Consider the following 121896-nt stretch of genomic DNA (forward strand, 5'->3'; position numbering starts at 1 on the left):
ATGCCCTTCACAGAGGGAATAAAAGAGCTGCACAAATAGATCAGCCACTGTCACTGGATCAAATGACACAATGAGCTGGATGAAGCTCTGTAAATTACAGCCTGGCAAAATCTGCAAGAAGATATTGATGGAGTTCAGACAATGTGGCAGTGCCCGCATGTTCAGGGGGCCACTAAGCTTTGGTGGCTATGATAATCTGGCAGGACAGTGGGAGGGATACCATCCCCTTATTTGATGCCAAAACTTGCAAAGTGACAAAGTGTGACATGGAGGGCATGTATGTATGTTGACCTGGTCACAATGCTGTCGGTCACCACATGGCCTGCACTGTCACATTTTATGTACCTCATTGTTAATAAAACAAGACTGAGAGTACAGCCATATCAGCTCTGAGACTTTAACAGTGCTTTAGTCTAAATACCAATATTAGTATGCTCAGAATAATAAATATGACATGCTGATGCTAATCAGGTATAATGTTTTCAATGTTCATCATTTAGCATTCTAACATTTGCTAATTAGCGCTAAACACAAAGGACGTAATTAGTTTTTAAGGTATTTGGTCAAAACCAAATTACTGGAAAAATGTAAATTTTGAACTGCAGCATTTGATGAAAAGTCAGCGGATCACGAAACTTGTTTGTCTCCCTCCACTGGGGACCATGCATCTTTACAGAACTTGAAGTTAATCCACCAGATAAATGAAATGTTAATAATGGGTTCGTCAAAGTAATGAGGAATGATCCTTTGGTCACCATGTATGTCAGTACAAAATGCCATGGGGATCTATTCCATAGGTTTTGAAACATTACACTAACACCCCAAAATGTCAACCTGCTGGAAGATCCTTTGACTTCAGTCATTTAACCAATGACAGCAGATTGCCAGCATTCATCACCTTTGTTTTAGTGAGGCTTGCACATGAACTAATGACCTAACTTAAGTGTAAACGTGCACAAACTAGAAAAGGACTCACAAAGCAGACTCAGATGTGGATAAAAGTTTGGGGTCTTTGACCAGGCTCAGGTCGGTACACAGGTGATCAGTCAGACAAGCCAAAGTATCCAAAATGACAGGCAAAATTGGCAGTCAAAAGGCAAAAAACAGTCTAACCAAACTCACAAGAAACATGAGGAAAATGCTGGGACTCTTACTCAAAGGTAAAGACGATCTGGCAACAAATGAGGGTAGAGCAAGGACTTAAATACTCTAAGACAAGGGGGACAATGAGACACAGATGAAACATATTCAGACACAGGTGAAACACAATGGGGCGGGCAAGTAATCACAAAGGAGGGAAATCTGACAGGGAACAGGATCTGAAATGAGACAAGACAGTGGTCACCAAAATAAAACAGGAAACATGAATAACAAAAAAGTCAGGGAGCTTGACAGGTCTTTACATAAAGAATTAAAGTTTTACATGTTCTTTTGGTGATCCAGACAACATGGACTTGCCAAACTTTGGTTATCCACATTCTAGGTGTTATCCCTTGACTCTAACAAAGTCAAGAAAATTTGCAATATGTTTATACTAGAGTGAAACTCAACTAAAGGTTCCTTTGGTAGTAGAACAGAAACACAGAGCATGTATACACAAGTGGAAAGTGCTTAATACAAATGTAAACAACCACTAAGGCATTTTGTGATCTGATCAATCAAACCACTTGCCAAAAGAGTGAGAGATGCATTCTACGATATATCTTTTGACTACAGAGCCTTATCATGCTGAACCGCAATAAACATGGTTTTACAGCTTTGTTGTGGTGGCAGTGTTACATCATGCAACAGTGGTGTAGTAGCTGTTTAGCCTAATAACAAACAGCGGTGGTGTTCATTTGTGAACACTATCTTGCTGAACGAAACTTATTTTAAAAAATCACAGAGATTATTTTCCGCGAAAATCCAAAATCCAATGGAAAAATCCCATTGGCCATCCTTGGAGCACTCCGGCTGTAGACTCTCCAAATATGTTTTATGTGATATCGTTTGTTTGTATTACACCCTAACCTCCTTATCGTGCACCATCTTCTTGTGTTTCTTCTTTTATCTTCAGGGACTCAATGAACATTTTATGTCTTATTTCATTATTGATGCACTTTAACTACGTGCTGTGATGGCAAAAAACAAAAGCCTTGGCAGTCAGATCACATCTGCCATATGTGCCCAGACATAATCATGCTGTTTCTTGGAAACTCACATGGTTATTCATTACCTTCCAATTCTGGTCATATTCCAGGTGAAATAACCCAGAAGTAGGCAAATCAGTCATCTGTGCTTTGCAGTAAAAACACATTTTGATACCAACACCAAGGTGCTCCAAAAACGTCATAAACTGCTGGGATTATTATATTATGGCATTTTTTTGTACGTGTATGGAAAAATCCCATGTATGATTCTGTTTGTGTGCTTCCACTTGCTCCTTGTACAGCATTAATCAGAGGAATGCTGATAATTGTCTGGCTGCATGGCCGTCCTTCTCGTCTGGGAGAGGAAGCTGAAACAGGAGAAGGGTGCTGAGAGGTATGCCAGCATACGGCCGCTAGCCACCTCTCCTGTCATCCGCACTATGCCAGCCATGGCATCCAGTGTGCAGGCCAGTGGAAGACAAAGCTGGATGCCCACAACTCAGCCGCACAAACTCCCCCCACCACTCCTTTTCAGTCTTGATTTGAATACAATGTGGACAAAAAAAAAGAAGAACAGAATCGTTGACATTTCTGACATTCGTCCAAATCATTCGCACAAATATGAAGAGAAGAAGTGGTGAAGAAATTTACATCACAGACGTGTTTACAACTGCAAATGCTGGAGAGTAATCTTCACATTGTTTGCACAGGCCTGTGTTCAGCCTGTGTATGTAAATGCACTCAGCAGGATTCATTCTTCTTCTGCATATCGTTTTTCTGAAAGGGTCTTTCCTCTGCAAATCTTAACGTCTCTGCGAATCTCATTTCTATCTCTAAAAGGAAATTAATCTTGTAGGTGTGTTCCTCTCTTCTTATCTTCCATCATTTCTGCACATACTGTAAGAGCAGCCTCATGTAGCACTGTTAATGTGATTACCAGTGCACCCTGTGCTATATAGAGGGTTTCACATATTGGATTTCTCATCCTCTCACATTCCTGTCTTTGTTATGTAATACATACATTTTTGTCATAAATTTAGAATGCCCTAAATTTATCATGTCTCTCCGTGCTGTTATGTTGCTGTGATGCTCAAATCCCTTTTTGCACATCCAGATTTAGATGTTTGTTTAATTCCATTTACTCAGCAGTTTGTGCTGCCTATTGCTTTTTGTTGTGCTAATAGCCCAACAGGGATCAATAAAAACTTGTAACAGTTAGAATTGTATTGCAGGTGCACTCTCTTGCATCACATTCCTGCTCGGAAGCCACTCACTACAATCTATTACTTTTATCTGCAGCTCCACTGGATCAGTTAAGGCTTAAGAGTGACTTGACAGCAACAGACGAAGAATGTTCTACACTCTAAAATGTTGGATTGTACATTTACAATAAATCACTGGCTACTAGTTGTGTTTCTTCCCCAGTAAGTTACTGTATCATTTTTATAGGTTAGTAATTTATTGTGAAATATTACAGTTACACCTTGTAAAACTATAATACTTCCCAATAAATTACCGTAAAATTGATACAGTGACATGATGTTTATTCCAGACAGTGGATATGAGGATGCTGTGATCATTTCCAGGGCTTTAAAGGATGTAAATGTAATATGTCCTGATAATTTACTGTAAAAATGATAAACCGATATAAATATGAAGATACTGTGATTATATCTGTAATTTTTCCAGGATGTAACTGTAATATTTCACAATAAATAACTGTACAAATGATAAAGTGATATAGATATTAAGATACTGTTATTATTTCCAGAATTTTACAGGATGTAACTGTAATATTTCTCAATAATTTACTCTCAGATGAAACAGTACAACATATACTTATGTGGATACTGTGATTAATTCCAGTATTTGCCAGGATGTAACTGTAATATTTCATACAAACAAACAAAATTACTGGAAAAATGATACACGGATACAGATACACTACAAAATGTTTGACTGTAAATTTACAATACATTTTTTGTTACTTGTTGGATTACTTTCACAGTAAGTTACTGTACCATAAATTATTGTGAAATATTACATTCACATCCTGGAAATACTGGAGATAATTAACAGTTGAACATTTCAGACATCTTGGACAATTTCTCACAGCCACTCCTGAGCACAAACCGTTCCATTGGCACCTTGTAAAGATGAAGAAAAGACAGCCTGCGCATACTGTAATGACCCGACATCCTTTCCATTCCTATTACGGAGCAATTTAACACATTTAATGTGATGCTCATAAGCCTAACCATGTCGGGCAGTCAGCATACAGCAGAATCTGAAGAGAGTTTCCTCATTTATTCACACAGAAGCAATAAGAGATAAACCCAGCTTCAGTTAAACCATATATTGGCTCAGTCACGCCAATCATGCTCTTCGTGAGATGATAAGCAGCATTATGCATTTGCAAGATGGTTATGTTAATGCTTTGTAAAGTATGTTTGAACACTCTCTCGGGGCATCACAGTACATTTATGTAAAAATACAACCATTATCAAACCATAAAAACAAATACATATGTTTTAGTAATACAGCACATTACTGTATTATTACTGTAAAAAAACACAGTTTGTTTTCTCATTAGACCTTTGTATTGGACAAAAATCTAAATGTCATGAGTATAAATGTGTGATGGACGTAATACAAACAGAGGTAGTTCTGTTTATTTGCTATATAAACAGAGGAAGCAATAGCAGTGGGTGATAATAAGAAACTGGCAGTGGCTTTATTATGGAGGAAAGACACCTAATTTGTCTTTTACTGAAAGTGATAAAGGGGAGACAATTTGTGGTTGGCTGACACAGATGAGGGAATGGACTGGCAGTCAGAGGGGACTTAATTGCATTGTATAGGTTTACGGTAAAAAGTCCAGTTGGTAAATGCAATTAAAAGTGACTTTCCCTCCTAAGCCAATGCTGTGTGCTATCAACATCCTTTTTTGTTTCTTAAAATAAGGAAGGATGATGCTCTCAAAAATCCATTCCACTGAGTTTGAACACCACAAACTGAAATGACAACTAAATTAAGAGGTTAATCAGAAGACAGGGCTCTCGATATTACAGCTTACATACTGTGCACTGGTTACATTTTTAAACAAGACATCCACAGCACCATTAAATCATACTTTACAAAAAATCCAAAACTTTAAAAATCAGTAGATAGGACACATCTGCTTTTACAGGGGCCACACAATTTCCTCCCACACCTCAAGATTCATTCATGCAAAGAAAAGTTCAGAGTTCTGGTAAAAACATTTGAGATGCATCACTGAACAAGAACATGCAGCTATTTTATTAATATATTAAAATACAAAGCATAAACGCCAAACAAACATGGTGCTAAACATTACCCAAACGTTTTTTGACCTGTAATCATAGGGGAATCTGTTACGTTGCTCTATGACACCTTTTAAAGGTGTTATGCAATACGTTTGTCAAATAGTGAGGAGTCATATCACACATTGTTTTTAAATTTTTAGCCTGGGGGCCTTGAATTGATGGCAGATAACACAATAGACAAGTTTACTTAAAATGGGAATGATTATCCTATTAATCACTTTTCATGAAATTTTGGCTTAAAAAAATTAAATAATTCAAAATTGTACTAAATGACCTAAATGAACAGTGCATAGCCTTTTAAGTGATGCATTACATAGACCTTTAACTACTGTATGTAGACTAATTTCGACTCTGCTTTTTGTGACTGTCAGATTAATGAGTTTCAATGAATGTATGAGTTATAAACTATAACCACATCAGACTATTTTGTTTTTTTGGTAACCATATCCATGTTTGATGTCTGTATCTCAATGAGATGCAATTACTTTATTTATTTAATTATTTATCGACAAGCTCCACCAGTGCAGGCGGGATATTTGCATCCAAAGAACTTGGGTATGATGCACAATAGTATATATAAACTACCAAAACAAAATGAATTTATTCAATTAATTTTTTTAAAATGCATTTTTTTGCACAACTATTTATGCGGTACTCTGTATTAATAAGTAGCTATTTAGTGTGTTTTCCACCTCTTGTTTTATTTTACTGTAACAGTATAATGTACACAAAACGAGCCTATGGGTAGCAAGCGGAGGAGGTGAGGAGTTTGGTTAAGGGGAGGGAAGAGAGACACTGAGAGACGTTGAGAGAGTGAGTGTGTATGTGTGTGTGTAAGTGAGTGAGAGAGCGAGAGAGGAAGAGTGCAGGGTGCGCTCCATCCACAGCCTCAGCACACCGGACTGTCAACCTCCACCAGCTCTCTGCTGTGGTCCAGTTCCGTTTTCATCGGGGTTTTACACTTGGCGGTGGAGCATGGATGCGATTTAAGACTCGCCACCGATCCGTCAGCAGTTTCACTTGCTCTAAAAGAACAAATTCTCTTAAAGCTCGTCCGGCTGAAGTCAAAAATAATGATGGAGTATTGGAGGCAATGCGCGCTGTGGTTAATAAACTGCAAGGTGCTTCCAGCTAACCACCGGGTTACATGGGAGTCTGCACAGGTATTTGACTTGGCCCAGACCCTCCGGGATGGAGTCCTCCTCTGCCATCTGCTCAACAACCTGAGACCCCAGTCCATCAACCTAAAGGAAATCAACCTCCGACCGCAAATGTCACAGGTAAGAAACGACTACAATGTAGGTTCATCTCTCCGTCGCCAAACCACAACTTAGCCCTGCTGGCGAGAGCGCGGCCAGACATCATTAGAATTATGCTAGTTTAAAATTTCCCTGCTTCTCCACAGAAATGACGCGCCTGCGAGAATGCCATTGAAAGTTAAGCTGAATGAAAATAGCTTTATATCAAATTCGGCACAGTATGATCCACACGTTAGCCCTTGCTTTAAAGAAAATTTCAACTTTCAACTTTCAACTAAAAAATTGGTTCACCGCTCGTCAACGCCCCCATCGTATACTTTGGTTACGGAAAACGGGACTAAATAAGAAGTCAACAAATTATATTAGTGAGAATGAAGTTCATCCCAGTATACGATACCATTTAGAGTATATGCCGAATATAAAAGATGTTCCTTGCCACTGTGATGAGCACTTAATTGTTGCTTTGTGACTCGAGGTTCCGTGACAGTGAGCGAGCAAACACTAAATAGCCGAAAAATTGAACGGAATTCGGTAGCGATCCATTGGGGCCAACTTGGTGCTATGCAGGAGTCATACTGTGAACTAAAATGACAAAAAAACTATCTGTCTTTGATTCTTTTACTTGATTTTACAGTTTAGGGTACTTATAGTAACTGTTCCTCGTTGACAATGTTGGTCAACACTGAACCGTTATAACGGCTCCATGTACACGGAGCTCCTCTATCTGCCCTCTGTAGGTGATGCACTTACACGTGTGATAGATGTTAAGTGGTGATGAAGCTTTGGTATGGGCTATCCTGATCAGATACATGGGTTTATTCCATGAGATTAACAACATCAGATATATTAGAATGGTAATTTTGTCTTTTTAAAAAATCGAGCCTTTAAGTTATTAGTTTGATTGCCTTACAATTAAATTACTCTGATTGGTTCTTCTGCTTTGTTTTGTCTTTAAGGTTAGGCCTATATGTGGCTATATAACAAAAATAACTAACTAATGGATGGCACTTTATTTATTAGAATAGGGCAGTGGCTGGGGTGCGACTTTTTTTCTTTTTTTCTTCATATCATGACCATCCCTGGAGCTACAAATATTTTCCCTTGAGTCTCCTTGTGTGACAGGGCGAGAATGCTTGACCCTCCCTTCACTATTAATAACAATATTTTACAGTTTCTGGCTGAATTGAATGGTGTGATTTTGGATATTTTTAAACCCTTTACAGGTTTTTAGTGTTCTGAAGATTTGATTTGAAATAAATACAAAACACGATTTATGATTGAATGTCACTCTCCTAACCCAAATCAAGAGACACATGTCCCTCCACAGTGCTTAAAAAAATATTTGAAGTGCCTCCCCTATTTTGCACCAACCCCTCCCCTCTCATAAATAAGGAACAGTCCCTCGTGTAATGAATGTTGCAGCACAGACAACTTAGTTTTTACCTCTACTTTTTCTATAGATAGATAGATGGATAGAATGATTGAAAGCTGAGGCCACGTGGCTCCTGTTTTTCAGATGCCATCTGTTTCAATAACAGGACAGACTGAGCCATGACCAGATTAATATTCGCCTTCATAACTGTGAATCTGGACGTCTGGCTCAGTGTCAACACAGCGAGGTAGACACTCACCTACTGAGCCTGCAGACCTGCTTCAGAAACATTTGACTGTATTCCACCAGTAATGTGCACACACACATAATACAGCATTTCTATATAATAGATGCCCTAATGCTCTTGCCCGATGCAAAACAGGTGATTAATCTTAAACTATGGATGCACTGCAAAACTGATTAGGAGAGGGAGATTAGGCTTGTTTCCTGGAAAAAGCAGGTAAACTCAATGTCACAATCTAATTTGGTAGCTGCCTGTTCAACTTGAGCACACGAGTCAAGTGGACAATTTGAAAAAATCGTAGGGGATTATAATGTCATCAATGGCAATGGAAATCAACTGTCAAAGGATCCGTTTACTCGGAGATTTCAGAGAAAACTAGATTGCAAGTGAAAGAGGAGAAGCTGATTGGTCCATTTACTGGTAGAAGTTCTGCTAGCAGCAATACTGATTGGGAGACATCAATAGGTCAGTGTTGGCTGTCACTCGTGACATAATAACATATAACAGAGCTGCCATGCGTAGAGAGGTTGTGAACCATACTGGCGCTCAGTGACTGGCCTGGCCTGGCCCAGACTGGGTTATTTATAGGCAGAAGTTGTTTTATGCATGGATGGATAGCTTACTCACACAAGGCATTGCTGTAGCTACAATTCAGGGATGAATTAACATTAGTAGTATGCACAGGCGCAGTCCTACACAATTACAAAGCACATGTGCAAGTTCAGGTGTGGGAGCATTACTTCTGTTACTGAGGGCTACTTCAATGTTTGTGAACTGTGTTTCCCAGAGGTCATCTGCCAATTGAATGTGGGAATTTTTCTTTGTTAAGTTTGAGGTTTTTAGGTGATGTGTGGTTTTTTTGCCTGCATCCACCATGATGGTTCTAACTTCTCTATAAAACCACCTACTGTAGTTGGTCTTTTGTTTAACAGAGATGTAAAGTGCATCACTTCCAGGATTTTTACTGGAAAGAAACACAAATGGAAATTACTATTGTGATAAATAGTGTCAAAATCTACATTAATAAACTTTGCAAATGACCAATTTGAATATTACTTGGACTTTACTGCTTCATATGTATGTCAGTAGATCATGACTCGTGGCTTCCCCTTTCACACACATTCACACCATGTGATGCTGGATGCCAACTCCCTCTACAGCGAGCACAGTTCAGCTAAAAATGGGTGTCAACACCCCTCCCAGTGACTTTCCTCCCTCTGTCTCCTCAAACTTAAATTTACATAACTGAGGGCGGAGTTGCTTCCCTTTTATCCTGCATAATTCATGAGGGCCGTGGCAGCTACTTTATCATTGGCCAATAATAACACATGGGACGCTGCTAAGGACTCACCCATGGGACCCATGCGATGGAAAGACAAAGACAGTGAGGGGACGGAGCTACAAAGAGTCTGCCTGGCCTCCATAGGCACATCTCAGAGGACATAAAGGGCCCTAAAGGGCTAGCCCGCTGTGCTGGTGTTGGCTGCGTAATTAAGGCACAATGCATTAGAAGCTCTGGAAGGTTCACATGTGTGATGTTGGCATCAGGATGGGTTGCTTCTCGTTCTGCAACATTAATTATGTTTGGGAGTTTTGTATTGGCTGTGTAGTGAGTAATTTCTGTTAAGAATGAACTCATGTAAGGGCAACAAAAAGCCAGCAAACATGTAGGCAGGAAAAAAGTAGCTGGGATTTGTCTATTCACTGGTTAAGATCTGTGCTCTTGTGGTGAAAACTGAATGATGCATGGGTTGTGTAGGTGTACTCTGTGCATCTGTGCACATAATTGTGGTGTTTACAAGGTTTGCCACAATATTAAAACTGAAAAACTCAAGTTCCAGTTAAGGTCAACGTAAAGCAAAATGTTTACCATCTTTGATTGTAGCTTTACAGGGCTGTAATGAACTTATGATAAAGTCTAGATGCAGCGTGACCACAGCAACTACTGTATTTTGCTTTCCTACCAAAAAATACACCACATAATCAGCAGTTACTTTTTGTCTCATTCAGTGAAAATCAGCGGTTTAGCGTCAAGAGGAACTATGGATTGCTTCTCGTGGCGCAACGAACCAACCATGTGGTCAAACATGCAGCATGCAGTTTTTCCATCCTTCTGTTTCTTGAAACATTTGGGTCGAAGTTCTGCTGAATCTCAGTTTTTATTGAGAAGACTGCAAATATACTCCAAACGCTGCTTGTGTAAGTCAGTAGTGAGGACATAAACCTCCTTGTGTGGGTGTTTTTTCTGTCATAATGTTGCTAGCAAAGGACTGTTCTAAAAACAAACTAGAGGCAGTTATTGATACATTCAAAGACACAAACTGCCAAAATACATAACAACTGAACTCATTTCATTTGATTGAAATTTAGAAATCTTATAATATGCCCTGACACCCCTAACTTGTTAAGCCTACTGTTGCCTTGTGTTCCATGACACAGGATTATAAACTGCAGATTCAGAGTGAGAACATTGTTGCGAACCCACCGGCAGCTGAGAGGCCGTGAGCCTCAACATGCACAAGAAATCAGGAAATGGAATAGAGGAAGGAAGTGAAACTAAACATGCCCTCGATCAAGCTCAGACCAAAGCACTGAGATGTCAGACACAATGAAGAGAAAAGCCGCTGCTTTCTTCACACAGCATTAAAAAAAAAAGAAAAAGAAAACCCATTTTGCTCTTCATAGAGTCAGCATCAAAGACTTCACTCCATTTTTGGAGAGTGAAAGTGAGAGAAAGATGGAGTATGAAAAAGAGTCAAGTCTAATTTTAACGAGTGTCAGAAAGTGTTTTACAGAGCGACAAAGTACATCAGTGCGCTGAAAAATTAGAGAAAAGGCTTCATGGATTATACACAGATTCAAAACCAACATGGAGATGCCATGAAGACTCAATCAGTGCATTCATGAATGAATCATCTATTTATTCCAATAGAATACAGAATGAAGCATTCAGTGTTAGATTTTCTTATAGGCAGTCACTTTTTATTCAGTAGGGCACCAGGGGAAGCTTGCCTCAAGCTCTGACTATGCTAGGTCCAGCACAGTATTGTCAGGCTACACAACAGGGATAGCTTAAAGCATACAGAGAACCGCTGCGTATACATTATGCATTTATTATGCTGCAGCATAATCTAAAGCACACGTCTGAAAAACCGTTATCACATGAAAAGATGACAGCTCAGTAAATAGCACAGTTGCTTTTATGCAGGTTTGCAGCAGGTGTGTTGTTTGACTTGGCAAACTGTACCGATTTTGACTCAATGAGACCTTTTCCAGGCGTACTGCATTTACACATTTTACACACTCAGAGGCTACTATTATACATTATAGATGGTACATGTATATTTTGTCAAGGCTGAGACCAAAACTCTGTGATGTCAAACAATGAAGAGAAAAGCCGGCTTCACGCAGCGAACACTCCTTACAGCGGGCTTCAAAGGCTCCGAGGCTTGCTCTTCACTTGCAAAGACAAAAGTTAGACAGCGATAGCGTGGGAGAATGAGAAACACACAGAGAGAATGTCTTCATTTTCCTTTGGTTTGTGGAGAAGAAGACGTCTTCAAGTCATGCATGCTGAGGAAACAACAAATTGGGAATCTGTGTAAAAACATAAAATAAGATGTTGCAAATGTGAGCAAATAGAGACATTTCACTGTGGTGTAGAGTCAGGGTGCAGGTTATTTAAGTGCAATTAGAGAGGAATAAAGGCTATTGTGGGATCGTCATGGTAACTGAAATTTAAGTTTCTCCGTAATGAAGCAGAATGAGGTCATAGATAAGTGAGGTGTAACCACGTGCAAAGAAGTTGTTAATACTTTATGTATCTCTGTATGTGTGAGTGAACAACATACACAACTCATCACACACACACACACACACACACACACACACACACACACACACACACACACACACACACAGACTCTCCTTTCTTTTTAATCAAGATCCTCACCATCCTAAGATGCACTACGATGCGTTTTGTCTTATAAACACACTTTTTATTGTTTTTTACAATAGTAGTTGCATTCCTCAACTTATAGTCTGACAAGCAACTGCACAGATGGAAGAATGGATTTCTTTGATATGTTATCACTGACACTTGTACACTTCCTTTTTTGATGCCTGGTTTGTTACCTTCTGGTTGTATTTCTCTGTGGCACTAGCCAAGTTGTACTTAAATTTTACATCTATGTCTGTGGATGCTTCACACGCATCTCCCCCATGGCAGCGCAGAAGATCTATGTCTGCTCAGATACTGTATTGTCACCAACTAATACAATAAATACAGTGAATACAGTATCTGACCAAATGCCTGCCTGGTTTGTAACATATTTTGTAAAGTCACAGTGACCTTGACTTTGACTTTCGACTAGCAATGTCCAATCAGTTCATTCTTGAGTCCAAGTGGACATTTGTGCAAAATTTGAAGAATTTCCTCAAGGTGTTCGTGAGATATTGCATTTACAAGAATGGGATGGATGCAAAGTCACAGGGACCTTGACCTTTGAACACCAATTGAATTATTACATTTTTTAGTCGAAGTGAACGTTTGTGCCAAATTTGGAAGAAAAAAAACACAAAAAACCCTCAAGGAGTTCTTGAGATATTGTGTTCACAAGAAGAGAGAGAAAGACAAGGTCATGGTGACCTCGATCTTTGACCTATAATCACCAGATCTAACGAGTTCATTGTTGAGTCCCAGTGGATGTTCGTGCCAAATTTGAAGAAATTCCCTTTCTTGAAATTTGAGTGAAAACATAATCTCTCTGGCCACAGCTATTGCCAGTGTGGAGGCATAAAAATCAGCTACATTTTAAGGTCATTTTATGTGGTTCCTTTTTTGAGGAAACTGAACCATTGCTTTACAATAATTTGTTCCACAGTAAAGTAAAACTAATTATTATCTGAAATATTCCTGTATATGGTGATTAAGAATCACAGTGCAGCATTTGAAGATCTTTGTGCATTTTACAGCTCAGCTTCTCAACAACCTACCATACATACAAGCCACAAACCAGTGTGTGAAACTTTCTGCATGCAGTCAGACCTTAATGCAAGTGGATATGACCTTAAGACTAGAAGACTTTTCAGAGGGAGCCATTCTGCGTCTCAGAAATAATTTATTGTATCATAAAACTGTTAAAACTTTGCAGTGGAGCATGAATTTGCCCTCTTCTGTGTCGTTTCTATGGGAACAAGAAGGCATAAAAAAATTAGAGAGTCACATTTCAGTGGCCATACGTCATACTTCACACTCTTATCTATGTTGTACGCATACTCATACCTTTAACCTACTGAATATGCATACTGATATTGCACATGCTACAAAATGCATGCTATTAGCATGCAGTATGTGAGCGTTTGGACACAGCTTGTGAGTCCCTTGATGACTGCTCCCGTGGCTTGGCTGCTCGCATTGATTCATGTTGAAGAAAGCATTGCACCTGTCAGTGTGTAAACACCACGTTACTGCACCCATGCATGCCATGTCGGACCAAGTCACCACAGCCTCCCATTTATAATTCCAGTGCAGCGTAATGCAGCGGCTCTGGTTTGTTTCGCCGTGTCATTGCGATGACATGCATATTCATGTGCCCCTACTATGTGCAGTGACATGGACGCAGATGTTTGCAAATACAAGCTCATGTTGCACCTCACTTGTGCATGTACATGTGCACACACAGAGCAAACTGACCTTTCATTCCGTCACCAAGGTAACAAGCCGGCACCATAGCCAAGCGGTAAATGCTATGGTCCAGTGCACATTAAATTATAGATAAAGTATATGCTGATTTTATTAAGAGATATTCAGTGGTGGAGCATGTACCTGTAGTCAATGTTTATTATGTTACTCAATTCTGCTGTGGATGGTTCAGTTAATCACTGTTGAGTGCCCTGAAAGCTCTTGAGGAAGTCAATACTGTCTGTTGTCTTTACTGGCAAATGATCATCACCATAAGTGACATTTTAAGTGTAGTCAGGAGCTTACACACATCAGAGGAGGCCTCATAGCATACACTATAAATAAGAATATGGATTTAAATAGTAACATCAGCAAATAATAATAGCAGTTTTGCCCTTTTTAAGCATGGTAGAAATGTCAAGATGCTATCTGGAAGGCAGTGAGCAGTCAGGAATTGTAGATTTAGATCCAGATGATACCAACCCACAACCACGGTCATAGCCAGCAGCAGTGATTCTGCAACCTTTTACTGCCAGGTTCACTGGAGTGGAAACCTGGAGCCAAGCAAAGCAGAGAGCACTGAATCCATCTTTACGGATTTAAAGCTAAGACATCCATATACAGTCTAAATATTCATCAGTGGACCTGTATGTGCACACCTTTTGGGTGTAACATATATGCATTTTTTGTATGTGCAAGTACAGAGCCAGTATATATATAAAATGGCTGCTGCACATTATTGTCTTTATCAGTAGGGACCGTTCGTGCATGTATAAGGCGTCATGCGCTGAGCCATTCAAGGTGGAAGTAATGGATGACTGTTGTCTATTGGAAATGGGGATGTCCTTATTGATGTAATCGAGACAGAGAGCGAAAGTGTAAGAATTCCAGCAATAGAGAGGGAATAATAGTGATACATGTGTGTCATAGTACACACAGGGAATAAGTAAGTCTATACACAGCATTGCTGTTTTTACAATACAATGTACAGTATACAGTTTTATGATAAAGTTTCCATGGAGGCTCTAACATTCCAGGAATAACTTCTGCATCCCTTTTTATCATTCTCTGTCCCTTTTTTAAATTTAGATGTTTTTGCAGGTCCATGAACCTGAGTTCTTTTGTTGAGGAGTTGGATAATTGAGGGGCGGATAATTGATCTGTCGATCCGTTCAGACCAGATTAGATTGATGGATAAGAGGAACAGCTGCTGCAGAGTGAGTGAAAGCAAACATTTTGATCCAGTGCAATAATTAGTTAAGTTTCACTTTAACTGCACCTGGGGTTCTGCTGCTCCATGTGTGCCCACAGTACGCTCTGTGCTTCGAGAGGTGCAATGAATAACCAAATTGTCCAGCTCCAAAAATATAAAATAAATTACATGGTTCCAAACTTTTGAATCGTGACTTGCCGCCACAAATAAATTAATGTGTGGGAAACTCTGATACATTTTGGCAAAAATAATGGGCAGACTTTAGCAGCAGTGTTGACTTTAAGCAGTTTAAATCCAAAAATATACACACTGATACTTTAAACCCCACACCTGAATGGACACAGAAACACACATACACATGGCTAAGACAGCAGTAGACCAGATTCTGTCAAGTGCCACAGCACAGCATTTTTCACACTTTTTTAACACAATCTTCCAAGAGGCATAAATCAGGGGGAGTAGAGGGAGGAGGAGGAGTGCTGCTGTCTGCTAACCGTTCACGCTCCAGTGTTTGTGCATTGAGTGTGTACATTTTATTTAGTGAGTCGCACAGTTTATAATATATTCAACCCTCTTTTTGTCCACCACCTTTGCTCTTTGTAAGCCTTCTTTTGAGCCAATCACACACAGTTTAGCTAAAACTACTCCACCTGGGTTTCTGTATCCAAGAGGGTCCATATCTCACGCGGTAACACTAATTCAATTCCCTTATCTAGTGGGGGATGGAGTAAGCTTTATGTATATGTAGGGGGTCATGGGGGTTAAAACCAGGATTTCATAGAAAATGGCTTCTGGGACACTGATTGGTGTTGTGGGGGAGGTACAGAGGTGGAAGGGTGGGGGGTGGAGGGTGGAGGGTTTTCCCTTATTGCCTCATTGTCATTACATGAAAGAACTATATGCCTTTGTGTATCATCCTCAGAGTGAAAGTGCTGGTGCTGTAGTGAGATCAATCAAAGCTTTTCCAAAACCAACACAGTCAGGTGCTGTGAGGCAGAAATATCAGGAGGCCAGTTTTCTGTCATCTTCAATTCTTTCTGTGATTGTTCATTGTAAATGCCACTATAGCTGTTCACGCAATTTGGGTAACCTTTATTTATGTTAATTTTGTCAGATGACTTTGAGAACATAATGACGTTAAATGATTGGCATCTTAATGCAGCATGGTAATTAATATGTTGATGCCAACACCTACGTTGTGTTTTTGGATATATTTTACCACAGTATTAGTGATGCTAACACTGGCTGTGATGTAATTTTGTTGTTTGCCAAAGCAAAAATAAGAAGAGGTTTAGTGGTTTACCCATTGCTGTTGTGTTTTTAGTGTGTTTATTAATCTTTTTTTAAACTGTTCCTGGGAAAGATGACGTGATTGTCTTGAATTTTTCGATGGTACTGGCCTTTTTAAGAGGATATAATTATGTGATTGGGAGCTTCTATGTCATCTTATGCATATAAAAAGTACTGAAGGAACTTCTTAAAAATAACGTTTTTAACTGTTGTATGGAATTTAAAGAATACGTTTTGAAATTTTGGGCAATATGCTTATTGAGTGAGATGAAAGGAATGTTAGCACTTATATCTATATATCTTAGCTTAGCACAAAGCCTTGAGACATGGGGGAAAACATCTCTAATGCTCACTAATTAATATCACAATATTTAAAGGATTCTCTGCTGGTTGCCTGGTCAACTGGCCCAGGCCCAAAACTTGTCTGGTAGTTTCTCTTTCGAGCCAAAACAAACCAAAAATGTTAAGTTGTGGGCTGTAAAACCAAAACAATAAGCTGAATTGTGCTAAAACGCTCTATAGAGCTGAGGGGAACTGCTGAGTCAGGTGATAATTATATGTGAATACGTCACCATGAATGGCACCTTTCACGTCACACACTCATGTTAGAAGTGCAATTTATAGCTTTCCAAAAGCTATGTTCTTATTGTCTCTCTCACTTTCAGATAATGCTAATTACGCACAATTATTTAACATACTGAATTGAGGGATTAGCAGGAGCACCACGTAGAGCTATCTACAGGAAACACTGATGACCTTCATGCTCACTATCTCCTCACCTAAAGAGAGAGGTGACCACTGAGCCAAACTCCTGAAAAAACAGAATAGCCTCTTACTGGAAATGTGAGAAGATAAAGGGGTGATAAAGAGGCTGCCACTAACTAGCAGAGGATATTCGGAGTCACGAAAGTGACTGGAAAAAGTCAGTGGAAAGACCATCTGAATGCGACATCATTGTTAGTCAGTTGTGTCAATTGTAAATCAAATCAGTGGGTGTTCCAACTAAACAAGCAGCTCTCTTTCACAGCTTAGCACACCTTAAACCAGAGAGGAGAAGAAATCAGTGATCACAGTTTATCACTGGGATGAAAAGCTGCTGACCACTGTAACACTCACAATATCCCATTAAGATGAGTAAGCTGATGGGCGTCTGGTCAGGCTGTGATGACCCCGACCTCAGTGTGAGAGAGAGCAGCAGCTCTTTTCGTCAGACCTTCGCCTACGTTCCACCTCCCATTTCCTGGTGACACAGCTGACAAAAGCTCCAACATGACATGGATGTGACCCGTTGGCTTGGATTGTGGTCTGTCGCCTACTCGTTATGACTTAGAAAGTCTTGACAAAAGAGCTCCACAGACCTGTGCGCATTATGTCATTCGCTCCGGAGACAGTATCTCGGCGACGTAATCCGGCAGGGCTTTGAAACTGACAGACATATGTCTTATTAGCTTTTTCCCGCCTTTGTATTTCTTCAACATTTCCTCTTAATCATTTTCCACTTAACTCTCTCACACTGCTGTCATTTAATATATATAAAAAAGAGTCAGACAGAGAGCTTTTAACCACCAAATGAGATTCTATACACAGGCCTTGAATCCCTCTGCAAGAGACTCATGCATCTGATTGCCATTAATTGGGGCTCAACAAGGTTTGAGCAGCACGATGGCCAAACTCCTGGCTGTCTTTCATTGCGTAGATCTACAAGAGAACAAGAGCAGGATTTCATTAAGCTCCACAATACGCATGGGGCCCATAAAAGGCTCCAGCTTGTTGCTATGGAGCTTTGACTTGTATGAAGGAATACATAAGCAGAAACTGGATACTTATTGTGGATACAGAGCACGACCTGGCTCATATCAAAAGCATGGCAGCGAGATGGCTTGTCTTACAGGAATATTTTTTAGCCTCATATTCCAAATGGTTGATGATGCACTGGTGGGATTTTAAGCCCTCTGTACACTGGTTGTGTATAAACTATGCATTTTCATCCTAACATAGTGTTTTGGGCTTCCTGCTGAGATGCTGCAGCATAATCTATCCTTAATTCCTTATTCTACACAATGTGGTTATTTGCAGGTTTCATTGAAATGCAGAAAGAGGTGCGCTGACATTGCTGGTTATATTTGCCTTGGATTTGGAACAGTTTCATTTATACAAACATGAGAGGTATAATTAGAGCCCAACCAATATGTTTTTTGATCCTGATATTTGAAAGTTAAAAAAAATAAAAATAAAATCTGACAAGTTTTTTTGCTGATTTTTTTTGTAGAAACACAATGCAGAACCGTGAGTGCAACTTGCAAAATGTATTTTTTGTCTATTTTAGTGAAGTGTAATTTATTTGTACAGCTCTTTAAATCACACAAATATCCTGTTGTATATGTGTTTTGTATTTAAAAGAATCTACATTGATTTGTCAAGGCTCCCAATATGAGAGCTTGCCTGTTTCACTACAGGCACATTCGCCTCAAATCGCTAAGGTTTGCAGGGAAATAAAATCGGTGAATCAATGCATACAAACGCTGATGTTCTATAGACAACTAAGTAGATTAACAATATGTTTAATAATGGAATAAACACATCTTCATCCATTTTGGCAATGCTTCAATGCTAGCAGTTTGTACATCCTAGAACAGCTATCAGCATCTGTTTTGGGAGGTGTTTATGGAAAATGGAGTAAATGGATTGGATGGATTCTTACACACCATTCACATCTTGCTTTCGTCTTTCAGTGGTGATTCCAAGTAAGCTAGCTGGAGTTTCATAGCCTCTTTAGTGGACAGTGGGATCAATCTTCTAATCTAACTCATGATTAGAAAATTAATAATTGTAATTGGCTTCTGGGAATTGTATTTTACAAAATGGTAAAACAGTCCTTAAATATACTGAGGGTACAACACAAGCATGCAGGTACAGATGTGCAAACTCACACCCACTTGTTCTCACACACACTTGCTATGAGGCCATTCACTTCCTGAGCCCCAGAAAGTCACTAATGCAGAAGAAACGCTGCCAGTGGAACAGTTACTGGTTGCCTCATGCTGCTACACTCTTGTTAATACAATCCCCCCTCCACTGTCTTCAGCTCAGTGTAGTAGAGACACTGTCTTTCATATGCGCTCTGTGAAGCTGCTTCCCTCAGATAATAATGCAGAGGTCCTTTGGGACTCTCCAGAGACTCCAGGCAGACAAGATGTGCTTGTCTGATAAAAGAAAGTGATGTGTACAAGTGTAAACATTCGATATTATTCACTCACTGCTCGCTCGCTGCTTTACGCTGCTTCTTATCTGGAGCTCACTGGCTGGGGGCTTTTCTCTCTATTGTGAAGCCATCTGTAGAGCCTAATTCAATTGGAGTAGAGAGGTATTTCATATTTGATGCATGGACATGCACCACACTGACAAATCCCATTTTACTTTTAACCACAAGAGCTAAGGTGTGTTATGAATAACAGAATTTTGGCTGCTTCTTCTCCTGATCCATTTGTTTTCCAAGATGACACTGACTGAATTATTTAGGTTGTTAAGTTACAGTCGGGCCCTTGAGTGCGGACTCAATATACTGACAGTATGCCACAGGGTTATGCTCTCTTTAAGAAACAGGAAAGGGCTAATGAAATCCACTTCCTGTAAACCTGTTACCCAAGAAGATAGAAGAAGCAGCTGCATTCCATCTGTGGTGCTCCTATGCAGCTGAAACTTAAATAATTTAGTGTCTTTTTAATGATTCAAATAATACAGTGACATTTTTAGAGCCAACACTTAAAGATGATAAGCATTCAAATCAGGGAAACTTGCCTGTGGCTGCCAATTTAAACCCTTGAAACTTGGTTCAACATTACTTTCCTTGTGCTGCGTTCAGATGCCCTCACAAGTATTTAAACCTTCAAAAAGTGAGAAAATTGGCTTGCTTGCTTTTGAAAACATGGGAGAAAAAAGCAAGAAGCAAACTTGGCAAGAAGTGTGCAACAAATTGCAAGAAATTATTAGATTTGGAACATTTTTTTAATTCCAGGGGAAAATGTTAAAAAAAATGATATTTATAATTATCATTATTATACATTTCCATTTATTTTACAGAATTGTTTTTATTTTGTTAAGTACCTCTTTTCAGGTGATTTCTATTTTTCTCTCTCATTTTTTTGGATGCTAATTTTTAGGTAATTATCTGGTAATTGTCACTTTTTTGTAAAACAAAGTTTTGGGTAATTTCGTCTTCCATTAATCAGAAATCAAGCCTATTTTCTCACCTTTCAAAGGGTTAATTGCTATAGTGATGCTTCAAGTTATTTTTCTAGCACTGTCTGAGTCTGCCTTTGCATGTACAGCAACCCAGTGTTCTCAGTTGTCTTTGTTGATTTCATTTGCTGGGCCATTGTACTGGTGCAGCCATAACGCATCATTGCTCAAATGCAAAAAGCAACAACACAGTTGGTCTTACACGGCATGCCTTTGTGTTGGCTGTGATATGTTGTTGTCTTTGCACCTCGCATGTCAATATTGACACTGATGTACCTCTGCACCGGTTCCCCCATGCGAGCATCTCTTTGCATGGAGCAACGTTACCCATGTGTAATGATCTGCCTGTGACAGGTGAATATTGACTTTCTGCAAATATATGCATGTTAGGGTAAAACAAGAACTGAAAACATAGCAGTTGTAATCCAACAGTTTTCAGGGTAACATTCATGCAGTAAAATGCACTTTTGCAGGCGAGATCATCTGTTAAACCTTGTCCCAAAACCCCTCCATGAATCATCTCTTTCACCAGCACCCTTTTTGTTCCATCCTGTATCAACTACAGGAAGTCACAGATGTTGCACATTGTCTAACTACCGTGTGTTGACACCTTCCCCTGTACTCACTGCTGGCCACTTGTCAGAAACAGAATAAACCACCTGACAAAACTTTATTTAACACCCTGGCTTCCGACCCCCACCGGTTTTCTCAGTTTCATTGGTGTTCTTGTTGTTGTTGGGCAGCAGTCAGCGCTAACTGCTGCATAATTTGGATAAATCGTTTCTGGATGAAGCCCCATTAACGTCATTAGCAAGATTTAGAATTAGGTTGCAGACAAGGCAGAAAACACAGTCAGTAAATGACCTTGTTTATTATAGGAGTTTCTTATTGATTGTTTGATTCAATTTTCTCAGGTCAAAGTGCACCCTCAGCTGTAATTAAGCTCACGGTGTATAAAAATAAGCTGAGGAAGGGTTTTCTGACCTTTTGCGCAATTATGTTGCTTTATGGTTGGGAACAACCTTGTTATCCTCAGTGTAAATTAGTCCATGACTCAAATTGTCTCGCATAAGTGTCAAAACATCAACAGACAATAGATTTCCCTTTATTTATTATGAGGACATTTGCATTTACAGTTTGGTCTTTATAGGGAGAGCATAGATGTATGAGAATTTAGTTTGTAAAATGCACTGCAGAATTATTAAATATATATTTAAGGTGATTTAGAAACTCTGTTGCCAATGTGTTTATTATGATGTACCAATTCAAGACAAATTCCTTGTATGTGCAAACCTACTTGGCCAAAAACTAATTCTGATTCTGAGCTGGGCATTAAGAATGAAGAATGAACAAAGAAATAGTTACACCTAAAGAAACAGATTGACTGACAGACTGATTGAAAGTGCAGCATAATATCATGTGACCATGGGCAGATTATGAGACAATAGGCACAGACATGAAGTACGCCTCTCCACCTCTCTTACATAGAAGCAAGACACGCAGACTATATAGTTGTTTAGGGTCTTTTTGTTTTGCATCTCTTTGTACTTGTGATGCATCTGTATGGGGTTTTGTGTATCTTTGTTGTCATTTTGTATCTCTGTGGTTGTTTTGTCTCTTTCCATAGTGTTTGTCTGTCATTCTGAGTCTCTTTGTAGTTGTTTTGTGTTTCATTGTGATCATATTGAGTATCTTTGTAGTGGTTTTATGCCTCTTTGCAGTCACTGTCAGTTTCTTTGTAGTTGTTTTTGCCTCTTTGTAGTCTTTTTGTGTTACTTTGTGGTTGTTTTTTCTTTTTCGTAGTATTTGTCATTTTGTCGTTATATGTCTTTGTTTAGTTATATGTTATATGATTGTCTTTGTAGTTGTTTTGTGTCTCTTTGAAGTCATTTTGACTCTCTTTGTAGTTAGTCTTTGTGGTTGTTGACCCTTTTTGTAGTGTTTGTAAGTCTCTTTGTGTCTCATTGTGTCTGTTTTGCATCTTCTTTGTAGTCATTTTGAGTCTTTTCCAGGTCGGTACATGACTCTTGAAGTGACATGTTGCATGTGAAGGCAAAGGCAAAAAAACTGAAGCCAAAACAATAAGATATCAGTCTCAACGGGACTGCTATGCTGTTGCTGAATTCAGCGTTAATTAGATCACTGTGAACAGCCTGAATGTTGGTGGCCATCTGTAAACAGATAGGTGAGAAATCAAAAGAACACAGTGGGAGTAAATTACAACAGTCATTGTCAACCTGCAAGTAAAAACAGATATCTAATCTTGGTGGTTACATCATATTGTACCAGTAGGAGTAAATAAGATCTCTGTTTTTTTCTCCCTGCTCTGCTGAATTATCTGTTCCTAATTATGCATCACTCCACTGTCCTATTTCAACAGGAAATACATCATATTAATGAAACAAGATGCACTCATGGTGCCTATAAACACTGACTCATGTATCTTTCAGAGCTGTGGTCCTCCAATGTGTCTAGTGGGTCCTCTGCTGCGCGTCCTAATTAGACAGCCAGAGTGAAAGCTACTGTAGAAGGCAAAGGATAAAAGCAGCACTATCTGTACCCATTCAGTGAAAATTACACACAAAGCTCTTTGAAAATGAAATATAATAACATAATAACATAATAACATTTATAGTTGACTCACTCATACATGTATCCCGTCTGTCTGCCCAACACAGTTTCTGTGCCTGAAGAACATCAGGACTTTCCTGGCGGCATGTGGTGACGTATTTGGCATGAAGAAAACAGAGATGTTCGAGGCCTTTGACCTATTTGATGTCAGGGACTTTGGAAAGGTAAGGCACGGTTGACTCACTGCATGTGACATTCTGCTGCTCCATCTGTTTCCAGAGTAAGCTCTGCAGTTCGAGAGTGTGGTACAAAGAATAACCAAGCTGTACATATATTTCAGCAGTGCTCTTAATGAGTGGTCCAGCTCCAAAATGAGAAAATCTTTTTGTGGTGGCAGATGTTTTAATCGTGGCAGGGTGCTGCAAATAAATACATGCCTGGGAAACCCTGCAGGAAGTCCATGTTGCAGAGATCTCTACTGCGCAGACTCTGACTTTAGATGATGTCACTAGTGTAACATAGCAGCGACTGTATCTGGGATGTTTTGGCTTTATTTTTGTACAGTAAAAAGAAAAAGTAGAAACTCGTTTTCCATCTTTATATACAGATTATGATGATGACAGCCGGTTTCCACCCTCACTGTGTTCGCCAGCTGTCCCTAGAGACTGAACTGAATTAGTCAAATGTTCTTTTGAGCCCACTCTTGTCTTTGTGTGAAAGTCATGGAACTTAGTCAAAATTGAGAGATAATAAGTGACAGAGCTCCTTTTTTTTTGACTTATATTTTGATTCTAATTATAATGGAGGTGTTGGTGCTTCCAGTGTCCCTTTTGCAAAGATTTACAAATGCTTTAATCCATTTTGGATAACCTTTGTTTAGTTCATCCTCTCACTGTAACAGCAGTTGCAGTGGCCTCTTAGTCAGGTCTACAGTATCATATAGACTGGTGCTAATCAACACATTCTGAGATCATATTGCAGCTTTCCTCACACTCCTCAACGCCAAGCCGAGGCTGAAGTCAGCAACGTGACCCAGCCGTTTAATCGCTTCCTCTCATTAGAGGGAATACGCTTCAGTGTGCAGACTTTACGAGGGGTTAAAAGTCTGGCCTTGGGTTCATTACTTTGATGGGACTCTGCTTGTAGTGCTGTGAAGCTGTCTGCGGCTCTTTGACAACCCTGCTGCTGCCCTCGTGAAGTCCCCTGGAGGTCTACTCAGAAATCAGAGAGAGGGGGATATTGCTGGCCCCTGGTGCACACTATGTTTGGAGTTTATGAGACGTTAGGGTCATACTAGCTGTATATGTGTGCATATGTGTCAGTGGGAGAAACACAGGAAGACACAGAGACATATCTGTTGACTAGCTTTTAAAGTCCTCCATTTAATTGTGGTAAAATCTGTTAAGAAGTGGCATTTGGAGCAGCATGTGACGCTAAAAATACTCCAGTGACACCAGCAGTTATAATAACATCAGTGATTAAAATTATAATCAGCTGAGATGAAAAAATACACAGCATGAATTTAATCAGCCCCACATTAATGCAAATTAATAGCATCATATCCATCATATCAGAGGTGAAACACCGACTGTGACAGCTGATTTTTAATAAAAAGGAACAGCACACCCTTTCTGGTTTCAAATTGCTAGCATTTTTATCATGTGGCTATTATGAGAGAACGAAACCACAACATGAAACCATGTTCTTAGATTATGAAAAAAAATCTCCAATCATCACTCAAGATGGATTCTAATAAAATATAGGCAACATCAAATGAGTTTACATTTATCTGGGATGCAAGGATGGTGAAAAAATGTTGCCAAAAAAATGTACCATCTGTACTGATAACACTCCTGCAGTAAATCTCACAAGTATTACCTTTATTTTGAAACCAAAATTATTTATATAGACCTTGTAATTGCAAAGAAAAATACTTTTAATTTTGGGCATATAGTTTTTAAGCAGAGGCCTAGTGAAGTATTAAAGGAGAATTGAGTCATAGGTCTTTTTTTAATGAATGAAAAAAATACCCCAAAACATTTGGCTACTGAACTTCCCTTTTCAAGGCAAACACACACGTTAGGGAGCAACACTCTACCAGAGAAATGTTTACGAAAGTAACAGCTTGTGAAATGAAGGCATGTGAAATTGCCACAGAACTTGAGTGTCAAAGTTTTGTTGAATATGTGTCAACCAGGGGCACCCAGTAACTCAGTGGATAGAGCGGGTACCCCATGTATGGAGGTGAAGTCCTCATTGCAGCAACCGCAGGTCCAATTCCGGCCTCGGCCCTTTGCTGCATATCATCCCCCTTTCTCTCCCCCTTTTCCTCTTCACCTATGCAATAAAAGCATAAAAAAACCCTAAAAACAATCTTTAGAATATGACTCAACCAGCCAACTTGTCCTCCCAAGATAAACAATCTGCTCATTTGACTGAACTTTTCAACTTCTCTGTGCATTAATTAGAACATTACTGGCAAAATCATTTGTGTGTTCCCAGCAGAGGTTGACTCCTGATGATTCTGGTGTTTGTGCAACTGACAATGTAAAAGAACGAATTATCTAATATCCACTAAAAAACATTTACTTAATGAATGCTTCGACTTACAAATGATAATAGCATTTCATCATTAACATATTATGTTAATACAGTCCTTCAGATGAACTCTTAATGATGTAATTCTTATTAAATAAACACTTATGGATCCTATGAACAAATATTTTTTTTAAAAGAGAAAGGAAATTGAGAAAGGCTTTAGATGTGGTCAGCAGCACCTTTTTATCCCTAGGCCTACTTCAACATGCATCTTTGCTGCTGTGCTGAGCTGAATTAACTATAGCTGAGAGAATTAAGTCATCTTTTCATTAAGTCATCTATTATTAAAGCACATTTGGACCGCTGGCAAATTCCTTTTTTCACCCTTGTAGGGAAATATTTCAGAGAAAAGCTACACAAGAACCAACAGTGGCTCCTCTAATTTCTGTAGGATATGCAAATTTTTATCCTTACTCCCAAAAAAAACAAACAAAAAAAACGCTGCTGTTAGAGGCTTTGTAGATTTGCACATCCTTGATTTTGCATTCATGTGTTTTCTATTCAAATGTTAGCATCTGTGTGTTTCGAAGAAAAAGAAATAGAGGGATTGCAGGCTGAAACTGCTACTAGAAAGGCTATAGGCTATAAAGTTCTGAAAATATACTAGTCACAAGCACCTTATTTAGTCAATCTAAAGAACTCCCTGCTGTAAAATAACTTTTACCAAAAAATTGACGCCATTCTCACGTTGGTAGGCTACACTAAACATGAGGCTACAGCTAATAGCTGATCAGCATAGCTTAGTGTAAAAACAATCAGGAGTCGGTTAGCTTAGCGTAGCGGAAAAACAACTATTTGCAGCTTTATGTGGGGGTGTTTGGCGTGAATAGCCTTTATTTTGGCTGGGAAGCCAAAACTAAATAAAACTATAGCCAAAACTAAATATGTGATCATTAGTGAGCTTTAGAGGGGCTGGTGGGCAGATTTTGTCTAGGCAGAGCCAGGCTAGCTGTTTCCTGCCATTTTCAGTTTGCTATGCTAACAGGCTGCTGTAGCAACTGTAGCTACCCATTCATCAGACCCATCACCCCAAACCATGATGCAATGTAACTAATTAATCTATAGTTTATAAAGGTACTAAGTAAAGTATAAGTACCTCAAAATTGCAGGCTACTTCAGTATTTCAATTTTATTCTACTTTATACTTCTATTCTATTACATTTCAGAATGAAATATTGTATTTTCTAGTACTTTTGTTTGACAGCTTTAGTTTCTAGTTCCTTTGCACATTCAAATTATTAATATTATAATATTAAATACTACTACTATCAATACTAACTATTGATTATTAAAGATTAAACTACCAAACAGGGTAGGCTACCTTTGTAAAGTAAATAAAATCAGCTCCACCTTTAAGAGCTGCAATATTATAGTGATAGACACATTAATTCAACAATAATTATAACCCAATAATATAGTATATATTTTCATGAAATCAGTCACTCTACATTGTGAAAACTTTTGTTGCATAAAGTATATTTTGATGTTAAAACTTTACATAAGATTTTGAATGCAGGACTTGTAACAGAGTACTTCTACACTGTGGTATTACTACTTTTACTTCCATCACTGACCCCAAACCATAAATGCTTGATCCTCTCTCGCATTTAATCATAACTTGACACTTATGGCTTAATGTTAATACATGACAGCCTAATCGTGTGATTGATTTCTGTGTCTGATTTCTTGGTTTCTCTCAAATGAGCTCTCTTCGTACACTGATAATTTTTCATTTTTTGTGATGTCCGATTTATTCCTCATTTCCCTCAGTGATTTCAGTTTGCTCAGGCACAACATTTTGATGACTCTCTTGAGTGAATCTCACATTGCCCAGAGTGAATTTAACATCTCTGAAATTAGACAGCGAGCAGGCCCCATAATCCTCGCTTGGCTGGCTGTGCAGAGGCTAATGGAGTGAGGAGAGGAGGGAATGGGAGAAACTGCCACTCACCTGCAGTTCCAGCTTCATTTTTTTTGTTTTAAAAATAGCTGCCGGACCCACTACTGAATTAAACATCAACTGCGTCTGTTTGTTTTAAAAGTTGTGCGGTAGTCTTGATAGAGTCTGTGTAAGGAAACACATGCTGAATATCTCTCTTTGCAGCATCTGTGCTGTGTAATCTGAAGGTATTTTCCTGCCAGCTGTTATACTGGACATGTTTTAAACTGAACACACATAAGACAACCTTCACTATATGGCCTAAAAAATGTTTTCTACTCCTCCACCTATAAGAGCTGTAAAGGAATTTGGCTGTAAAGGACGAGTCCCTCATAAGATTTCAGGTCTTAAAAAACATGACCAAAGGGAGATTGTATCTTTGGATTTGTGATAACTCCGCTACATTTGACAAAAACTTGTTTTTGGATTCAAACTGTGGCCGCACAACAGTAGGAAAACTGACAAATACAGCAGGTCTGTCTGCAGCCCTTTCCCCTCAGTGCATGAACATCTGGTTTGCACATCTGTCTTGTAGACACATGGAGGGTTGTGTGTTCTGTAGGGAGAACAGAAACTTGGCTGCACAGGGCATGCACATACTCATACACACCTGGCAGTGCAAGAGAGACAGATGATGGTATGAAGTATTTAGAGAAGATATCAAGAGCTACCTCTTGCTGTTTCAAATTTGTGGAGGCATTTGGTGGCATTTGATGACAAAATAAATCTGTGGATTTCATCTATCATTACTTTAACTATACCCAACACAATGTTAACATACACTAAAGGTGACGCAACCCAAATGATCTCGTGGAAAAACGTCATACCCTTGTTGTGACATGATTGAAAATACATGCTGCCATCATCATCCCTAAAAAAGACTGACTAATTGTCTCACTTCTATTTTATTGCTTATTCCAGTCATCTCGTTTCAGCTCTTTTCAAAAATAGAGTCAAAGTGCTGACAGGAGCTTTCCATATTCACTGTCACATGATGGACCGTCACTGAGTACTTGGAAAAAATGAGTGTCATGGACTGACCTATTAAATAATGCAGCATGCTTTAATTTAGGAACACACTGAAACTGGCAACAGAAGCACATCATCTGTGCTGCTGTGCTCTTAAGTCACTGTTTGTAAGATGTATTCACTGACCACACAACTGCATGTTAGAGGGACTCATTAGAAAGTCATTCATCAAGCCACACATTCTTATCTCAACAGTGTGAAACAGTATAATATCTAGAATACACAATGCCCTTATTTATTATAGCACAATATGTCTTTGCAAATCTAAAAAATTGCTAATTTCACCACTTAACCTGGTATTTATTAATACACATTCCAAATGCTACACTTTAAAAAGAAACAATTTTACAAACTATACTTTTGTTTTAACAGTGTAATAGTTATCTCAAATGACCTTTGTATACAGTATGTGAGTTATGTACATGATTTCATTTATTTTTATTCAAGGAATATTTTGATGTTCAGGAAAATATGCATATTTTATTCTTGTGTTGGAGTTAAATGAGTAGACTGACACCACTCTGTACCAATCTGTATTTTATAACGGTATCCATGCTGCTCTCATTCACTGTTTGTACATATACCTACAAAAAGTAATGAATTGTAATTTGTATTTAACCCATGTAATCGTGGGCCAGAAGGTTGTGGTCATGTGACCTATGCGCTGCATACTGTCCTCTGTCACATGATGGGAGTAAAGGAGGAATTCAGGTGACATGGGATAAAGAGGAAGAAAGTCTGTGTAGCGTGGAAGTTCAGGAAGGTGGGTTCAAGCCATTCTGAGCTGATCAGATCAATGGATGAGAACAATAGCTGCTTTGAGTGGATGCAAATTTGACCCAGCAGAATGAACAGTTAAGTTTCACTTTTAATGTGCCTAACGTTTTACTGCTCCATCTTTGCCCGAGTGTGCTCTGTACTCCGACAGTGTGGTGTCATAAATAACTGAACAGTATAAATATTCCAGTAGCACACCTAATGAGTGAATCAGCTCCAACAATAGAAAATCTATTTGTGGCTGCAGCTGTTTTAACTGTGGTGGGCTGCCACAAGTAGATGAATGTGTGGGAAACCCTTGCTAATTCTTAAGATGCAAAACAAACCATGTACAGGACTTTTCCTGTTGTTTGAGGATATGTTGCAGTAAGAAGCTACTGGTAGCTTCCCGTTATCTCAACTTTGCATAAGGACTGGAAAAAGGGGGAAGCAGCTACACTGGATCCATCAGAATATAACAACAGCTGCCAGCGCTCTAATGCTTTCAAATCAACATAAATAGTCTCCGCTTGGCAACATCACATCGATGAGAATACTCCAGGAAGCCACTGTGCCCTGCGAGGAAATGGGCCTACACATGCATAAACCCCCTGTAAAACTACAACTTGTCATTTTTTTGCTTATTAAATCAATTAGATATGACATATTAATTAGCTTGAGAAGTTCTGGTAGGTGGCAGTTGAGGCTGTAGCTTATATAAAACTGATGTTCTCAGCAGCCTCAGAATGTAAATGAACATATTTCCCAACTTGTCCAACTATAAAACTTAAACAAATTCCAATTGTTCTGTAAAATTTCACTTTTTTGGGGCAATATTCCACTTTTAAAAATGCTCCAAGACAATCTTAAAGAATATCTTAAAGACAAACCTTGAAGACAAAAAGCACATCTGGATGATTGATGAACACTGTGGGTATTCATGTGGGCAGATTTCCACACTGTAAAGTAACCCCAGATCATCTGCTATGTTCCATTCCGTAGATCATGCAAATTGTGCTGCACCGCAACTTCCTTTAGATGGGCCGGGAGATGCCACACCTGCATGTGTTTAGCCATATCGTATGTAAATAATCTGGCAATAAGTGATTTTTCGTCCATCTGCAGTGAAATCAGCCCATGTTTCATTTATCAGACACAGATGAAGGTTTGAATGTGTCTCCCATACAAAGACAGTGTCAACTCATCCCTGCTGGGCAGTTCTCTATTACCACGTTGTACCACTGGCTCTCTTGCATTTTTAGGTGGACGAAGATGTTGACTATTTTGTTTTGGGCTGGACAGTGACAGCCAGGGGGAGGGGAAAGCAAAGATTGAAAGGAAGAGGGAGACAGGCAGAGTGGGTTTATTGATTGGTGTCTTCCTTCTCGGTTGACTGTGATAAATTTAACCACGGAAACCCACTAACGGCTGATGCAGCCCCCCATCATCTCACCCTCTCTGTCTCTTTCCTTTGTCCTTCAGCTGTGCTCTCTCCAGCAGATCTGTGTGATCAGATATCATATGTCTGCTACGTGCTAATGGATACTTGGGTGTATCTTTACTGCTTGGCTAAGCTGGTCCACAATTGCTATGGAGACAGCGATTTTGATAGCTGCCATTAAGACAATATCAGTGGATGGCAATATATTGGGATGATATCACTGAAAATCACATATTGGCCTGTGGATGTTCCTCCCAGACATCTGCTATCCTCAAGTGGATTACCAGAGGAGTCTTTCTAGAGTGGTGTGGGAGGTTTCACTTTATAGCTTCGTAGGTGTCAGTCGGTTAAACCTGCAATTAAACTGTCAGCCTTAAGGAGCTGTGAACCCACCTGCTGTAGATTCATGAGTCTGAATCGTGGTTCAGAGTCTTGCTTTCTCATCAAGGTATAAATGCTGCTGCAGATGCTTTTCTATCTTGAGAGAACACAACAAAAGATACAAATATGCAGGAAGTTTGTTGGTGTTTTGGGCACACCAATGCAGCTTTCGTAAAAACCCATATTGGAAGACACTTCTACAGCTGTGCACAGCAGGTTTGTATGATTGGCTGATGAATTGTAGCCAACTCTTGGAAAGGCAATGGCTCTCCGATGTCCTTGTTAAATAAACAAATAAAATAAAACAGATGTAAAACCTATTTGTTTGGTTTTATTGGCAGACGGCTGTGCAACAGACCTTTCTCTGACAGACATGTTTTCTGTTGAGAATATTTTTAAATAAAGAAATGGCTGTGTGGCAGCTGAATTTTCATTGACTATATTTTTGGGACTTTTTGTGGGATAGGAGTGCTATATGAAATACAGACAGGATTTTTTTTTTTTTATTACACGTCAAGTTCATTATATGAAGTTTGGATATGCACAAAACTTGTTACATTATGCAAGAAAGAGGCTGATTTGAGAGACTTAAAGTCTGCAATTCAGAATGTATAAAGATAAAAGTCAGCCAGTTGGGAAAGAGATGCAAGAATTTTTAACAAGGAAACTTTTTTGTGAAAAACAAACAAATCCCAAAGCATGTAAGACACAAAAGATTGTTCAAAGCAGGGTATTTTATGTCTTAAAAACATGTAATATACAAGTGAAAAGAAGAGCAATGTATCTGCCTTAGGAAAGCATAATGATTTGATAACAAGCACCAAATACATCACAGTGCAGCCAAAGTCACAATCATATTACTGATGTAATTAATAATAATAATGACAGAAATTCAGAAATAGGCTAAATACATAGGTCAGAACATGACAGAAAATAAGAAAATAAGTTGTTGACAAAGATTTTGAGTCGTCCATATTTGATTTTTACAATATTTTTCCTCAATATCAATTTTTTGCCCATTACTGTCTTGCATATGTGATTACAGTTACTTAATGTGAGTGAAATGAGAAAAAACAGAACTAAACTAATCTGTTGATGGCAGAGTGAATAAGCCATTTTGGTTGATGAGAGAGTTGAGGTTGTTCTTGATATATGAAAAATGACTCTTTAAACCTAAGATTGGTTTATATTTTGAGAAAATCTGATTCATATAAGCTGTCAATAATTAAGGTTGTTCACAGGGATCCTTATTTCCCCTCTGAATAAAATGTTTAGAACATTTTGTTTCATCATTTTTCATAAAACAACTTACTGGCCTGCTGCATCCTGCAGAAACGCATTCTCTCGAATACTATTTGAAAGTAGTAGTACTGGTCCTGTGAGTCTTGTATTTCTCCAGCAAATAATCCAGGTCCTGCAGATATAAAGTGATGGCAGCTTCAATTGAAGTACCAAAGTCTGATGAATTTGTGCCAGTGTGAATATTCAGTTGAGCCTCATGGATCAACATCTGGAGGTAAAAGGAGGCTCTGTTAACCCAGATTTTGAAGCCACGGGTGTTCATCTGCCCATCATACAGCAGGGAGTTTCGGAGGACGGTGAGATGGTTGCTCAGCTGCTCTTCTAGTCTTTGTAATTCCCTCATTAATCGTCGCTCATTGTTTATGAAAATGCGATGGCGCCTGAGTTACTCTGACATTGTGTCCCGGACACCTGAGGCTTTTTCTTCACCAAGTACGTCGGAGCATGCTGTATGTATTATCATCTGTTTGGGTGGCGCTCTTGATGCAGAGTTCCATGATCATGGCAACCACCAATGCTCCAAGTCCAACAGCATTTGGAACTGAATAGGTTCGGCCCAGAATAGGTCCCATCTTGCTGATGTAGCCTGGTAGCGTCTTGACCAGCTCATTAGAGTAACTCTGCAGCACAGCGTTAGAGTTGATAGCAGAATATTTGAGCAGACACTCATCTATGCCTACATCTGGTAAGAGGCATGGCTCCTCCAACACACCTTCATAAAGCTTAACAGAATACCTGTCATAGTCCTCTTGAGAGTATGTAGTGCCCATGTGTTAGCAAACTGTGAAGCTACCACAAAGTCCAAATGCACCACAACAAACTGAACACCAGGTAATCACTGTAAATGCACTGAAAAATAATGCAGCCAGCTCTCTTACCGAGACCAGGATGACCTTACAACGACCAATCAGGCCTCTGGAAAGTTAGGCGTATTTGTTGATTTTTCTTTCAGTGTGTCCAAGATCCAGAAAAGCCCAGTTAACCCATGTGTTTACATGTATAGTTTGCTATTTAAATGTAATCCACATACACTCATTGTAGATTGTTCCATTATGTGCACTGAAAGAGTTTTATGCGTTTCAGTAAAGAAAAATTTCAAAAAATGCACCCCAGAAGTAGGAAATTGGCTCACCTAACTCAGCCTTCATAATATATACAAGAGGTGGGAAATGTCTGTCAGAAAATAAAATTTATGACTTGTATTTTTATTCTAATAAGAAAAATGTTACTGGTGAGAAGTGATATAAAGGAAGAGGTGGTTGCTCGTTGGATGAACTGTGATGATCTCCATCAGGTGTAAGCCTGGAGGGAATCATGCATTTTAATGTGTGTGTTTATATATATATCTTTGACATCCAGTGTGTGTGTTACAGTGTTCGCGTCGCCATGTTTCTTTTGTCAAGCTTGTCTGACCTAACAACAGTGTCTAAACTGGTGCAGGACATAGCATTGGCTATTTGTATTGTGCATGCTTTCTCACTGGCACACCTGATTTGAAAGGAGTTGTAGTTAACATCATAAATTACGCCTTGTCTGGCCACTACGATGAAGGCCTACGTAGTTGGCAGTTTGGATTATTTCTGGCAGCTGAAATCATGGTTTTGATCAGAAATTCAGAGGTGTCGTCTGCAAACATTTGTAGCTTGACTGAGGAAGTCACAGTATATATGGGTTTACTAATATTTTTTTTTTTTTTTGGAGTCTGTAATCAACTTTCACTCCGTCTTCAAGAAGAAACTAATGTCATGAAAAGGTAAAATGTTTGTTAAACTACATCACTACACCTGAGTTTAGTCAGCACAGTAAAGAAATCCTGATTGTCTGTTTATTGTACAAATCTTTGCCCTAAATCGCGGGTGCATTTACCTCAAGTTACATTGCTCTGTGCCTAAGAAAGCACATTTGGAGTTACTGTTGTGTCCAAAGCAACTTGATGGAACCTGCTCTAAAGCTGTTGTGCTGAAAGCTCTGTGTATAATCCATGGACTCCCAGTGAGTGACTGCATGACATCAGCCTCCACTGGAATCACACTTTTCATAGCAACTGGCTTTCCTCAAGCATGAATGCACGCACACATGTGCAAAAACGCACACACACCCAACCCTTGCTGGCTGAAGATTGCTCGGCCAGAGAGCTGTGCCTCCCTGCTTGCCAGTTGCAGCTGAGATGGATTGTCTCTTTGATTGTTTCAGGGTGTCGGAGAGAAACTTCTTTGGTGATTGCGGACATCTGTTTGATCCCCGTGTGAGCACGCTGGATGTCTTAGCTGTGGCAACCATCACCTAGGGTGCCGCAGTTGTAGGGGTATTTCATCTGGAAACCTCTGTGCGCTCACACAAATGCACATGCCTACAAAAGGCAGAAAAGTAGGCTCATCATGGGGAGTGTGTGGGTTTGGTTATGAATATAACAGCTGATTTCTCTTCAACATAGTGACATATGCAGAGAAAATATGTTGTTTTGGAGGTGTTTTTTTTTACTTGGACAGGCCTCTACACTATTTTACATTGTTCCACATTAAGTAATTGTTTTTAGTTGACTACAACAGAGCTTAAAGCTGAAAGGAATACTCCACCCCCAAAATTACCATTTTCTATCAAAAATTAATTAGTTTGTTTCATTGAATTTGTGAAGAAAGCTTCACATGCCTCCACAGTGAACAAAGTTTCCAAACTGAGAAAGTTCCTCATAATTTGAAGTCACACTCACACAACTTATTCGGGATAATCCAAGTGTAATTTATCCACTAGTATGGTACTTTTACTTTACTACTACTTTTCACTGTGCCTTTTTTGCAACTCAAGACAATTCTCGTAATTCCAACAGCATATTTCAGAACCATCTCAGAAGCTTAAATGTGTGCCTTGTCTATTTTTGATTAAGCCTTGGCACATTACATATAGCAGATCAAGTTTTCCTGCCAACAGGCAATGTATGTGAAATATAGATAATAATACTCAAAACTATGTAGACGATAGTAGTAGTAGTTTGTAAAATTAGCAGTGCCAGACAGTCCTGAATGTGCACACAAAATACTAGGCTGATTGGTCTAGTAGTTTGTCTAGTAGTTGCAGAAAGACTTATATATATACACACACACACACACACACACACACACGATCCTCTTCAGGTGTATGCCTGTGGGCGATAAGATTAGTAGCATAAACTTTTGCTTGCTACAGTTTTTGTATGTTTTTCTTTTTTAAATGTCAATGTGACACCAAATAATCTTCCGTCCCTCAAGCCCATTTTAATCTACAGCATGCAGGGCAAGTTGTGTTAGCTGTAGTTTTAGCATGCGTTTGGACCATGCCACAAAGAAATTAAAATAAGCACCATTCCACTTCAGATTGGCCAACATGATACTTTATGCTAAGGCATTTCATCTCTAATGTTTTCCTGCTTACAATGCAAGTTAATTAAACAGACAAAGACATGCACACGTGAACTTCCTTCCAGTAGGGGTTCAGCTTTTGGTCTATGGAACTGTTTTATCATCACCTTGTTTACATGGATGTTTTCTCTGTTGCATCCTGAAAGCACCCTTCATTTGGGGGGTCGGATAGAGGACTGTAAGACTGGGGAAAGAGATTAAGAATTGAAACATTTGGCAACAACCTCTCCCTACTGTAATAGGGTTTCTGGGAAATTGGTTGAAATTGGAGAAATATTGGTACCAGTATGGCTGGAGTGAGACAGAGGCTACAAGTCATTTCCCTTTGTGTTTACACATCATACAAAAAAAGATATTCTTGTGACAGGGACTCTGACATTTAAAATGCTACATGGACATGGATAATAAGATGTTTGCATATCAGTGTGCCTGTGTGTATCTACATGCTAGTGTTTGTGTGTGTGTGTGTGTGCGTGTGTGTGTGTGTGTGTGTGTGTGTGTGTGTGTGTGTGTGTGTGTGTGTGCTAGCAGTGACTCCCCTGAGGACTGACTCATCTCAAGTCTCAGAAAGCAGCAGGAAACAGGAAGAGGAAATGGTCACCACAGAGCCCGTCTGGAGTTGTTTCTCTCCGAGTGTGTGGATGTATTGAAATTTAGCTTCAGGTGTAATGGTGCATATACACCAGTGTAATCAGTATCTGTGTATATGCGAGTGTAGAAACAATACACTGGCAGATGTGCTGTGTTCCTCTACATGCTGTCGAAATCAAAACTACCTCCCCTGGTGTGTTGAATTTCTGGGGCCAAAAAGCTTTTCAAGACCCATATTTTTTGAGTGCATGCACGTGTGTGTGTGACCAAAAAAGCTGTTTTATCATAACTATTGTTTTTTTTACTGTTCCTATCTTTCCTGAGCTTGTCTCCATGTTGTCCTGTCAGAGGCTCTATCAAATACCCCCTGTTCTTGTGACAGGGCCCCGGCCCCTGGAAGTGGAAGTGTGTGTGTGAATGTGACAGAGATTGTGTAACACAGGGAAAGAAACAGAGAGGCCAAAGGGTGTTACAGTTTGAAAACTGGCTGGGGGAAATTTATGCTTGCCACTTTTTTGGTCTACTGTGTGTGTGAGAGGGAAAAAGAGTGTGTGTTGTATATGGTTACCCCATACCGGTTCAAAGGGAGCCTCCCATTGAGTGTGGAACACATAACACTGCAGGTAGTCCTACAGTGGAAAGATTAAAAAAGGAAAAATGTTTTTCATAAAAAAATGTAAGTGTGTTTTAGAGTCTTTCCATCCATTGTAATTCTTGAAATTTTAATTTTTTGTTTTTGTTAAAGATGCATTACAAACACTTCTCCATGTTGTCCTGCTGCATTACTGATTAACAGCATTGGTAGTAAATAGTGCAAAGTTAACAGTAATTCAGCTTACAGGGACCTTAGTGTGAGAACTATGCATCTTGTGTGTTGCTGGGTATTGAGGTTACCTGGTCTTGCAGACATGCCAGGTATTTATAGGCCACTGCTGAGCCGGGCCAGCCGGAGAGCACGTGAAGCTAAGCCACCGTGGTCAGGATCAAAGACTACAAAGACTGAAGTGCAGGTCTACAAACCAGCCCTCCTCCCCTCACTGCCCTACTTTCTGACAGCTTTTTTCCCTCAGCTTCAATACTGAGCTACCCACAACAACAGACCTACATCTCACTGTGACTAAATCAAACAGAAGGGGTTAGACTGATGTATTAGTTGGCAAGGCTGTCACTGGCCTTTTGCTAAAGGTGTGATCTGGTCTTGTCAGTGTTGTTGATGTGTTTTGACAGATATGATGCTGTTTGATTCACATAAAAGAAAATGTGCCGATTGATGATCAAATAGTGTATTCATTTGCAACTTGGACAGTATGTCTCTATGGGATGACCAAAAACTGAACTCTTTCGAAATGTGACAACAAATCGGATTCTACTGAAAAATGTTTAAATATAGCAAAGGTTTATTGTCAGTTATTTTGATAAGTATTGCAACTGATCTCAGTACAGAGATTTATTGTATTTTATGGTCTAAATGGTGTTTTGGAGGAAACTCCACCCTGACAGGAGGAAAACATGGGACTCAAAAAGGTCTTGCAATATCAGCTAAATATTTTTTTTTTCCCCCGCAGCTTCAATCATAGCCCTGATCTAAGACCATAGACAATATTGTGTGTGTCACAGTTCCACAGGGATATCTCTCTGAACTCAGAAGTTTAAAATCAACCTATAAATTTCTAATAGGAAGAATGTTGAACATACAAACTCACTGGTTGCTGGGCAGTGTTCTGTACTCATAAGATGGGAAATAACATTATATAGCTGTCGAGCCAGTAGGCAATTTGTAAGCAAAATAATCAAAAGGCATCCCGCTTATTAACCTGCCACCCCACTCCATCCCTCGAGTTCGGACCCAGACACTGTCCTGCTAACAGGCACTGAATATAAAATATAGATACAATATAATTATGAGGATGGATGCATTTTTAATGAATCATACATAGCCACAAATCTCTAATCCAAGTCATGGACCAAAATGTGGCCTGCAACATTCTTGGTTAGGCTTGTTGTTTGTAGGCTAGCCAATTTCCCCAAAACTTGTGGCCCCTAGGTTAAGTTCAAGAAAGTAAAGTTACAAAGGTCAAGGAAAAAAACAAAGTTGGGCATCGTCACGTTACATACTTCATGTAAAGTTATGTAGGTTAGGTTTAGGAAAAGAATCATGGGGGCAACATACCTTGAAATAACTAACTTTACTTGCTTTTGTTAAGCTTGGGCAATATCACGGTATACCATAAGTGCAGGTGCTCCTCTTTCTATGAAACTCATTGTATGTTGTACACAGCATGCACCACCAGAGCTCAGTCTCCAGTCTCTATGGGTGGAACTGGCAGCTGAGCTGAAGGACACCATGACACCTAGTGGTGGTGGGAGAAGTTACAGGGCTGTAAACAGCCGGTGTCCAGCAACCCCAGAGAGACAATAGGGAATGGTTTTTTGCATCGGACTTGGTAAATGAAAGATTTATTTTGACCAAACCAGAGCTAGTAATCGTTGTAACAGTGGACTTGCTAACTAGACTATTAAGAGTAGCGCCGCACACTTAACCTGGTGAAATTCTATGAAGGTATGAAAAATTAGATACCACCCAAGCCTAGGGGACACCAACATGGGTCTCCTGGGGGAAAGTCATGTGTTGTTTGACCTGTTTACCACCCCGACCAGGTATACATACAAAGAGTGCATGAGAGCACTCTAAAAGTGGTATCAAGTGGTATTCTAATCTAACTATCGGCAAGCAAGTGAATAAAGGTTTTGACCTGAGTACCATGACATATAGTAGGCTTATATTGTCCTGGATCAGGGCCCATTACATCCAAAAGTAACAACCTCCAATATGTCAATGAAGTTCTAATAACTGCACACGTTTTCAGCCTTCTGACAAAAATACATCAGGTGTTTTCTTTGTAGCCTTGAGCAAGTTAATATACTAGACGTCAAAAACACAGCAGACAAACCTCACTATGTAGTTTACTGTTACACCGTTGAGCTGTAAAACTTGGATCCTGCTTACAGATGACTGTACGAGGTGCATTTACATTCAGAACATGAATTGCCCGTGGTCAGAGTTGTCTGCCAGATGGGCGACCATGCACTGAGATGGAGAAATGTTTAGATTCTGCATGTTTATTTCACTCTCTGCAGTCCGCTATCTCCCTGAGGCGGGGCAATTCTCCCCTGGGCACCTGCCGACTTCATCTTAAAGTAGAGGAATGAGGGAGATTTTATTTTCAACAAGTGCAATCCCTGTCTCTGACACATTTTTAAAAACTTTCTTCTAAATCTTTCATGAGGTGCCGGAGGCTGCAACTGTCATCTTTCCAACGTATCTGAGTTAACAGCAACGAATGGGATTTCACAGGGACGTTTATGTTCTTCTGATCTCGCTGAGAGGTTTTTCTCTAATATAAAGATTCTGCAGAAGCCATGCAGATGACTGTATGTATGTCAATGATGCTTTTTCCAGATGCTCAAGGCTCCAACGATGACGGGGGGTTGGGGGTCTTTTCTTCTCTGTATTGCTTTCCAGAGGTGGAGGTGGAGTGGGTGGATGAGCTGTCACTCAAAGTGGGGGCGTTTCTAAAAGCTAATCTCCATCCTCCGCACTCTGCTCAGAAAATCTGTTCCCACTTCACAATATACCAACTGCTATGTGTTATATAATATCCAAAAAGATGCAGTTTTGCTGAAATCCCATGGGTTGTCAGGGAGAAAAAAAGTTTGGATTTGTGCAGTGGATGAAATACATGGTGGAGGAAGCCTTGCGATTCCTACATGAGGAGCTGCAGTTTGTTGCTCAAATATGAGAAACATACTGACGAGAATTACAGCTCTGCAGCATTTATCATTGTCCAGCTGAGTTAATGAGAATTAATCCACAAATGGTCACTGTGTATTTTAACAAGAGAAACAGCTAAGACAAGAACTGTCTGCTTTTTACTGGCAGTTTGACATGGATACAAAGCATCAAGAGAAATTATCATTTAAGCTTAATTTTAATAGCATATTGGACCCAAAAACAGACAGCGGGGGTGTACTAATTCAATAGACACAGCCGCTTCAATAGTAAAACATTAATACAGACTAGAGAGGACAGTTTGCAGTTAGCTTTATGGACAGACACGGGTGGTCATGAGCATCATGAAAAGACTTCTAATGGCTCTTTTAAGACACAATCTTTGATGGCAGATAATGTGTGTTTTCCATTACAGCTCATGTCTTCAGTGAAGTGTTAATCAATACTAATCTTGCTATCTGGCCTGTAGTGTAATATTGAACATTAGGTTTATCTAGCTGTATTGTTCTGTGCTGCCGAACAGGTATGTTCATGTCCATGTCAGGTTCATTCTAATCTTTGCCAGTATTTAATAACCGTATTGAAGATTTGAGTTTCATAACAAGGGGAGATGCATGAAATGATACCACCCTGAAATTCAAAGCTGCGATGCATAAAATTAGTATGATGCATTGCATCTTTAAAGGTTCCTATAATGGCATACGAATTGTTTTTTCAGGAAATAGGCCAATATCATGAAAATTACACACATGCATCCTAATAAATATTCTTTGGAATAAGCAACTAAAGGGTTAGGGAAAGGTTATTGCTATGGTTGGGATAAGATTTGATAGCCACACAATGTGTCCTCATACAGAGATTTGCGTGATATGTTACAAATTAGCACCCCTACCAGTTAATTAAGGTTTTGAAAAAGAATCCTTGGGCATTGTCGCAATACGCTAAGTATGTTACATGATAACATAATCTAAAATAACTTAATGTTGACTTTTAGTTTCACATGGAACACGAACCCTGGTCTCCTAGGTCAAAGTCCTGTGATTGTTTGGCGAATTTCCTCTGGCTGTGTGGCTAACTTCCTGATAATTTGATTGGGGATGAAACCATTTAATCTGATTGCTCCCTAGAATTTTGAAATGTCATCGGACTGGATAGATCAAACCCTGATAGTGAAGTGAAATGTTTTGTGGGGGTTGTGATGCAATAAAAACCCATTCATCAAATGATTTACAGATGTCTCTTACCAACTGTAAGTCTATGGAGGAAAAAATGTTGTTTTGGGACATGAAAATCTCAACCAAATTTTACAGCAGTCCATGCAACAGTTGTTGAGATGTTCACTAAAACACAACCCTGTGAAACTCAGGAAAAGTCAGAGAATAAGCAAAGTCAGTAGGCTTCATCCTCTGAGATTAGGAAGGTCTTTACCAAAAGATGATGAAACTTAGTGCTAGCTTGGCTAAAAAGGTGAAGCGTCACAGACTTGCCATTGACGAACACAAACTCTGCATGACACCCATCCACACCCTTACTTTCCACCTCACTACAAACAGGTCATACTGCTTCCTGCATTAGATGGAAATGATGCTGTATGGATTATCAGGCTGCATGATTCATGAGGTCAAGGTGTGCATGGTCACAAGGCCCATGAAAGATTATAGAGAGGTGTTTTTGAGATGAAACACTGAGATGGATGATGTAAGTTTCTGTATAACTGGAAACAAGTCAAGTCCATGCTATGATCTGAAGGACAAAAAATAAAAAACAACCCTGAAGTTAAACACTTTTCTCCAGCTGGTGAAACATAATCAACAGCTGTTACATGCTTTTGTCTCATGTTCCTCTAAGCTTTGTTATTGGGTGCAAAATGCTTCCAAAGTGCCATATTTTACTCTGTAATATTAAATTATTGAAGCAAAAAGTCGCTGAGAAATACCACAACAAGATTGCACACAGCCGCATGACTAATGTGCAGAATCTGCACAGTGAGATTGAAACAGTGCGTATTTAATTGTTCATGATTATAATAGGAACTCCTCAGGGTATGCTAAGCGATGCTAACCCACTTACGCCATATAGATATAACAAGCTGGCTATCTGTGGCCAGAGCTTTAGCGGCACAGAAGTGGGAAACACATTTGTTGCATGATAAAGGGAACGAGGCGTATTTGGTTAGTCTCTTTTCTCTTTCTGCTTGTTCGCTGCTGTTTTGTTGCCAGTTTGGGATTTCATCACTTGGTTTTGATGTGTCACATTATGTACATCAAGAAGATTTCCCACATTTACTATAACTTGCATCAGAATTTTAACTTGGGCAAACAGGGTAAAGATCAATGAGTGGACGCTTGTGTCTGTGGCAGCTCTATTTCTTGATCCAGTGATTAGAGGAGTAGTGCTTTACATATTAATCCTGTCAGTTGTGTCTTTAATACACTAAAGCAGATAATAAAATGAAAACCAATAAAGATGACTAGTTGACCTTAAGACAGCTTACTTGATTTACAGCTGGGTTTAACCCTTTGAAACCTGGAGCAACATCACTATCCATTTGCTGCCTTTAGATGCCTTTCACAAGGAACCTTTAAACCCAGAGCAAATGGGTATGATTTTTTTTGCAAAAACATGGAAAGGGGAAGGGGCTAGGGGAAAATGTTGAGAGAAGAGAAAAGCTATTGTGTCATTTTTGTTTTTTCATTTATTTCTTTTATTTTATTTCTTTTACTTTTTTTCTCCCTCAGGTAATTTTCTTGTGCTTTTTATTATTTCTTTCTAATTTTTGGGCCATTTATTCTTTCTTCCACATTGCTCAAGTTTCAGAGGGCCAAAGCATTGGAATATTGGAGTTCTTCATTGACTTTCCTGTCTTTTAATGTCTTGAGCCAATAATACAGACGACCATGTTTACTTTTTTACCACAGAGACCGGGATTTACGGCTCCTTCTCTTTGAGTATTTGCCTGTTATGTCTCAGGTCAACGCTATAATCCAGCATTGACAGAGAAAAGCAATAAAATGGCTGACATGTAAACTACCATGATGAATAGAGGTGCGATGTGCAACAAGATGGATAACCCCGCTTTAGTCTTTGTTTACCCACAGCCACTATTAAATCATAGTGTGAGCACAGGAGAGCCAGAGATGCTGTGTGTGTCCTTTGTTGGCCAGAAAACTGCTACGTTTGAGCTGCTGGGGCTCATAAACAGTGAAGCATTTTGCTACCTGTGAGGGTTTGTCTAAATATATTAGATAAGGTTGTTCTTCCCAAATTTAGGCAGCAAGTCTTACTGACAGGGGTTTGTTTTATGTGGAAAGCAGAGCAGCATGTCCTCACTCAGTGAGGTGCAGTTTCCCCACAGAGGGCTTCTCCCTCTCGGCTCTCCTGGCTTTTCTAACCTTCCAACGCGGTAATTACATTCACCTGGTGTCTCAGGTGTAGATCAGCTCCTGATTAGATGGCTGCAGGAAAAACCAGCAGAGTTTGTAAAGAGAATTTAAAAGAAGAAACACTTCAAATAAGCTATACTTTACTATATTACAGCTCTTTTTATATTATATACAAAGAGTTTAAATTAGAGGTGTGTTAATTTAGATTTCCATTACTTTGCCCCCAAAATATGTCTTAAAGCTGTGGAGAATTATTCCCACTTTTAAGTGAGAGTAATGCAAATAGAGTCACGGTCATTTTGCAACTATTTTTAAAATTATTTTAAGATATTCTAAATTCAGAATGTGGCATTTTCTGAATAAGTCATATGTCTGAAATATGCTCCTAAAACCCAGATAATACAAGCATATCTGACAACGTATTTGGAACATGTGTGACAGCAGTTTGCAACACACTGCGTTTTATCTGTTCACGGTCGGCTTTATGCGTTGTCATGGGTAGATTGTACACAAATCAACTCGCCAACAGTTTACAAGGCTGCAGATGCATGCCCAAAAGAAAAGCTACAGGCTTCTGGTCAGAAAAAGAAACACATTTACTTTTAAACATGAAAGACTACAGCATCAACAGGTCTTTGGATATGCTCAAAAATCGCAACGCCGACCTTTTCTCTCTTTAATCCGTTAACCACCTTCTTTAAAAGTATTTTGATGCAAACAAGAGTGGCTCTAGCTGTTACAGTTTTCTATCTTTTGACATGATAAAGGACATGTTGGGCATGTTAACTTGAGTATACACAGCTGCATAAGGGAGTATTATTTTTTATTGGCCATTGAAACAGATTAGGTTGAATTTCATCTTTGTTGGAAGAAGGGCAAAAATTTGAATATTTTGTGTATGTTAACCAGTCTCTGTTATTATCTTTTGTAATGCAGAGCAGGTGGATCAAGGATCCAACAAAAACTAAACTGAAAGGCAGGAAGGACTATTGAGGCTGATGCAGGCCAGGTGTGTAGATGGTAAACGAATGAAAGGCAGCGCAGGACCACAGGAGGAGAAAACACAGTAACTGAAACCCAAAAACTAAGAAAACACAATCCTCTCAATAATAATCTGACCAAGTGAAAGTAAAGACAGACTTACTTCTTATACACTAGACCAGTCTTCCCAAAAGTCAACAGGACACAGACTGTAACATAAAACGTAAAGAATAAATTTATCGTGTTGGTTGTTATTAAACCAAAACACTTTGCCATTCAATACGAACAAGAAATGTTATATGCAAATGCAGCCCTGTCTTCTAGAAATGTAACGCAAAAAATGTTGATACTATATACATGGTATTTCATTTGTTTTGAAACCTGAGCAACATGGCCTGATTTCTGTCAAAAACACTAAAGGAAAGCAATGATCAACTAACTTAGCAAGAAATAGGTGAAGAAGTACAAGAAAATGACGTAGAAATTAACCAAAAAAACCCAAACAAACAAAAAACAAAAAATCAAGTAAATAACTTGAACTGCTTAAAAATGATAATACATTTATAAAAATTAAATTGACTATTCATGATTATTTTAAAAATAGTTTGCTCAAGATTTTTTACCACACAAAGGGAAATCTATTACAGCCACTGCAAAAATTAAAAAGTATTAGGTGTTTTTCGAGGTCTTTGTTAAGCTCTGTCAGCAGTGTTATTTCTTTTCACTCATGAGCAGCTTCTCCATTTGAGCATCACACTTTGTGACAATGTTGTCATACGTAGTCATACATATTCTGCCAAGATTTAACTAAGTAGAGAATTTGGCCACAGCGTCTATACTTTCTCTCACTGATGGCACGCTGCAGAGTAAATCCCCATAACTGATTTCAGCATTCGGTTGTCCCCTCTTGTGAATCCTAAGGTCCCACAGGGTGAGACAGGGCTGACTAAAACTGAAGCGTAGGGGTTCATGACTGACGCAGCAACATCAAAGGCTCCGGGAAGAAAAAGAAAATATCCTGAAGAATGTCCATATGGATTTTCACTGACCGCCTTAGGACATCGTTTACAACGCGGACAACCCACTCAAACTTGCTCTTACACTTGGTTACGGTCTTGGCGAGTCTTTCAAGTCTTGGCTCCCCAAATGAGCCTACAAGGAGCTGAAATCTGCAGCTTTTAAACTGCATCCTGATAAGAAGGACTCTTAAAAACAGAGTTTATATTTTCGAACTCAAACACCCCTCTGGGAGACTACTTTTTCTCGTGTGCTTCATTTTATCATCAGTTAACTGCAGGATAGTGTTTCAGCGGCCGGGGAATGAGATCGTCATGTCAACGTGATGAAACAATGGAGATTGTATTGTGGATTGGTTTGGGAGTGGGTGGAGAGATGAGGTTATGTCTTTTGCATGCTGCCGCAATGGATTCAATGATAATAACAGCAGTGAACACAATAGCAAAAAGCTGCAGGATGCCTCGTGCTATCTCTGAGTGGAGGATTCTCCTCAGTTATCAGCAGGCTGTATGTTAGAAAAACATAAATCCTTGAAATACACTTGCTATCTTTCACATCAGACTTTGATGATTATAATGTGGCAAGTTTCTTATGAGCCACACACACAGATCGACAGATGTGTTCTCCAGTCTTGCGATGTGTTTAACACAAGACACAAACAGATGCGTTTAAGTGTTTGGACAATGTTATTGAGTTTTCTGTGAATAAAATGGAGGAAGAAAATCAATCATCTGAACATCTGCATGAAAATTTGCATAGTAAAGTGCCATCATAATCACCATTTTACCAATTCCTATCGATAGACATACTTACTTGGAGAGACTGATTTGCAGCATGATCAGAAACTCTTTTGCATTTTCTCTTAGTTTTTGTCCTTATTTCTTATTGTTCCCTCCAAAAAGCACAATGTAAGTTGTTCCTGTGAGAACTATTCATTGTTGACTACATTTATAAAGAACTATTTTTGAAGAAATGTGGTTGAAATTCATGGTGGGTTGATCTTCCTCTCATGTTACACCTGATGATCAGTTTAATTGTCACGAGGAGTGCTATTAAAGCTATGAAAAAAGCTGGCTCTGAAGTTAGTTTTCTCAAGTCTTAGAAAGCAACCCGGATGACGTCATTGTGATGTCAATGGGTTACCATGTGCTTGATTTTCGACACTCTGTGTTACAAATTCCAGATGTGGAGTTTCAGAGATGTTGGCATTCATCAGACAGGGAGGAGCAAACTAAAGGGCTGTTGGATTGCATTTTGGGAACTGTAGGATCTAGTATTTTTTGGGTTAGATTGCTCCTTTGATTTGGACCATCCCTTTGTTCAAGGCTCCAAGTTATGATGATTGATGTATAAAACGTGGGGAGAAAAGTGAAAAATGCATATCACAGTTCCCTAAAGCCCAAGATGATGTCATAAGATTGCCTGTTTTGTCCAACCAACACCCAAATAAATTCAGCTGAAGAAAAGACACACATCCTTACAACTTAGATGCTGAAATAAGGCAGTGTTTGCTTTATTTTTCTTGAAAAACATTCAACATTCATTGATTATTGAAGCAATTGCAGGTTTTTTTTTGTGTCGGCCTATTTATTAATTAATCATTTCAGCTCTACATTTGAAAAATCGGTCTCATGCAAATCCCTCCAAAAACCACTAATGAAATTGTATTACTGGAGTAAAACGTAGATTTTTTTTTGATAAAAAAATAAGGATTAACTTAACTTTCATGCACAAAAGTGAGCTTTTATATAGTCTGTGGTAGTAGAGGTATCATTGTTCTGAGGTAGATTGCATTCTTGTTACTTGCTAAGAAGTACTAATTCATTCCCACTTTACTATATATGTCACATTTACATTCATAAGTTTTCTCTCAGCAGTCTGTGTTTATGTGTGGTACAGTATAACTGGTGGTACCCTGCCGGTCAGTTGTGAGCAGCCTGCTGATTCAGACAGTGTGAAATTCAACTGGAGTTACCTCACCTGTCAGCGAAGGGAGGATTTTTCAGATCAGATGTGCTCATGCATCAAGACCTCCAGTTGCGAGAGAACATCAGTATGCTGGTGAAGTGTTTGTGTGTTTGTCTGCATGTGAAAACCATGCAAATGTGTGATCACTTGGGTAATATGCTCCCCTATTAATGTGAACATAAAACATTCAGGGAGCGCAGGAGTGAAGGACTTCTGGGATCTGCTCTGAATTGTATGTGTATGTTTGTGTGTGTGTGTGTGTGTGTGTGTGTGTGTCCTGAGGGGCTGTAGTCAGTGGAAATTGATGTGATTTACCTGGACAGCAATGATGCCCTTGCTTTTGACCTTACCCTACTGAGATGAAGTTATTAGAAGGGAAAAAGATAAAGACTCACACTGAAAGCATATACTGTTAACTGTCCTTCCAGTGGAGCACATAACTAAACTGAATTTTCGTCCAAGAGATGGAGTAAGAGTGTGACATAGTTAGGGGACTGGGAGTGTCTTCTTTAGGGATTGATTCTGTTCCAAAGTTTGTGCTGGAACATGAGTTTTTGAACATTAGAAATCCCAGCAGCTGGAGCACTGGATGCAGAAAAAAGTGTTACTTATGGTCCAGTTGTCACGTAGCACAGAGTTTGTGGCACATTTAACTTCATGCTTTAGAAATATGCACTGCAGTGTCATGTTGTGTTCACAACATTGTTTCACGTGATGGTGGTTCATTTTAATGACACTTGCACTTGACAAGTGAAAAATATCCATACGTGATACAATTCTCAGTACAATTTTTTTTTATGAAAAGATAAATATAACAAGACCATGACATGGCAGTATGCAGGTTTCCATTGACCCCTTACATCGAAATTGCGAATATAAAATACACCTAATGAAAATACATCAATTTGGAAAAAACTCCCATTCATCGCATGATGTGGTATTTCAGGGGATTCGAAAAAGCCATATTTCGCAAAACTGCAGAAGTAGGCCCCCTTATGATGCAGCAGGCGCTACAAGAGGTGTTATTGCATCACATAACTTCTAAAGTTGAACAGATCATCCAGAGGTTTTGAATCCACAATTCCTCTGTGAAATCGTGGACTATCATCTCCCAGAAATCCCTCTTACATGGCCACTCTCATATATAACAGGGTTGCCTTTTCCATTATCACTCACCTAACATGCCTACATCGCCTTTGATTGGAAATAATAGCAGCTAATGCAGTGGCTGTAATAGACTGGCATTTGGAAAATATCACTTAAGTTTTGTGCAAATCTGTAACGGAAAGCCACCTAATGAACCACCTGATGAATTTACTTTACTTGATTAGTAGCAGAGAACAGCAGAACGATGGTAGCAAGCATTAACAATAAGAGAGAGCAAGAATCCAATATACTATGGAAATAGGTAATGAAATAATTTCTAATATTTAGAATCAATTTGTATTGATAAATCAATATTTAGGACAACACTACTTGACATTGCACATCCTTGGGTCCTTAGCAATACGCCCTCCAAGTGTGAAGTCGGACAGACATAAAGGGACGCTCCATCTATTTAAGTAAGAATTCGGTTTCTGCTGTCTGAGTGTAAAATTGGCCACGGCTCATAAATAATACTTGTTAACCAGTATTTCCTGTGCTGAGACTTTGCTGAAATCACTATTTTATGATCACAGCCTCTGAAGGTGATCGGGCTTATGTCATCATATGTTACCCACACTAAAACACGAGTCTCGCAGATTGCGATGTGGTTTTAAAAAGCTTGGCTTAGAAGAAGATACATTTTCAGATTTAGCTGGCTTAGTGTGGACATGCTCCATTTTCTTGAGAAGCTCCACTCTCTTAACCATATGCACGACTGTGGAATTAATGCAAGTAAAGCAGTGTTTGATGAGGACAGCAGTGGACTAAATGATGCAGGCAATGAAGACTGGGGAGAAAATGGCAAGCGTGTGTCGCATTCCAATCAGCTACACGTCTGTATATCCAAACATACTAATTATGTATTATGGGCGTTAATGAGCCATGGCACTGATTGCCAAACATTAGCTAGTCTCTCTCTTCGAGCAAATCAGGCATTTATTGGCTCCCTTTTATACACCGGCTGCATCTGTCAAACCAACGCGCACACACATTCATGTATGCATATAACCACAAATACGAATAATCAACTGCCTGTGCAAAAACGCAATTATTTCATATACATTTTGTACTAGCCTGCATTGTATTTCCTTTCTACACTGTGTATTTTTTATGTAAATGTTGTGTTTTTTGTAATGTGAATTTAGCATCCATTGTTTGCCACCAGGCACAGTAACACAGACTGGGAAAGGGCTGTTAAATATTCACATGTCCTTTGGTTCCAATCTGTTTCAGCAGAAAATGTTTGATGTGAAAAGTGTGGGAGAGAAGAGCCTTTTGGTTTTCTCCCTGAAACACAAACAGCATGTTACTGACTCTCTTTCCTGCTTTTCATAAATGTTTCAGTAAGCATAGGCTGCAAAAATGAGATAGCATGACAAGGTTAGTGAAGATTTTGAAAACTTGTTGATTGATACACACTTGAAATGAAAAAAAAAAATACATTTACAGATGACATTTTGAATCCTAACAAACCTTTATAGCTCCCTGTAGTCTTTTAAATGTGTTTTTGAACTACAGTATATTAGCTTAAGCCAAATTGGAGCCTTAAATTCCTTCACTGTTGCAGCAGAAGGAGGTTTTTTTTCGTAAACTCTCCAGACTAACCTGTTTCTTACACAGTATGAAGACACTGCGAGACAGGACGTGCTGCAATCTATGAAACAACTGCTCTAAAGCATCAGGTGGGAAAGTCCCCCTGAAATAACGGTCAGCGCGGGCTGCAGATGAAGCTAACATTATCTGAAGGAGCTCTCACACCTGCTTGTTTGGTGCAGTCGGATAAACCCCCTCAAGTATTCCCCTCCTGGTTCATCTCATGTGTTTGCAAAAACCCGAAAGCAAACAGCTGATCCTTGGTCAGCCTTAGTGAGGTAGTCACATGCAGCTTTCATGTGAGAGTGTGAGTGTTTTAATTTAAAAAGTTATGATGAGGGGTGCATGATAGGTTGATAATTTAACCCTTTCAAACCTGGTGTGACATCACTTTTTTTGTGCTGCTTTCAGACGCCTTTCACAAGTATTGAAACCTTTGAACCCTGAGCAAATTTGTTTCAAAACATGGGAAACAAAAGGCAAAAAGCAACTTGATGAGAAATGTTCCACAAATTTCAAAAAATAGGTAGATTTAAGAAATTATTTTTAAAAAGCTAAAAAAAGAGGAAATGTCTGGGGAAAACAGAAAGGGGTTTAGGGAAAACTATATCCATAGCTAAATAATTATCACAATTCCATATATATATATAATATTTCACAAAATTGTTTTTTACCACTTTTTTAAGGTCATTTCCTTTTCGAAAAAGATATTTTTATGTTTTTATGTTATTTTTATGTATGTTTTTATGTATAATTTTTTGTACTTTTTACTTATTTCTAGCTAATTTTGGGGTAATTCCTTCTTTTGCTGCTCATTGCCTCCTTGCAATGTTTTTGAAAGAAATTAAGCTAATTTGACCAAGTTTCAAAGGGTTAACACTAATGATAATAATAGTAATAATAATAATAATAATAATAAAATAATAATAATAATAATAATAATAATAATAATGATAATAATAATAATAATAAATGCATTATTTGGATGATGGCACAGAGCGTCCATTGGCTGCAGCACCAGTGGTATGAATGAGTATTTTTTGTCATATTAGCCAAGATTGCAGTCATAAACCACAATTTTACTTTTGTATTTGTGATTTGCAAAATGTCTCCCCAACAAGATGATGAAGCTAATTGGATTTTTGTCATTTTGACACTGCAGTTCAGTTTGTTTTCCTTTCAGTTAAGCACCATTTCCAGCACTGATTTCAGAAGTGAGTAGGTGACCTCAATTACAATCTGTAAACAGGAATAAAAAGTACTTGATTTGGAAAGCAAAGCCACAGAAAGGAGGAGTAAAAGCTGAGCACAGAAAAAACTGGGACAGCGTGCTGGATGTGTGTGTTAAACCAATAAAACTGTTGGCGTGTCATACATCTAAAATGCAGCACCCGTTTTCTTAAGGTGCCCTCTACCATGAGAGACGGCAAAGGATGTCTCTGAATATATAAAGAGGAGATCAGTGGGTTTGCGTGTCAATAGCAGATATTAAAAAGTGTCTTTATTTATGTCTTGGGAATAAAATGTTTTAATTGGTCTCATAATGGATCTCAAATATCTAGCAATTATTTATCTTTCCATGAAAACATCTGTGTTTGATATAGTTTAGATTTAAAATCCTGCCATTGGCATTGCAGTGTGACAATATCTAGCATCTGATTGCCATTGACCCTTTAAAAACCTAAACAAATTGACTTGATTTCTATAAAAAAAACCTGGAAAGTGGGCAAAAAGCAACTTAAGAAGAAATGGCAGAAAGAAAGAACATTTGTGAGAAATTTCTAAAAAGTTACAAGAAAATTACTTGAAAATAAGCAAAAAAAAAAAACAAAAACAAAAAAAAGACAACAATAAAAACCAAGGAAGTGATTTTAACTAAATGAAAAAAAAGTTTTTTCTTTTTTTTCTGTAACAAAATTTTAGATAATTAAGAGAATAAGAAATATAGTTTTCCTGACATTTTTCCATTGTTTTTCGATCAGAGGTAATATCTCCCCCCAGGCTGTTTGCGAGACCTTTTTAGTCAAGTTGCGCATTAAGTTTTTTCCTGTGTTTTTGAAAGAAATCAAACCAAATTTCTCAGGTTTCATAGGTGTTAATGATAGTGAAAGGCATCTGGCTGCAGCACAAAACTGATGTCAATCCAGGTTTCAAAGGCTTCGTGACTGTAGTAAGTATCTGAGTTTTACTGGTTTGTAGTATAATTACTGTGTCAAGGCTGTTTTCACTTGCCACAGTATAAAATTATTAGTATATAAAACTAAATGGCTGCAATTTTTGACTTTACTTGCACTGTATGTCAATGTAGACATAAACACTTACAATGTGAAGTGATTGTATATTTTTGCAATTCACTGAATGCAGACAGATTGCTGCCAAAACTGCACCTGCATCCAAGCACACACAGAGACACAGAGACACAGACACAGACACAGACACACACACACACACACACACACACACACACACACACACACACACACACACACACACTGTTCTCATCTCCCTTTCATCTGTGCAGACACATCCCTCATCCTGCTTTAATTACTCTGGTGTGAATCATTAGATCCGGCGGTGCAGCCATGGTCAGACAGGGCAGGTTTATTAGCCTCCATCAGAGGGCCGATCTTCGCCTCATCAACACTCATCTGCTCCATGGCTGCTGAGCCTGTGACCTCCGTTTTATGTGCACACGCTGGACACCAAAGCTAATGCAGCACGTTTGATCTTTTTAATTCGGAAGATGATGTCCTACTGTACGGGCTCCTTTTTTCCACTTTCAGCCTCAACTTTTTGGCTGATGACACAAACGCTCAATGCAGCTTTAAAGAACAGATGATGCATTATTAAATCTTGCATAATGAAGGACAGTAGTAATCATCTCTATTTTTGCTTTGCTGACTTGGAATTAAAATCTCTTTCATTTGTGGTCATTTTCTGGACATCCTAATGAACAGTGGTGCAACAGCTGATGGATGTAATACTTGCGAGTCTTCAGAGGCTCCACTTGGCTGTGTGCAGATGGTCAGTTCTGTTGCGAACGAGTGTGACTCATGTGTTCAGCGAAGCCAAAAAGCACAACTATATACGACTCGTCCCCCCAAAGTCGCCTGCCAGCCAAATCTGGAAAGCCTCCAAAACTGTGTTCAGCACGCAGTGGATCTTCAGCTTTCGGACATGTTGTACCTGCCAGCTGGCCTCCGGATGTCATGCCCTTCATTTATTATTGGAAGGAGAACTATATCGACTCTGTCTGATAACTGTGTGAGGATTAATAACTGGAAGGAGGAGAAGAATCTCTTTTGAGTTTTGGAGGATGCACTCAGAAATGTGTCATCGGCACTGCAGCCTATTGGACTCTAACATTGACATGCATTGTTTTTTCATGTGTTGAGTTGATTGTTAATGTGGAGTTGACATGTTGCAAGTAGTCCCCACACTTTTGCAAACACACTCACAACTGCCAAAAGCCTAAATCATTTTCTTTCATTTTTCTTTGCTTGCTAAAGGGCAAACTGATTACAGAAGCTGTCTAACCTCCAGGCTGCTGCTTCGGGACTTCAGTCTGTGCTTAGCTGATAGTTTGACAGCTCTGAACAGGCTTTAAAGGTGTTAGTGTGGGCTCTTGTTTCTAATGTAACATGCTGCAAAAAAGTTTCCGTACTGCACAGCAATGCTTAGCACTCATAAATTTAGGGCAAAATTATTCTGAATAAATTGTTAGTTTGTTTGAGAATTGGAACACTAGTGCAGTTTTAATTGCAGCATAAGAGACACTAGCATTAATAAGTGGAAGATGAATTGTTCTCTGACTGGGACAATGATCTTCAAGGCCTCAAAGAAAAAAACATTTAATTTGTAGACTGTGTTATTAATAGTAAGAAACACTCAAATGATCAAGTGTATGTCCAAGAAAACTAGTGAATTATGGAAAGCAAGTTAACCCTTTGAAACCTGTTGCCTTTTATTTATTTTTTTTCAATTTGCCAAGTTGCTCATTGCCTTTTTCTCAAAGAAATCAAATTTTCTCAGGTGCCAGGGGTTTAAATGCTTATGGAAGGCATCTTCAAAACTGATGTTGATCCAAGTTAAAGGATTAAGCATTTTGATTAGATTTTCTTATTTGTTAGATTGCCTTTAAATGCATGAATAAATGCATGTCTGAGGCACTGGTGGCTCTCCTCTCATGATGTGTTATCGCAGCCTCTGAGGTCCATGTCGCTCTGCCACAAACACGGCTCTACATCCTCCCACCGTTCAGCTGCTCACCACTAATATTTCCCTTTGATCAGAGTTGCCACTGATAAACTCAGCTTGTGTTTCATGGTAATGCAACCGCTGCCTCTGATGTCTGTGAGGATAAAATGCCAGACTTTGACAGATTTATGGAATTTGAAATGTCAGTCAGTGTCATCCACCTTCTATTTGATGGATGTGATACAGTTTGATTGATTATACGTTGTTCAATTGATCACCACAGTCCTTAAAGTGGAGGTCTTTGTGGTTAAAACACTGAATGCTGATACTGAAAACAGCTCAAGTCCATCAATCAGCAGCATTGGATGAGCGTTCATTTGAAATCAGTGACACACAACATGTCACAATATTAGTCCCAGTGGTGCACAGTGTTACAGTGCAGCTTAAAGGGTGTCAGCAGAAACATGTTATTGCCTCTCTCTGTGTTCCACTGTTGAGTCTTTTTACTGTTGGGGGAAGGGAAAGGCCAGTTGTGTGACCAGTATTGATCTCTGAGAGCTAATGCTCCAGGCCAGATGTATCTACGGCTACATCTGTGATGCGTTTGTGTGAATGCGAGCATGCAGGCAGTCTATTCATCGGCACGTCTGCGTGTTATGTCAGCGGACAGATGACCCACAAAGACAGGTTTGTGGGCTGTTTGCCAGGTTGCAAAGTGTGAATGAGTGGTGCTCCCGTTGACTCAGATCATAAAACATGTATCCTTCTTTTGGCAGGTGTGTTCAGCTGTGATTAGTCAAGCAGGTCACAAACACACACACACACATACACGTACGCAGGGTCAAGGGCACTGGCTGGACTGAGCACAACAGCGTGAAATTACATGTCATACTAATAGCAATCATGTCAGCCCACGAGAGCATGCGGCTAACTTCCCAGCACGATCAATTACTGATCAGTTCATGTGACGCCGCTCTGCGTCTGCTTCTCTGCTAACTGTTGACTGTGTGTCGAATGAGTCATCCTGTGCCGCAACAACATTCTCTCTTTATTTCATTTGGCATCATGTCTACATTTATGTGTAGGTGTTTTTTGTGTGTTTTACAATACAATTAAAAAAAATCCCCATGGTGATAAAATACACCAAATTAATATTGTATATAGTGTAATTACTTGAATTTTAGAATTCAAGTTGGCTTGTGTGACTTAATTAACTCCCATATAGAGTAGCCATGTGTCTGTTATTGTGCATGAATAAACAACACAGTCCCAATATGTCAGTAGTTGAGGTGGAGTGTTTGAGAATGCTGCCCTCATGTGTCTCTGCTTCAAAATACAACACCACTTGAGGACCAAACCTAAAAACAAACCCAGACTGAGTATTGTCCTTTCATTAAACTTAAGTGTGTTTTTAAGTGTACTGGTTTATTGGTTTATCTATTATTTGTTATTTTATTATTATTATTATCTTTTTTGTCTTATTTTATTCTATTTTTGATTGTTTTATTCATTTTGATTCATATGTATTATTTTCTTTAAATTGTCTAGTTAAAGTACTATTATTCTATTGGATTTCTATTATTTTTTAACAGTTCTGTCCCACATGTCTCTTTTATTGATTTGTTCTTCATCTTCATTATTATTTTATGAGTTTCTAACTACAGTTTTAATGGATTTGATTTGCTTTTGTGCGGTTGAGGACTTTGTTTTATGACTACAACTTGAAGTGTATTATAATAAAATAATTTGTCCTTTATTCCCATTGCAGGTTATGGACACCTTGTCTAAACTTTCCCACACGGTGATTGCACAACAAACTGGGATCAGGTATGTTAAAGTAAATTGACAGCATGCAAACTTACAATAAAATATGAAACATGATGCTATAATTATATTTATATATATATAATTTAATCTGCTACGTCTCACATGAAAGGTGTATAATGATGATATTTTGAGCCTGACAGAATGCTCTCTATTTCCGTTCACAGGCCTTTTCCATCTGAGGAGAGTGTTGAAGATGAGGATATCTACAACCACCTGGAGGAAATGATAGAGTATGTGTCTTCTCCTCTCATATACACACTCATAACAACCTTTAACACACTTGTGATTTTCGCAAGAGCTTCATTTTAAGGTGTCATTTGTTAATTTAGTCCCTTGTGTCACAGCCACCTAAAAATCTACAGGCTGTTTTGGATGCAGAGAACATTTGTTCCCTGGGTGTTGACTGGAAGGAAGCCAGATTTTCAGCATGAGCTCATCCCATACTTGTCTTATTTAAACATAAGTGGTTTATGCTCAATATTTATTTCAGCCTGTTTTCACACCTTTTTTTCCCACACACTTCAAACCATTAAAGGTTTAAAGTAGAGATTTTCTAATATTCAAATACCCTTAAAAGTTGAACTGGAGTAGATTGTTTTGCGAACATCAAATTATCTGTTTAATATATTACACTGTACTGTTTTTTTTCTCAATAGCATTTTATGGTTTGCATGGCTGCCAAGCTAGATGCCCTGCACTTAAAGGAGGAATTCACCACATTTTAAGTGGATATCCAATCAGTGTTGATGGTAAATAGTTGATTGAAGCAAAAAACCTCAGTGTGTGCTGTAATGACAGAGAAGCTGAGTTTTTTTTGCTTTTGCACAGCCCTTATTCCAGTACTTAAATGATGCATTGTGCCCAAATCTGGGCATCTTAAATGTGTCTGTGGCTATAAATAAGTAACTACATAGACTAGATCACCAGAAAAAGAAAATAAATGTAATAACATTATAGCAATTTCAACAAAAAAAGCATGGCTTATTGTACCTGGAAGCTGTGTAGCATAACAATAGCCAAAAGCTGTTACTTTTTTTTTTGGTCAAAACACAGAGTGACAAAAATACTCATTCAGTGGTCATGAACCTTTCTCAACAAACTTCATTTTAAAGTAACTTTATTAGAACTAAAACAAAGTGACCAAGTAGCAAAGTCATAACATTACATAATCCACCTACATTTCAAATAGGACTCCTGACACAAAGCTCTTTATCTAGATGTAGTGCAATTTTGAAGGTAATATGGTTTCTAATTTTTGGATTTTTTCCCCAATATTTTTCCTTTTATGCATTTTTTGCTATTATTTTGTCTAATTGAAAGCTTGACTTCTTGTGATTATGGATCAATTTATGATGATTCTCCAGAAAACAAGAGGCCGATTTATCAAGATGATGAAGTAACTCATCGTGAGAAAATGACTTTTGTTTTCTCAAGTTAACTTGAAATTTTATATTATATTATATATTTTATATTCCTCAGGGCACCTTCATAAATGTTTCCCAGTTTTTAGGATTTTAGGATTTTATTGTTTAACATTCTGCATTGCTCACTTAATCTATTAATTTTTTTAATTGCTAATTCACCAACGCAGTGGTTTAGTTATTATGATGTTATAATTTCATGATCACAAAGAGCTGAGCACTTAATTTCATTCCTCTCATGTATTGTGTGGCTAGAATGACAATAAAGAACCCTTGATCTCTGAAAATTAGTGTTTGGTCAGTGTGATTACACCTAATTTAGCCTTAGAGATCACTGTCATGACTGCTGGGTGACTGAAGTACAGTCTGATCTGCTGATCAATAACAGGTACTCCTTGATCTGGCATTTTCAGCTTCTGCTCGTGGTTGATGATCTCTGATGAACATTAAGTAATAAAAGGAAGCACCCTTTTGTTTTACTCATAATAACGAGTTGAATATCTCATTATCTCTATCACAAATCTTTTTTCAGGATAACAAAATAATTAACACATGATCTGAAGATCACGGCATTCAAAAAAAAAAATTGCAAGCGTGGGCCTTTTTTTTTACATCCATAATAAACAACAAATCCTTATATTTGCTTAATGTTGGATTAGAGTCAAATGTAACTTCCTGGATTCAAGCAAAAGCCATTAACAACTATGGAAAAATATGGGATTGGTTTCGAGTATCATTTTAAGGGCAGAGCTAGTGTAACTTGTGTGGAGATGTAAGTCAGTGGAGACAGATAATCTTACAGTAAAACTGCTGTTGGGAAGCCTCACACTGACTCGGTGCTCTGGTCTATGTTTAGCGCTGACAGCTCCTAGGGTAGGAAGCAGCCCACTAGTCAGTAGTGACAGAGGAAAACAGCTGTCTGACAGCAGCCAGCAGTGGATGCGGGGTGGAAGTGGCAGCCTGAATCACATTAAACAGAGCCGCGTTCAGCTCTCAACTCCAATCTGCTCAGTGTCCGGCAGAAAATGGACACAATGCGCACAGAAACATATACATCCACTCAAGAGAGCTTCACTATTGAACTCTAGCTGACACTGTCAAAAGTCGTGACCAAAATATAGCTGAAGGAGAAGCTGCTTTTTGATCCTTTGAAAAAAATCAAGTTACATTCTAACTGCCCACCTTCAAGTTATAACTGAGCAAAAAGAAAAAACTGAAATACAGCAATGTGTCTGTCAGAAACCTGCAGACAGTCTGAGACAATATTTCAACACGGTCTACTCATGAGCAACATATAGAAAATAGTGCTTTTCACTGATTGGCCACAGAAAGTGAAAGCGTCATTTGCTCGGACAGTATTTGGGCTGGCGTGGACTTCATGCAAGTGCAACTAAGATAAACTTTCATGTCTTCTTTCTACATCCAAACATCCACACAGCTTTAGTATCAAACTAACAAATTTTAACGTAGCATTTCATGTGGACTTTGCACCCTAACTTAAGAGAGAACTTATGCACAGCTGGTGCGACAGGCCGCAGGTCTGCCTGGTGTAGATGGCTAATCACAGCACAGCTGGGTGGGACAAAGGGGATTGGAAAAACGTTGCGCCCGAGCAATGGATGTAAAGCAACTACATTGTGCAGACATGAGCTGGTATATTCTGGTTAGATTATTAGACTTCTGCCACATTCTGTCAGAAATACGGCAAACACATCTTCCCTCTCAAGAAAAACTTTAGTTGCATTGATTGTTCTTTAGTGAAAATATACTATTCAGTCCGTTTGATACTGACATGATAGTGGCTCCCACAGAAAGTTTCACATCAGCTGCAGTCATCTTAGTTGTTTTCATAAGTCCCTCAACAATGCTCCACTTCACAGTCTTCTTCTCAAATATGCCTCATGTTACATAAACGGTTGTGATTGGCCATGTGCATCTTAGGTCACAGGAAATCTGTGCAAAGCGGAGGAGGTCAGACTTAGTCGCATATTCCTCTGGTTCTGAGGCAACCTGCAATTTATCTCCACCTTCACAGCCTACATATTCCATGCTTATTTCTCAGCCGTCACCTCACCCATTCTTCACCCTAATATACCAGCATGCTACACATCCTAATGCTTTACATGCTCTGTCTAAAGACTCCTCTCACATTTATTCCCTCTCAAGGACATTTGGTTCTAAAGTGCACACACACAAGCACTGAGTCATGTCATGTTAGCCCAGTTGCTAGGGCACAGTAATTGGCTCAGAAGTGAGCAGTCAGAACATGCCTGTGGCGTCACACTTAACAGTCTTTGCTAGTGTGTGTGCGCGCGTTTTTTCTGAGCCACTTTCACAGCCATGGATTAAGTGTTGTCCCCCGCTAACAAGATTTGTAGTATAGTATTAAAATCCACTTCAGTAAAACCAGAACGTTGTGTTTTCTCTTAAACCTTTCATGTACCTGTCAGGAGTAAAAACCATTACCCACTCACATAAACTCAGGATCAAACAGCAGTGTGATGTAATATAATGTCAGTACTATATTCTGTCTTGTGTGCTGCAGTGAGAACGGCGTGGAAGATGAGGAGGATCTGTATGACTGTGTGTATGACGATGAAGACGGTGGAGAGATCTATGAGGACCTGATGAAGACAGAAGCCATTCCTCCTCCGGTTAGTCCTTCCCGCTTTGCTGTCAGTTCACTCACTTCCTTGCCATGTCTCATGGAGTGCCTCAGGGCTGTCGTGTTTCTGTGGGCCAACCTGGAAGCTAACGTCGCCCTGGTTCCCTCTTCAAAAAGCCTATGGGATTTTTTCACTGCATTTTTTCAAGTGGTGCTAAACCCCGCCCCTTAAAAGCAGGCTAGCCAATCATTAATTAGCATCAGCTAGCTCTGAGGGCTTGACAGACCATCACAAAAGGGCGGGGCTTAGCAAAGGGTAAATAAAGTCCTAAAATTCTATAGTTTTCAGCCTTAACTTCTCAGTTTTTCTTCTTAAGTTGTACACAATGTTATTCCACACTATAAATTCTGGTCAGAATTTACAAAGTTAATTGTAAATTTACTCATATTAGAAATGCTTTGTTTAATTAAAAATTATGTACCTCATACTTTATCATTATTGGCAGGCAATCTAGCGAGCGTGTGTGACTGTGACCTCGCTCAAAGGGTTGAACAGGCTACATCTGGTTGAAGACTCAACAGTCTGTCAGCCCACAGTGCTGACACATAGTAACAGTCTTGTGTGTGTGTGTGTTTGTGTGTGTGTAGGCGTTCCAGAAGCAAGCAGAGACTGACATCAGGAGCTGCTGTTTAACAGAGATCAAGCAGACAGAGGAGAAATACACTGAGACCCTGGAGTCTATAGAGAAGGTACTGTTACTGTCACTTTATAATGACACTGTGGCTCAAAATAAAATGTGCTTATCACCTTTTCTGTGAATTCATAAACACTTGTGTATGCTGTTTTATACCAATCTTTCTTCGTTTTTTTTACTTGAACATTTCTTAGTTTTTCACACAAAAAATGGAAACAGCATACGTTATTCACATAGCAGCTCAGATACCTTCCAAGATAAAAAAGAACGAAAAAAAGGAAAAAAAAGATAAAAAAAAAAAAGAAAAATTTGATTACGGAGAGATTATGGCGTAGTGTAGAGGATGAACTTAACAAAAACAGCAGGAGACATGCCCCTGGAGTATGTGTCCAGTATGACCTTCCACAGTTGTCCTCATTATAAACTTCAGAAAGGTTAGATGCAGCTCCCTCCATAGAATTTGTCTCCACAAATGTTTGAAACCAGCTCATCTTTCAGCTTATCTGCGTTCTTCCAGTTCATCGCTATCAGTCTTTCAGCTGTCATTCACCCAGTTGTTAAGATTTGTTTGTTGTGTTTTGACCAATTTTCTCAACAGTATAATTCAAAATACATATTGCTGCATCACAGTGAACAGTATAGCCAAATGATTTTGCGTAATATTTACCCTGAAGGTTTTTATCTTGGTGAGAGTCCATACCATATGATAAAAATACTGATGTCTCAGAGAAACGTGTACAAAAGTTTAGATTGTAGGTTTGTTTATTATAGGTTTATTGTTGTGAAATATTGCTAATGTTCCTTAGATCAGTTGGTTCCAACCTTTTTGGAAGATGAGCTGTTCTATTGGAATACATGGGAGTATACCTACTTTCGCCTCGATAACCTATCCATCTACCTAGTATTATGCCCTACTCATAAAGTACCTCTATACCAATGCTAATGAGCCCTTTATATAAAGTGTTGTATTAGAGTGACCACTTCTCAAAGGTTGAATATTTTTTTTCCGAATAGATTGTTTGGCAAAAGAGGCAAAACTATCCAGAACTAATTAAATAAAAATCAAAAAATGAGGAATATGCATTAGATTATCAGAATAATATTTTTACTGTTTCCTATCACATTAATAATCAGGGCACAGCCTTAGATTTATTTCCTCATCCCAAAGAGTGATTTCGACTGCATCATCAGCCTTGGGACTAGTTTTTCAGAGTGGGTCCTCTGCAGTTGTAAGACTGCAATCAATTGATATTTTCTCTGTAAGTGGAAGTAGAATTCTGTAAAAACTGTGAAAACTACACTAGGAAAAATAAAAATGTATTAATGCATCATTTGTGTTACCAGCATGCCCTAACGTAAGACCAGGGTTGGTTTGAATGATCAGTAATGTTACTGTAATCCCAAAAATAACTTCATATTTCAGTATCAGAAATAATGAGAAATGATGCAAATGACCAATCAAAATGTACGATTACTTCCAGCAAATTTCTGACATGCACTGATTTACTCGTCATTCTCTGTGGAAATGTGAACCCACAGTCAACTACAGCAGGTCAATAATCAAAGTAAAGTTAACTTTCTTTGGGTGGAAATAGTCCCATTCCACTGATTTCTCTTTGCAGTGAAAGCATGACAAGAGCACTTGAAATCAATTTGGCCTCCTTATCACTTGCAATATAGGAAACTGTGAAACTGACTGCCTGTAATTTGGGGTATAATAGAAAAAATAATGACTAGTGTAACAAATCTGTACTCCCAGAGAGAAATGAAGGAAAGAATATATTTTTATTTTTGAAATTAGAAGTGGGTAATGAGTATTCCCAGCACTGGTCAGAACAAACTCTGAGAAAAGCTCTTTTGTCGTGGATGTTTTCCACCTGACCCTGCACTTTTACAGGACTGTGGGAGGCACGCCGCCTCTCACCCCCCCAGCCACAGCTACTTGTCTTCTCCCCCTTGTGTATGTTCATGTCTGGAAAAAGACCTTGCCTGCTCTCCCAGCGGAGTACTCAGTAGATGAGTTTCGATATGAAGTGGATGTTGGAAGTTAGTTTGTGCTCGCCTGCTCCTTTGAGATGTAGAGGTGACTATGCGGCGGGAGCTTTCTGAGAGGAAATCATTAAATTGCAAACTCTGAAAATGAGATTATTGTCGTGACCCAGACAGTCCTCCTTGTTTTTGCTGACTGCAGCTCTTTGCAACTTGGCCCCATAATATAATAGCTTCTCACAAAATGACTTTCCCACTCTTACTCTAGAAGAGGTGAGCTTCATTCACTCACATTCTCCCTCTCTGCTGCAGCACTTTATGATGCCCCTCACCATGTTTCTGTCCATGGCCGAGATGGAAAAGGTGTTTGTGAATATCCCGGTAAGTCATTGTCTTTGAAATGTTATGACTGGGTGGTCAACTCAACATTCTTTATTTATGGGCTTTTTTCACTGAAAACATGTTGACATGTCACTGTAGGAATGGCAGAGGTGTGAATAAAAACATTAATGACAGCTGATTACCCCATTGTCATTTGTCACGCTGTCATGGATATTTTTAGTTGAATCGCAACTGTTCAAACAGTAATAAAAGTGTGTTAAATATATTGGAATTAGTAACAACACTAAGAGACTGCAGTTAAGTGAGGCTGTACCTTTAGGCACAGTTGTACTTCAGCTGGAAAGGTAAATGTAAAAGTGTCTTAAACCGGCATTCTTCTTAATGACCAGCAGGGGGCAGCTCCACTGGTTGCAAAAAGAAGTCTATTTGTACATAAGTCTATGACTAAACTGACCCGACTTAACTGGGTAAATCATGGTCCAATGTGTAGTAAAGTAGAAGATGAAGCAAGGTGTGCTTTAGGGCTTGGTTTTCTTGTGATTTACAAGTTGCTACAAAGGTGACCTGAAAATTGGAATAGAGGCGTAGAAGGGCGTATCCATGGCAGCTTGAGCCATTTGTCCAAATACGGCCACTTCTGGTTTCAAAACAATTAACCCAGATTTGTTCAGGTATAATCCCCTGATCAATGGGCTAACCTGAGCCTGACCATTTCAGGTCAGACCTAACCACAACCATCTCTGCACATGTGTAGAACAAATCAGGTTTCAGGTACAGACTGGGCAGCAACAGTCCACAAACAATTTACAACATCACTATGGCTATGTTTACTTTTTTATGCTGTCTATGCTTGCTTACAATGACAGTGCTAGCATACTCATGTTTAGTAGGTAAGATTTGCCATATTAGTGATCAGAAAACAAAGTAGACTAAAGTTTAGGCTAATGGAAATATGATCAGCTCTTCAGGTATTTTGTCTTAAACTAAAGTCAGGGAATGACCGAAATTATTACAATTCATCCTGAGGGAGACATGAATGTCTGCATTATATTTAACATGGGGATATTTTAATCAAAACCACACATCAACCTCATGTATAGACAGCCCAACTGACATTGCCATCCACTACGCCAAGCTGTTAGCACAGCTCAGAGGGGATCATATTAGTCAGAAAAATCATATTTTATGCTGTCTAGGTATCAAGTTAAGTATGCTATACTGTTTACCTGTCAAAAGGAATATTTACACATTACCATTACTCAGATTGATTTAATGTGTCATTTGCCACTGTCAAAATATTTACTTTCAAATGAAAGTTAAGCTGAAATACTTAATTGATTAGTTCATGAACAACTGTCAACTGTCATTTCCTAATTCCAGGTTCTCATTTACAAGGACTTGCTGCTTATGGTTTTTTGTATGTGTTAATACACCAATTCTATTTAGGCTTTGGGCTGCTTATCACACAAAACAAGCAATTTGATGGCTTAGCTGTCAAAAATTGTAATGAGCTTGGCATTTTTTAATTTTCATGGAACAAGTGATCAGAGAAAATCTTCTACAGACTTATTTATAAAGACAAATAATCATTACTTTTGATGTAAATTAATATTAAAGGATCATTGCTGTCGTGTTTCAGGACCTGGTTAAAGTTCACAAATGTTTACTGCTGGAAATCCAAGACTCAGTCCACCACAGAAGTGCCCAGAACCTTTACCAGATCTTCATTACTTTCAAAGAGAGGTAAACCACAAATTCTACAAACTCCATTTATTCTCCTTTAGTGTGTACATAAACTCTTAAATTTTCTTTAAAGCACTTAGAATAAATTATTTATATAAAAGTCATTATAAACTGTCCTTTGAAGTCTCAGACTCTGTTTACAGAAAAGCATGCTGGTTTCCTCCCCAATCCTTTTGCTGCATGCATTTGATCTGTCGCAGGTTGTTGATTTATGGGAAATACTGCAGCCATGTGGAAACAGCCATCACCACTTTGGATGACATTTGCAAAGAGAGAGAGGACGTACGCATGAAGCTAGAGGTGATTTTTTTTTTTCAGTGTCACTAAATTATTATATAGAGCTAAAATGACAAATGTTCATTTCTCATAATCACCTCAGAACGGTCATAGAATGCCCTCAAGTGTGTACCTGAGGCATTGCAGGTGACGACACCACAGCTGACAGCATAAATGATTGTAAAGTTTTCTATTAAGCTCTGATAGTTTGCTCTGATAACTTTTGGTCATTAACACTTCTACTTCCTTTGGACTCATTTCTAGAAAGTAAAAATAAAATTAAAGAAAGATTTTTTTTGTTGTCTTGTTCCAGGAGTGTTCAAAGAGAGCCAACTATGGCAAGTTCACACTGAGAGATCTGCTAGTGGTTCCTATGCAGCGAGTTTTGAAGTATCACCTCCTCCTGCAGGTACAATGCTTCAACCTAACCTTAATATTTCTGTTTTACTTTCATCATGTCATCATGGTGTGGAAATCCTGTTCATCTTTGAATACACTCTGTATGTTTTCTTATATATATATATATATATATATATATATATATATATATATATATGTATATATATCTTCTTTTAAGGACAAATTGAGTTTTGATTTGTACGTGGTTCAGTCCCTGGCTGCTCCAGTCAACATGTTGAAGTATCCTTTAGCAAGATACTGAACCCAAAATTACTCCTGATGGCTGTTCTAACAGTGTGTGAGTGCGTGTGAATGGTTAAAAACTGGCAGCAACTGGCATCTTGTATGGTACCATAGCTACCACTTAATGAATGTGTGTGTGTGAATGGGTGAATTTGACTTGAAGTGTGAAAGCACTTTGAGTGGTCAAAAATAATAGAAAAGCACATTACAAGTGCTTTGAATCATCAATATTTCCTATGATTTACAGGCATAGAGGGGCTTTAAATGAAAAAAAAACAAAACAATTTATTATATTAAAAATTATATTAATTAATTATATTTATTCTATTTATATTATGAGTGATTATCACTGAAGATTTGTACATTTCTGTAGACCTTTGAGTTATTTTTCTTGAGTTTTAGTTCTCTGGCTGTTTTATACTTTGCTTAATTTGTAAAATGAAATGGCAGATTTATAATTGAGTTTGTACTAAAAAAAGGATACCATGCATATTGGATAAAGAGAATTTAAGAAGGTTTTAGACAAAAACAAAAAAGGAATGAAAAGAAAATTGCCGAACATCAACCATATCAGTGGTTTTGCTTCATGTTTTCGGTGCAAGCAAGTTGCATTGTCACTTCTATTAAGCTCTACTGCTTTTGTGTTCCCCAATCAGGCTCAGGGGATTAGGGGAGCAACAATAATAATGAAACTAGGGAAAAAAGAAAAAGGAAAGTAGAAATGGGTGCATAACAAAAAAAGTGACATATTTGCAAAAAACAAGGCACTAAAGGTGTACAAAAAAGGTCTTGAAAAATGTAACAAAAATACTACTTTCTCTTAAAGAAAGTAACACTAAATGCAACAATAATGACTAACTCAGTAAATAAACAAAAAACTAACCACCCTCTTCAAAACATGAGTAAAGAACACTGATTCTGTGCGCTACAACTAGTTTCTTTGGTCTGAAATCTGACGCACAAAACACACACTGACACACTGGCTCACTAGCTCTGACGTCTGGCTTTTCCAGTCCCTATATGCTGCATGCTGCTAATCATGCATCACCTGTGCTTAGTCAGGAGATTAAGCACAGGTGTGCTCAGTCACTCTTTGCACAGTGAGGAGGAGGAGAGGGTGGTACCTCGAGAAGCACACAAAAAAAGAACACAGGAAACAGGCAAAAATCTTCACCCGTAACAATTGCCTTCAAAATAATAATTGAAAAAAAAATGTCATCTGTCCCTCCTTAACTTTAGGGTTATTGTAGATTTTACACACAAAGTATTTGATCAATTAATCATTAAAATTACCCAACAGAGTATAAAGTAATTAAAATAGGAAATACTTCAAACTATCAAAACATTAAAATGCCAAAAAACATGATGTAATATTGCAATCCAATAAGTCATGTAACACAGCCTTACTTTTGATACTGAAAGTATATTTTTCTTATAATACTTTTGTCTTTTTCACTGATGATTACACCAACTGCTTCTGCACAGTGGCTGAGAGAAAAATACTCAGTTATACTTCACTTTGTATTTCCATCAAAACTCACACTTCACAGCTGGATATAATATCAATCACTGTGTTTTTAAATGATCAAAGCCGGACAGAAACTTCCAGTTAAAAGTCTTCACTGACTTTATAGATGGCTGTCAGTAAGTGACAAAACCCCATCAGGGACTTTTGAATTCATCAGCGGCTCTGATCATTGTCAGTCAGACATTATGAGCACAAGATGACTCCCTGTCACTAGGTGGTGCTGTTCACCACGTATGCCTCCCGTCCCCTGCCTTCGTCCTTCAGGCTGTGAGACTCCTCGCGTCTATTTCTGTAGCTTCTTTATGGCTCTCAGTCTGAAATGACCCGCACATAATAGTCATCTGATCGAGACAATCAAGGAGGAGGAGAGAGAAAATAGATAAAGTGAAGTGAGGACTGAAAGAGAGAGCAGCAGGTAGAACAAGACAAACAACTAAAGACAGACAGAGAGGTGGAGGAGAAGTATTGTGAAGTGGTGAGAATCTGGATGTGAAGCTGAGCTGAGGCTGAGGAAACTGTGCACAAAGTCAGGAAGACAAATTGCTGCAGATGAAAACATTTTAATGAAAATGTCTCAAAGGACTTTTCTTCATTGATGCATTTTGACTATGCAGGACATATAGTGTTCCCAAATGTTCATTTATGTTTTCATGATTTTAATGCTGTTACGTTAAAATTCTTTTTTTAAATATAGCTCCATTATATAGCTTTATAAAGTTACATTTCTTCAGGGTAAATCATGTGTATTCATGTGCGTGCGTGCGTGCGTGTGTGTGCTTGTGTGGTTGTGTAGGTGACAGGAGCACCTCTTCCTCCTTGTCATCCATAAAGAGGGCTTAGAGTGTCATGTTTTATTTCTTAATTCTGTTTTTTTGGTTAATAGCTCAAATTTAGAATTAGGTTTTCAGTTCTTAATAAAATTCCAATTATTATGGCCTATCTTTGCTTCCATGCAAAAACCTGTTTGAGAGGGACAAATTTGGTTTGCAGAACAGCATGTATTACATATGTTATCTGTTAATCCTTACAGGCATTAAAAGGTATTTAATGGGAGTTTTGATATTTATGTACAGAAAACCTGATTCTGTAAGGATTTTCAATAAAAAGCCCTAAATTAGGCTTGCAATCATGCCCCAATCATGTTTACATCCAACACAAATGTCCCACCAAAAGAAAAAAAAACAACCTGTCGCAACAATGTGATTTCATGCTCTGGGCCAAGATCCCTGCGGCATAGCCAGGCGATAGCTAGATCCAAATAAATAAAGCATCTGCTGGGTTACTTTCCTGCACAGTGACAGCCGGAATCTCTACAATAAATGTCTCGTCACTTCCTCCCGCTCCCCGAGTTCCTCTCTCTTGCTGCTTCTCGCTTTCTTTCTTTTTTTGTCATCAATCTTTCTCTCTTTTCTTCCTCACTGCCTCCGCTCATCATTTCTCTTCCCTGCTGAACACACCGCAACACGATTCCCTCAATGAGTCCATCATGTATGGTGCCGGCTATCAGTGTGACCACTCCCTTCCTCTGTATCTCTGTGGATGTGTGGAGGTGGGAGCAAGGCTTGATAAATAGGACTCTGTCGTCTTGCTAGTGATAATAATGCCCAGGTTGAGCTTGACTGACACCAGGGATTTGAGCGGTGCCAAGCAGACATATATATCTCCCTTAGCGGCTCAGTTTGTGTATCTGTGTGTGTGTTTGTGTGTGTGTGTGTGTGTATGGACACAGTTTGCACAGGCCCCTGTATGAAGGACATGCATGGCATCCTTCCTTATCCTCCACTGCTGAGGTCTAGATGTCTTGTTTACGCTGCAGCCAGGCACTGGCAAGCAATTTCAGATACACGCACATTCACACAGAGTCACACCTGCAATAGATGAGTGCACACACACACACGCACACACACTATATCTGATTTATTTCAGGACCGGATTCTTTTTTTGCAGTAACCTTTTTCATTTCATATCTAGAGCCAGAGCATTACTTTCTCATGTGTGGAATGTGGCTGTAGTCCATGTTAGCAGCAGGATAGCAATGAATGCATTTTTATTTTTAATTTTTTTGGTTTATGATTCACAGATAGCCTTGCTTTCACTTGTACAATGTCAACCTTTAGCTATATAATGCTTTAAATCAGTTTTACAACATGGACTGCTATCGCACTTATATTTTGTGTGTGTGTGATTTGTTTCTGTCCACTAGGAGCTGGTGAAACACACTCACGATGCCACTGACAAGAGCAATCTGCGGACAGCCTTGGATGCAATGAAGGTATATCATCAGTTTATCCAGTTTTTTTTTTTTTTTAATTTCCACACATTCCCATTATCCAGGAAGAAAAGTGAATAATACACGTGAAGACAAGTGTATCTACTAAGAAATGAGAAGAAGACAGGATTTTTGGGTTCATATACAGAGGTATATGCAGAGGAAAATAGTTTTGAGCCTTTATTGGAATGCATTATTGCTTTTTGGATTGTTGGTTAACTTAACTAAAGTCATCTATTCATTTAGATGCTGTTAATCATTAACTGTAATAACCAACATCATTAATAATGTCTCAACACAGCTTTTGTCGACTCACGCACTTACATGATCAGGTCAAAGAAAGGGATTATATAGCACTTCATTGCAAATCATTGCTTGCCAACAACCATTGACTACACAAAATAAATGAGTCTTCCAATAAATACAGCATTTATAAGTCCTGCTCATTTCATAACTCTCAAAGGCTGCTCACTTGTCCAATGTCAGTATACAGTGTCCCAGTGGAGTTTACAAGCCTGCATCAGCAGTGGTGACTTTTGAAGGAGAGGAAAACAGTGCAAAAAGACAGAAAACCTGAGCACATAATTGGAAGAAAATTGAAAGGAAAAAGGAAAGACTTTGTTTTCTGATTTGTTTACAGGACTTGGCTCAGTACGTCAACGAAGTCAAGCGAGACAATGAGACGCTCCGAGAAATAGATCAGTATCAGAGATCCATTGAAAACCTGGTAAGCCACCTGTTTCTTCCAAATAATTAGATACTGATCTCATTTTCACAGTTCTTCACAATCACAATCCCCAATCTTTCTTTGTCCCCTTTTCTGTAGAATCAGCGCCTGAGTATCTATGGCAGACCCAAAGGTGATGGGGAGGTACGGGTGGCCTCAGTGGACAAACGAGCTAAACAGGACAGGTGAGATGTCAGGTCGACATACTGGTTGAGTAAAGACTGACTTACGGCAGCATAAGTAGAATCAGGTTCTGTGGTTGGAAAACTGCCAGTGTGTGCTGCTATTAGCCACAGTGCGGTTAGAAAGTAAACGTGTGTCTCTTGTATGTGAAGACACAGTAATACATTAAGTAGCTATTTTTATCTAATCATTATTAACCTATCAATCAGTCACAGGAACTGTGTTAAACTGAGTTAACTGACGCACAGAATACAACTAAGAACTGTCTCAAACTCTGTCCAATTTGAGACAACTGGGGTATTAAGTGATGACCACACAAAATCCAGACAAATACAGGCTGACAATGTTTTTTTTTTATAATTATTATTTGTTTTTAATAACTATGTTAGAAGGAATGCATATTGTAGCTTTTTTTGACACAATGGGCCACATGCAGCAACATTCTCTTAAATTTCTTATATTTTTTTTCTTAATTTTTTGGTAAGAGAAAATGTCAGAGAAGTCAACTCCAGGTGCACCAAACATTCTTAACCATCCAAATCGGCCCTGATCCAACACAAGGATAAATCCCACTTGGTCATAAGTCACTTACTAGCACAGTTTACATCCTCTAAACAATATATAAGGGCAGGTTTTCTGTCTTGTGCAAAAATTCTGGCACATGGCCAAACTGAAGAGGTGCCACCAAAAAAGTTTGTAAGAAGACCTTTTGTAGTGGCGAAACTGACATACTGTAAAATAAACTTAAACAAGCAAATGTGATTTTTCGGAGTACCAGTTATGGTGCTACAGGAAAATAAAAAAAACATACAGTTTATATGAGAAGCTGGAACGATGAAGCTTTTTTTGTTGTTTTAGAGTAACAAAAATTTACGCCTTCAATGACTTTGACTCTTTGAACTGCAGGCACATCTTCTTGTTTGACGCCGCGGTGATTGTTTGCAAGCGGCGAGGAGACAACTATGAGATGAAAGAAGTGATCGACCTACACCTCTTCAAGATCACCAACAACCCCACTTCGGACAAGGAGAACCGAAAGGTCTGCAAACACGGATAGAACATATAAGCTGGTCACAATAAGCTGTTGTACAAAGATCTATGGGGTTGATTTTTGGGGACAGTCTCAGCTTTCAATAGACTTTTTGTCACTGTAGACATTTTATCTTGAAAGCGCAAATGTAGAAATTAATTATGGCTCAGTTTCAGCTGTGTCACTGAGAGTATTCAGAGATATTGCTCTGCTATATTTAGCTGTGTCTGTTGATCACAGCCACAACTAATTTGTGTTATTAGTTTCACCCGTATGAATGATTATCAGCAGAGTTTCTCGCACACAAAGTTGTAATTTTACAGGTCATAGCATGTAGCAGTAAACTTACAGCCTGTGGGCCACATGTTGCCCTCCACAGGGTGCTGGGTTGGCCCACCACCCATTTCTAATTCTCAGTGAAAAAGAAGTGACTCACATTGGGATTTTTTTGTACTTTGTATGTCAGTAAGGTGCCAGAGTGCATTAAAAAAACATAAAATTGAGCTTGTTTTTCAAATCTTCCACAAGAGGTCCAAGCTAATCCACCAAGGTCCTCAAATTCTATAAAAACACCTGATGCAGGGATGCTGCAACTAGATTTGCCTTGTTTATTCATTTTATCTGATAAATGGGTCTCCCTGGTGTATAGAGAGGTGCATTCCAGATAGGAAAAACTACACTAATACATGTATGATATGACAGAAAAAGATTTCAAACAGAAAAGAAAATCAAGGCTTTGGCATATAACTGTTCATGTATTATATGTGTTGATTGTATTGTAAAACATGACTAGACTGCACATGAGTAGCTCCAAGGTAAACTTTCCTTCAGCATGTAGTACATGCCAAGTTACACGCTTTTCATGTTTGAGTTTGGGCCATCACCTTGGAAAAGATATTGGCACATCTTTCAGTCATTTCACCTTTTTTTTTGGCATCAGCACTTCCCTTTGTGAACATCTCCCTTTCCGTTCCAAGAAAGTAACTCAATTCCGCTTTTGGCGCTGCCACAGTGATGATGTTTTTACCTCAGACATGCAGCAACATTAGCCTCAATTAAATCAAGCTGAAGTCAAAATGAAACAAAACAGGGAGTTTGTTTCTGCCAGGCTTGCAGACTGCATTTATTGTTCATATTTGCACAAAATATTAGAACCTGTTTCTCCACTTTCATATTGTGCTGACATGAGGACTCACAGCAGTGAAACGTGTTGAATCTGAATCCCATGACAAAATGTCTCACTACCTCTGGCAGCTAAAAAGTGTATATCTGCAGTTAACACTTGTTAGTCCACAGATACATCACAGCTGAGAGGAAAGTGTGAATCACACGTCTAATTTTATTGTTTTTACCTAGAATGAAGAAGCTTCTGCTTCTCCGGGTCACACTGAATCCACACTGATTCAGGCCACAGACTGAAAAGAAAAATGTTTCTCGAGCATTTAGCTTTTAATTTTATGGCATGTTATCACCATTTCCAAAAAGCAATAACTCACTTTAAGATGTGATTTACAATGATTTTCCAACAGCTAAAACAGCTTTTGATGACATTTAATCTCACTCAGTGCTTTAAGCCATGTCCATCCTAACAGGCCCAGAACAGAGTAGCGAGTGTACCCTCTACTGTCAATGTTGCTTTTTTAAAAAAAACATGTAAAAGTGAAAAAAATAATAGAATATACTCCTTTGCATTCTGTAAAATTAAAAGAACAAAACAAACATTTCATAAAACAACCAATCAGCTATAATGGAAGGAAGTCTTGCACTGTTGAGTCCATTATTGCATCTTTATGACTTAGTCAGCAAAGCTCAGATACCATGTTGGACTCCTGACAAACCAATTAACAGCGCTACTTCAGCATAATGAGAAGCCATAACAATTTATCAGATAAACGCAGCTTCATAAAATTCAGTAAAAATCGACTTGCTTCCTGACTGTATTTTATAAGCACCTGTACCAACATCTATACCCCACTGCTGCCTTTTGTTCTCAAAATCTCCCTATGGTGCTGAGAAAATGAACCTCGTGCAAAAATCGTTTCAGCTCATAACACAAACAACAAAATAATCACCAGAAAAGAGTCTTAAATAATTTGATACATGCTTGTTGCAGCACATGTTTTACATTGTCTTGTTCATTCAGCAGCATAATACTGAGAGTGTCAGACGAGAACAGTCTGCCTCCTCCCAGATGGTGTTATCATTAAACCTCGCTTTGGGCCTGACTACACACACACATACACACAGTGAATACTAAGTGCCAAGTGGTGAAAAATATTGCCAATCATAATGAGGGATGATATCTAAGGCGTGCCAGGAAACAATGATTTCGGTAATAATGATGTTGTAAATAGCAGACATTAGTAGGCTTCGACCCATATGGGCTCGTAGAGTAATTTTTTTTCCTATGAAATCTCAGCCACCTCAGTATCAGTCACCTCTGACATGATGGATTTGATGCCATTTGTTTGATTACATATTTATTATGGAAATGCCAAAGATGATGGTGGCTGTCTGGAGGAAGCAGCAATAACAACCTTCATCATAGAAGCCAAATAATCACATTTACATTCAAGTCATCTGGAGGTAAAACCAAATAACCTTAAAGTCTAATCATTGTATGCAGCAGTAGGAAAGCTTTGTGTGACCACTGGACTGATGTGGAGCCATTTTTCGTGCTAAAGTATAAGTGAAGTGGTAAAGTTAAAGCTTCATGTGTATTTCAAGCCATAATAATAATAGAAATTACAAAAGATCAAATTAAAAGTCATGTGTAAAGTGTCACAAACCAACAGATAACCATCACCTGACTCTGCAGTTTGACACAGCTAAATTCAGTAGTTTACTGCCCTACAGGTTATTATTGTTTTGTTTTTTAGGTGCACAACCTTACTTTTGGTTTTGGTTCACTTTGTCCAACAATAACAATGCTGTGAGAGCAGCCAAAGTTATCAACTAGCTGGTCAACATGCAGAGCATAAGGCAGCCTAAAGGCTAGATCTTCCCACCAGAGTCTGGAGGAGACCAAAAACAGAGCTAAAAAGGAACGTTAATGTTAAACTTACATTCGGCAGGTGGAGGGAAACATGACACTATATTAATATTAATGTTGTTTAGGTGGATGTTGAGGCGACGTTCGCAAATTATTTTCACTATATTTCCTTTTTAATATGTCCTTGTCATTTCCTAAGGTTGTGTCTCACTTGAACCACTTTACACTACCCTCACCATTTCATGTGGTACAACTCTGTTTCGTTTGTATTTATAAACTTTCAGAAAACATGTACAAAGTTGGATGCCATGAGCCCAGACTATGGACAGGCTCTGTCTGTGTCTGTACATATATCTAATGTAAAGTATAAATGAGCCTTTAGTTAACCCTCTAAAACCTGAGCATATTGGCTTTCTTCCAAAGATGTGCGGAGAACTTAGCTGGAAATTAGTAGAAAAAAAAAAGTTACAAGAAAATTACCTGAAAATAAGCACAAAAAAGTAAAAGACAAAAACAAGTGAATGTCCTCAAAAGAGATGGAAATTTAAAAATATATAGAAATGTATTAATTTTCATATATTTCACAATTTTTTCTGTAACATAATTTTAGACATAAAATCAATAGAAATAAAGATTTCTTTTCCTATTTCTTGGAACTTTTTGAATAAACCTCCCCTCTTTTGTTTAAAGTAAATTTTAGGTTATTGTTTTCTCCATTTTTTCACTATGCAATGCAATAATGCAATTTGTGGGACATCTTTTAGCAAGTTTGTCACTTACTTTTTGCCCCATGATTTAGAAAGAAATCTAACCCATCTGGTCAAGGTTCAAAGGGTTTAGTAGCTTGTGAAAGGCATTTGAATGCACCACAAGACAACTGATGATGATACAGGGGTTTACCTACATATGTCAAAATAACTCACCAATAACAACAACATAAATATGGATTGCAATAAGATGCTGGTACAAACAGGGAGGAAAGTCTTGTATTTGCAGGTTTGATGTGGGAAAAAAACAAAATTCACTTGGGCACATTGACCCGCATGATAAAATATGTGGGCAATGGTCAGAGTAATTATATTTTAGGACGACCAACAAAGAAACTGTTTCTTTCATCAGTCTGGATGTGCTATCCTTTTAAATTTCAAAGATAAACCAAGCAAAAACGACCTAAACTGACAGACAGGGAGACAGACAAACACCCTCTTCTTCTCTTTACAAATTGGTTGCTAGAGATATCTTTGCTGAACGTTAAGACTTGGTGTCCACTGGGAATGCCTCTATGGAGCCCTGCTTTCCTTTTCTCTTTTCTTTCAATAGAAAAGATGAGCCTTTGCGCTTCTCTGACAGCACTGTGAGCTTGCCATGTTTTTAGCCTTCAGAGCTGAATGCTGGAGGTTCAAAACCCCACCGAGGAGCCATAAAAAGTGCATCTCCAAAGCATCTGTTTAGTGATGCCATCTAAAAAAAACAGAGGCATGTGTTGACACAGAGGCTAATAGACTAAAATTTAGCCTTTGAAGTGAGTAATGGTCGCTGATTACAGGCTCACTCACTACTTGGGTCTGTGCATGCTGTCTGATGCCCAGCAGTTATGTGGCACAGCGAGCTCACACTCTTTTTCCTGTTCCCCTTCATGCTCTTCCTCTCTGTTTTGTCTCTGTCTGTCAGTTCTGCCGCCCCTCCAACCCCTCAGTCTTTGTGTTTGCTCTCCCCGAGGCATCCCTCTTTCATTTTGCATCTCTTTGTCTCCATCTGTCTCCCTGCATCCTGTCTCCTCCAGCTCCTGCCCCCTCCTGCTCCATTTGTCTTTCACTCAAACCCTCAATTTATTTATTCACTGTTGTTTTATATTCTCAAATGCGTGTGTTTTTCTGCCCTGTTGCAGTGGTCCTACGGATTCTACCTCACTCATAACCAGGGCCAGAACGGCTTTGAATTCTTCTTCAAGACCAAAGAGCTGAAAAAGAAGTGGCTGGAGCAGTTTGGCATGGCCATGTGAGTGTGTGTGCATTCGTACATCACAGAGTGTGTGTCCCTTTGTCTCAGCTGCATTTTGTCACAGCATCGAAACGCACGTTGCCTGTCCTGTTACTCAAGTTAGGCTACTTGATGATTTATGAGGCTGGAGACAGAAAGATGAGCAGATTTTAAGTTGCACTTCCTTTTAAAAGCAGAAGCCCTGTAAATGCACACAAATGGCATTTTGAAGCCAGTATTTCAACATTTAGGACTTTATACTCACAGGACACTACTGGTTATGTGAATTTCACCTCCAGGTGTTTGTAGTTAAACTGCAGCAACCAGTCAGCATCCTGAACTAGATACAGATTCACTTTAACTGACTGACTTAACTGGAGCCAAGAGTGACAAATGGGACTTTAGTATTTCACTTGAAGAGGGAAGAAATACAAATGACTGATTAATTGTGTGAAAGAAAACCCCACCAACCACAGCACTGACACATTAAGGCCAAACAAGTTGTATTGAGTAAAAAATAATTGTAGTAGTAGATTAGAAAAAACGGTGTAAACTATAAATGGTTTTAATGAGTCTAATAAAACAAAGGGTAAAGAAGTTTAAACCATGGATGAGTAACTGTAGGGGCCTACCCGGGAAAGGCCCAGGGGCCCAAAATGTCAGGGACCCCGCTTGCCTTCACTTGTAAATGTCCCTCAAATAACATATACCGAGCAAGAAGAGGCTCAAAACAATGACAAAGAAATAATGAAAGAGACATATTACACCTACACAGAGATGCAAAGGAACAATTAAAGTTTTTTTTTACACTGCCTGTTTGAGGCGGGAATATTGCTCTGTTAGTCCACCTTGCCGTTTTGTATAAAAGGTTTGATCCCAGATTAGGGGACAGGAGTTGTCAGTAACAGAGATAATAACAACGCAGAATTAAGGGTCTGTGTAAGATAAAGGCCTGGCAGGACGGACCATTGGCAGAACTGACCTGACATTAAATTACATGTTATTTGTGCAGCCCCACTAGCAAGGAAATTTAAAAAGTAGCTTCCAGTGGTTAGTGGCTAACTTAAAAAAAAGAACAGCCACAGAAAATGTCCACATATTTGGGAAACGTTAAGAAAGGGCTGCCATTGCATATGTTATGTCACACAAGAGGCAGACACTGTTGTGTTAAATGTCATGGCTCTTTTGCTTTCGCGATGCTGGCATGCCATCTAAAATCACGTTGCTGTTGTTGGGTTCTGTGTAAAAATGCAAAGCAGGCATAAAGAAGGGACTTGGTAGCAGTCCTCTAGCATGATCTAAAATGGGCTTAAGAGACACAAATGCCACAAAAATTTCAACAAAGAGATACTACAATACAAAAAAATGCACAACAACTATCAAAAAGATGCAAAAAAACAACAGAAAAAAAGGCAACACCACCACAGATTCTGTGTGTCTTGCTCCTCAGACAGGACTCAGTTCTTTCATTTCAAACCATGAAAACAGCTGCAGTTCAGTGAGATTAGAATTGCTTGGTTTATCACGACCAAGATGTGTACAGGAATTTGTTTTACCAAACTGGCACCAGTAAGATTGAAGCAGAATAGTTCACGCTTACAAATAATACAACAGTTGCAGACAGTGGTGTAGTCTCTTTTGTGGCCCTGGAGAAGATTTTTAAAGTCTAAAAAAATCAACCATGATGATGTCATGGTGATGTTGTCAGGGTTACACCAGCTTGGTCCCGCAGGCTACAATTTTTTTTTAACAGCAGTCTTTATTACAAATCAAAGGTGTTGAGTTTTAAGGATTTGTGCCTTTGTTGGGCATAGGGAGTCTAACAAAAGATGCTGTCGAGTTGCATTTTGGGGAATCTAGGATCAAGTCGAGGCCAATTTTATCTGGGCCTCAGCTGCTTTGATTTTGACTTTTCTTTTTAAATGTATCTATTGCATTGGAAATAACTCATCCTATCCATTATATCTGACGTGGATGACAATTACTAGAGATTTTTAATAAAAGGATAAAATCAACATCCTCCTGCATCTCGAGCTGAGATGCCTGTTTCTGGATCTCTGGATGAACTGCCAGTGACATCAGTGACAAGTAGTTAAGAGCAGTGGGGATCTTGAGCAGGTGCGATCACAGTGAAAACTAAAAACTGGAGAAAAAAAGAGAATAATTAAAAGGAGAAAAAAAAGGAAATAACATTTTCAAGTGATAAAGGTAAGCAACAGGCCCAAGTAGGAAGTGGAGAAGAGGATTAGGCACATGAAATGTGTTATGATGTGAGAAAACAGGGGCTCTGGTTGATTAACTTCTCAGGCTGAATTAACAAGCTGCGTTCGCAGACAATCGCACGCTCCCACAGTGATGCTTAATAGCTGATCTGTGAACGGTTGTTTTCTCATGTGCCGTTTCTATGTTCCACTGTTTGCTGCTTGACTAAGATGACGCAGCCATGAGGGGTAGGTAGACACATCGCTCTGCTTCCGACAAACTGCCGCTTAACCCTTTGAAACCTGGATTGACATCAGATTCCTGTGCTGTATTCAGATGCCTTCAACAAGCATTTGAACCCCTGCGAGCTGAGCAGATTGGTTTGATTTGAAAGCATGGGGGAAAAGGAAATCAGCAATTTTTGCAAGAAATGTCCTGTAAAGTGAAAGAAATTTGTAAAAGGTGAAAAAAGAGAGAGGGAGAGAAAATTATCAGAAAACTGGGGGAAATAACCAGAAAACTGTAGTTCTAATTGTCATACTTATTTAAAATTATATGTTACAGATTTCTTTAAATTATTATTATTTTTTTCCATGTTACCAGGTAATTTCCTTTTGTCTTTGTTTTATCCCTTTATCCTTTATATTTTTGCTATTTGTCAGGTAATTTTCTTGTAACTTTTTACTTATTTCTTACTATTTTTTGGGTCATTTCTTGTTAAGTTGCTCATTTGCACAGATTTCAAAGGATTAAATGGCAGCACTTGAGCGCTCCATCCTGACTGCAGATGAAGTCATGTTGATGCTCTGAAGTTCTTAAAATTCAGCTAACAGCTACCTCTCAGCGGACTTTATATAGTTGTGACAGACATCTTTAAAAACACACTGAGAAATAGTGGAACTGGAAGAGGCCACACACTGTCAAAGTCAAAGGAAGTTCAAGGGGTTTTATGAGATTTGGTTGTTGATGTAAACATGCCATAGCAATGTATTCAGTATCTTTTAGTGTGAAAAAATGGACCCTCTTTGTTGTCAGGGGTATGCAATTTATAGTTAACAACAATCTTCACTACAAAGCGGATATATTGGTTGACCCCACTACAGAAGGGAGGACACCACTGAGGGTTTTTTCTTCTTTGACACTTTCTTCCATCTCAGCATCCTATTTTCCAGAGAACATGTCGTAGCTCTTCAGTCAGACTAATTATTTGAGTTTCAAAAGTAGCACCTGCGCATATTAAGCAAATGCTTCTGCAACAATGTCATCATGTCCAGCTATCACAACAGTGAAAAACAAAGGACAGACCCTTTAAATTTGAAACAAACAGGCCTTTGCGTTGCAGGCAAACTTGGGAAAATCCTGTCTGTGTTATTCTTTATACACACACACGCACGCACGCGCACACACACACACACACACACACACACACACACACATTCATCCATGTCCCAAGGGGCCAAAAACACTTCTATGTTCACTTCAAGCAGACCTTGCCTGTCTATTTGCAATTCTCTCCTTCCCACTTCAAAGAACCATATCAGTGAAATGTTACTGTTGCCTTGGAAGAGTTTGTTGGCTGCAATTATAAGTGAATTTTTTTTTTTGTACTTTGAAATTCATGTTGTCATCAAAGGCTGAAGCTTTTTGAAAAGTGTAACAAAATGGGTAACAAGTGGCTTCTTTTCATTCACTCATCTGTAGGCTGTAGAACTTACAATAGCGATCAGTGTTTATTGTACAGTTTGGTCCACCTGCTCGTTCTGATTTTGAGTCTTCCATTATTTATATTAGGTGTGTTCTGGGGCATAGAACAGCACAGTATAATGTTGTCAGTGTTATATAGGGAGCTTTCAATACCTGTTTTCAATATTTATGCTGAACCCTTTTAAGATCATCATGGAAGGATTTTCTATTTCGTACCACAAGTTATATTATCATAATGTAAGAAGGCAGGTACATGAGCAGAGACTGTACTGAAAACTCACTGGTGCATTCAAGGACACTCCAACTCTTTCCATTTAGCTGACGCTGCGTTTTCGGTGCAAGAAACAAGCAGATTTGCATTATCTTTTCGAAATCTTTGTTTATTGTTTGTCCTCTGGATTTGATTTTTCTGACATCGCTGTTCATGAATGCAATTCTTTTTGACAGCCCACATTAAAATTCCAGATGCACCACTAATTCAAAAACGAGAGACTTTTGGGGGAAAAGCTCCTGCTTGAACTGCATTAGTATGTAGGGATAATAACGTAAAGGCACTTAACTGTCATAGACTACTCTTCCATACCAAGCTTCAACTTTCTCCAAGTTGATTTTTAATGTGCTGGTAGCAAATTGGTGTAAAATCAAGAGATTGCAAACACAGTAAGGTGCAGACAAGTGCAAGTGCATCAAAATTAAAACACTCACCGCTTTATTCACCTCACCAGCATGAATAATGCTGTACAGCATTAGTCATGTGATTTAGACCATAGATACAAACGTTATTCTTATTTACTTGTAATGGATGCATACATATTAATGAGAAATGTAGATCATAAACAGAGCCATATTATTACTACCATCTTTTCAGAATATTCCTCAGCAAATACAATCTCTTTGTAACTCATTAATATCTAACAGTTGTTGTGTGTTGTGTGTTGTTTAGATCCAACATTCGTCCTGAGAACGCAACTAACAACTTCCATGAGTTTAATATGCACACCTTTGAAAGGATCACCTCCTGCAACTCTTGCCACATGCTGCTAAGGTAAGAGGCTCATTATTATTCATAAACACACACACACGCACGCACAGTGGAGGCAACACAAAATCCTCTTCAAGGCTATCGTCAAACATAAAGACTGAGGACGAGACGTGAACCCTTTTCCCCTCAAACAACTGTCAGGACTCCTTTGAAAGACCTCCACTCTTCCTATTCCTCTCCAGTGTACCCTAACAATCTATTCGTCACTTTCCTTTTACTCCTCTCTTCTTCTGCACATGTGCCTTAGTTACACAAAGTTTCTTTTGAATTTGCTGAATGGTATCGGCACCCCAGAGGACTGCGACTCGTGGTCTTTCTTACAGCGGGGACGACTGAGTGGTTTCACCTACCGAGGATGGTAAAGAAAAATGTCTGTCACACTTGAGCACTTCTTCAAGGCGATGGTTGGGGAAAGGGGGACAAGATAATTGCACTGTGAATATACAGAGCCCGGCACTGAATTCACTGACATTTTCAGAGGATAAGATATGAGAGAAAACAAGAATAATGCCAGAAGGAAATATCTGAAGTGCAGTGTATAATTATTTTCCACAAATCACTATTTTCTTGATTTTTCATAAATTTTTCTTTCAATAATAATGGTCGTATGGACTATTTCATTACATCTATTGTGCTGGAGCTCTTTGTGTGTGGTGCTTGTAGAGGAACACTGAATTAATTTTAAAAGGCACAAAAGAAATTCCACCTCCTATCTAACAGGCTCCAGATATCAGACAACTTCATATATCGGGAATCTAATGAGTCAAGTGTTATTCTGTGATTTTGATGTACGACATTATGTTATAAAACCTGCTGCAAGATTCTTACATCAAGTCTGCTGCACTGGTAGTTGGAGGTCTTATTATGTTTTATGATAACATACAAGTGCACATGCCTTGTTGAGGTGTTAGATTATTAACCAGGAAACATGATGCACACAGTAACGTGTCTTTTAGACATTTTAATTTGAAAGAAAAATCTAAGGCTAAACTCACTCAGTGATTTTGTAAGAGTTGCAAAGGTTTCACATCCTAATGGTTTAAATTCAATGCTCTGACTTCTTCCCCCAAAGCAACACCCACCCCGTAGTTCTGAACTGTGCACAAAATAACAGTGTACCTACTGCACGTGAACTCCATGATAGTTTTTCTCAAAGAGGTTAAACAGACAATTAGCTGGAGAGCAGAGCAAAGCAGCCTTTACTTTCATGTCATTTTAATTAGGGCCTCTGAGATGGTTATGTAAATGAAAACTCCACGCCGCTGCTGCTTCAGTCCCTGCGTGTGTGTGCACTTCATTTACACCAAGAATTTAGAGTCTCTTCTTTTCAGTATTTATCTGATATGAGCTGATTAAGTTTTTTTGGTTGTGGAATAGTTTAAAGGTATGATATGTGCTCTGCTTTGACGTTTCGCCTGGCTATATTTGCATTTACTTTTTTTTTAAGCTGTGTCTGTTGGACCCCTGCTAACTATGTTCTGGCACCAGGTCACTACATTTTTATTTGGGCTGTAAACTCAGAATTATGTTAACAATGTGAGTGCATTCTAAGAGTGTATTTTTGAATTGAAACTCTTGTGTTTTACTAAGTCGTTACTGCAGCTGCCCTTACATGTACTATGCACGCAAACGGGACCACTACTTCTTCATAACACTGCCTCCTGAACTTTGACCTTCTTTCTTACAGATTAATTTAAAAAAAAACTGCAAAACACTTCTTTGCAGTGTTTGAATAGTACATTTTTTGACTGCAACCTTCATCCAAACTTAAGTTTTTTTTGCTCATCTATGCATTGATACACTGCTACCTCCATGTAATACTATTAAATAATCCATGTGGTGACTCTTCCTGTTGCTGTGTCTGCAGGGGAATCTTTAACCAGGGCTACCTGTGCTCCAAGTGTGGTTTAGGTGCCCATAAAGAATGCCTGGGCCGCTTTGGCAGCTGTGGAAAAACAGGTAACACACTACTGCTTCACACACGCAAATAAAACCTCTCACAATCTTACACAACCCCATATGAGTCACATCAGGTCTGCAATAAATCTGCAGTTAACAACTTGTCACTGAAAACAATGATTCCAAGGGAAACATCAAATGTAAAGAACACAACTGCACTTTTACACTGTAGCAGTGTGAACATAATGACAGACGACGCACATAAAACCTGATGTGCGAGTGTCTCATGTGACTAATTATGGGTAAGATGTGTTGCATTGTGACTTAAAACCGAAGCTATGCAGTGACATTCTGGAGAGGATTGCAGCAAGTTGAAATGTGGGAATTAGGGGCTTTTCTTTAAGTAAATAAGAACTTAAAGTGCCCCTATTTCTACAAACCAAGGTCATGCAAGTATTCGATCAGTATTGCAGATCTTCATTCCAAGCTCCCCTGCTTCCCTGGGTGGTTTTGACACTTCAGAGCACCTTAAAGGCAATGTCACAGTGTATCATCGCACCGCTCCCTAAAGCTTAATAGTAGTTTTACTGAGGAGTTTTATGAAACTCCTGACTTTTTTATTATGCCCCTGTTGTGTATCTGTCACTCAGCTCCCTATGCAGGAGCACTGACAGCTCTGAAAGAAATGGTGGGAAAACTTCAGACATGTGGAATGAAAAGAAGGCCTTCAGAAACCAGCTTAGCATGTCCTCTGTGTGTGTGTGTGTGTGTGTGTGTGTGTGTGTGTGTGTGTGTGTGAGTGAGCGAGCAAGAGAGAGGGAGCGTGAAGAGGTGAAAAAACTACAACTTTTCTGTTTGTTTGTGGAACTTCTTTCAGGTCTTGAAAGTGCACGCTCGTGTTCTCACGGCAATAGAACTCTGCACAAACCAAGCAAGCAAGCGTGCAAGTTTTACTGTTAACAGTGCTTGTCACAATGGCGTGTGTTTGTCTGTATTCCCCGTGGCAAGCTGCCAGCTCCTGTTGGACCTGGCATCTGTCATGGCGCTAGCAGGTTGCAGAGGCATGCCAGGGCCCACCTGGGTCTGTGTGTACCTGAGTAGATTTGGGCGACACCTGCGGCAGGAGAGCGGGTGAGGACTGGGATGTCGGTTTGAATTCCCCCTCTCATTACTCCACACTGCATCCACCCTCTTGCTGGTGCAGGAAAATGTGCAGGGGGTGAGGACTGATACTGTAGTGACATACTTAGTAAGTAGTAGTACTAGAAGTAGGAAACACCTTGAAGTAGAAGTACAGAAATAAGCTGTGGTGTGGAATTAAAAACATGTAGAACATTTAACAAGTTGAAACAAGTATTTAAAACATACTGAAGAGATATGAGATGGTAGAACAGAGGGGAACAGGCACAGCAAGACTTTGTTTTTTAATGCATGTTTGTAGTGTGTGTGTGTGTGTGTTTATTTGGACTGATCTGTTCTTGGTTTGTCTCAATTCTTGGTTGATTTAAGGGAATGTTGATGGTTTGGGGGGGGGGTTGTCAGATTAAGTAATCACTTCTGCCCACTCCTTTTCAGACATGAAATACTTAAATTATACACTGACTATGTCAGTATATGTCTGGTGTTGTTTTATTTACTTATACTTTAAATGTTCCCCTTTTTGAAATCAAGATCTAAACAAACATAAAACAGACAAAAGCTACCCAGTTAGAATAATGGGGGGATTTTAATTTCTTTTTTGCACCACTTTTCTGCTTACCACTACTTTTCTAATGTTCAGAAAGCCACCACAAAGTCTGCAAATACAAATATTGCCAAAACACAAGCAGGGCTGCACAAACACAATCACAGCACCACAGTATAGGGCTATATACGTGTGTGTTTGTGTGTGTCAGAGATAAGCTATTGTTTACCTGAATTTGTCTCTGTTATCAGCTGCTTCGCCAGGTGTTTGCGCAACAGGTCAAAGTTCACTTAAGAAACAACAGGCCTGCTGAGAGAAGTGTGTGTGTGTGTGTGTGTGTGTGTGTTTGTGTATAGGCAGTGCATGGTACATATTTGTGGCTTTCTGCCAGCAAGCGCGTGTCTGTGTGTGTGTGTGTGTGTGTTTATGCAATCGCTCTGTTTGTACAGGTACAGGAGTACTTGTGTGTGCGTGCAAAGGTGTGTGTTTGTGTGTGTCTAGGGGGTGTAACCCGTCCCTCAGGGAGCCAATGAAAGAAACTGGTGGAGCAAAAACCTCAGGTCTGCCCCCCCTCCCTCTCTCTCCAACCCCCTGCCTCGTTACCTCCTCTATCCCGGCTGTCAGGTAGTGGCAGCGCAGCAAAACAAAGCGAACCGCGGTCAGATGCGAGCGTCCGCCTTCTCCACTAATGAGGGAGTGTTGCCTTGTACCGATGAGTGTGTGCAAGTGTTTGCGTGCACCCGCTAACCCGTCATTCACTATGCCTGTTCTCAAACTTCTTTCAGATCCCGGCTCCGTCAGAACTCAGGTGAGCTGCTGCTGCTGTGCGTGTGTGTGTGTGCGTCCGTGTTGATGTGTATACTCTCTGTCTGTGTGTGCCATTCGCCTTCTCTCCAAAGCTTTGCTGCACTTTGAAGACTGCTCTCTCCTGCAGCTATTTGCCAAGGAGACTCCAATTGACTTTACTTGCTGCAGCTTTCCTGACGCCAGAAACGAGAATGTTTTTTTTTGCAGATTTAAGCCCGAGTTGTGTCTGCTGCTTCTGTGTACTTCATTGCTACAGTGCTCAAAAGTTAAACCAAGCAGGACATTAGACTGGGCTTACAGCAGTTATGTCAATAACTGTGGCTTAAACTGCACTGTGCAGGTAGGAATACAGCACAGTCATCAGCAAAAACATGAACGTGGGGTTAATTTGAAAACAGCTCCCACTGCTCCGGGTATATTTCTCTGGTGCTGTATGACTAATGAGAGGTGTTCTCTGTGCAGAAAAAAAGTGCTAAGCACATTCGAAATGCATGATCCAAACTTTTAAAACTTTGACAAAATGCTCCTATGCAGTGTACACAAAAAGTATGCATGAATACAGTGTGTTGTCTTGTTGTGGTACAAATAATATTAGGTTTATTTTGGGTGAAAACACTGTACATCATCATCTGCAAAAAATATCTGTATTTGCCCATAAAAATCACACTGGTGTTAGTGCTCTCTGCACCTTTGATATATTTCTGCTGCAGCGGGACACACAGTAGTTTGCCTGTGGTACCAGTGCATGCGATATGGGTTTTAATATGTTATGTCCATGCCAGGCTCACTGCATGTGGCCTGTATAGGGGAGATAGCAGGCTGGGGTAAAATATTAATTCTGCATGTGCAGCAGTGGAGAGGTATATTCATAGCATTAGGGCTGTGTATCCAACATATTCACCTCACTTAGTGGAGCTAATAATTGATTCAGTAGGTTACAAGGAAGTAGATGTTGATGTAGGTTGCACTGACTTTGGATGACTAGAGATGTTTAAGATATTCACTTATACTGGGGCAGTGAATTATGCATTAGTGATGGAGAAAGTGATCAATGAACTTGTCATTAATGGGAAAAAAGTTCGAAACATTTGCGTCTAAATGTGCGTGTGTTTGTTCATGAACATGCCTGCATGTGTCTGTTTCAGTGTGTAACTCTGTGTGTGTGTTTTTTCAGCGCAAAGATCGAGATCCAGGTGAGAAATTCAGAGCACAGTACCACACCAGACATCCTTCACATGGCACACAGCTTTTTTCCCGACACTTTTGTTTATTTTTTTCTCACTGGCAATTTTTATGTGCAGAGAAACCTCTGTTCCTAAGACAAATTACCAGAATTTGGAATGTAATGCCACTTTTGAGATACACTAATATTGTAAAGCTACACGCTGCAAGTATTACCTGATGTCAGCTTTGAAAGCATCACTTTTTCCCTGGAAAACATAAAGACTAGCCAGTAAATTTTTTATGTCTAACATATTTTCTAGATGATTCTCACCTAACCCAACTATCTAAATGGCTTAACTTTAAGATAAACACCTATTTTTATCACTGATTAATTATACCTCTGATTAATTGTTGAATCTATATAATACAAAAGGTCCTCAAAAATCCAAAAAGCCACAGGTGACATCTTCACATTGCTTTCTTCTATCTGAATAACAGGACAAAACAAAACTGTATTTGATTTTTAATGACATTAAACAGAAAAGGCACTCTGTTTCCTGCTTCCTCGAGGAGTTTATTAATAGACATTCTGTTCAGCATTTAACATTTGTTTACAGCTTTTTCATTATAATTACAGTAGGATCTCTAATCCCTCTTTTGTAATGGTGGTACTGTAAATGACGTGTTATCGTTAAATGTGCATTACACACATTCAATTATATAATTTTTTCTTCTGGTTTCAACCCCTCCTGCACACACACGACATGAACAAGATAAACCAGGAAAAAGTCCCTCTCTCACGTTGATAGTCAAGACTGGCAAAAGCTTTGCATGAGTTCCTCCTGGCATGCCATCATAGTTGTTTTCCCTGGTATGAGAGGTAATCTGGCTCAGTGACAGAGGAAGGTGTACCTGGTAGTTTTTAACTGATTTTATCATTGTAGCTGGGACTCGGTACATGAACCTTTAAAGCATGCACAAAACTATATCTCACATCCAGATTGATTTAACTTGATCACATTTACACCTGGTGTTAATGTGTCTTCAACAGCTGCATTGAGACTCAGATTCAGATCCAATTGCGCTATCCAGCTCAACCAAACTGTTGTAGATTGTAACTAACTGCTATGACAATATGGCAATAAAATGTACAGTTTTTTTAAATCTTGAAGCTTTTTGGGGGCAATATTAAACCGTAAACCACAAATTCTGTATGGCCTCTCGGGGATAATGGCCTAAATGAAATGCTAATATACTTTTGAAATAATTTACACTACTGACACTGTAAAATAACAGTAGGAGGCTGGCAAAAAAAAATTTCACGGGAAAATGTGTTACAGTGCAGCCGTTACCTACCAATTGTGTCGCCATAGCATCATAAGTGGCTCAATCATGATATGAATTACCAGGTTTTGCTTGTATATTTTAATCAGACCAAATGAAAGCAGACACTCATCTTGACTTCATCCACAAGTATCTTTAATATGCAAAAGCTTTCTTGTTGCTTTATTGCTAGCAGTTTAGCTGGCTAACTGGCTAACTGCTGCTACCTCACTGGTTTTGAACTGTCGAATTTCTGCCCATGTAGTTGTTGTTTGTGGACTGAATACGCAATTGTATTTGTGATCAGTTGGTCACATGCATCCCTGAGCACCGAAGGTTTTGGTGATTGGATCACAATCTGTCCTCAGTGTGTTTCGGGCACATTTACACCCGTACTTTCATGTGCTCAAGCAGTGCCCGATTCCAATCAGATCACCCAAAATACATTTTAATGCAAGGTATTCAGGTATTCTATGACTACACATATAAACAGTTTAAGTCGGATAAAATCAAAATCAGAGTGCATTAAATAGCATGTTACTGGCTGCGTACAGTAAATGCAGTAAAGCCGTTGTCTTTCTGCCTCTGTCCTTCTGTGGCTTTCTGTCTCTCAATCTTTCTCCAATTGAATATGAATAACATGCAGCATCCTTTGTACTGTGTGTGTGTGTGAGCGTGTGTGTGCTTACACCACACTGAGGGCCTTTAATCTCTCATAAACCTGGCTTCAACACTCATTTTTCCACCCCTCCATCCATTATGCTGCAGAAAATCATTTCTGACTGAAGACGCATTAAAATCAATAGGCATTTGATTGCCCCAGCCTTCGGCTTTTCATAATATTTCGACGCTGCTCCCTTTGTCTGTTTTCAAAGGTGCACTAACACTTGGCTTGTCCTTGTGTGGATAGGAATGCAATTCATGCCCCCGAGACTCAATTCTCCATGGCCCTGTGTCTTTAGAAGTCCTATTCAGGCGAGCTAGCACATGTCAGGCTGCCAGCCTCGCTGCTACAGCACTGGAACAGACCCTGAAAGAGAAGCAAGCCAGATATAGATGTATTAGCTTTCAATACAATGTTGTTGACATTTCTATTATTTGCCTTAAGCTTTGCCCTTTTCTTTATGCTCTCACTTGAATTTCTCTTCCTCTTATTGTATTTCTGCGCAACGCTATCGCCGCACAATGCAGAGAGAGATATGCACATTTCATTTGGCACATGAGATATGAACTTGGGATCTGTTTGGCATGGGTGGGTGTTTTAATTCAATTTCAGTGATTTCTCGGGGAATAATGGATCAAAGCGGGCCATTGTGCAAAATCAAATAGCGCTGACTGAGGTCATTCCAACAAACAAATTCGGCCTGATTAAAATGCCCTTCTTTAAGTGCCAGTGCAAACACTTACTGCTTTGTAATATATTACCTGTGGTGTAGTGTGCTTCAATTACTGTTTGTGCTGGTATTATAGCAGGTAAAGAAAAGACATGCATATAATGAACTTGAATGCCTACCAGCAATGCCTTAATTAAAAAAAAAAAGACAATATATGAATGAAATTAAAATGAGTATTTTATCAAATCAAACTTTATGAGTATTTTATTAACATTTCTGTTTACATACAGTTGTGTGTACTCAGATAAAGTCACCCTAGCATGTCAGTTATCATGTCAGAACATGGAAAAATGAAGCCACTGAATCTGCTTGTGCCAGTTTGCTTCTTTGCATCAAAATAATTTTCAAAGTTTTCCACTCCTGGCAAACTTGTTCAACCGTGAAAACACAGTCCCCCTCATTCATTTCATTAACCAGCTTTTTGAAAAGATTGCCTTCGAGATATTGACACATAACCATGAACTTGTTAATATCGAACTTGCCTGAAAATGTGGGTTTTTCTTTTGGGCTTGCATTTCTACCACAGCCTTTCAAACAGTTCGCAAGTTAGTTTATGTACAATGTATCCATGACAACACACAGAGAAAATGCTTTATTTGGAAAAAGGCCTAATTTGCAATATCCAAGTGGAATATGCTGTTTACATGGCTTTCTTTAAACTCAGAATGTTGTAATGTTTGCAATAGTAGTGGAATATTAGCCTGCAAGTGAGCATAATGACTGTAGCCAAGAAAAAGGAGGAAAACGGTGACAGAAACTCCAAAGACAATACCATTACCTTGCATAGTATTTGGAAAAACTTTTCCTTTATATTTGTATTATAAAAGGTGATTCAGACCAGTTTTCAAACACAAAATTGTCCTTATAAATTTCCCCAGGAGGCCAGAATACATCGTGCAGCAGTCAACAGCGTCCACTCTCAAACTCACTCCTGCTTATCGTTTTATATCTCTGAGCCTGATAACCAGCCATGCACCACACTGCACCCTTGCTTATCTGTAATATGATAATGGGTCCAAATGATTTACAAGGGCAGTACAGTGGTTGACAAGGGGTATGTTTGAGTATGCGTGTGTACACATTTATACTCCTTCTCATGACCACCTATAACAGGGCCATGAATAGTTTAGTAGGGCAAAGATGCACTTTAAGAATGACAAACATGCCCTTTTAGGCCGGAGGTCACTGCTCTCGCATGCATATACGCACACAGACAGGCTCATATGCTGGGCATTCAGTGGCGTAGGTTTTATTTCAACATTGATGGTTACGAAACGTTGGGATTAAATATAAAGTATTGTATCATTAAAGGAAAATGTTTTTTTTTCGTGTGGTTTAGATTTGTTAGACAATGTTTTAGGTCCAGTGAACACTGACGAGGGAGATTTGTTTGAAGCCCCTCTGCACAAAGTATGCAGGAGCTAACTGTATCCCTCTCACAGGTCTGCCCAAGATGCTGGTAATCAGGAACTACTTTGGCGTGCCGAGCCCAACGTCTGGTCCAGCACTCAGCATCCAGACGGGTGACATCATCGAATTAATCTGCGCCGACCTACACAGCCCCTGGTGGCAGGTGAGAGGTTGCACTCCCTTAATCACATGTTTCACAACACTAAAAAATAGATGTATTGTATTTAAATCTCTCATTTCCTCCACTGTCGGACCTTTTAACCCTCAGAGTGACCTCATATTCTGTAAGAGGGTTTGAATGATGTATCAGTCAGTCAGTTCTGCATTTTTTATTATAAGTCAGCATGCTCCATTTTTTATTAAATGGATTTTGCACTAATGTTCTGTGTGTCAACTTCTGCATCAGTTAAAGATATGTTTAATGACACACATTATCTCTGGGTCATTCTTATGTTGCAGCAACATTTTTGCCTCCTGCTCTGAAAAAAGCAAAGATTTGTGGTGGTACTGATCCCAGAAAACCAGTAATCAAAATCACTATATAAAGCTTGAGGGCATTAGGTGATCATTGAGCAAGCAAGAACTCTTGCACAAAAACACCAAGAGCTGCCATGATGCAGGTGACCAAGTGGAAAGGTGTTCTTTTATATTCCCTCCACTCCAAACACCCTCAAACAGAAGAGCAAAAAAAAACCCCTCAAAATGGCCTAGAGACCAGAGTTTCTGTCTGCTAAAATCTGCTAACATGAAGGATCAGAATGTCCTGAGTGTGCATTTCCTCACCTCTCTTAAGCCCTCAGAAAGGGCGTCGTCACGCTCTGAATGGCCCAGAGGGGAAAAGCACCAAGCTGCTCTTAGTTCTCACTGATGAGTCACTTCCAACACCCTGTGCAACAGGTGATCTGAATAACCCTCTAATCAATTCATGGGGAACTGTGACATACATCTAAAGTGAATTAGGAAAAGGGAAATAATAGCAAGTACAAAAAATAGGTTTTTACATTATTTTGATCATAGAAACGTTCTTAATAATTTGCCTTAACAGAGTGGTACTTGAAGAGTGTGACAAACTCATTAAAAACATAATAGATAATAAAAAAAATGAAATTAGTAAATTAAATTAAAAAATATAATTAAATTAGTAAAAATGTATGCTCACTTTACTCCTTCCTTTTTTGGAAGGCAAGAAACTACTAAGTAAGGGAGTGTAAAATGACCTCAGGGGCACAAAATTTTGAAAATGGCAAAAAAAAGAACAAAAACAACAAAACAATCATTTCTCCTAATATATATATATATATATATATATATATATATATATATATATATATATAATATATATATATATATGTATGTATATATATATGTGTAATATATATATATATATATATATATATATATATATATATAAATCACATGTTTTTTTTTTAATTTAATGGCTTTGTACTGGGGACATAGTAAAATAGTAAATTTGAGCAAAAAAAGTTCAATAAAATAAAAAATAAAAATCTCAGCGTATATACAATGTAAAATATTGTGTGTTTTTTGTGATAAAGGAGATTTTAATCAGTTTAAACCCACTTGTTATTTTTTTAAACACATTTTAAAGAAAATATGAGGAAAGTATTTATGGGGAAAGAAATGCTGCATAACCCATCTGTGACTTGTCCCAGTCAAAGTAGAATTCCAGTTGTATACTTGGCTAAATGTAGCAAGTAGCTAAATGTAATTTGGACTATTCTTGCTAATGAGCTGCAAGTGAAAGTCAAATTCTCAGTAACATGTGTACGCCTACAGACAATTATACACACATCAGCCACACCTCTTATAAGGGAGCAGAACTCCCACACTCTGGAAACGTTTGTTAGTTTTATGCAAGCAATTACTTTGATGTGGCAACAGGTGTGATTCAAACCTCACTGGAGGAGGAAAGATAAGCCTTTTTTTTTTTTTTTCAAAATTTGATGCATTGTAGTGCAGAAGTCACTTACTGTGTGTGTGTGTGTGTGTGTGTGTGTGTGTGTGTGTGTGTATGTGTTTCTGAGGCTGAAATCAAAGTCATCATCATAATTTTAATGGGATTTTGCCTGAGGCCTGAAAAGGGCATTGTATTGACATGAACTGCTGTATGATTGTATTATAATCAGACATGTAGTGAGGAAACCAACAAATCTACTTAATACAAAACAGATAAAATAGATAAAGAATTCAATTAACCTTGTGTAAAAGCTTAACTAGAGGCAGCTACAGCCCCACAGTCAACAAACATTCAATATCTATCACCTTTGTAGCCAGCAGACCATAATCATTTTTGTTCTGGGGATGCGTGAAAAAATGGAATCGATCACAGTAATTTCATTTCATTCACCAGCAGCCATCTGTTTACTCTGTCAATGTTACCAGCTATAATCATTATCACACTGTTAGCGAGGATGCAGCAGAAAGCAAAGCTTTTCCACAAGAGCTGATTAAATGTCCTGAGGTGGTAGGGATGTGAAAGGTGACCACCGCAAAACCATCAAAATTGGCTTACGTGGTAGTGTGCTACCTGTGCCTCTCATTCCCAGAGGGCAAAAATAAGGAAGGTCTCAGAGCCCCTAATTAACTCCTAGAATCCCTCAAAACATCACAATCGGTTCTTCTAATAACAGTCAAGAGGTAGCTAAAGTATAGCCTTCTGGTGCTACAGCTGCTGCTGTAGTTATAGTTCTGCAAACTGTACACTAAATATAAACAAAATAATGTATTAAAACTTCAATTTGACTGGCAGCATCCTTTTCGCCAGGTCTTTTGATACATCCAGTTAACAATGAGCTTTGCTGTTTTATAATCAGACATGTAATGATGAAACCCTCAAATCTCACACTAGTACCTAATACAAACAAAACAATAGCTAAAGAAATCAATTAACCCTAATTATTTGCAAAAATGCACTTGTATAAGATCAGAGATAAAAACAAAAAAAAAATTATGTAATGCTTATCCGTCTTTTTATTTTATTTTTAATTTGTATTATTATTATTGTGTAGGAAAAGTGACTATGGACCATGTAAAGTAAAAACAATTCAGCAACAGCGGCATATTTTCTGAGTACAAAGACAAAGATTGCACATATTCTGCAGCTTCCTGTGTATTTGTGCAGTTCATATACATGCTGCAGTTACAGATGCTTTTCTGAGGCTCATTTTCTTTTCAGCTATGAAATCCATGACTGGATTATTGCCCCATATAAATCCAATATTTTGTCAGTGCACAGAAGAAAAAAAACAGCATCATCAACCCCCAGCTTCTGAGTCAGTCAGAAGAAGAAAAAGATAACTACACTACAGACTACAGACTCCCTATTTACACGGACCCAGTGTTGTTAAATCAAGGCACTGAGCTGAAAGAGGGCATCACCATGGGAGGAAAAAGGAACTCGTCCCTCTTTCCTTCCTTCCTGCCAGCCATTATTTTCAACAAATGGTTAACTGGGGCTGTAAATTTACACCGCTCTGTGTTGCAAGCTAATTGTTTCTGAATTATGGAGACACAGCCAGCCAGATGTACATAACGCAATTATCTCTCTGTGGTTTCAGGGCAAAATCCTGACGACGAAAGAAGTTGGCCTTCTTTCCAAGCGACGCTGTGAAGCCTTGCCCATGTGTAAGCAGTATTTCCTTCTAGTCGCTATGTTAGGGCCTGTTGTAGCAGCTCCTGTTTGGCTGCATGACATTTACTGGCAGTCTGGTGATGTGAAGATGGTTTGGGAGACACTTGGCATGACAAGAAAAATATCACATGGTTTTTTATGTTTTACTGTCTAATTTACTTTATTAATAACAAGCAAAGAAGAAAATAATACACATAAGAGGCAAGCATACTTTATGTTGTAGAGACTAAACTGGAAAACCGAGAGAGAAGAATAATAGCGTGTATTGTCTTCACCGACTTAACTGTGTATTAAGTGCTTGTTTGTGTTCTATCCCCCCACTGCTGGATTGTCATGTTTCCATTTGATAAAATGAAATTCACACTATGTCCAGCTGCTTCAGGTATATGAGCTGTCCTGTAGATAAGAAAATGTTATCGTCATGTCTACACTTTTGAGATAAGAAGAGCATTAAGTTGTTTTATAGGGGTTGTAAGCTGTAAAAGCGCCCGTTTTTACAGACGGGCAAAACATCAGCTTGGAGACAGCACTAAGGAACTGGCGTCAAGTACTTTACTGTAGTGTTGTATTTTGTTTGGATGAGTGCAAACTTCATGAAAATAACAACAACAAATGTTGACTTTTGCTCTTTGCTCCAGGTCCCGAAGCCCGTTGATTACTCCTCTCAAGCTTGGTAGGTTCACAAAACATCTGTCTCAGTCTGAATGTATAACATAAAAGAAGTCTGAGGTCAAAACACAGCAAATGCAGATGCACATCTATGTGTGTGGAGGATCGGATCTCACAAACCAGCTACAGGCTTATGATTAGTGTTCATTTATTTCGATTTCACAAACGTATCAAAGCAATTTTTATATTTTTATTTAGTATTTTTACTTAGAAATAAACAAACATACTTACTGTAAATTAAAATATTTACTCAAACTACTACTTTACAATAAAAATAGTTATTGTCATAAAAAAAACTCTCTTTCTCTAAATGAATAATTGAAACCAGTCAAAAAATAAATGTTCCATATCCAACCAAAATAATTTTATACATGTGCCATTATTAAATAGATGACAGATAGTTTTAGTTTTGTAATATCAAAGCAATTACTCTTTGGAAATAAAGCAAATAAAACAGCTACCACGCAAACTGTAGAGGACAGTATATATACTAAATCATATTTTTTTTCATGCATTTCTGTTGTGTTGTAGGTTTGCAGGGCCCATGGAGAGGCTTCAAGCAGAGGCCGAACTCATCAACAGGGTGAACAGCACCTACCTGGTCCGCCATCGCAGCAGAGAGTACACAGAGTACGCCATCAGTATAAAGTAAGTCTGACATGTCGATCACGTCTTTCAAGAGCCTCATAATACAGAAATTGTTGGTTTACCCACCTCTGATTACAACTAGATTCTTGGATTTTATTCATTTAGATGAATGAAAAAGGCTCTTACATAATAATAGACAATTTGCCCTCATCATAGGAGCGTCCCTTAAATGTTATATCTGTATTTAATCCTTTGAAACCTGGAGTGACATCAGTTTCCTTCTGCTGCTTCATACAGCAAATATTTAAATCTTTGTACCCTGAGCAAACTACTGCAGTTTCTTTTTCAAAACATGGGAAAAAGGGGATTGAGCACCATAGTAAAGAAATTGCAAGAAAGTGGAGGATTAAGAAAATTTATTTTTAATGAGCTAGGGAAAGTGTTTTGAGAGAAAAGGAAAAAAAGGCTTAATTCTATCAATAATTATTGTAATTATATATTTAAATTATGCTAAATAATTATTGTAATGCTTGAAGTACTTTTCAAATGTATGTATTTATTTATTTTTATTACTAATTCTCATGTAATCCTCCTGTCTTTTTGCTCAGGTTTCAAAGGGTTAAAAATAACAATAGACATTGTGGCAACAAAAATAAACTTATATATTAAATTTACTTATTACTTTACTTATTAAACTTATTTACCTTTTTATTGACTTGCAATAGCTGCCTGTCTTGGGTTTGGCTATAAACAGTCATCAGATCTTATTGTTTCTCCATAACATGACAGTTTTTCTGTGTTTGTGCAGCTTCTCTGTCTGCTAGATTCATCAGATGCCTTTAGCCAAACTTTGCAGGAAGATGTGCTATGAGATTGTGGTTAACCACAGTGATGTGTGTGAAACTGACCAAACCAGATCCTAATTACGGTGCAGGCTCTCAGTTAAGGCACATGTGGCAGAATTCATTATGGTTTAACCTCAAAACTGACAAATACTATTCACAATTATAATCACACAACCATGTTAATCTTGGTAATGAGAAATTAACATCAGAGCCCTCTTGGTGCTTGTGACAGTACCATTGTTTGTAACTATGCATGAGACAAATGGCGTAGGTGCAAATGCAGGCAGTGAAAATAAGACTTTCTTCCACAAGGAACCGGCACGCTTCTCTCTGAGCAACAGATTCATGTAAATTCATTCAACTTTTTTTTATAGCATTCTTGTTTTCTCAGCAATCGTCCGCTTCAGCGCCTTCAAGTTCCTTTTTAATTGCTTTGTGTGCACACAAATGCGGTGGTCTAAACAGAGCAGGGAACGACTGCAAGTGTGTGCTCAAGGTTATTAAATCTACCCCTGAAAGAGAGAGAAGTAAAGTAGAAAAAGAGAGGCTCTCGATGGAGAAATGACATTTTAGAGCATTACTCACAAATGGAAATATCCATGTCTTCGTTCTCTGTCTCTCAGAGTCAAGCTGGCAAGGTACCTTCCTGGACAGTTCCAAGTTTATATGGCTCCTTAATCTCTAACAAAGCCTTACTTTCTTTAAGTTTGGATATCTCAAAACACAATTCTGAAAGTTTCAATATTTATATATCATATATCATTATGAGTTTACTTTTAACAGCGAGAACTACTTTGAGATTGACAACTTTTACTGGTTATCATGTGTTACATTTCAAATTGTTCTTGTTGTGTTAAAAGAGGTCATAAAAAAACACAAACAATTCAAAGCTTTTACCCTTTTCAGCTTCAGAGCCCTATCAGCCACTCTGTTCGTGCCAACACGAGTATGTGGGTGAGGTAGCAGTTACACACATGCGCACATTTCCTCCTGACCACCCATCATTCACGTGTCACAAACCTCTGGGACCCCATGCATTACAGCGACGGCCGTGCTCTCCACAGGGGCCAGGGGCCGACCACCGATCGATGGCGGTGATCAGAGAGGGAAATTACACTCATAACTTATTCAATGGCCCACAGGTACAACAACGACGTGAAGCACATAAAGATCCTGACCAGGAGGGCTGCTTCTACATCGCTGAGAACAAGAAGTTCAGGAGCATATTAGTGAGTCCTTTTCTGCCTCTTCTTTTTTTTTTTTTTAAAATTCCACCACTGCAATTCATAAATAAATCATCGTGTTCGCTTAATGAAGTGTCAAAACCTGAATTTATTTTAGCAACGTGCACAAAAATAGCTGTGATTAGAGACATGTTTATACTGGCCTCAGGGCGTCAGCATTGTAGATAAGTCCAGTGCATATTGGAAAAGGTTCACCAGATTTCTTTCATACCAGCACTGTATTTTCTGTAGCAAAGACTAACTAATAACATGTTTTTAAGTGTAATATTTAAAAAAAAAAACTGCATTTCGTTAAACATGTAATATAATTGCACTTGATAGAGTCAGAAACTTTAATCAAAAGTTCTGTCCAATGTGGTCAGCTTCATAACATTTTATATATTATGCACCACATGATTTGCTTTGCATACTATTTGAAACTGACAGCGGATTAAAAGCAACAGGTACTCTGCTTCGCTCGGCTCTTCCTTCTTTGACAGAAATGCAGGTGATACAGATGTATATGTCAAAAGAGTTGAAAAATAAAAGCAATCATGGGTCGTTTAACCCCCTTTTAAAACCTGGATTGACATCAGTTTATTTTTGCTGCATACAAAGGCCTTTCACAAGATTTTAAACCCTTTGAAATCTGAGCAAATTGGTTTGATTAAAAAAAAAAATAAATAAATAATAAATAAATGGAGAAAACAGGCAAATTCCAACTTGGCAAGAAATATCCACAAATTGTGAGAAATTAGTCAAAGCTGCCCCCCCCCCCCCCCCCCCCCCCCCCCAAAAAAAAAAAACCAAAACGTGAAAATTCATTTTTACAAAGGAGGTACAATTATTAGAAAATTATTTTTAAATATAGATATTAATATATAACAAAGGAAAAATGTCCAGTAAACAATATTTAGAATTATTATAATTGTGTATTTTTAATTATTTTACAGAACTAAAAGGAATTTTCAATTTCTAACATTTCTATCACATTTTCTTGTTTGTTTTGTTTTTTTGCTTTTTTTTGGGTAATTTTCTTGCAATATTTTCTTTTTGGATAATTTTTTAGCCATGTCTTGTTAAGTTGTCCATTGCCTTTTCCCCGTATTTTTTAAAAAAAGAAAGCAAAGAAATTTGCTCGGTTTTAAAAGGGTTAACAGACTTTCAAGAAAAAATGTGACATTTAGTAAACACAAACGCAAATGACTGCAGTACTTTCTTTACTTATTTTCATGTATATATGTGTTTGTGTGTGTCCAGGAGCTGATTGAGTACTACAAACACCATTCCTTGAGAGAAGGTTTTAGGAGTCTGGACACAACGCTGAAGTTTCCTTACCAGGAACCGGAAAACGCTGCTATGCACCGCCTCAACCGGCCGGGTGGCAACAGTGAGTAGATCTATATAGTTATTAAGAACAGAAAGAATAAACACTTTAATGATGTAATGGTGCAACACATACAGTTTGTATGATATCTTATGAGTTAGTTGCCCAAGAATGACATTATGTACTCAGCATAAAGTTACACACTTTGCATAGTTATATAGGTTTGGTTTAGAAAAAGAAACATTGTGATGTACCTTAAAATAGCTAAAAGTCTAATGATTTTACATAGTAAACCAGGAAAGTTTGGTGTCTATTTGACCCATCCACCACACTAATCTACCTCCTTATAGAGACTTTCGCTCTTGTTTCTATTTCCTTCTTTACTTTTGCATTGGTCATGTGATCCCCGCCTTTCCGATTATATACACAATAACTGGCTCATAAAAACATGGGTTATACCAGTTGAGGTGCGTAACTTTTCATAGGCACACCTTTGAACAGTGCATGAGAACAGCCTGAATAGTAACAACTGTTACAAGAACTGGACAATGTTTTAAATACATGATTTTCTAAAATAGTATTTGCTAATTTGATATTTTTTTCAAACTAAAGTACTACAACTGCAGTGCAGATATTGCAAATTTAATAATTAGTTTCATAGAGATATCTATCCCATACTGTATTTGTAAGCTCATGATACATGGCACATCAGACTCTTATATTTCCTGTTAATAGGACAGCAGTTAAATCAGAAAGTGGGCAGTTGTTTGTTGTTGTTGGGTGCGAATCTTGTATCTCCTTATTTCACTTTTTACATTTATTTCTCATACATTAATTCTATCGGTCCCCCTCTTGAATTCACTTGGCAACATCTTCACAGCTTTAAAGAAACTAGGTAGCTATTTGTTGTTAAAAACAGTCCCGCCTCTCCTGACATTAATTTTTATGATCAAACTGTCAAACGATGGTTGGAGAATCCACTAAGCATGATATTAGATTTCATAAAACTCTCTGGACATTTTACTGAAGATCAAATCAATTTGAGTTTTAGGGGAGAGAAATAATCTGCTCGAGCTTTCGACAAGTTAACCAAAGTCAAGACCATTCATGATCAATTTGCTGGGTATTACAGGAAAGTCACATAATAAAATCATCCATTATAAGTGAATTTCAAATCTTTTTCACTTTTAATTCAATGTTTTTAATTTCACTGAGGTCACATAAACATAATATGAAAGAGTAAACTTGTAACATATATAAGATACCCGTTTACTCAAATATCTAGATTGTTTTTTTTTTACATCATACAGTAAGAACTGTAATATTATCTGGTCATTCATATTTTAGATATATTTAATTTCTATTTTTAGGATATACAGTAACTACTTAAATACTACCTGGTCAGTGTATATATATATATATATATATTATATATATATAAATAATATATATATATATTACATCATACAGTAAGAACTGTGATATTTCATAACTCACTGGTGTAGTTTTGTTTCTACTTTTGTATTTTAATCATAATTATGCTTCAGAAAGTCAAATTAAAGTTGGATTTGAAGTTTGTAACTTGTAGAATTATTAATCTAATTTAATGGTTCATATTACAATATTAGACTCATCATCATTTGATCATTTGTAGACATGTCACAGCCTTGAGTGATTTAAAAAAAAAATCAGTCATATTGAACCTTCAATCATCAATTAATTTAGTAAATGAGTGTGAGTTTCATTTGAGATTCTGAAGCTCAGCAGTGGATTATTGTTGAATGAAATCTGTAGACTGCTGCAAACGTCATTTTACACTTCAGACAGCCCAAAATGTATTTGCAGCAGCGCCTGGAAAAGCTGTCAGAAAACTTTGTTCCTGTGGTTGTTATGGTGTGTTGTCTGGCAGTTGTTGGGGTGAGGATTTGAGCTGTGTGATGTTTCTTTCTGCTCCTTGTTCTGTTATGAACAACACCTTAAGACAAAGCAGCTGTTGTCACCAACACGTTGTGAGGAGCAGAAATGTGCTGGAATGCAACGCATTGATGATCATTTATGCGTGCAGCTGCTGCTGTGTCAGTCATTACCCTTACTAACCTGATTCTCCTCAGCATTCAGGATATGGAGATGTCATCTATCAGGGCTGAATGAGAGCGAACACGACATCCAGGGAGTTGTTTTTCCCATCCGATTAGGAATGTAACAGATGTAGGGTGTGTAACTTTGAACAGAGATTTTAATGAGATGATGTTTGGTTTTGAAGAGAAGCAACAGATGAAACGGATCTTTGTCAAACTCCAACTCGGGAGTAAATACGGACATTCCTGCGACAAAAATTGAGCTTTTCTTGTGTATTTAAGGATGAAAAGATTTTTTTTTAGTAAAGGAGTATAAAGAGTTTATTTTTAGGAAAAGAATTGGCTCATAATGTTAGGTGGGAATAAGTTTCAAAATCCATTAAGAGAGGTTTAACCACCGAAGAAGAAAGTGCTGTTCGCCCAGTAAAACATCTATGATCACCCCACACAAGCTGAATGTTTCAAGCAGCGCCAGAAGAAAAGGTATTAAACACTGTGTGAGCCAGGCAAAGCAACATTGCCCATCAGTTGGCTAATGGAAAATGTATGACTTATCGCAATCAGTGGCAAAATGAGATTTCATTTGAACCTTGTATGCCACTGCGTGCAATGGAAAAAAGAGAAAAAAAAGTCCCGATTTGCTGACGATCACGTTCCAAGCGGGAGAAATGTGAACAGATTGTACGGAGCGGTTTTCTTGTTCTAGAGGAGGCCTGTTGTTCAAACTCCACTTCAGAACACAAGTCGAGACAGCTTCAATCCAAATTAGTTTTGCTCTGCTGTGGTCTTCTATCTTGTAGGCAGCCTCCTCCCGGTGTGCAGACTTCATTTACTCTCTTTCACTTCTAAATGACTCTTTGTTTTGATTTCCATCCTCCTCGAGCACTGCTGGAAGACTGCTAATTAATGTTTATGCTTTGTTTTATATTTTTTGGACAGCTTTGCAGAAGGCAAAACTGATTGATTGATAGTTTTTTTTTTACCAATACACTAACTACAACAGCAACAACACCAGTGTTAACCCAGAGTATCAATTAATATGTGTCCATGGAACAATCTGAGCTGACAGCGTGTGGGGGGACTGTGCGCTGCTGATTGGATTTTAGCTCATCTTCAGACTCTTGTGAAATGATACGTTTGTGTGTGTATGTGTGTACTCTCCTCTATTAGTCAACCAGCCCATATTGTGTATTCCAGTGTGTTCCACAAATCAGATTTTGCAAAAATGAAGCATGTAAAATGCAGCTGGTGTTTTGGTGGCTGTTTGAAGTGGAGGGCGATCCCTCTTCATATTGCTCGTACCTAGACACCATTAGGGGTTGCTGAGCTGTCTCTCAGTGTGCTGATTAGTATTCATTTTAAAAACCACTGGAGCTCTGCTCTCCTTCCAGCATATCAATAACCCAGGCCAGTTAACTTGCCAGCAGTATTGTTGGGAGCGGCACATTTTTCATAAAGTTTGGGCATTTATCTGCCATTGTGGGGATTAGATTTTCTATTCCCAGTGGCACAAATGTAGGCTCCTGTGAAAGAGCAGGTTTAGAAACTTTGAATATGGAGGCGCAGACTGAGGCAGGGATTTAATGAAGGGGAGCACATTTGTAAAATGAGTAAAAATGTTTAACAACTAATATTTGAAGCCTTAGTTTTTGGCAATTATAAATTGTTCATAAATAAATTGTTCTTGTGGTCTTTTTGCATCCCTGTGTAGTAGTTTCTGATTGCAGCTGTTGTGTCTTTGTAGTCATTTTTCCTTCTTGTAGTTATGTTGTGCCTCTTTGTAGTTGTTTTTGTATCTCCTTGTAGTTTTTTGCTTTTCTTTCTCTAACAGCTAGTTTGTACCGAGGCCCTGGTCGATGGGCTTTGGGCCTGTGCCCAATGGGCTCATAAACTAAAGCCAACTTCCTATCACCTTCTGACTTCTTGCATCTGTCTATGTAATGCATTTTAAATAATCATTTTCTGTTGTCCAGACAGTACAGATAATTTGGGAATGGGATGCTTTGTTCACCGTGGTTCAACTTTTCTGGATAAAATCATTCACTTGCATCCACTACTTTTATTGAATTTATAATGTGCAGCCTGTTTGTACTGATCAAAGCAAGCATCAGCATTTTATCCTGATTGTACTTGTGCCATATACTTGCTATGTTGACATTCCAAAATAACCCAGTGGACTCACATTTATCCATAAAGACGAAGGTACTAATACTTTCAGGGTTAGAGGTTCTATTCCCCTGAGCAAGGCGCTAACTCTGCCAACTCTAAGACATTGTTGGAATCAGATCAATCCCTGTAACTTCTTTCAGCGCCAGTGGAAATACTGGAAGGGAGATAGAAATGCAAAATCAGTGGGCCTCCAGTGGGTTATTTCTCAAGTTGTTTGCAAAGCAGAGGCACAGTTTGTCTTTCGGAAGAAGAGAAATCTGCACTGTGGACATTGTGAGCTTCAGAAAGACTACATAAAAAAACAATTAGGATACCATAGGAAACAACTATATCAATACAATATTAAGTCAAGCAATATTGTCTAAAAAGTTACCAAGTTCAACGTGTCTGTCAGAGGAAATTTGTTAAGGAGATGTGTGTCTGCAGTTGTGGCTGTATTACAGCTGGATGATTTTCTTTATAAATATGCAAATTGAAATCTATTCCCTATGCTGTAATTGTGAGTACACTGCATGTTCCTCCCAATTAAATGCACAAGTAAAGCTGTCGTCTCCCATTAATGATGCAGACTTCCTTTTGGCAAATTGGAAACAAGATATGTCATCACTCCATATTTCAACAAATTCTCAGTGGTGGTGTGTATTTGTTTTGAACCTTCAATGTTTCACCTTTAATTCAGCCGAGGCAGTCTTTACATTTTCCAACATCAGAACACAAAATGTGCTTTTTATGAAAATTAGACAATAGTGAGAAATGCTTAAAATGTTTTCATGCCCCCACACTGACGATTTTTTCAGGTTGTCTGTCCATCCCATTTTTGTGAATGCAATATTCAAAGATTAGATTTTGGCTGGTCACAGGTTAAGGCCACTGTGACCTTATGTCGATCTCATTTTGTGAATGCAATATCTAATTCTAGTTGAGAAGAGCAATACTTCATGTCTGCAAGTGTATTATGTAAATTTGTATAAGCCAGGTTTTGGAGCTTTTGTGTTTAATTTTCAGAATAAGAGCCTTTCAATTATTTTAAGTGCATAAATTCCAAAAAAAATGGAATTCTAATTGCACTGACTAGCTCACATGAGGCTAAACAGTATAAAAAATCTGACAAATAAACCATCATTAAGAACTGCTTTCTGTGGATATGTCAATTAAATACTACTTGCTGAAACTGTCATGTAGCCATCGGCAGTTTTTTTTCAATCAAACTGCAACTGTGTTCTTTAGACTTTAGAGTTGTTTTTTAAAAAAAAACAAAAAAACAAAAAAACAACATGTTTTATTTTTTCTCCTTTGCTTCTCTCTCCTTCTACCATACCCCCATCCCTGGCCTCTCCCTTCTCATTTCTCTGCTCCCTGCCTGGCCTGCCCTGCCATAGCCCCATTGCTCTGCGGCCTCTCTTTTGTAACTCCTGCCGGCTACAGCTTTGTACCTCCTTCCTCTGCTCCCTTCTGGTCAGGTACAGGTATCGCTTCTCTGTCTGTCTGCCTCTCTTACACTATTTCTCTCTTTCTCCTTTCATGTTCAAGGCTGCTTAGCATGCTGGCTGTAGCTCAGTGCTTTCACATCATCGTCTGAATCTTCGCCTTTACATCTACCGTCCAGCTCCCCATTGCACCATTTCACCTCTTTCATCATTCCGTGCACATTCTGAGTGGAGAATAGGAACTCTTTGTTTTAGTAATGCATGTATGTAGTGTATGTTATTTTGTGAGTGTGCTTTTTTGCATGTAGATACAAAAGTGTGAGGCAGAAACTGTTAAAGGAGTGGTGTTTAAAGTGTTTTCAGAGGTGAATGTAGCTGAGCTCAGTGTGTGTTTGCTTGTGTGTCTGTCCATCAAAGAAAAGTTAGGGGTGTCCAAATACACAGAGCTCCTCTATATTAGATATTCTATCCCCACAGCCAGGTTGTAGAGGTCTGACATTCCATTTCCACCTGTCAGCTTAGCCCAGTCCGACCCACCAGTCAGTGTCTGGAGAAGGTAGAAAGGCGGCAGGGTGGGATGGAGCAGAGGTAACTAGCTAACCTCCTCTACAGCCGTCTCTCAGACTGCTGTCTCCTCGACAGGATGTCTAGTCGCACACACTCACACACACACACGCACACACACGGCTCTCAGAGCATTCAAGCTGGACTTACTCAGCTAAAGAGATGCACTACATTACTACAAGAACTTGTAGGGCCACACTTCTCTTTTAGTTTGACAATGTATAAATCACACAAGAAGTGTTCACACATTAGTAGTTCATCAGATCAGCTGCAAAGCATCATTTCTAACTTAACTTTGTTTAGTTTTTTTTCCCCAGCCTTTATTTTCTAACAGATAAATTGAGTTGCACCATATATTTGTAAATCCATTACTTGGTTTAGTTTAGGCATGAAGTCTTGCTTAAGTCCATTTTTTACCATTAAAACTTCTCTAGTGAAAACTTTTTTAACTTTTAAGTAGGTTTCTAGGATAAATTTGTAGAGCTGTGCCATTAAAAGCATGCAAGTTATGTTTTGTATTGTGGCTTCACAAGCTGTAGCATAAAAAGGAGGGAAACAAAACAGAAAATCGAAGCCATGACGTTACGCTCAGGCTCTTTTTCAATAACTTCTGTCATGTAGCATTTCTTTCATCTGTCTTTTTTAAATATTAGGCCTTGGAATTGCTATCCTCATTTTAGGATAAACATGCATTCACTAAAGCAGTCTAAAACATAAAAAAACTGGAGCCTGATGCAGGAAGTCAGAGAGAGTGTGAGCAGAGCATGCAGCCACAGCTTCACAGCTGCTCTCAATCAGCTTTCAATCAGTCACTGCACCGAAAACAAAGAGAGCAGCCACACATATACACAGGTAAGCATGACAGGAAATGTAAAACACAAAATGACATGCAACACTTCCCCCCCTTAAGATGGCAGCCATACTGGTGTCATCATATCATTATTAAACAGCATTTTAGTGTCAGGTCAGATGTGTCAGCCAAATTCCATATAATTTGTTTTACTTTTTACCCATAAATCTCATATGTTCTCAAGGTAACAATAGCTGGTGTCACTGGCTCAACAAATTTAAATATTGACATTTATTTGAGAAATAATGGCTATATAGTCTACTTTTTAAAAAATGTCAGCTAAATTCAGTAAATTCCAATTTCTACTACTGAGAGGAAGAGGATGCTGACAGGCTTTTTTCTGGTTGAATGAAAAGATATCACTCATCTCCATCAGTGTGTGTACATGTGTGTATGTGTTGACACCGAAACTGATGTTTTGTATTTCTTTTTAAAGGCATCCTGTAGCACCTTGAATGAACTTCTTTTCAATTTGTTTTTTAATACCTACCTCTTTTTCTCTCTCTCTTTTTAGTGTTTACTCCAAAAGTGATTGGTGTGGCAATAGCACGGTACGACTTCAGCTCGCGTGACACCCGCGAGCTGTCACTGCAGGAGGGTGATGTAGTTAAGATCTACACAAAATCGGGAGCCAACGGCTGGTGGAGGGGCGAGGTCAATGGCAGGGTAAGTGGTAGCATAACCTCCATTGCCAAATACAAATGAGGAAAATAATCTTTTCCGAGTGCAGATATTGGCTTCCAGGTTAAAAAGTCCAACATTTGTACAATATACGCTGTACAATATATGAGTACGATAGAATACGATACGATACGATACGATGCGATGCGATGCGATGCGATGCGATGCGATGCGATGCGATGCGATGCGATACGATACGATACGATACGATATGATGCAATACATTTGATATGTAGCTTTTTACTGCATTCATGTTTAAAATTCAATTATAATTATTTAAAGCAGAAAAGTTTCAGAACTTCCTTTAGCTGTGTTCACTGAGAAACTGGTTTTGTGTCTTCATTCTGGCTGTTAAAACATTAAATCATTTTTTTAGGTAGCGCTAAACTCTCTTTGAAGATTTGCCAGATATTCTTGTCTGCAAGTACCTGGAAGGGAGTATTCAGATTTAGTCTGTTTTATCCTTAGCCTGTCATGTACACCTATCCAACATTTCATGCTCCCAATATCATTGCTTGGAAGAGTTCATTTGCTGCTCTTGTATGTCTTAAATGCGTAAATCTTCCTGTCCAACACTAAGAGCGCTTTAAAATCAGACATGGAGCGTTGAGAAATTCATGCTTCTAAATGCAGGGAGATATACTCTCCCACTCACATGCACTAGCTTGGTGGAGAATGAGTGACAAATCAGTCTGCGTGTGTGTGTGTTAGTGTGTGTGCTACAGCCCTCAGTAATGCGTCTGTGCCGTGAGTGTATTTTGTGAACAGCTGAGGTAAATGAAGAAGACTTTCTCTTTTACTAAGCCTGGTGTGTGTGTTGATGCTGCTCTGGTGAAAACCAAACACTGTACGGTAGAATCTGTTGAAAGCTGTTAGACTCTCTGTGGAGCCTTCAACCAGTGTAAACAATCGGCACTGCTGGCTGGAAAAAAGCTAGATGATTCTAACAATGGAATAACACTTTGGATTATTTTACTCTTACCTTTCATTGTCAGTTCAATGAAATTTCAGGCTCTTATCATCTTGTCATAAACATAGCGGCATGAGATATCAGCTGTCCTAATATGCTGATGTTGGTTTGGGCTTTTAAATGCATTTTCCAATCATACAAAATGACTGCAGTCATTCATATTTGTCAGTTACACACATTTAAATAGCCAAAATGATTTACATTATTTAATGTAAATCATTTCATCAGTTTTGGCCATTTAACCTCATACCTGAGCAAAAGAGCAGGTTGTTTGCCAATGACTCTCTGTCACAGTAACTGTTGTACAGAACCATCAACATGCAAATATACTCATAGAATTAAGTTAAATCCAGTAACTACTGTTAAATGTTGTAAAGTGGTCCAAGTTTTAAACAACTGGTTATTGTTGTGAAACAGTCACAGTTTGCTGAGGTCTAGGCACCCAGAGTACTTTAGGAAAGGGTGGTGGTTTGGGTTAGAATAAGCACATTTGTCATGTAACTAAGGTTACATACGTGAGTTAACTTATATTACATTTTGCTTAAGTACGTGAATATAAGTCAGTGTTTCCTTTTGGTACACTGGGCACAGACATTGGTCTCCTGGGTAAACATTCTTTATGTGTTTGACCTGTCCGCCCACTGTGATCTCCTTCCTCATTGTTTCTTAATATCACGTCAATTAACTTGCTCCTTTGCTCCCATCATTATTACTACTGCCACTAGAGGTTGCCATCTAACAATAGACATAAATATGGGACATTATGAGCTGCTTTCACAGATAACCATACAGCTGTTATTTGGGAAGGTCAATTTGTTTGTTTTTTTCAGTTCAGGTTGCAAATAGGTTGAAAGTGAAATTATTAAGAAATGTCCCTGCCAGGGTGTGCGTTTGTTGATGTCCTGGCATTGATTGCCATGTGCTTTTGTTGCCTAAACATATCAATGTGAAGCGTAATGCCACCATGTGCTTGTGTTGACATTATGGTGGGACCATCCCGGAATGTCAAGAGCAAACATGAAGGGATAATTAGAGCATAATATGTAGATATATATGTGGAAGTCTATTGCAAAGCAGCAATATGTGATGACTTGGGATAAGAACGTGTAGTTGCATTGAACCTCAGCATAAAGGAAATGGCTTAATGTTACTGTCTTTAGTATTTAAAATTGCCAACAGCAACGTGTGAAAAATACATTTTTATTATTGTTGCACATACAGTATTAAGTTCTGTACTATGGGCTCCTGGTAAGGGCATTCTGGTAAATGTAGGAAATCACCATCTGATGGAGAAAAAGCAAAGGGAGGAAAAGTGAGCACACCATGCATTACTAATGTGCGATTCTCATTTCTTCCCCCCTCAGGTCGGCTGGTTCCCATCCACATACGTAGAGGAGGGTGAGGAGTGAATGGTCCAACATGGGAAGACGAGAAAGATAAAGGAAGAATGGCAGCAGTGGCGTTAGCAAACTGTGAACATAACAGTAACAAAGAGTGAGCTTCTGCACCCCTGCATACCCCAGTGTTACTTTTCCGAGCAAAGCAGGCAGCTTCACTCTCCTCGACGGCGTTCTGTTTGCCTGCGACCATCCCAGAGGCCTTTGGGAGAGAAAAGGGCTACAGTACGTTGCAGATGCAAAGATGCCCCATCATTTCTGGTTGACTCTGTGTGGCTAAGTGACTCCACCAACTAGCAGCTTGCCTGTCAGCGGGGCACAAGCCCTCGCCAGACACCCCCTCCTCCCTCCCTAACATCCATCCATCCATAATTCACCCTGCGCTCCCTTCCTTTCTCTGCCCCAGCCAGCCCCCCCAAACTCCCACCTGTTTCTGCTTGCCAAGTCGGCCGTCGCCAGACTGTCAAAAGTAGATACTCAAATGCTACTCCTCCATTCATGCGCTCATCCATCCAAGCATCCATCCTCCCTACCACCCCCCTGTGGGAATAGAGCCATCTGAGCCGGAAAAGACCCACACTGTATTCTGCTCTTTTTTTCTCCCTTTCATCCCCTTCTCACTCTGAAGGGATTTCAGTTAGTTTTGACCTTGCCTGTGTGTTTCTTCCACTAATGCAGGTGGTTATTGATGACTTGATGACCCAGATTCACACACACACACACACACACCACCCACCTCTCCTTCCCTCCAGATTATGATCACCTCACACACACACACTCCTACAGGAGATGTAAGAGAGGGATGGCGTCGGATAGCATCGCTGCACAGTGCCAGCAATTGATCGCTTGTGTTCCTATTTTCCTCCCAACTCCTACATTCTTTATCTCCAGCCCAGCCTCTCATGTTTTTAGTTGTCTTGGCCGTTAGCGATCCTCCTGCTCTTATCGGTGGCAGCTCTGTCGACAGGAGCCCATTCGCGGAGGGTTTATCTTATTGGACGCATTAGCGGCTTGTCGGGGAACAAGCCACACTACCTATGAGCCACCTGTTCCCGAAACATAAAAAAGAAAAGAAGATGAAACACAAGCAGCCCAACTTTGCACTTTTTTTTTTGCCCTTTCTTCTCAATTTTCTCTGTCTAACTTCTGTTGCTGTTTTGTAAGGTTCATCATCTACAGATGTAATGGAAATGATGGAGTTTGATTGACTGCATTTTTTAAGAAGTTATTAACCCAGTCAATGGGAGGTTATAGACCCAGATTTGTACTACTGCAACATTTGCATCAAATGCTTCTGAAGTATTTGGGTGTATTTTTCCCCTCTCAAGAATCTAATCTGTGTAGAAACACTTGCAATTTAACAAGAAAAACATCACATTTAAAAACGTATTATGTAATAGCACTTCAGTCCAAAAGATATTAGCTCTCCGAAACCTTTTTCCTCCACTGCTTATATCTTCCTGCTAACTGTCCTCCCTCTCACTCCCTCTCTCCTTTTCTGTTTTCCACCCTCACCCCCTGTACACATTATGCACACTTTCTCCTTAATCCACAGTGAAACAGGATTTTTCCACATTTGAGGGAATAAATACCTTTATTGCAAAACATGCTGCACAACATACTCGTAATGTTGACACGCAGCAGTATACAGTCACAGACAGAGTAAGAAGGCAGTGTACACATGATTAGAATAGAGCTCATCTTATGTCTGAAGGTGAGACCTGCAGTCGGCTTTGTGCAGCGATTTTTTAATCTCTGTCAGGATGTCAACTCTCCTTCATAGTCTGAAAAAGATACAAACCATACTTCTGTGTTTGAAAGATGTACATATTGAATATTTTATTTAATTCATGGTTGGTGATTTCTGTTAACACAATGGGCAGAGGGCATGCTATGAACTAGTACTTTATTTTCTTCTTTTTAAAAAAACAAAACAAAAAAAATCTGTTCTTTGGCTATATGTTTCCTCCTCACTCTTCAAATTCAGACTCCCACACATGCCCACGCATGATAGTCATCCATCTCTTTTTTGTGAAGGGAAACTAAAAATGAAATGAAATTTAAAAAAAAAAAACTGTCACTGAAACACACTTTGGGGCAGTTTACTGACAGGCAGCGTTCTCCATTTGACAGTTTAAAGTGAAAACATGTATCAGACATTGAATAAACTTTCTCATCAAGTTTGACCACTTAATGAGATCATGAAAGCCGTAATACGGCTCACTCGTGGACGCTGCCTCGGGTAACAGCCCTCGGGGCCTGGCTTCCATTCAGAGCTATCATCCTCCCTTGTCATGTCCTCATTGTGTCCCTGCCACTGGGCATTGTGTCAGAAATATATTTTGTGAATCAAAGTAAGACTTTATTGTAATGATGCTTTTGTATGCGCTTCATGGAGCCCATTATGTTTGGAAATCTTAAATAACCCCCTGCCATCCCTGCCACTCCATGCCACTCTAATGTGTATGACAAAATGCTGTTTTTGTTCTCACTCATATTATTTAATGTTAGGTGGATGAAATCTGTCAAAAAAGGGTCACATTAATATATATTCTTTTGATACTGTGACATCTTTTTCCTTTAAAAAAATATATATATATTAACAGTGTCATTAAGTGACCACTAGATGGAAGCATCCTAAACACTTCTTCTTGAAGCGGTCACCTTCAACTTGCTTAAGTTTGGAGATGACATCATCTGATTAGGTAAACAACATGAGAGAATTTAGCATCAGACTTGTTGCTGTGAGTGAGAGAAAGAAAAGACAAAACCAAAGGATCAAAACACACTTTTTAAAGAAGTTAACACTAATGATTGATAATGCAGACAGACAAAAAACCCAAAAGAACAAATCTTACATTTGAAAAATCATTGTGTTCTTCTTCTTCTACCAGATGTTGTCAGATTCATTGATTTTCCTGAACATTTCCTAGGAAGACTAAGAAAACTAGGAAGATATTTCTCTTCTCCTTCTTCCTCCTACAGTCTCTGAGCAGCCAAACCTTACATTTATAACATCTTTAGGAAATCTGAGGTGAGGCAGCGGCACAAATGCGATCCAGCACAAGCGCCTTTCCTGTCTTGGGAGAACTGGCAAGGCAGAGTGGGCTTCTCTAATCGCAGACTCCAGTAATCCACTCCCGCACTCCTCCTCCGCCCAGATGAACTCTGACAGCGGGGCCATTTACAACTGCAGGCCTTCCTCCACTCCGAGTGCGTTTCCCAGATTTTTTTTGTGTGTGCAGGAGGGACGGGAGGAAGGCTCAAGGGTATCTGTGATCTAATCATTACACCATCTCCTCACCCCAGCGACCCTGCTGCATCCATCTCTCTGTCGGCTCCTCTCCCTCTCGCTCTATCTCACCTTGTCACTTCTCTCTCTCTCTTTTTCCCCATATATCTTTCATCCAATCTCTGTCTTCTTGGTTTCTCTCTGTATTCTGTCCCTCACCCCGATGCTCTGTTGCTGTAACTGCGCTGCTTGATGTAAGAAGATTCAGTATTATCAGGAGGGGAGGGAGAGAGGCGGCGCATTCTCTATAAACAACCACAGAAAAATGAAGACTAGTTTAATTTTACCACTAATTCATAGACTGAGAGAGATGATGCTAATTAGAGAATGAATTAGAGCTCACTTTTCCCACTGTTATCTCCTCATATAGTACAGTGTGAGCACAGATTATGTCCATATGCAGAGGCACACACCATGTACGTGTGGAGAAACATCTTGACAGGATTTAGTGCTGGGCAAGTCTTAGCCCAGCAGGGGTTTTTAGGATACAATCTCCTTAACCAACATGTGAGGACAATTCTGCAGCAACCTGAACAGAAACATAATACCCCCCCTCGCCCGCACATAAAAAAAATATGTCATATAATACTTCTTTCTCTCCAGGCTGAAAATCCATCCCTAATCCATTGACAAACCATGCACCCCTCTCTGTGTTATATAGCTATCAGCGCTCACTCCTGACTGAAGTTTACATTCATTGTGTTCCTGCTCCGTGTCCATGTTCTGTTATCCCAATGAAGCCAAAGATGTATGCTGTACTTTGTACTGTGTACTGTGATGTACTATGCTGTACACTCTATGTTCTGTCTTATAACCACGGTACCCGACCGCTGTGGCCTAACTCTAAAACCATGCAATCTCGACTGTGTAGCATTACCGTGTATTGTTGCTGTATTATACTGTAAAATATGTACATAGCATATAATAAAGATATACATTGCTTCTTCTAATGGGTTGTGGTCTTTTCATATTGTGTGTTTTGGCAGATTTAAAGCTAAAGTAATTTGCATTACACCTAGTGTTTAAGGTAGTAATAAGGATACATTAACCTCTAAAGAATCAAGAATGTGTGAACACATACAAGGATTTTTCCCCCCAGTTATCTTTAATGCACATTCAAAGCAATAGATATCACAGCAACATTTCCCCTGTGAGATCAATAATTCATTCCATATAATTAAAAAACAATGACAACAATGCTTAACAATGTAAACGTGCATTTGACAATTGTGTACAGATCTCTCTGTCTTTATCTCTCTTGTTTTTTAAAGTTAGACATTCAAACCTGTGGTGGAATCTGACTAGGTAGATCTGTATTATTACTGTGCCCGAGAGCATATTTGGGGTACCTGTTCTTAAATATTAAGACATTATGCGACTTAACACTTATTCCAATACATTTCAGAAAAGAATGTTGTAATTTTACATTCACTAAACAAATTTAGTTAGTGTTTACTTTACAGATTAAACATAATAAAACTTTTTTTTAAGGTATTACCAGGTTATTTTTTTTTTTCAAATGTCACCTACATGTAATCTTTCTCCCACAATGAAAAACCCCAAATCTTTGAATACCTGGAATCAGCACAGGCTTTGTTCTGCACAGTGGAACTCCAACATCCAAGCAACACACATTTTTGAGAGGAGGATCAGAACAAGGACTATCAGAACACAGCATTGGTAAAAAAATAGGGCATGCTGGAAGTACTGAAACACTTTATGTATAGTTACCGAGTTTTTGAACTTTCAAATGACATTTTAATGTATGAACTCTTTAATTAGTAACCATGGTGCTACTTAACAGACATTTTTAGACTTGAAAGCAATCTCTGAACAACTAATTAATAATTTCAAGACTGCACATGAGTGACGTCAACATTAATAATCACCAACAGCTAAGGAACAACAGGAGCACAAAGCCTGCTGCCAACTCTTGTCAGTAAAACCAAAAGAGTGTAATTCTGTGTCCGGCCTTTATTTTGGTCAGTCTCATCCCTGTCAGCTCAGCAGGCTCAGAAGTGACTTCCTGGCTAAAATTAGTCGGGTCCTTGAAGTATAGTAGTGCTCATTAAATGGCTGCCATGGTGTTACTGCCGTGTATTGTTGCTGTTCCCTCTACAGGACTTAAATAACCTGCAGCCAGTGGGGTGCTGTTTCTCACTAGCTGATTGGTTAATAGGTGCGAATGAATGTGGGGATAAATGGTGGGTTTTGTTGCTGTTATCATGCTGACAATAATGAAGCAAGTTAACCAAACTTCTATTTATAGCGAGTAAAAATTAAAGCAAAAAGGTGAATGCTAACAGTTATGTGGGTGTGTGAAAGACATGCAGTGAATAGTTGTACAAGTGTGTGAAAGATGGATACCATATGTTAATGCTTACTGTTGCTTCTTTGTAGAGATAATTGTGCATGTGTGTGCAGGTCTTGCGTGTGTTTGTGTGGGTGGTGGTCTCCTCAGCCATCTGCTGCCTGGTTACCTGCTGTAGCTACACTGTGGCTCAGACACCAATAGGATGAGTGGTGGCGGGCGTCAGCAGCCAGTGCTGCTGGCACTGCAGGGGTGAAGAGAATTGCTGCACTATATACCCAACAGGCGGGCTTTTGCCTTGGCCGGGCCAGTCTGGATCTACCACCAGCCCACTTCCAGCTGAGGATGGACCACCAGTGTGACAGATGGCTGGTGAGAGGGTGACATCAGCCCTCTTCACAGCAGAGATTGTTAGGACCAACTTTCTGGACTGCTGCAGTCCTCTCTGATATGAAATGGATTTTTAAGATGAGCAAAGAGTTCTGTGTTGTTGGGACTGATATAGAAGCTCTGGTCGTTGATAATATAAGAGCAGGGGTAGCTGATAGTTATGGTGAGGTAGTTATAGTGAGGCCCAACACATCAAAGTACACACTTTGATTCTGCCTGTGTGACAGATTTTACAGTGCAGCATTAATGGCTCATGAGCGCCATATTCCAGGAGCTTTACAGCTAGCCAGACATTGCCAATTCACAAACAATACGCCCAAAGTTGATTATTTATTTCATTACCAGTGTGTAACTTTGTGGCATTTTAATAAGTCCCAACATGAAGAAGTTTAACGAGTACATGGAATAGTTTTTATAGTTCTAAATAGGTCATAAAATGTGATATAGCGCACTTGGTAAGAACTTAATGTTCTTTGAAAATGTACATAGCCTGAATCATCCAGACAGTTGTATGTATATTCTGTATATTAAGTTCAAGATGCTGTAATTTTAATTTGTATTTTGATTTTCACTGTGAAACATGTTATGTTCATGAGAGATATACCACTGTTGTTCTACACACTGTTGCCTATATTTATTCTGTTCCTATTGATACCATAAACAAAAGCACAGAAAAGGATGCAAGCCTCTCGTTCATCATTCCTCAAGTTAACACAACATAACAAAAAAAAAGAGAGTTAACAAGCCAGAGGCAGTTGTGTCCGGCTAAACTAGTTCAGTTGAGTTACATCTGCTAGAAAGGCAATGCAGCCTGTATCACCAACCTGAGGGATGAACACATTCTACTGATGAATGGACAGCCATGAAACATGAAATCCAGAGAAAATACAGCACATAACGCAAAACTCTCAGATAGCCCTTAATAGTACCAACAATGAAGAGATTTTGCAACAGTTCTCAACTGCAGCACCATAGGCATTGTCACACACACACACACAAAACTATTCAAATTTAAGATTTTTTTTTTCTTTCACAAAAAAAAGATGCTTGGCAGCTAAGAGATCAATCTATTACTAGACCCCTATTGAAAACTGTCAGTTTTCATGTATAAATATGTTATATTTATACTGCAGTACTGTAGTCTTGAACATGTCAAAACATCAGTGAGGCCCATTGAAACGAAATGACCTGCTGAATTACCTGAACCTCACTTGTTTCAGTTTAGCACTGCAGTTATTTGTCTACTTTTTCATCCATCTCCCATTTCCAAATCCCCGCATTTCAACTAATCTGCCATGTTTTGACTTCTTTGACTGAACTCACATATATCCTGCTCTATTCCTCACTCTGTCTCGCTCGTGCTTTCTCTGGGTTTATTGCTGTCTTTTGGGGCCATGAGGGAGCCATCATCATTGCCAGACGGTATGGCTGCTGTGTGTAAATATCAAGCAGCACTCTTTCCCCCTTGTTTTCCTGGAGACTATCAGCACTGCATAAACACTGAGGTGCTGTCTACGGAACACACTCAGACAGCTCATCACCATAAACCACACACATACACACACTTGGCTATTCAGAAACACACACACACTCGTGTATCGGCATTTTTCTTTGCAGGTTGCAGCTACATTATTCCCGCCTTTGTTTTTTTTCTCATACATACTTATGCAGTGTCGAAGCGTTGATTCAAGGGAACGTATGTCCTCTACAGCCCTGTGTGCATGTTGACATGGCTTGGCATTTCTAAGCAGCGATGTGTGTGCAGGGTGACGGCATATATTCCAACTAGCACTGGCATGAATTGAAGACATACAGCCATGAAAACTCTAGTGCACTTTTCAGAGCTGTAGATTTCCATTGTAGCCTTTTTTTTTTTTTTTTTGGGAAATATTCACACATGCAAACACACGCGAGCTATACAGAATGCGCCCCCCCACACACACATACGCATGCACACACATTGGTAACAGATGGTGGCACAAACATTACTTTCGATAATAATCAGCATCATAAACAATTAAAAATGTATCCTTTAATTTGCTGAAAGGCTGAAGTTTTATTTAGCCACATTATACTTGCAATATTTAACACATTCTGCTCATATCTTCTCAGGAGGCTTCGTGAAGACTTTACGCTGCTGTCCTTCCAAATTCACCTTCAAGGTCAGCAGATACCAGCAGCACACCTGCTGTACAGCTGACGCTGAGTGGGATTGGAACCATGTAAATATCCGTCCGAAATACACAACGGGCTCAACAAAAGCATCCACAGGAGTCACATATGTGGTTGATGCTTGCAGCTGTTATATTCTGTTTGTGCTGTAAATACTTAGGTGTGATGACACCCTTTATGTTCCACACTTTTTTTTTCTTTTTTCTCCTGCTGTGCATGAATTAAGGTGAAAAGTAGGGGAAAAAACAGAGTGCAGTGTGTATCATACCTGTGACTTCATCATACTAGAGCTGGATAAACTCCATCTTGAAGTTGCAAAGTTACACATTTACACATTTTTACATTACACATTTCTTTTCTACACCAGTATCTATTAAATTATCAATCATCAATAACCATGGTTACCTGCAGTATGTTATCACAAAACTGTATTCTTTACATTATATTTATGAGAGCTCATTTGTGCATCTGCATGGTATTACTCTACTGCAGCCAATGAATGTTCATTAGTTACCTATCTATATACTAATTTGCTTTGTTAGTGGTGGAGTCTGCCATTCCAGTACTGGATTCGAATGGTGAGCACATTCACAAGGGATTCCCAGAAAGCATTGCATGTGTGGACTGGACAAAATTTGGATGACAAGAGACATTCAGAGTGCATTCAGACCTCACAATTAATTTGTATGCATGTCCTTCTTATCAATTCAGTTCAAAACAGCTGCTCCAAGGCATTTTGAAGATGTGACATATTTGCAGATGCACAAGTATAGCTCCAAGAAGTTGTAAAAAAAAATAAGACAATTTTCATTAAACAATAAGAGAAAATAAAACACTTTTATGCTGTATTTACTCATCAGTGACAAAGCAACAGCGTGACCTGCTGTGTCAGTTGTTCCCAACTTTGTCCAGTCACGGGGTCCAGATTTCTCCTTACTCATTAGTTCAAGGTCCACTCATTATAAATGACTACATATACAATTTTATTTTACAAAATGTAAATAACACATTGGATTAGAACATAAATAAATAAAACATATTGCAACAATAAACAGAAACGGCACTTCAAAATAAAAGCTATGTACTGGAAATTCACTGTACTTTAAATAATGTTTGTTTTTTTTGTTTTTTTTTTACAAATTTGACACATTAAAGAGTCACTTACTTGAGTGCTCATTGATACAGTTATGTTGTTGTGGGTTGGTGAGTCTACTACTTGCAAAAATGAAAGTATGCCCCATTTTGACATCACATTTTGTCACCCCCCTTGCACTGCAATAGACAAAAAGCTAGCATAGCATAAGGTAACTTAGCAAAATAACACAGTAGCACAACAAGAAACAAGTGTGGTTGTTGGACATTTCACCACATCGAGTGCTGAAAAAAGTGAAGGCCAGTTCATCTTTGATTTGTGGTGCATTATGCTTATCACACAGCAACATGTGTCAGGTGTCAGTTTGTAGCTTCATGTCACCGGCTTCCATAGATAAAGTGTTGCTTTATTATTGTATTGTAAACACTGCATAAAAGTCAAGGGTTTCCTGTATGTATAGCACTGGATTTTGCATTTAAATACCCAGGAAAAAGTGATGCAGTTTAAGAAATGGCAAATAGATCTGTTATGGTATATCCCAGTAGTTTTTTTTATAAAGAGAAAACACTTGGGAGTCTAATATATGTATTGCACCAAACCTTCTGTTATCATTGTTTCAGATGAATTGTGTTGCACCAGGTTTCAATTATTCAATGCCTTTGGAATATTCTAATTTTAGGTTAAAAAGGCTATAGTTTAACCTTAGATGCTCACCCATCATTACAAACTTGTGTTGAACAAATGAGTTCAAACTCTAAGAACTTTTATTTTTAAATGTTGGCAGAATCCCAATGTTTCCCCAAAGTATCAAATCTGTCATGCTGAATTTTTTAGAAAATGTACATAAAAAAAGGCACATAAAACTTTCTTTGTGTGCTAGATTTAACTATTTTCCTCAATATGAATGTGATATTGCTTGAAGGCACCGCTGGGAAACATACAGAATATATATGTGATCTTAGTTACCATCATGGGTATGTGTTATCTAGTTCTGAAGCAACCTAAGGCAAAATGTAAGAGAATTATTAGTAACATTATGTTTAAATTGGGTAAATGAACTCCAGCTGCCCTTTCATTTTTACGCCATTCATTCTGACTTGCGCTCAAGTGAAATTTTAACACAGCCAAAGTAGTTTCTCATGTCCAGTAGATCCTAGAATTCTTCCCTCCCCTGTGGTTTGTATGAGAGTCTGGAGCTCACACTGATCCACTCCAACTTTGCAGAGGAGATGAGGGAAGCTATCACTCTGTATGCTAAGCTACTGTCTCAGTTTCATTTCATTTGCCCCTCTATTCCACATGCATTAGCTCATCAGGCCTTGTGTTATTGAAGTGGGACTGGAAAGATTTTCCGGCATCATACACCTTGTGATATGTGATCTTCACTGCTGAAACTAGTACCACAGACTGGCAATTTGACGTTTGTCTGACATATCAATTATCTACTATCACATTTCTAATTTGGCACATTAACCGCCTGAATGTCTGCTCCTGTAACCCTGTAATATTTGCTTTGGTCCTGTGATTGTGGGCTGTTTTGGTGTGGGCTTGTTGAGTATGTGCAACTGTGAGCCCAACACATTCCCCAGTGCATGCAGTTTAATCGCTAGATAAGTTTATTTTAGGTGCTGCTGGGAAGCTTCACATCCATTATTTATCCGTACCGTTTGTGCAGCGCACAGAGATTGCAAGTTTACAGTACATTTGTGTGCATGTGTTTAAAACTGAAGCACTGTGCTGCCCCTCTGCAAAGGCAACTAGTTGAAAAGAAGGGTTTAAAGTTTTTTGGCTCTTTACCAAACTGTAACATACATATTAGTTTTAAAACCATTTCATTCTTTTAAGGCTGATTGAAATCACTGTAACAGACTTAAAGGTCCTATATTGTAAATGTCAGATTTTCATGTCTTTTTTAAATATAAAGCAGGTATAGATGCTATGTAAATTCTGTAAAAGTATTAAAACTCTAAATCCATAACAGAAATAAACAAAGACCTTATTTAGAAACATTGCCTTTAAATGAGCCTTCAGGATTTCTGTGAATTAGTGATGTCACAACTATACAGGCTACATAACCTGTTTTAACAGAGCACTCAACCCCAAGTTGGTCAGACAATGCAGCAGCATCATCATTATTTTTTTACGCTACAGTTTAATCATTTTGGCTTCATGTACCTGAGCAACTCTCATAGACAAACACTGCCCAGTTTCATTGCAGTATTCAGGTCTCTTTAAATATCCATGGCTTTGTCCTCCCCATAATGACACATACCTAAGAGACAGTATTTCTGTTGTCAAAGAGAGTCATTTTCCAGTTTCCATAGTTTCCAAATATGTAGTTACAGTGTTTTGGCTTTGTCGGATAATGAAGTTTGTAGTATCATACACATACTTTATGAAAACATTCAAACATAAAGAAATGGATATGTAATGCTCTTCAGCACAAGCTTTATGAAATGTGCAGAT

The 121896-nt window shown here is 38.8% G+C and overlaps 1 protein-coding gene across 1 annotated transcript; it reads left to right on the plus strand.

Moving 5' to 3' along the window:
- Nucleotides 1-6349: 6349 nt before the first annotated feature.
- Nucleotides 6350-114410, plus strand: LOC121960358 (guanine nucleotide exchange factor VAV3). The gene is given in 30 exon segments (XM_042510017.1): nucleotides 6350-6756; nucleotides 23455-23571; nucleotides 56623-56681; nucleotides 56846-56911; nucleotides 60648-60756; nucleotides 61356-61457; nucleotides 63704-63772; nucleotides 65373-65476; nucleotides 65677-65776; nucleotides 66066-66161; nucleotides 70126-70194; nucleotides 70832-70918; nucleotides 71018-71103; nucleotides 72008-72140; nucleotides 77012-77121; nucleotides 81953-82054; nucleotides 83919-84010; nucleotides 86420-86442; nucleotides 87616-87634; nucleotides 91765-91895; nucleotides 95311-95340; nucleotides 95342-95377; nucleotides 96023-96057; nucleotides 96585-96701; nucleotides 98629-98663; nucleotides 98666-98715; nucleotides 99970-100099; nucleotides 105663-105743; nucleotides 107639-107790; nucleotides 110140-114410. Coding segments are annotated over 30 exon segments (2592 nt in total). The 5' UTR covers nucleotides 6350-6549; the 3' UTR covers nucleotides 110185-114410.
- The last annotated feature ends 7486 nt before the right edge of the window (nucleotides 114411-121896 follow it).

This window comes from Plectropomus leopardus, chromosome 21, assembly GCF_008729295.1.
Source record: "Plectropomus leopardus isolate mb chromosome 21, YSFRI_Pleo_2.0, whole genome shotgun sequence".
Taxonomy (NCBI): domain Eukaryota; kingdom Metazoa; phylum Chordata; class Actinopteri; order Perciformes; family Serranidae; genus Plectropomus; species Plectropomus leopardus.